Genomic DNA, 144,179 nt, shown 5'->3' on the forward strand with positions numbered 1-144,179 from the left:
TGCACTGTTCTGGCACTTCTCCCCTAGCCACTCAGGATCATTTCTGATGCATTTATAATGAAGTTGAGCACACTAATTGTGAGAGCACACTAATTGTGAGAAACAGTAGTTTATAAGATAAAAACACCTTTAATCATGTGTAAAAATATAGTGTTTATCATCCAATGCATCAGAATTTCTCCTGGAGGACAGGGGAAGCTATGCCAAAACAGTGCGAATTTAGGCTCTGCAACGGCGGCGGTGCAGGCTTAAAATTCGCATTGTTCTGGCACTGCTCCCCCAGCCACTCAAGATCATTTCTGATGCATTTATAATGAAGTTGAGCACACTAATTGTAAGAAATAGTAGTTTATAAGATAAAAACACCTTTAATCATGTGTAAAAATATAGTGTTTATCATCCAATGCATCAGAATTGCTCCTGGAGGACTGGGGAAGCTATGCCAGAACAGTGCGAATTTAGGCTCTGCAGTGGCGGTGCAGGCTCAAAATTCTCTCTGTTCTGGTACTAATCCCTCAGGATCATTTTTGATGCATTTATAATGAAGTTGAGTACACTAATTATGAGAAATAATAGTTTATAAGATAAAAACAGCTTTAATCATGTGTAAAATTACATTGTTTGTTATCCAATGCATCAGAATTACTCCTGGAGGACTGGGGAAGCTATGCTAGAACAGTGCGAATTTAGGCTCTGCAGCGGCGGTGCAGGCTCAAAATTCGCACTGTTATGGCACTGCTCCCCCAGCCACTCAAGATCGTTTCTGATGCATTTACAATAAAGTTGAGTACACTAATTGTGAGAAACAATAGTTTATAAGATAAAAACAGCTTTAATCATGTGTAAAATTACATTGTTTGTCATCCAATGCATCAGAAATGCATCAGAATTGCTCCTGGAGGACTGGCGAAGCTGTGCCAGAACAGTGCAAATTTAGGCTATGCAGCGACGGTGCAGGCTCAAAATTTGCACTGTTCTGGCACTACTCCCCTAGCCACTCAGGATCATTTCTGATGCATTTATAATGAAATTGAGTACATTAATTATAAAAACAGTAATTTACAAAATAAAAATACCTTTAATTATGTATAAAAATACATTATTTGTCATCCAATGCATCAGAATTGCTCCTAGAGGGCTGGGGAAGCTATGCCAGACAGTGCAAATTTGGGCTCTACAGCAGCGGTGCAGGCTCAAAATTTGCACTGTTTTGGCACTGCTCCCCCAGCCACTCAGAATCATTTTTGATGCATTTATAATCAAGTTGAGTACATTGATTATGAGAAACAGTAATTTACAAGATAAAAATACCTTTAATCATGTGTAAAAATACATTATTTGTCATCCAATGCATCAAAATTGCTCTTGAAGGGCTAGGGAAGCTGTGCCAAAACAGTGCGAATTTGGGCTCTACAGCAGCGGTGCAGGCTCAAAATTCGCACTATTCTAGTACTAATCCCCCACGCTCCCAGGGTCATTTCTGATGCATTCACAAAAACATTGATGGTACAAACTAGAAAAAACAATGATTTACTTGATGAAATAAGTTTGCAAAAATTGTATTGTATTCATAATAATAAGAAATGATACATCATCTTTACAAAAGCTTTGTTACAATATTGAGCTTCCTTCTCTTGTTATTAGGCAGAGTGTCTCAAGGAGTGATTGGGCTATTTCTTGAGGATTCTCTATGCCTATGCTTTTGGCTATACCTATACGAGTAAGAAGCTTACAAGTCAATATTAGATAAAATGGAAAATCTCTCAAAATGGGAATGTATTTAAAAAATTTGTTTTGGCCATAACTTGAACATGCAAACTCCAAATTTGTCGGACAAAGTAGATCTAGATTCATGAATATGTTTTGACAAACTTTTGGATGAGTTTACCATACCCCCACTTTTTTCATGGCAATGGGATTTTTTCCACTTTATCTAATATTGACTTTTACCCCTAAATCCAGAACCAAAAACATCGAAGGCAAGGGATTTTTTAATTAGAACTATACGTTTGGTGCTCTATGCCATAGAGGCTACACAGAGCACCTTAGAGAGGGCTTTCAAAAAGAAGAGAGTGAAGGCAGATTGAGGGGTGGTCCCTGTGGATAATGGCGATGCCATCCACAGGAAGTTGACCAAGATAGTGCGCCAACGCAGCATCATGTCCATGGACCTTGGCCTGGTCTCTGCTCTGCCACTGTCTCTCCCAGCAAATGCGTCAATTTCAAACAACCACCCTCTGCAATCAAAGGAAAAATCAAAATATTTTCCTATACATAACTACAAATGTTTCTAGGTTGTAAAAGGTCGATTATTACCTCTTGCTCAATGTCTTCTTTTGCCAAAGTGCTGGTGGGGGCGGAGAGGTCAATCGAGGACTTAGCCTCATCCTTTTTTGGTGCTTTGGTCTCCTCCATCACTCCTTGACCATGCATATAATGCCCAAGCATTCATCCATTCTCAAGTCAGCTGTCTTTTCAAGGTCATGAAGAAATAAGTATTCTTCACCTTCCACCACAATGGTGCTCAAGAGATTGATCTCAAGCTCTGGCAGCACCTTGCTCTCCTTGTGTGGGGAAGATGGCCCCACATCTTCTACTACAGTGGGCTGTTCAGCTATGGATTGTGCACCCTCTGGAAAGTGCTCTGATGCAAGCTGCTCTTCTACACCAGCACTGTATTACTCCATGTATGGAGATGGAGATGGAGTGGGGAGCCAAGTATTGCTCCATGTATGCAATCTGCGTCTCATAATGTTGGGACGCAAGGGCGAGCGACTTTTCAAAGTCGACTTCACAAGAGAACATGACAAAGAGCTCACTCTTGCACGGGGTGATGGAGAGGAACTCACAGAAGTTGTCAAAGTGGGCAGCCACGTGAATGCAAAGAGATAGTGTGAGCTCGTGCTTGGTTTTTGTCGCGTGAAAATGAGAAAGAAGACACCTTTGGCTATTTATAGTTAAAATTTAAAGTTTTGCCTTTTCACACTAGACTGCTAGACAAAAAAATTACAGTTTGCAAAAATATGAAGATTTCAATTAAATAAAGATTGGTTAAAAAAGAGCCTGCTACAAAATTACAAGCATGTCATCTAATCTAAAATTGTTATAATGTCGTCATTTTTTTGCCCCTCTTGTGACATTTACTTCATGTTGATCTCCATCTCCTTGTTGACTTGAAAGCTTGTCATTGCCTTCACCTCGATCCTGAAACCCCTCACGTGCATCAAAACCAGAGGCTATTTTCCCATATACTCAGTTCATCTTCAAGCTCTTCTACATGCCTACTATGTGTTGGTAGGGCTATGCACCTTACTGTGCTGAAAATTCAAGGTCTCCCATTTGCATGATTCTGAGACCATGGTTGTCCCCTCCTTACACTTCCCAATCTGTAAAAATATAGAAAGTGTCCCAATAACCAGAAAGTGTAAGGGTTAACTCTAGACATGTAGTGGAATCAAATATACCTTTCTTCTCATCATCTTGAAACTTGACTCTTCCACATTGTCAAAGCCCATGATGCTAAAGTGTTGACACAGGTCTGCTAGGCTCCAATGATTGTTTGCTGCCACTCGCTCAATCCATCCATTTTGCATCATCACGGCTATCTCAATAGGCATAATTTCTTCTTCTGAGGCTTTAAGTGGAATCCATGTCCCGTGCTTTTACATCCATCTTTGGTAGTGCAGACGCATGTACAAAATAGAGCGTGCCTTCAAGAACTTGAAAGATACTGTAGAATCTACTACATTGTACTTGTACACATCACCTTGATGTGACCCCTCATTAACCTCCCAACACTCTCCTAGTAATCCTTGATGTTCTCTGTACAAGATCACTTGGGATTTGAGATACAAATATTGCCTCTCCAATGGATGCATGCATAGCATAAAAAACTCCAATGAGGCTTTGGAGTGGTTGTTCCTCAACATAATTAGAGGGGAAAATATATGCAGAGAGACATAAGAAAATGGAGAATCATAAGAAAATTTGAAACAAAAAATTCAATATTAGCATGTTGTTAAAGCTGTGTTTATGTTACACTGACAATTTGAAGGAAACCTTGGTTTTTGGTCTTGAATGTGAAGGTCTCCAAAGCATGTTGTTAAAGCTGTGTTTATGTTACACTGACAATTTGAAGGAAACCTTGGTTGTTGGCCTTGAATGTGAAGGTCTCCAAGGGTATACACATGTTGGCCTTGAATGTGAAGGTCTCCAAGGGTATACACATGTTGCACTATGGCAACCAGTCCTTCCTTCTTAGTATGCTTGAAGCCTTGTAGCCGCCCCTTCCAATGATGTAGCATATTCCCCAGTTGATGCACTCGATGTGGTCCCTTAGAGCTTGGTTTCATGTAGACCCAAGCCCCAACTCTGAATCTTGTTGGAGCCCAAACTCCATTCTCATCTCTTGTGTTATGCAGCACAAGCTCTTCCACCTTCTCCCTAGGTCTTCTCACATTATTGGAAGAGGCCATGGTGGTAAGAAAAGAGAAGGGAAAAGAAAAGCTTGTTTTACAATAGAAGAGTGGAGAGGAGAGAAAGTTCAGGGTTTTCAGTGCAGCAATGGAAAGCTTAAAAAGAGGGTTAGAGTTTGAGAATAGGCTAGAGTAGACTAAAGAGGGATAGAGTTTCTGCAGCAATGGAGAGGGAGGGAGCTTGAGAGAGAGAGAGAGGGAGAGGGAGAGAGGGAGATTGAGAGGGAGGGAGCTTGAGAAGGAGGGAGAGCTTGAGAGGGATGGAGTTTCTGCAGCAATGGAGAGCTTGAGAGGGATGGAGTTTCTACAGTAATGGAGAGCTTAGAAAAGGAAGAAAGAGGGAGAGGGAGAGGGAGAGGGAGCTTGAGACTGAGGGAGCTTGACAAGGAGGGAGAGCTTGAGAGGTATGGAGTTTCTGCAGTAATGGAGAGCTTAGAAGAGGAAGAAAGAGGTTCAAAATGAGCTTTCCAAACCTAGAGTATGTTGGGGGGAAGTTTGAGAGGGAAAACACACTTTTGAGAAAAAATAAAAAATTTTCAAATTTTAGGGTTTTTAATCTACGCGATTCTAGGTAGGGGGACCTCTAAGTTTGGGCCCAAGAGGTAGGGGGACAAGAGTAGTAATTAGGCCCTATTAGCAAACCAAAGCCTAGGCCCCCTAGGGTTAAAGAAGTTAAAAATGTGCACCCAGCCCTCTTCCTATTGGTCCATTCCTAATCAAAAGGTAATCCAAGAGGCCCTCTTTGGGTCCAAAAAATTCCTAATGCCTTTCGACACAAGAGCTACTTCTACATCGGCTTCGAAGGTACCATGCACATCCATTTGATCTTGGAGGATATATGGCTAGCTTCGCCATCTCGACAGTGGTGTCTTTATTTTTCCTATTTGATCCGAGATCACACAGAGCCATTGTCTTGAAGTTTGCATGCTTCGGATTTCCTTTTGATCCTGGGCAGCAGGGGCATTGCTTTATCATCGACATTGGTTCTCTAAATTTTCCATTTGACTCTGGCTATGTTGGAGAGCCGTTGTCTTGCATTTCATATGGCTTGGACTTCCATTTGATCTAGGCAGTTACATCATTAGCTTCATCTCATCGAACAGGAGTCCCCCATCCTTTTCGTTTGACCTCAGGGGGTCATACGACTCATGTGTTGGTCTTTACGACATTGATATTCATCTTTGGATGTGATTTTTTGGCTTTTATACATAGCCTTTGTATGTGACTTTTTTGCATGACCACCTTCAATTTCAAGGATGAAATCATTATAGGAGGGGATGGTTTGTAATGAAGCAATTATATATGCACATACACATGTATGGGTTTGGGCTTAGGCACTTGGATCTTGGGTCCCTTGAGCATAGATTCGGGACATGGGCATATTGTTAGCCAGTGTGAAATGGCTATGCACTACATAAGTGACCATGGTCTAAGCTATCAGATTCTTTATGACCATTATGACTTTGGACTATTATATCATTTTTGGAGCTTATGCCCAAGCTTTCATGTCTGATTCATGGTAGTCTTTCCATGTCTAGGTGCTACTCCCTATGATGAGTGGGACATGTGTATACTTCATGCTAATGAGTGCAATCCCTTAGGTCCCTTCATGGGTGGCCTCAATCTTATAGAATTTTTTTTGTCTTTAGTCTCCCAATGCTTATATGCAAATATGATTGTCTTCACCTTTACTTGCACATGCACAAGCAAGCAAACATGGGGCATAATGCTATGCATGCATAAAGAGAGCATGCATAATACTTTTATACATGCTTTTATGCATAATGCTATGCATGCTCTATGCATGCATAAAGAGGGCCTCTTGCACATTTTTTGTCTTCACCTTCACTTACACACTTACACATGCACAAGTAAAAAAAACAGGGGGTTTCCCTGGCATGCATTATAGTTTTTACAATGTAAGCAAGGGGAGCCCCTGTTTTTTTTATTGTAGGTCTATTGCAGCTACTACTACTGGCCCAATTGTAGCCATGCTAATAGTTGGGCTAGTAGTAGCTAGGTGGCAATTTTCAAAACCTATGAAAATAACACTAAGTTGCTTGGCTATATTGGCACGACTATACCTCCATTTTGTTGTAGTGTGCATTCTTCCTTGTTATACAACTTTGTTATAATTAACTATCCTCCACTTTTGTCACTATAAATGTTTGATACTACTAAAGTATTATTCTAAATGAAAGAATGGTACATTCCTCTATAATTGTAGTTTTTAAGAGAGACTTGTCCTGCCTTATCTTATGTATAAGCTTTTCTTTTCACACTCACACACATGTAGTAAATAAGTGCAACTTATGACCATTAAATTTGCTAGAACACAATACTTGTAAGCATGTTTAATTCCAAGGAGTTTGTGAGAGGAGTCTTCTAGAGCAGCATAGTACCCTTGTTTTGGTCAATCACTACATATACTTTTCCTCTCATAGTGAATCTTGGGGGCTCATATAAATAAATATATAATATCATATGTGAGTTTAATATGAGACCTAGTCACTGTATTTGAAAGAATGTGTACATATAAGAAATGACAGTGTATGTTCATTAAAACCACGTATATAAACATCTTTTTTAGTACCCTTTGCATGCACATAAGTGAGGTTTTTGTGAGAGTGAGGTCCCCTAATAACCAATGTATCCTTCTCTCAATAGGTAGATATAAGTACTGTCGACATATCCTTCTCTCAACAGGTAGATATAAGTACTATCGACATATCCTCCGTTGATAGATCCTATTCTTCTCATAGATCAATATGCATGGTAAGACGAGCTTACATGAAGTCACAAAAAATGATAGAGATGTGCCGATTTAGAACCAATTGACGCAGTAAGCATTCTAGTTAGGCCTTTGCGATATTGTCATAATTAAATGAAATAGGCACATGCCACTTTTAGCGAATACACACATCAAGTGGGAAAGAAAATAGATAGCCCAAAACAATTTTTTGTATTGGAAAACCAAGTGTCATGCAAATATCTATTGGAAAAGCTCCCACCCAAAGGTTTCACCACTCAGCCTATGATGATAGCCTATATGTAGTTAGGCTACCATGTGTCCTGGAATCAATCTTCTTTTGTTTGGGAGGATGAAACATGGGACAGGCTGTGCAGATTACTGAATTGTAGTAAAATATGACTTGGAGTAGAATGGGGGTTCATGAGCTTTATAAAAGGACTCCATGATGTAAATATTTTCAGTGTTAATATTACAAATATTTTCCCCCAAAAAAGGAAAAGGCTTTGTGGTCATAATAATAATAGAAACATAGTCACCCATATTGTCCTAATTAAACGAAATAACAGAAAGGAAAGAAGGGGGGAAATTTTTCAAAATTATATTAAAAAATCTATGGGCGTCGACCGTAATTTAGTGGAGTGGTTAAGATGGTTCTCGAGAGTCCCAAGGTCATAGGTTCGAGCCCCTCCTCTCAAAGCGATGGCATGTAGAGTGTGCGTTGTTCTATCTAATTCCAACCAAACCTTTTTTTAAAAAAATCTATGGGCTATTAATTTATTATTCTCGCATTAAAAAATTACAAGAGTAGGTGGTGAAAAGGAAAGTTAGGACGCACATTCTTGAAAGAAACACACTTTAAAAGCACGCTTCTGGATTCGTAAATTCACTGGGATTCTTTTACTGCCTTATGGTTGCACGCACCAGCGAGCCAATAATTTCCCAAAAAGAAAAAAATCATAATTTAACGTAGGCGAGCAAGTCAAAAAAGTTCACAAAATGTGTGCGGTAGGTAATCTAAATAAGTGTGGGACGGAAAGGGTTGTAACAAAAGATGGTGTGTGGATAGGATGGAACCATGAGCTGTGAACTTTTTACATTCTAGAAAAAAGCGGACAGGCGGGTTTGAGACCGCGAGAAGTGTGTTGCACAGTGACTGTGTGTATGGGCCGGTGCGTTGCTGTACGAAGATCCAGAAGAGAACCCGACAAAGGTCCAGTGCTGCGCGGGAACAACCAGGTAAAAAATAGACGCGAAATCCTCTTGGGCGGGGCCCGGAGTCCGGACTCCAATGAAGGACAAACCTCCCTGCCGAGTACCCACTTCAACCCAGAGAGGTGTAAGAGCACGCGCAGCAGAGTGGCTGTTCACACGAGCCCGTACACATTGCATTTTGGGCCGCTGGTGCCACTGACAGTTGTCCAGGTTCATGTCTGGTGATTAGTACTCGCAGCCCTTGCTTTTGAATTTCTTCATGGCTTCAGGTTTCTTTTGAAGGATAGGAACTTCAAATTTCACGTCGTTTATTAAATTACCTTAACCCGCATTAAAGGCTTTCAAACATTCTTAGGAAATAAGGTTGCAAGAGAATACCACTATTTTAAAAAATTATCTAAATTTTAGAGAAAACCATAGATATTTAGTTAATTGTGGAAAGTCAAGCTCATTATGTGGCCTTCAAATTGAAGGTTACAGTAGTCTTTCAAATTTCAGCCGTGCTCACCCGTCTTCGATGGGTAGGAGCCTACTCTTCCTCTAACCTCCACACTACGTCTCTCCTCGAACCTCCAAATTTCATCCCATACCCCCAAATTCTTATAGTGATGCCACGTGACAGCCTTGTGAAACTCTTCCTTTATATAATATATAGAGTTGCCCTTCCCTACACCCATTTTTAAAATGGATTTTTCACATTCCTTCAAGGGGGTGTTGTTATGCAAGTTAAAAAGTTTTGAATCGATGGCCCAAAGGTATCATTTGTAAAATGGTTTTTTCACATTCCTTGAAGGGGGTGTTGTTACACAAGTTAAGAATTGAATCGATGGCCCAAAGGTATCATTTGAACCAAGCCCATTGGTATCATTTGAACCATCCATTGCAAGGACACAACACCATTCTCAACATTGCACTTTATTCTTTCTATTCGCCAACAATGGCCAATTGATTTGAGATCGTGGGAACAAACCCACACCGAAGCTATTTCAAGGTTGAAACCAACATTTTAAAACATTTTGGTGTGATTCCTAATGTTTACAAATAACTTGCAAAGTATATAGGGAATGGACTAAATTTTATTCTCAAATTTGAAAAATCTACAAAATTGAAGTGATTAGTAATAGTTTAGCACTTCAATTCTTAAGAAAAGTTTTTGTGTCTCTAAGATGATAGCAAAGTCGATAGAGGTTGGGTCTCTCAATCGAGTGGCTTCTCTTCATGACACCCTACCTAGTGTGTGTTTGTGTGTGCACCTAGGTGGGCACGATCCCACGTATTAGTCAAGTCATCACGCTACAACGTCCCGACATTTCCACCTCATTATCGACGATCCTACAGTGACAACAATGTGCTATGGTTACACCTCAAACTCGCTAGTTTGAATTATCGACAATGGATTCCATGTACGATCGTGACTCGTTTGGGACGCCATACCGAGTAACTAACAACTTTACACTCCAAATTAGTCGAGCGACTTACTTGTGACCTTGTTCCATGACTTGCCCACTGCTTTCAAAAGTGGCCCATATTTGAAGAGGTGGTACCCCTCGGGTACTCGGATGTGTGCGTGGGTAGCAGTAGAGTGAAATTTCCTGCACGGATAGGCTAGATTAAGGACCCTATCTAAAAAAATCAAGGGTGAATATATGTTTTCTTAATGTTGGTTTTCCAAGGTGTTGAGGTTGTGCTTGTTGCAACAGTGGCAGACATTGGCCCACGACTTGGGTTCAGCACTGGTGACCGAAAAGTGGAGTGCCGCATGGCACCATCTACTGTGGGTGAACAGGCTTCCACCGAAAAGTGGAGCACCGCATGGCACCAACTACTCCGCGTGAACACCGCGTGGCGCCAACTACCCCGCATGAACAGGCTTTTGACCAAAAAGTGTAAGCACCGAAGGGCGCCAGCGACTGTGCGTGAACAGGCTCGGAGCTGCAATTTTTTAAAAGCTGCTAAATTTAATGGAAGCTTGATATATATTCTTTTTGGTATATTTTATGGAAGCTTTTCATAATATTATACGCGTTGACAAAAAACAAAAGCACCAAATAAAAGCGCATTTTTGCTGTTTGTATTCACAGTAGTAAGGGGTTGCCGTGATGGTCTGCTTTTACGTTGGTGTGCATGTGCAGGGACCAGTTAATGTAAAGGAAAGCCACTCCATGTATGCTAACTTCATCTTCTTCCACCACCTTCCAGGCTATGGCGCGGTCGTAAGAGGCCGGGCGCCCCATGCTCGACAACCTGATCCCCGCTGGTAGACAAGCGTACCCCTGGACAAAACCATGCAGGTTCCCTTCATCAGGAATTTATATTTAATTATTGCATTACATCAATGAATTGCTCAGATAAAGAGAAAATATCCATTGAAAACGAAAATATCCCTGGATTGAAATACAATTCAACTACATTTAAAGAATAATAATGCCCTGTCGTGAAAAATGGAAATATCGGATTCACATCAACAACTCATTGAATTGAACTTAAGAATTCTGAATGATCACTATTTAATCAATAAGTTATTTTGTAAATGCTCCTCTTTTTATTCTAATGTAATTCCGCGCTTAAAAAATAAGGAGATAAATATAATATACCTGTTGCATTACTTGGCTAAAGACTGAGCACAAGCTTTTACGAGAGTCTTCGTCCAGCGTTTTCTCCCACGATAACTCTTGCAATGCTGCGGACGAGGTTTCCAACATCTCTAAACCAGCTTGGTTTGCGAACGTGAAAACGGGCAAGGTCTATAGATATCGTATGCAATAAATGCGCATGGCAGAGAGTCATCAGTAGTAGTTAAACTTAGGATTATCTTTTTAGTAGTAGTTAAACTTAGGATTATCTTTTTGATATATTAAACGCGCATGTAGATCATTTAATTGAATAAACTAAGGTGCGATAAATACTACCATTACGCTCACCTTGCAGGCGCAGCACATGACAGCATCACCCAGCTTCCACAAAGCCTTTAAGTATTCTTCACTGCTTTCAACGTCCACATGAACCAGCTCCATTCCTAAACTCAACCTGGCACACAGGGTACTCATTCACATTGCTATTTTGATTACATAATAATCCCTCACACTACGTTCTCAGATTTGATAAATGGTTTGAGCTTTCAACAAGTCATGTCTGCGAGCGCTTAAATTCGATTTCACTGTGTGATGCTGGTGTTAACAACATTTAAGCCAGCGCTTAAGATTGATTACAACATGTGATTATGGTTTTAAAGCTATCACGCTAGCAGAAAAATTGATTGGTAATTAATATTATGGTATTAACAGTCATCTTCACACAACAACAAAAAAAGGAGAGAGACTTGATCGTTACTTGTAGCTCCTGCAGATCCAGCGTGCTAATAGAAGTCCCTCGGGAAGACACCTTGCGGGAGCAAATTGGGAGTTAAGGCGAGGGGGAGCCAGCGCCACAGTAACTCTGTGCACAGTTGACACTACATTGCGCACATATTGCCTGGCCATGGCGGCAACACTTTCCTGCATCCGGCTCTCGTAATTGAACTGAAATGCAACCGTAAATACCGATCTTAAATTTTGAGTATCGCTACTGGATTTGATCATTGCTGATGTAGAACCCACTTCGAGAGTGGACGCCAGGTCTAAAGTCCTCGTAGAAGCCCCACTAGTATCCTGCTGACATAAACCCTAATCAATATTAAACCCTAATCTACACATTATACCCTGATAGAAACTGAACCTTGACCCTAATCATTATGAAACCTTAATTAGAGCCCTGTAAACTATCACTGGACTTACAGGGTGGCCGTTTTCTAGAGGTATAACTCTAAAGCCAGATGGAATCAAAGCGATGTCATCTGAGATCGAGGCATCGACTGGAGCAAAGACCATCTGAGCACAAGCTCCTGCACCAGTCTCATCAAGTCCACTACAAAGCTGGTATACAATTGCAAACATAAGTGATTACATATCAATACGCTCTCTTCGGAAGAATTGACTAAGTTATGCACAGTCTCTAACCTGAAGCAAAAACATGTCTCGAGAGCCAATCAGGTTATCCTCATCTTCACAAACTTCCATCTTTATCAGCTCCAAAAACTAGGGCATTTTACAAGGCAATCAACATCAACGCCTCAATTATGCCTATAAAAGAATTGTACTTGATGGACATATCAATCAATCAATCAAATGTATGATTGAGTCGTGCAACATTCAGGGGTTTATTGTAAGATATATTTGCAATGATCATTTGTAACACATGCAAAGGAACATATTGCTTGCATATATTAGGCCTAAGGTTCGACATCAAATATTAGCAATGTAATGTGCATTCGAGAAAATTCCATATTTAACCTTAAGAGAAACATTTTGCTTATTTATGGTGCACAATGGCATACCTCGTCTTGTTCAAGTGCATGTATTTGGGGTTGCAGGACTTGAGAGTTGCTTAGACCACCATGGAAACATGAAAACCCTGGGTTTCCCATTTGCACAGCCTCCTCCAAGCTGTTGTCCGCCCATTCAGATCGGTGCTCGCGCAAGAAACGGACCAGCAGCGAGGGTGGCACATTCTGCTCAAAACGCATTATTACAAGCAAAGGATAATCACACATTAATGAAAATAGAAGAAGGTTTTGGGTGTGCAAACCACATGGGAGAAACCTCTAAAAATTCAAAGTCTCCCATGTTAATGTGGGAATTTGGCCCAAATGTTTCCCACATTAACATGGGAAAATTTGAAAATAATTTTCAACCTTCGTGTGAAATTCTTTGCAAGGGTGATACAATGGGGAAGATAATTGAATGGTTATTGGAAGTTAAGGAAGAATCACACATATTGTAAACATTTATTACCAAAGAGAGAAACCAACACACTCACCTCAAGCAGCATTGATGCCTTTGCACACAATATGCCTCTGTATGTGGAGTGCAATCTTACACCTAGCTCTCTATTGCTTGCAGGAGCTTTTACCAATATGGTTACATCGTCCACCCCATCACTTGTGATCGTCGTCCACCCATCGTCAACAAATGCATTAACAGCATCATTGAATCCTCTGTAATTACACCAAAATTAACTTTAAGCCCTGTTACGTATTGATTAGCACACCATAATCTTCATCTTGAGATGCTATAAAAGCGCACTTACTTGGCGAGCCTGTAGCTAAGTGAACGCACAGCAGCCGGCTGCTGCCCCCCTCCGGGTGCCTCAACTATATCTTCTTGTGCGAGATGCCTCAAATGCCTTAAAGCCTACAAATTAAAAGAACAACGCAAACTAATCATGCCCTGAGATTATTGACTAATCTTCTTTAGAATAAAGAAGATTAATTAAGGTGTCTTACAGCTTTGGTAACTTTTTGAGCCAAAACAGCTGAGGACTCGTATAGTGGCCGCAACACCTCCGGAACAGTGAGTGGCTACAAATTAATGTGCACCCAAGAAAGAATTGGCGTTTGAATCTCATCGAGGCAATCACTTGGAATTGAATAGATTGAGACCCAGAAAATAATTATTAGATAATCCAGATTTCTCTACCTCCAGGTCCATGTGGTCCACAATTATGACAATAGATCCTGTCCCCTCACAAGGCCTGATCAAACACCCACTAGCCTGCATATCTGCTCTGATGAAAGGCTGCATTTGAGGAGCCATTGGTGCAGCATTTGAGGCGTTCATAGAACGCTCACACATCTAGCGGAGCGAGAAAAGAAAGAGAAAAAAAAGAAGAAGAAAAAAAAACCATTTATTGCACAAAGCAAGCCAAATTTCAGAAAATCTGGGCACAATGTATGGCGAATCAAGACAGAGAAACTATGATCAGATACAAAAATTGGAAAGGGAATTTAGGGCATGGATACTCACTACATAGCTTCCATCTTCCAAGGGTGAGGTATATCTCAGCGTGTAGAAATCTCTTGCAGGAGCCAATGTAGTGGGCGCATACATCTGCACAATCAAAGGTGGCCTTAATGGTGGCAAGTGCAAACCAGAACCTGAGATCATAATCAAGATTGCTTTATTACCTGGGTATAGAGCACCTCTATGGTACCCCCACTCCCGGTAGTGGTAGCAAGCATGGTGGTCAAGCGACGGCAGTCCCTATTCCAGGCAGGTTTATCCTTTAACACTTCTACAATCTGCGCATTACACTTAAGAGAGTCAGATTTATGGGCATCCTGATGAAATCTAGTTTAATGCCTATTTAATTAAGATGCACTCACCCTGGCCGGTTCCATGGTCACAAGCCCGCAGGCTCGTGCAGCTATGCCTGCACACCCTTGCGAAATGTTCACCATTTGAGTCGAATCCGGACCAGGCTAACGAAGCAAAGATCAGATTTGTGGATTAAAACGGGATTATTCACATCTTCATTCTTGCTGACATAACTCGATCTTCGTCTTAGCAGAGGTGGATTAAATTGGCTTATTTAAATAACTTCGCAAATCTATTCAGATCTCCCTGTTAACACAGGCATAATCTCTCACCTTCATCCCAGGCATCTGAATCCAATCAACAGCTGTTCCTGTTGCCTTCCCGAGAAATTCAGCTAAAGTTTCCTCGGCAAGAGAGAGGATTCTGACACAGATATCGAATCAACATTTAACCATGGTGGTTTCCAGCACGGCTTAAAAAGGATCTCGTGACGGTGATGCAGCTCAGCTTACCCTGAATACGTGGCATCCTGTGGTGACTGTTGGGTCGTAGGAAAATGTTGCAGCCCACTGGTGACAACTGAATCGCAACTGGTGTCCGTTGTTATGCCACCCTATAATGTGATTACCACAATTGCAGAGAGATAAAAACGTGATTATCAGCCTGTAATCAGCTGTTGACATATGCAGCTAGCAGAAATATAATTAACAACTTCAAGGGATCAGTTGAGAAGCATTGATCTTTGATTATGAGCCTGTAATCAGGAGTTGATATATGCAGCTAGCAGAAATATAATTAACAACTGCAAGAGATCAGTTAAGAAGCACTCTTTGATTAAGTACGAGAGGAAGCGATGCAGGATTAAGCTAGAAGTAGACTACATGCTGCAGTTGCTGCCGGAGATAGCCGTTCTCGTAGAGCAGCTGAGCTACTTGCTTCCGCAAGCGATCGTTCTCTTCCATGAGAAGCTTGTTCATAGCTGTGAGCTTGGCATTCACAGTTTGAAGCCGACTGGACTCTTTTCTCTGCTTCTCCCGGCATCTGAGATAACGCGAAACATGTCAAGAGCACAAAACCTAGGCGCCATGCATGCATAAGAACCAACTCCAACACCTAACCTTCCACTATCACCTTCACATAATGTTATTATCAGAGAAGGTCCTGAGGGTACCTTCTATTCTGAAACCAGACTTTGATCTGCTTGGGCTCGATATTCTGCAATATGGGATTCTCCCGCATCAGCTGCTGGCGGCGTAGCGAGCTCGGTTTTGGGCACTCATTGTAAAGCCGCTCAAGAGCTTGGACCTGCTCAGCTGTGTAGCGTACATACTTGCCAGAGTCCAAGGAGCTCTTGCAAGAGTCCTTGGTCACCATTAGGGCCATGGTTCCACTGTAAACAGAAATTTGATCCTCACACGAGCTGTCTAACATTGCTGAAAAGCTTCAACAGATCAAACTAGGAAGAAGGTGGACAGACAGAAGGCTTAGAACACAGAACTTGATGACAACAAGCTCAATATATGTCAGACATTATACAAAGAGAGATGAGATATAGGCCATGTGCTTGAAATTGCAGCAGCATGCAGCGGGGACAAGGAGTCCCTCCTTCCACTGAGAGCAGCATTCATGCCCACACACATCAGCTACAGCAAAGGAAGCTCCCAGAACAGCTATGAAAGGACTAGTAGGGGTGGCAGGCGGTGAGAGGGGGAGGAGGGGGCAATGAAGGTGGTGGGAAAAGAAGGAAAAGTAAATGCAGACATGTGTGTGTGTGTGCGCTGCAGGAGAAGGCGGTGGGGATGATGATGATGAGAAGAGGCAAAGCAATCTTCAGGTCCGAGCAGGGAATGAAAGAGAAAGCTCTTCAATGGACATCAAGGCAGTGAATGTGAGAGAGATAGACAGGGAGTGAATGTGAGAGAGAGATAGAAAGATAGAGAGAGAGAGGGGGGGGGGGGACTTGAGAAGCCTTGTGATTCACAATTTGCATAACAAACTGAATCTATCATACAGATTTGGTGCTCTCATTCCATCTAAAAGAACTAGCTTTGTAAGCCTGGATAGATAGCTCTCCCCACATCACAAATTCAATCATGATGGACTTCCCTTTAGTAATTAGAAGAACCACTGCTAAGCTCTAACTTTAGAGGGCTTCCCAAGAGCAGCCACCCACTCTTTTTCTGTTCACGCGCGGGGGCAATGCGCGCAATTTCCCCCACCACAGACCCAGGCAAATGTCAGGATATGTAGGTCATTTCCCTGCACGCAAGCTACTGATGCGCCTGCCAGTAGCCTCCAATGGCTCGCCGCGTGAACCGTTCTATACCGATTTCCAACGTGCCACTACTTTGGTGGCTTTATTATTTTATTCCGAATACTCTGAAACTCGTCGTGGGCTCGGGCACTGTGACAGTGGGAGCACCCGAGTTTTTATTTTTATTTTTATTTTTATTTTTGGTTGCTAAAAGCTCCGCCAAGTTGGCCTCTTCAGTGTCTTCACCACACCAGCACCACCAGTGGTCCACCACCGCCCGCCCACCACCATCACCAATGTGGCCCCGCAGCCCGCCGGCCAATACTGCACGTAGCTCGATAGTGGCAGCAGCAGAGCAGAGCAGAAACAGCAGGAGCATGCCATAGCCAGCCCCCTTGTCGTGATCATCACTGCCATTGTTTGTATAAAGGGAGGGCCCACCCCCTGGCCCCCAAGTTCAGTTACCCAGGTATCTTCTACTTCTTTGCTTCTTCCTTTTTGCACTGTATGTGTGCGCGCGCGCACTGTGCTCTTACCTCTAACCCCTTGGCACTAGAGTGCCTGTGTACTCCACTGTACATTTCTTTACAATTCTGTGTTGGGCCTTGGGTCCTATGTACATTACTTTTGGGGCTTGAGGTCCCCTCCCACTCCCGCCCTTTTGGCTCGTGTAACGCGTGTGCCTTCCTCCCCTCTTCAGGATCCTCGATTTGTCAAATGTAACTTGCACAATGGGCTCCCCCCCATGCCTCCTTTTGGTACTTTTTTTTCCGTGAGCACACACCAAGAATGGACCAAGGTTCATACTGGTTATCATCATCACAGGGGCCTCTTCGGTTTCTGGTTTTTATTTTACTTTACTTCCATCTAGTAGAGTATATATCAAGATCCTTACTCGCTCGGATTTTTTTAAAAAACCCAATTTTTAATAAAACAAACACACGCTTTTATATTGTTTGCTCTTCACTTTTGTTTCCACCACCACCGCCACCCCCACTACACAGCAATAGGAAATCCCCAACACAAGTCTCTCCTCATCATCACGATTCCAGCCACTGAGCCACCCCCACGCAAGCGAGCTTTTACAGAGCCAAGGAAAGCTCTAGAATCCTTTCGTGATTAATATTTACTCCGAATTCAACAATGCAAACTGAGCCCATTAAGGTTATATACACAACACAAACGTGAGTCAAGGGGACAATCAATTAATTCCCTTGCAAGGTAGAGGGGACACATTCAATCAATTGGACTAAGGTCTCTCTACTAGTAAACTACTAGCCAGCCCCCAAGACGACATCCCTTTACTTGATGATCAAACAACAACAGGAGTGGGCTCTGCCTCACGCCTCATGATTTCATGTAGTGATCGGATTTTCACCGGTTTGCGCCCGTGGTGTCACATCCTTATATTCTTTAAAAAACCCTCTCACATGCCCCCAATTTCAACGTTCCCATTACATTCACAATCATTTGGATCATTCCAATCCAAAAGACAAACTACTGGATTCCTTCCACGGACAAGGTTTATTAATTCCCAATTCCATGCTCCAGCCTCTTACCTAACAAATTACAATGTTGTTGATAGCTTAATCCATTTTATTTAGGGATAATGATTGACTGTAAGTAGGCGATGAAGACAATCTATCCAGCTTTCTTAATCCAACATTAACCTAGCTTTCGAGCAATTGAGCATGTTGGAGCTTGTGCTATGCACACCCCCTTAAGCGTCTCTTTCTGACACCTTTAACCACAGCCTACGGGCTCAACATATCTTACGTAGACACTTGGCTGCCCACTATGTGTAGCTGTTTTTCTGTCATTGCTAATCATATTGATGTTTTTGTTTTCCCTTCCCACTATGTGTAGGTATTTTGCTAGCCATATTGTCATATTGATGTTTTTTTTCCGCCTGCAGAGACATTACTCACACCATCCCATCTTGTGGAGCTAGGGGAGGGGGAGATTTGAAAACCACCCCATCTTGTGGAGCGAGGGGAGGGGGAAATTCGAACACCACCCCATCTTGTGCAGCAAGGGAGGGGAGGGGGAGATTTGAACACGCACCATCCTTGCCTAGAGTGTGTCACTATCCAAGCTGACCGATGTCCCATCCCTTGGTTATATTGATGTTATTAGTGGCTATTCACATGCTAAACATCTCCTTGAGCCCCTTAGTCATATTGATGTTATTAGAGGGTATTCACATGCTAAACATCTCCATGAGTTGCTTGTTACCATCACCAATAAATTTTGGGGGAGCTAATGTGGCTGCAAATCTCCTGGCATTTTTAGAAATGGGAGAATGGTGCATTGAACTCTCGCGGGGTGTACTACTAAGAAATCCTATGTATCATATTAAAAAACCCCTTACCTTTATGAATTAAATGACCCCACTTACGTTTTTTTTTTCAAAATTGATTTAAAAAACTCTTCTGTAAATGTATTTTTGTACATTTTCCTTAAAATTTTGAATTAAAAACCCCTTCTGATGAACTCACGTGCTACGAGCGTGCTACACTTATATATTTCTAGGTGAACCCCCGAGATCAAACTTCAATGTTTTTTGTTATCATCTCTCAAATCACAAAAATAAATTTGACACAAAAAGAGAGGAGAGTCATTGATCCTCGAATGTGAAGGCTATTGTACCGGGTTTATCCTTCAAGAAGAAGGAAAAAAGAACATCTTTCAAATTTTTGGAGAAATATTACCTTCAACATATAGAAACCAAACTTTGGATACAAACTACTATGCATCATGGTGGAAAAAGAATCTACTTGATCATATAGGACCTTTTCTTTGCTATGAAAGCTTTAATGATTTCTCATGTTGTTTTTAAATAAGTTCTCCATTTATAAGTGTTCTTAAAAATAAAACAACAATTTACTTTGTGAGTGTTATATATATAAAATAGCTAGCATGTAGTACATGTATATGTATATGTGAAGGCTTGCCAACATAGAAACTAAAGGTAGCACAACCATGAAGACATGAAGGCTTGCCAACATAGAAACTAAAGGTAGCACAACCATGAAGACATGATTATCATATGTTCCTAATTTGTTCACCAATCCAAGTTTTACTCCTCATTGAATTGAGCACATAACATCATGTGCAGTTTATGTTTAGTCTTCAATAATGCTTTTCGAACATCTAAATAATTGGTTTCAAGAGGGCATAGTGAGAGATTAAATTTTTAAATACAATACGTCAAAATCTCATCTTTAATTTAATTCTACAAATGATACACTTTCCTCTTCGAAGCTTTAGTTTTAAAAACAATATTCTAGTTGTCCTTGTAAAGCTTTAAGACTTCTCTTGAAAATCTTGATACATTTTTCAAACTTGCACGATGTATTATTATAAAGCTTATAATCATGATCCCTAAGTGTTTAAAGTTTTACTAAACAAAAGACCATAGAAAAAAAAAGGTGTTTTGTCTCCTACGAGGAAATAGTATGCAAAAAGATTGATACATAACGTCACTTTACATCACAATAACTTGCTTTTGCATACAAGGAAGTATACTAAAAAATACACTAATCTATGTGTAGATTCAAAGACAACTCTTTGGTTCACCCTTTGTTTTTAATAAATTTTATTAAACTATTTGTGGGCTTCTTCAAGGAATTAGAAATAACATAGCCTTATCTTTGTTATATTATATCTTCTTTTCATGGCAAAAAAAAATCCTTAAAGCGCCACCAAATAGTTTAATAAATTTTATTAAAATATTTGTAGGGATTTTTAAGGAATTGAAATAACATAGCCTTATCTCTCTTATATTAAAGCCTCTTTCATGGCCAAAAATCCTTAAAGCACCACCGCACGTGTTACAAGTCTCATAATGTAAAACAAAAAGTGCATCATAATATCTTTCTTTCTTAAGAAAGATAAATTACAAAAGATAGATTAATATGTGGGTAAACTTCAAGCAAGAATTCTAGGTTATTATACAAATTTGATTGGCAATCAAAGTTACCCTAGTATTCTTAACTTTTTTCGTTGGAAAGGGTACCATGCCCTTGAATTTGTAATTTGGAAGTGGTACAATGTTTATGCAGAAGATTTTTAAGCCACCATTATGTCAAATTACCTCAACATAAACATGGAGGATAAAGGATAGTGATAAAGAAATCTAAACATTTACATGTGAGAGCTTATTTGAGAAATTATTCATGATAAACTAGATTTTAATAAAAGCATGCATGTATAGAAGCTACACGGTCACATCTAGTTTCAACTTTTATAAGCTTTTTTCCCCCTTTATGTGATTGAGAGAAATTTAACAACCATTAAATCCACCTATGATCTTGTTTAAGTACATACGAAATAAATCCCTAGTTATCAATAAAATGTACTTTTGAAATGCAAATTCACTTGGCACGAACTCTGGATCATAAAACTAAGCATTGATTAACATGAAAAGTTTCATGCTATTTTAGTTTCTTTCAATCTAACTTAAGTTTGTAGCAACCTAAAGGTTTTGAATTTGTCAAGTTTCTTGATAGAGATGACTTCAAATTGTGAGGATTCATTGAAAGAGGTCTTACAATTACTCTTGGGACATGTGAAACATTTTTTTAGAAAGAAAAAATATTAACCATAATAGAGAATTTTCAATGATATTAAAATTAATATATTCTTCTTCTTTTTCTTTCTTCTCTACCTTGTTTCTCTTTTTCTTATCTTTATCTTTTTCATCTCTATTCTTCTCCCATTTATTCTCCCATAGATTTTCTTATTGCAAATTTTGACTATATACGTAAAGGGAGGTGCCAATAGAGAAATAAAAGGAAGAGATAAAGGAGTTTCAATAATCTACCCAAGTAAGTGAACTAATTCCTTATGTTTTTTGTGTTTTTTGGGATTGTAAAGAATATTTTGGGTTTTCAAAGTTCATGTGAACACAATTATTTATTTAGTTTCGTTGATTTTTTTAAAATAATATATTATTTCTTCTCCACCTTCTTTCCCTTTTTCTTATCTTTATCTTCTTCATATCTATTCTTCTCCCATTTATTCTCTCATAGAATTACTTGCTAAAAATTTCGACTAATGTACATAAAGGGAGGTGCTAATGGAAGAGATAAAGGAGTTTCAATAAAATACCCAAGTGAACTGATTCTTTATGTTTTTTGTGTCTTTTTTGGTATTGTAAAAAAAATTAGGTCTTCAAAATTCATGTTTACAATTATTATTATTTTTTGTTGATAATCTTTTAAAAAAAATGTGCAGCCCATGCCTTCCTTCAGTATGGTTCTGCATCATCTTTTTGTAAGCATGTAGAATATCCCATTAAGAATAGCGACTAACTTGGTATTGCATATGTAATTAAAGTTAGCCTCTCTCTCTCTCTCTCTCTCTCTCTCTCTCTCTCTCTCTCTCTCTCTCTCAACTTTTGAGCTTATATTTCCCAACGGTGTGAAATTGGAAAAATTTCATTTACATAATTTACAAAGATCTCTACAAATCACTACAAGACACCTAGAGACCAAATTCTTCATTTAGACCTTCAAATTTGCCCTACAAAAGCTAACATGGACTTTAATGTTATAATTTTATCCAAACCTCTTTTTTGCCTATTGTTTGAGGGTCTAAACAGTTATGAATCAATAAATTTTCCATGAAGCAAATTTGTTCTAGTTCTACAAATGTAGTAGTTAATAGTTTTTCGAACTCTAAATGCTTCCTATTAAAAAATGTTTTTAAAAATGGCCAAAACATAATTTTTTCCTTCTACCATCAAATACATGTAGATAAAAGCATGTGCAATCATTTCTACCATATTTAGCTCTCAAAATAAAAAGAAACTCCTAAAAGAAAAGGAGATGTCACAATGATGATGGTAATGATGATGAGGGTATGCTTCTTCTTTGTTTTTTACTTCTTCTTATTTTTCTGTTTCGAATGTTTGTTAAGAAGATGGAGTTTTTCTTCTTCAACTCTATGAGAGCATTTCTAGATCCACTTTCCTCTCTATGATTTACTCCATCATATCACCTTTAATCACTCCATCTTCCCTTGATTCTTTCAGTCACATGATTTCATCCTAGAATATAGCAATTACTAAATTCTTTCTACCATTACACATTTTATAATATCACCAATAAATAACCTTTGATAACGTGCACACACCATACAATTTGGTATTACCAAATAAACCTAATTTCAACCACTCCTTCTCAATGTCAAATTGGAGGAAGCTCTAAAAACAAAAGATAACATGTGCTACATACCTAAGGCCAAGATTCTACCATATCCACCCATAGGTATCTCGAATGCAATTAAGAAGTCAAGATTCGAAAGGGTGAATTGTCCTCCTCATTTTTGCTAGCATCTTGCTCAATCCTTCTCCTAACCTTGAGTTGGTTTGCGTATGCCACTTGGATGTTATTTAGCCTAGATGGCCACTAGGCCTAGATCTATTTACACATGTGGGAGGAATGTGTAAGGAAACATTCCTTTTGAGCATCAACTTTAAGCATCAAGTGCTCTTTCCACCAATGGGAAACTACGATGGAACACAATTGTTGAGATATAAGGTAAAGTACATACAAAAAAAAATGTTGGAAAGAACTAGCAACAAAGTTAAGGTTGACCTAGCCATTGATGACAATGAGTTTTGTTGTTAACAACATCAATGTAAAATGTTGGAAAGAACTGGAAACAAAGTTAAGGTTGACCTAGCCATTGATGACAATGAGGATTTTGTTATTAACAACATCAATGTAAAATCTAATGAATGTATACAAATGAAGGTATGCAAAAGATGATCAAGATATGTGTATGAAGAACATGTGAAAAACCTCTTAAAAAGAACCAAGAATGCATCACCCATGTGAACATTCATGTGACTTGCTTTCTATAGGGAATTCTTGAAACAATGTTACATGTGTACAAGCTCTTTATTCTAAGACTCTTCTTACTAGGCTAATAGGTCCTTAGAAACCTTGGAGGGTTATCTTAATGAAAGAAAATGACAAAGGAATGAAGCACACCAATTGAAAGAAAATGGCAAAGGAATGAAGTACACCAATTGAAAGAAAATGGAAAAGGAATGAAGCACACCAATTGAAATGTTGTGTGTTTCTTGTTGATGTAATGGAGTGCACTATTATGTGTGAATGCCTATGAGACAGAATGTTCTCCTACTTAGGTGAGATGCAATTATGAGTGATGGGGAAAAGTACCTATCAATGCTGTAGGCACTAGAGTTGAAAAACCCACTTCGATGTTGCTTGTGTGATGAAGCAAGGTTTAGCTAAAATGATGTTGAAATGAATCCACTACCACAACAAATGTTGTGCACACTTGCTTGCACTAGTCAATTGATGAGAGTGAGGCTACTACCAAGCTAAGAATTTTGTTAACATCCATTTAGAGATGAATCCTTTGAGCTACTATACTCAAAAAATACTCAATGTTGTGATGTGGATCTTAGTTTGAGGTTACTACTACCAAGACTATGCTATTGGAAGCCTTGCTCCAAGGTTGAGTAGCTCATTGTTGCAATTGATTTTTTTCCCTCAAATGGATCATGAGATGATATTGGATCATCAATTATAGTGTTTTGTGGGGTGACAGATACTACACTCTATCTAAAACTACCTATTTATGCTATGATCAGGGTAATGGGGTTCACTCTCCTCTAGCTGAAACTATTTGTGCTATGATCAGGGTAATGGGGGTCACTCTCCTCTTTGGGGTGGGCCATGTATTTATCTAAGACTATTTGTGTCCACGTCTATAGTGTAATGGGGGTCACTCTCCTCTTTGGGATGGGAAATCTATTTAGATGATGGATACTCACTTTGTGTAGTAAGCTAAGAGGAGATGATTATATCTTATAGCTCTAGTTCTAGCTCTTGAATTTTCTTTACTGTTGCAATGCTTATTTGTGTTGATGTCTAAAGTGTAATGGGGATGACTCTCCTCTTTGGGGTGGATAATGGATACTCACTTAGTGTAGTAATCTAAGAGGAGGTGCTTATAGCTCTAGCTCTTGCATTTTCTCTATTGCTTGCGATAAAAAGGATGCTAGTGCTAAGGGAGAGTTGTGGCTCTACTTTATAGAGAAACGGTAGGCCTCCCCCTATCATGTTGTTATCCCTCTACTTTGTGGACTAGTGGAATTTAGGTATTGTAAATTCTTGAGGATAATGAGGCTCAAAGAGTCATGGGAGAAGGCTGAGATTTTTTGCAATTACATGCAAAATATAGCAGCAATGCTAAAGTCTATGCAGGCCAAAAATATTGTTGCAAGTTTACCAAAGTTTAAGGTTGATGGTATGCATAAAGTATGTAAAGCATGCCAACTTGGTAAGCAAGCTAAACATGCTTTCCCACATGAAAAGCATGTGAGTGCAAGGCCATTAACCTAGAGCATGGTCAAATATGATTGGGGAGGAGTACCTTGTTACCATTGGATTTCAGATATCCAATGCAGATTTTTCACTTTATGTGAAAAAGATAGATAGAGGTATCATGCTATTAGTCATCTATGTCCATGACTTGATTATCACTGGTGATAGTAATCATGACATACATGATGTCACTCACGAGGCTTTTGAAGAAAAAGTTTGAGATGAAGGATTTGGGTGAATTACAGTATTTCTTGGGCAAAGAGGTGGTGGGATTACCTCATGGCATCTTATTATTGCAAAGAAAGTATGGCTTGGACATGCTGTCCAAGTGTGGTATGACAAGTTGTAAGCCTATTTCAGTGCCATTGGAGCAAAACACAAAGCTTTCCACAAATATAGGTGAGCTTTTGAAGGACCACACTACGCGCATGCGCATAGTGGTAGCTTGATCTACATGACCATTATGAAGGCCAGACTTGAGCTATGTTGTTAGAATTGTGAGTCAGCTTATGCAAGCCCCAAGGAAGCCACACTTGGATGTGGCTAGATGGATTCTTAGGTACATAAAGTCCACAGTTGATTATGGACTTCTCTATGAGGCTGGTATAGAGATACAACTACATGGGTACACAGATGATGATTGGGCTGGTAGTATTATAGGTAGGAGATCTACCACCAATGGTTTTATGTTTTCATTTGGGAGTGTTGATATGAGTTGGAGTAGTAACAAGTATTAAGAGACAAAGGTTATGTAAAAGGGGAGGAGAAGGGTGTGTGTGTGAAGGGACTTAAGGTCCACTAGCTCATCTATTTAAAGGTGAAGCTAGGAGGCATTTTGTATTGAGCAAGAAGCCTAGTTGTATTTTGAGCAACTTAATAAGCAAGATATTTTCTTGTATTTTGTGAGTCTCTCTCCTCCACATAGTTGATCTAGCATAAACACCACGAAATTCTATCATGGTATCAGAGCTTAGCAAGAGTAGGTCACTTTTGTGGTGTAGAATAGGTCAAATTTATCACCTTTTCTTTTGTGGAGCTGAACCTCTTGCCAGTGGGAGGAGGCCAGTGGAGGAGCTCTAGCAGCTCGTGGAGGCAAAATCTTGGGGAGCTTTCAACTGGGAAGATGAAAGAGACTGCTGGGAGCTTAGATTCATATGGTCAATCGACACAAATCTCCCTTCACTGCCGCGACATTGCCGCTTGAGTGAGTCGGCGCTGTCTCTGCAGCCGCACAGCTGATGCCGTACAACAATACGCCGTGTATAGGCGGTTAAAGGCAGCATTGGCTTAGGGCTTTTGAAGCTCATGATCTCAAGAGTTCACAGTCAAAGTTTTACTCCTAATGGTGGCTCGACGCGCTTGCTACAGTCAAAAAACCAGGGCTACCCCCTTCAAAGCCATTGAAGCTCACCATTAAAGCTTCAAAATCAAGTTATTTCTTGCTCTAATCCTCTCCTCTTTGCTCTACTCACCTAAGTGCTCTTGTGAGGGCTAGTTGCTGATCCTATTTTTGAGTTTGAAGCGGTGGCCATACACCATGAGGTATTCATGAGCCTCATTCTCATCAAGCTCCATCATTAACATCATCTTCAAGTGTACAAAGCTTTTCAAAGTGTGCTTATAAGCACTAATAGTGTTGATTAACACTAATGAGGCTTCTAATCTAGCAAAGGGGAGTCATTCCAAAGTGTTTTTAAACAGTAAGAGTGTTCTTAAACACTAATGGTGAATCTAATCTCACCAATGCAAGTGTCATTAGACATTAGAAATGTCTAATGACACTTGCAAAAGTGTTTTCAAATAGTAAGAGTGTTCTTAAACACTAATGGTGAATCTAATCTCACCAATGCAAGTGTCATTAGACATTAGAAATGTGCTCTTAAGAACTAATCATGTTTTTAAACACTAATGGTGATCCAAAGTGTTTTTAAACAGTAAGAGTGTTCTTAAACACTAATGGTGAATCTAATCTCACCAATGCAAGTGTCATTAGACATTAGAAATGTGCTCTTAAACACTAATCATATTTTTAAACACTAATGGTGATCTTAATCACCAAACAAAGTGTTCTTTAACACTAATAAAGTTAATATCCATCAAAATTAGTGGTTGAGCACAAACCCTAAGTGCTAAACCATAAAATTTACCATCTTAATCTCCTTTTTATGCAACATCCTTGGCTTGATTAAGGGTTGTTGCACTCTCATAAGCCTTTCTCTTTCTACTTAAGCCAAAATATCAAACATTTCTGGTTTTTTCCTCTTCATAAATCAGCCCGTTACTCTCTAGTAATCTCCTTCAATACCCAATGTCAAAGGATAACACCCAAATTAAGAAGTTCTCAGGAGAGGGCTTCCACATTTGGCAAGTCCTTGTCAAGTACAAGATGATGTCCAAAGGTTTTTGGCCATTTATCTCCGGCACTAAGGTTATTGACCGAACTAAGGCTAAAGATATTGAAGATGATGAGAGGGCACAAGCCATCATCATGCTTCATCCTATGATGAGGCTCGGTAAGAATTCCAAGATCTCACTTAAAATTGAATTTTTCAGCTTGGAACTCAAATTGGGAGACGGCATTGGAGCCTTCATCTCTCACTTGAAGGACCTTATGGCTCAACTTACATCAGTGAATGCGAGAATGGATGAAGATGATGCAGTGGCTATTTTGCTAAAAGCAGTCAAGAAGGTGTACCCCACCTTAGTCACCACCCTGAACATACCTAATCCCACCCTCGAAGGAGTCATTCAATCTTATCTTGATGAAGAAAAGAGGCCAAAGGGAGGAGCTGAATCTTCAAATGCAACAACTTCATCATCGAATATCAAACAAGCTTTGTCACATCAAGTGATCAAAGTAATATGTGTCCATTTCAAAAAGGTGGGTCATTTGGCACATAATTGTTGGATCAAATATCCCAACAAAATGGAATGTAACAAGTGTAAACAAATGGGACATATCACTTCTAAATGTCCTAACAAAGAGTCAGAGGCTAACTTTGTATCAGCCTCTAACTCCACTGAGAAATTGTTTTAAATCTAAATGTAACCACACCTATATTCCTAACCTTATACGCCTAATGTTATAAAGGCATCCTATGTCCAATACCACCTATTCCAATTCCTTTCATAGTTGGTATTGAGGGGGAGTATTAAGAGACTAAGGTTATGTAACAGGGGAGGACAAGGGTGTGTGTGTGAAGGGACTTAAGGTCCACTAACTCATCTATTTAAAGGGGGAGTATTAAGAGACTAAGGTTATGTAAGAGGGGAGGAGAAGGGTGTGTGTGTGAAGGGACTTAAGGTCCACTAGCTCATCTATTTAAAGGTGAAGCTAGGAGGCATTTTGTATTGAGCAAGAAGCCTAGTTGTATTTTGAGCAACTTAATAAGCAAGATATTTTCTTGTATTTTGTGAGTCTCTCTCCTCCACATAGTTGATCTAGCATGAGCACCACGAAATTCTATGAACAAGTAGCCATTGGTTGCCTTGTCGATACAAAGGTAGAGTACAGGGGTGCTACTATGGCAGCTTGTGAGGTAGCTTGGTTTCAAAAGCTACTTAGTGATATGGGAGAGCTCATGGATAGGGCAGTTCTCATTTATTGTGACAACATGATTAGCAAACAGTTGGCCAGTAACCCATTATACCATCCTAGAATGAAGAACATTGAGGTGCATTATAACTTTTGTGAGGGAAAAGGTTCTTGTAGCAGGTGATGTAGATTTGGTATATGTCACCACCACACAGAGGATCAGGTGGCTGACATATTCACAAAGGCAATGGGCAAAGAGAAGCTCCATAGGTTTAGGAGCTTACTTGGAGTGTAGTGTGTGGATTTGAGCTTGAGGGGGAGTGTTGAGATATCGAGCTCAACTAGTGCTATGACAATGGACATTGATGACCCGCTTGGGTGATATCTTTTGCACTTATGCCACTAGCATGGTTGATGAGATTTTGGGTAATATGTCACTAGTGGATGACAAGATATGTGAATGCCACTTTGTAGTACTAGTGGATGACAAGATATGTGAATGCCACTTTGTAGTACTAGAGCTATGGCATAGTTATAGATCTAGCTCATATAGATCTAGCTCATATAGTCGAGTTTACCCATAGATTGGCCATTATATGTTTTTGTAGGAGACTACTTTCCCTTTATGTATGTACTCTTATCTTTTAGTTATATGGTTGTAGAGAAGAGAAGAAGATAGAAAAAATTTCGGCCATCCAGCTCTCTCTTGTATCTTTCTCTCTCTCTCTCTCTTGTGTGTGTGTTTGCTTGCAAGGAACTCAAGCTCTCTCTCTTGTGTGTGTGTTTGCTTGCAAGGAACTCAAGCTCTCTCTCTCTCTCTCTCCCCTACATTCTCTTTAGTATTCATAAGTATGTATGTATACAAGTTCTAAAAGCCTTGCTTCCCATGAAAAGGTGTCAAAGACCTAATCTAGGACCCTACTATGACTTAATCTCAAGGGGAACTGAATGAAAGACACTAGGACCAATGGGTGCCTTATATAGGCCCTAAAAATTTGATTGACCAGTTCCACAACAATCAGGAAGCAGAGGATAGATCGGACTTTTGTATTTTTCCATGTGTTTTCCTTCATGCATTGCATATAGTTTTGTAGACTACACACATGGCTGGTTGAGTTTCCTACATGCTGGCCTTGCCACCTAGCCTCTTGCTTAAGATCTAGTGCCAAAACTATCCCATAGCATGATTTGTCTACATGTTTGACATCCCCTCCTGCTAAACTTGATGACGGGGATCTAACCTTTGCCTTGGATAATTATCATCATTCCTTTGCTCCCACGTGAATTCTCACTGCCATCCTTGGACTCCTCGAACCCTTGTAAATCTAGCCATGATTTGCATACACTCCAAATTTGATAGATCTATCCATCTTCTTCCACTAAGTCTCCTTGCATTTATGCCATGTCCCTGAACACGAGGTCCTTCCCGAGACTTAATCCTCCCTGGCATCTTTGCTACACCCCTTGGATGTGACCATCCCTTAGAGCTAGTATTCCTATGGGCCTTCTTGGTATGCCCCAAATGGCATCCGACCTATAAGACTACCTTTTTCCCTTTGGGTCATGTTGAACACCAGGCAGGCCATTCTCCTGGGACTTCTACCCTTGTCTTGTGTTACTCTCTTTGGACTATGCACCTCCATCTAGGACTGCTCTTGACTCGCTCTTTAGCACTTGACCCTTATGAGTTCCCAACACTCTACTTGTCCGGATCCAAACATCCAAAGCACCACTGGCTATGAGTAAATGTTTGCAGGTGAAGATGGGAGCTGGCCTGATGCGTGATGCAGTAAGGGCGGGAATGACTAATGGATCAAGGTGCTACCACTAGTCTGAGGTAGAGACACTCTACAAAATAGATGATAGTAGAAATGTAGTGTCTACCCCTAGTTTAGCCACCAGCTTCTTGGAATTGCATCCAATGCTCTGATACCAATGCACATGTGGAAGCTCTGATGCTCGGAACACTCATCTGGCAAAGCATTACATATGAACATATGATGCAAATTCATTAGAGCACAAGAAAGAGAGATATGGATATATCCTAATCCAATCAAAATCTGTAATCATAAGTATGTATATGTACAAGTTCCATAAGCCTTGCTTCCCTTGAAAAGGTTTCAAAGACCTAATCTAGGACCCTACTGTGACCTCAGGGGGTTCACTATATGTAAACTTTCTATATCATGTGAGTTCAAGGCCTAATTAAAAAACCCCTTATCTATTAAATTTTCATGAATAAAACACACCCTTTTTCTATTCAATATGTAAATACACCTTGGTATACTTCTTGAGACTTGATCCCGTGCATCTTCGCTACATCCCTTAGATGTGACCATCGCTTGGAACTAGTATTCTTGTGGGCCTTCCTGGTATGCCCCAAATGGTATCCGACCCACATGAATGCCTTTTCCCCTTGGGTCATGCTAAACACCCAATCATCCTCTTGGGAATTCTACCCTTGTCTTGTCTTAGTCCCCTTGAATGGTGCACCTTCATCTACTAGGACTGCTCTTTAGCACTTGGCCTTGATGAGTTCCTGACACTCTGCTTCTCTGTATCCAAATAGCCAAAGCACCTCCAACTGTGCATAAATGTTTGCAGGTTGTTGGAATTAGGGTTGCAGGAATGCACACACAACTTCAAGAAAATGAGGAAGCTTGAGCACAACACAGTAGTGTATTATGAGTGCCAAAAATGAAAGATAACAAGCCCTAGAAGATAATGGGCGTATATACAATGCACGGGGGAAAAAACCTCCTAGTGAGGGAAAAAGTGCCCCGGCGGTCCTAAGTGTGTTCACACACATCACTACTATAATATGGTAACAAATCCCCCCTGGAGTGATGCGGTGAACAAGAGCTAGCACTCATGTATAGGGAAGTGTCTAGCTATGTGGACGAATCCACAAAAGGGAGTAAGCCCAAAGCTTTGCGAAAAGCTTCGAACTTCTCACGAGGCAGAGCCTTTGTGAAAAGGTCTGCAAGGTTATCCTGTGTTGGCACATAAGCCAAACTGATCTCTCCTGCAGAGAGTCTCTCCCTGACATAATGGTAGTGCACCTCAATGTGCTTCGTACGAGCATGGAACACTGGGTTCCGCGCAACTGCCAATGCGCTCTGACTGTCAGTGAAGATGGTGGTGGCAGATGGCTGCCCAACACCCAAATCAGCCATAAGGCGTCTGAGCCACACACACTCAACCGTAGCTGTGAAAGCTGCCCTGTACTCAGCTTCACAACTAGAAGTGGCCATAGTAGGCTGCTTCTTGCTCAACCATGATATGCATGAGCTTCCAAGCATGAAGCAAAAACCACTCGTGGACACGCGTGTGTCATAACAACCAGCCCAGTCAGAATCTGAAAAAGCATGTAAATCTGGCGGCAATGATCCCCCCTTGGGATAAAACAACCCAAGATGCCGAGTACCACTCAAATAGCGAAAGATACGCTTCACTGCCTGCCAATGCTTAATGCCTGGGCTATGCATAAATCTGCTCACCTGTGAGACTGCAAACTGAATGTCTGGCCTCGTAATGCATACATAAATGAGGCAACCAACAGCTGTCTGATAGAGTGTGACATCAAAGTGATCTCCAGCATCATGAAGACTCAACTTCAAACCTGTCTCCATTGGAGTAGCAATAGGCTTGCAGTCTTCAAGGCCAAATCTCCGCAACAATGTTTCAATATACTTTGTCTGACACAAAGCAATACCTCCATCACACTGCTTAAATTGTATCCCCAAATAATGATGCAAATGCCCCAAATCTGACATCTCAAAAGAGGCATTCAAATCAGCCTTAAAATCAGCAATATGACTCTCATTTGGTCCTGTGAGCAGCATGTCATCGACATAGAGAGCAATGATTAGATGTACACCATCCACACGTTTAACATACAAAGTGCTTTCTGTTGGACTATTCTGAAACCCATGTGCAGTCAAATATGCATGTATTTTTTCATACCAAGCTCGTGGAGCTTGCTTTAAACCATATAAAGCCTTTTTTAACCTGCACACTTTGTTTTCCTGCCCTCTCTGAACAAAACCACGAGGCTGCGATACATACACCTCCTCATGCAAATCTCCATTTAAGAACGCAGTCTTTATGTCCAGCTGATGTACATTCCAACCATTATGAGCTGCTAATGCACAGATGCTACGAACAGTGGTCATACGACATGTGGGAGCAAAAGTCTCATCAAAATCAATGCCCTTCTCTTGAGCATAACCTTTTGCAACAAGCCTAGCCTTATGGCGATCCACTGTGCCATCAGGCTTATGCTTCAATTTGTATACCCACTTAGTGCCAATGGCCTTCTTGCCAGGGGGCAAGTCACATAAAGACCATGTACCATTCTTCATAATAGCATCGTATTCTGCTTGCATAGCAGCCATCCAATTTTCTGAACTTTGTGCCTCATCAAATGAAACAGGCTCACTTTCATCGCACATACTAGAAACAGCCAATGCATAACAATCTGACGCATAAGAGGCACCATGAGAGCCAGAACGAGTGCGACTAGACAAAGGGGCATCCAACTTGCTGTCACGCAAAGTCTGCACCAGCCATCTAGGCATATTCCTAGAGCCCTCAATCTCTTGTCTCTCATCCTCAAGTGCATCATGTACATCTGCATCAGATATAGGCTGATCTGTGCCATCATTTAAAACCTGCATAGGCTGAAAAACTGCCTCATGAGGTATTGCACTTGACTGTGCACCACTGAAAAGAGGCAACAATGTATCATAGATATCACGTGAGCTGATATCTGTCTCCTTAGTACATGAAACCAAGGGCTGAACTGCATCTTCCACAAATACAACATCACGGCTAACCAAAATGCGCTTTGTCTGTGGATGATACAAACGATAGCCTTTGCTCTCAGCACTATATCCAACAAAAATACATTTGACAGCTTTGTCATCCAATTTTCTGCGATGTTGCACAGGCACTAATGCATATGCCAGGCAACCAAAAACACGTAAATGGCCAACAGATGGCTTGCGGCTATGCCAAGCCTCATATGGAGTGACAACCTGTAATGCTTTGGTGGGACACCTGTTTAGTACATAAGTGGCACACATGACAGCCTCAAGCCAAAAACCATGTGGTAGACTTTGACTCTTAACCATACATCTTGCCATTTCCATGAGAGACCTATTTTTTCTCTCAGCCACACCATTTTGCTGTGGTGTATACGGCACTGTACATTGGTGTTTTATCCCACGCTCAGCCAGAAATGCATTAAATTCTGAAGACATATACTCCCCCCCTCGATCTGAACGGAGGGTGCCCATCTTACTTTCTGACACATTTTCAGCCATAACCAAAAACTGTTTGAAGCACAAAAACACTTCGGACTTTGCCTTCAAAGGATATACCCATGCATGCCTGGTAAAATCATCAATGAAAGTCACGAAGTAAAGGTAGTTTCCAAATGATGGAGTTTGCATGGGACCACAAACATCACTGTGAACAAGCTGCAATCTGCGTTCAGCTCTCACTGATCCATCTTTGGGAAAGGAAGCACGCTGCATTTTACCCAATATGCAGCCCTCACAAACATGCTTGACAGGTGCCTCAAGCTTAGGCAAAGAAGACACCATTTCAGATTTCTGCAGGCGCAGCAAACTTGCAAAATTCAGATGACCAAAACGTGCATGCCACAGTTTTGCATTTGAAATAGCCTGCGTATCCATAATAGCACATGCTGAATCCTCTACACATTTGCCATCCATATTGAGCTTATACAGCCCTCGACATAGTGAACCAGATGCTACAATGATGTCACCACAAGAGAGATCATGAACAGTACATCTGTCATCCACAAATTTTACAACCAAACCTGTTTTGGCAAATGCGGAGACTGACAGCAGATTCTTTTTGATCCCTGGCACATACAATGCATCAAAAAGTGTAAAGGTGTTGCCATTTGCAACATTCAGCACAATCTGTCCAACTCCTTCAACGGGATAAGAGGAGTTATTGGCACAAGTGACAGTATTCCCTGTGGGAGCAGACTCAAGGAAAGTGAATAAACTGCGCTGCGAGGTGATATGCTTAGTGGCACCACTGTCAAAGTACCATACATCTGAATCTACTGCAGACATACATGTGTCATGCAAAGATGGGTCATAACTGCACTGCGCATTGAATGCCCATTCTGTATCTAGCACAACATTAGCAGATTCATTGTTAGAAGGAGAGGCATCTGCAACAGCCATACCAGCCTCTTTCTTCTTAGCCTCTTTCGCAGCCGGCTTAGGACACGCTTTGATGACATGATCATTTCCCTTACAGTACTTGCAAAATGTCTTCTGTTTGTCACCCTTCTTCTCATCTTTGTCTTCCTTCTTTGGTTGCGCAGCATTTGCAGATTTCTGCTTACTAGAAGAAAAGCCAGCTTTACCTTTCCCGCTTCTCTGACTAGCAACGAAAGCTTGATCTGCGACACGCATAATATTCCTGTTTTGCCTTGACTGGTCTTCTTGCAGCAAAACAGAAACTAACTCCTCAAATGATAAGGCATTGGGATTGCCTTTCATCATCAAGCGAAGAGTGGAAGCAAAACCCTGATAAGAATCTGGTAGACCATTCAAAACAGTCTGCACAAGTGAACTGTCTGACAGGATTTCATCTGCAGAAATGAGCTGCTCTTTGAAATCCTTGATCTTTGTCAAAAAGCTATCCATAGAATCACCTTCGTTCATATGCTCACTCTCCAACTGTTTTCGGAGATAAGCAACACGAGCCTCATTTCTTGCCTGATACAATGTGGCAAGTACATCCCAAGCATCCTTAGAAGTCCTGCAGGAGCGAATATGTGGGATAATGGTACGTTTGACAGACAGCGCAATCAAGGCATGAGCCTGCGCATCTCTACCATCCCAACGAATCTGCTCTGCTGAAAGTGGTGGTTCTCGAACAGCTGCTACAGCACTTGTGCCTGCACCATCATCTACAGTACCTGTTTCTGATGTGTTTGCAGCATTCCCAGCCACAATAGGACGTGCATCAATACCCTGCACAATGTTCCATAACCCCTTTGCTACCAATACATGTCGCATCATATATGCCCACAATGGATAGTTGGTGCCATCCAACTTATCCTCAGCAGCCAACATGCGGAATACATCATTGTTGTCAGCCATGGCCAATGACTGTACTACTAGATGTAAATGCTGTCTGTAAGAGGTAAACCTGTATAAAATCGACCTGTGCTATGTAGCACAGCCCAAAACAGACGAATGGGCACCTGTCCTGCAGATTTTAATCTTGACAGAAAATCTGCACAGTAGGACGATTTTGCCTGCGCAGTACTTGGAATGCAAAAACGGAGGGCGAAATGACTTCAGATCAAAATTCTGAAACGACTAAGCCCTATGGGCTCTCCCACGGCATATACTAACCTGCAGACGCTCGTGAAACCTTGTCGCAATCGGAGGAGATGAAGCGGCAGGTGCCGGTGATGCTGCCCGGGAGGAGGAAGCCTGCTCTGATACCAATTGTTGGAATTAGGGTTGCAGGAATGCACACACAACTTCAAGAAAATGAGGAAGCTTGAGCACAACACAGTAGTGTATTATGAGTGCCAAAAATGAAAGATAACAAGCCCTAGAAGATAATGGGCGTATATACAATGCACGGGGGAAAAAACCTCCTAGTGAGGGAAAAAGTGCCCCGGCGGTCCTAAGTGTGTTCACACACATCACTACTATAATATGGTAACACAGGTGAAGACGGGAGCCAGCCCGATACGTAATGGAGTAAGGGTGGGAGTGACTAATGGACCAAGGTGCTACTAGTCTGGGGGGTAAAGACACTTTACAAAATAGACGATAGTAGAAATGCACTGTCTACCCCTGGTTTAGGTAGCTTCGTGGGATCGCATCCTATGCTCTAATACCAATGTCACATGTGCAAGCTCTAATGGCCCGAACACTTAGCCAGCAAAGCACTACATATAGGAACATATGATGCAAATGCACTGGAGCACAAGAAAGAGAGAGATGACTACATCCTAATATAATCTAATCAAAATTTGTATTCATGAGTATGTATATGTAAAAGTTTTGGAAGCCTTGCTTACTATGAAAAGGTTTCAAAGGCCTAATCTAGGACCCTACTTTGACTCAATCCCAAAGGGGAACTAAATGAGAAACAATAGGACCAATTGGTGCCTTATATAGGCCTAAACAAACTGGTACTTTTGGTATTTTTCCATGTGTTTTCCTTCATGCATTGCACCTAGTCTTGTTTTGGCTGCACACGTAGCTAGTGGAATTACCCACGTGCTACCCTAGTCACTAACGAGACAACTTCAGCTAGCCTCTTGCTCAAGATTTGGTGCCAAAACTGTCCCATAGCCTAGGTCATCTACATGTACATGTGCTATTATGCACATGATATCCCCTCCTCCTAAATTTTATGGCGGGGATCCAACCTTTGCCTTGGATGATTATCATCACCCCTTTGCTCCATGTGAATTTCCATTGCCATCTCTGGACTCTTGTCAACGTGGCAAATCATGCCATGATTTGCATCCACTCAAAATTGATAGATTTGTGCATCTTGTTCCACTGATTCCCCTTGTCTTCATGCCCTATCTGAACACGAGGTCTTGGTATACTTGCCAAGACTTGATCCCTTGCATCTTTGCTACACCCCTTGGATGTGACCATCCCTTGGAAATAGTATTCATGTGGACCTTCCTATGGTATCCAACCCACAAGACTGCCTTTTCCCCTTGAGTCATGCGCTGAACACCCAGCAATCCTCTTAGGAATTCTACCCTTGTCTTCTGTTAGTCCCCTTGGAATGTGCACCTTCATCTAGGACTGCTCTTCATCACTTGGCCCAAATGGTATCCAACCCACAAGACTGTGCATTTTTTTCCACTGATTCCCCTTGTCTTCATGCCCTGTTTGAACACGAGGTCTTGGTATACTTGCCAAGACTTGAACCCTTGCATCTTTGCTACACCCCTTGGATGTGACCATCCCTTGGAAATAGTATTCATGTGGGCCTTCCTAGTATGCCCCAACTGGTATGCCCCAAATGGTATCCAACCCACAAGACTGCCTTTTCCCCTCGAGTCATGCGATGAACACCCAGCAATCCTCTTAGGAATTCTACCCTTGTCTTCTGTTAGTCCCCTTGGAATGTGCACCTTCATCTAGGACTGCTCTTCATCACTTGGCCTTGATGAGTTCCTGACAGTGTGCTTCTCTAGATCCAAACAGCCAAAGCACCTCTGACTGCGCATAAATGTTTGCAGGAGAAGACAAGAGTTGGCCCAATGTGCAATGGAGTAAGGGCGGGAGTGACTAATGGAGCAAGGTGCTACCACTAGTCCAAGGTAGAGACACTCTACAAAATAGACTATAGTAGAAATGCATTGTCTACCCCTTGTTTAGCTAGCTTCCTGGGACCGCATCCAACGCTCTCATACCAATGTCACATGTCCAAGCTCTAATGATTGGAACACTCACCCGGCAAAGCACTACAAAGGAACATATGATGTAAATGCACTGGAGAAAAATAAAGAGATAGATGGCTATATCCTAATCTAATAAAAATCTGTATTCATAAGTATGTATATATACAAGTTCTAGAAGCCTTGCTTACCACATGAAAAGGTGTCAAAGGCCTAATCTAGGACCCTACTATGACTCAATCCCAACGGGGAACTTAATGAGAAACACTAGGACCAATGGGTGCCTTATATAGGACCAAACAAACTGGTCAGCCAATTCCACAATAGTTGGGTAGTTCCACAACAGTCGGGTAGTAGAGGACATATCCAACTTTGGTATTTTTCCATGTATTTTCCTTCATACAATGCACCTAGCCTTGTTGGCTGCACACATGGCTTGTTGAGTTGCCCACATGCTAGACTAGCCCTACTGAAAATAGCTTATCCCAACCTCTTGCTCAAGATCTAGTTTCAAATCTGTCCTATAGCCTAGTTGGCCTACATGTATATGTGCCATGCACATGACATCCTTGATGATCTCAACATGTATTTCTTTTCCCTTCTCAATTGCTCCCATGCTGCTGTAGGCTTTCAAAATGCAGGTAAAGGTCACTGCATCTAAAGAAAGGCCATTACATTGCATCCATCAAAATGGCTTATTGCTTTCTCACCATGCCCATGTTGGGCATATCCTTTGTGAGTGTGCCCCACATTTGGCATACACATCCACCAATGTATTGCCAAGCACCCTGTTTTCTTTGAGTAGCTGACCCCTCTCTCACAATCTCAGCATGTATTTCTTTGACATTCTCAATTGCTTATATGCTACCACAAGATTTCAAGATGCAAGCACAACACATTGCATCTGGAGATAGACTGTCACATCACATCTGTTTGAAACCGCCTAGTGCTTCCTCACCATGGCCATTTTGGGCATATCCTATAATCAACGTATTCCAAGAGACTACAGTCTAAACTGAAATCTCACAAACATTTTTTGTGCCTTTGCGAGTGCCCCACATCTGGTATACATATCCACTAATGCATTATCAAGCACCCTAATGTTTTTTAGCAATAGACCCCTTTTTTGAGCAATAGATTCTAAATTGTAAGTTTGTCAAACACTTGGTAGTTTATCTAGGATTTTTCCCATTTTTGCTTGTTAATATGTTTTCAATATAAGCTATTTCTTGGAATGCCTTAATTCAGTAAATGATATGTGCTGAATTCTTGCTAATATGTTGTCAACAGGTCTGGTGTTTCTTTTACTATAGCATGGAGAGACATGACATTGTGATTGTGCTAGATAATGGTGCAGATGAAACTCATGTATTAGGATTTGTGCATCTCAAAACTGGTGGCACCTATAATGACTTGAGAGAAGAGATCATCCTTGATAGTCTCATAGAAGATGAGTTTATATTTTTTGGAGGATCTAGGAATTTTCCAATAGGGACCAAGAAAAAGGAGAGAGAAGAGATCATCCTTGATAGTCTCATAGAAGATGAGTTTATATTTTTTGGAGGATCTAGGAATCTTCCAATAGGGACCAAGAAAAAGGAGAAATGGATAGTTAATGTCATTGAAATGACTATCCAATTGAAAATGGAATGTGATCCACAAGGCAAACAACAAAAAGGGATCTCAAAGGGGGATAGCAATAAAATGGATCCAGAGTGTGGTTTCTACAACAGAAACGATGAATTTTTGTATGCATGATTTAAATCAAGGGATGAAAGTTACAAAATAGTCGATGATTTGAATTGTCATGGTAGCGTTTCAACAAATTTTCTAAAGAGTCACATTACAACACCATTTGATGTCAAGAAATGACAAACATAGATCAAGATAGAAAAAGAAAAGTTAGCAAAAGGTCGACATGATAGGTTTGAGCTCATCTCAAAGGCAAAGGACTATTTCAGATGTGGTGTGAAGAGTGTGATTTGTAAGGTCCCTCTCTCCCAAGCCATGTATGTGTCTCTTTTAATATAGATTTGAAGAAGGAAAGAGAGTGCACTTAGAGAAGAGTGATACAATAAGTCTAGAAACATTAGGAAAGTGTTAGAATAAAAATATTAGCTCCAAAAATCCTAAAAGAAATAAGAAGATAAGAATAGTTCTATTAAGAGATAAGTACCTCCAAAAATAGAAATTTGAATTTAGGTGATAGGAGGTCGTATTTAGAGTACTTCTACATATTTAGCATCCATGCATACTAAAAATGTGGAAAAGCAAGGCGTTTCTAAAGATGGTGTGTTTGTCGCTATATACAGTCGTTTCTAAAGATGGTGTGTTTGCCGCTATATATAGTCGTTTTTGCCTATTCTACTCGCGTTAGCTTGTAGACTAGATGCCTTTCGGTTCTTTTGATTGGTTTTATGACCATATTCTAAGTTTTTATTAGAGAGTTATGGCTAAATCAATTCACTGGTTTTGTCAAGGTCTCTACACAGAGAAACTGTAAGAATGCAACTAGTAGCCACAAGGTGATTCTAGACCTTGAGATGCATATATCCCTTTATTCTTATCTAATCTCTTAGAAAAGAAAGCTAGATTGCTATGATCTTTATGGAGGAAGAGACTACTACTCCATAGCTTTTCTTTTAAAGAAAGAATAGTATGCCGTAGCCCTACAAGAGAAGGCTACTTTGCCATAGGCCTTCGAAAGAGAGAAAAGTCAGAGTACGAGTAAGAGGAGATAAAGCTTGGGGATGATCGGATGATTTCAATCGTAAGGGAAGGTATTAGAAGACTCTCTATTCTCATATATCAAGTTCTGAAACTCTTATTAACGAGTAAAGACAATGATAAACAATAAATTTCTATAAGGTGTATATATATATTATTTTTCAATTATATATCATTCTTAGGGGTTGAGGTATGGCCCCGACTTCTCTATTAATTGTTAATAGTGATCTATTTGATTGATTTACTAGTTAAAGTTTGTATTCTTTTAAACAACAACATATGCCTTAATAAAGAATGTCTTATCGCATATCTCAAGTTAAAATGCTAAAATCTTTGTGAAAAGGATTTTTTTCTTAAGAAGGTAACATGGATTCTAGTCCTATGGTTTAGTTGAGTAAATGGATTGTTATCTTAGTAAAATTAAGGTACAGGTACAACTCTCCATGCCTTGACGTTGCCCCATTCTTGTGCTTGTGTAGCCGGATAGCGGAGACGTTAGTAAGGCAGCCTGGAGTTGGCCCATAGTATCCCTCATACCATTGGAAGAATGAGGTTTGCCGATTGAGGCGAGTGATTATGATGTTGCCTAGTACTGAGGGCCCAAGCTAGTGCGGTGAATTAGTACACCCTAGTGCGTAGACATCCCTCTAAGGGGCAGGAGGATCGAGCGATGGAGCTTGAGGAGGCAACAGGCTGGCTTGAGTCCTCACTCTAGCGACCGATGATGAGGTGTATGGTCCCGTAGGGCTTTGCCCAGCATGTAGAGGCTAGAAGGCCCAATTCGAGATCAGCGCGGTAGTATAAAGGAAAAGAATAAGAGAGCCGGTTTGGCTTGTATGGAATTGATTCATGTATAAACTTTTTTTTAAATCTTGTGTGTGGCATTATTGTACTGTGAACCTTGTGAAAAGGGCCTTAATTAAGGAACATGTTTATTTATGTCAAATAGTGTGGTAGGATTAATTAGAAAACAAATTGACGCGTGACTAGGGTGGAAAGTGGGAGGATGGAATGCCCCGACGGCACCATCCTATGGATGGGTGGACCCGATTAGTCGGGTAGCTTTCCAACAGATTATGTGAAAGCCCTACGCTAGATAAATAGGTTCTTGGGCAATTCTATTCTAGAAGACTAGGCCAGCGACTGTGCCTTGCATGGATGAGAAAAAAAGCATCGTCTCTAGGAATCAAGACTAGTAGTTGGCCAAATTATGATCAATTACCCAATGGGTGATTTGATTTTTAGAAGACCACGCTCCCCCTCTGCGGGATAGGACTAGATCTTACCTATGAATCGTATCCTGGAATCTCTGCATATGGTGAAGGTGTCGATGAGTAGGAAATTTTCTCCAAGTTAAGACTTAGTGGACTATCTTAAGTGTTTTCCCTATTTTGGAAGGGGGGAACCTTACAAATGGTATCAAAATCGATCTTAGTTCCTAGGATTTGTTTTTCAAAGGTTAACTGTCAAGGGATTAAAACAAGTGATTGGATGTGTCAATCCCAAGGCACCAAATGTGTAATTCTTAAAAAATAAAGATCTCAGATGTATTAATCCTGAGTGCCTTCATATGGGGTGCTATGATAAGTATTTGATAGTTTTGAACTTTTGATGGATACAATGAAAGTAGCAAGTTCACCCTTGCTCATCTAAAAATCGTAAGAAATGCTGAATTAGTTGGAAGCACTATTGTCAATCCAACCACTAGAACCAGAATCAGTTATGGGAATCCATGAAAGTACACCTTCGTGAAAGGTTTTGTCCTCCAAGATTTCGAGAGGATAAAATGAATGATTTTTTGAGCTAGCCCAAGAAGGGAAGACCTTGGAAGAATACTACCAAAATCTTGCTAAACTTATCCGATTAGCTCGAGAGATGGATGAGGTAACTTTTCTCCATCGATTCATTTGGAAGCTTAATATATCTTTGAATAACCTCATCAAGAGAATGCAAAACCATCCTCTATTTCAGAAGCCATAATTATAGCCAGAGACTATGATAAAGTTTTTTTATATGGAAAGTGTCGAGCTTCCATGTTAATCAAGAAGAGGTTCCCTAATTCAAGAGGAATGTCAAGCCCACCCCTGGCTACAAGGAATCATGAGCTAGAGCAAAATTAGGTCAAGAAATCGCGATAGCAGGGTTAAAGATAACCGAATTCAACAAATATTTCTATGAGTAAATAGAAGAGGATTGAATTCAATAAATATTTCTATGAGTAAATAGAAGAGGATTGGTACAAGATTCATGTGAAGTAATGTACATGATGAATAGAGGTATTCTAGAAGACAATACTAAGATTATGAAATTGCTATCATAGATTAGATTGCGTAAAGGATCGATTCCCTTACGTTTTTCCATGACAATTTGTTAAGTACCATATTACATGGGGGTATAGGATAAGAAATTCGTTAGGGAAGGATTATGATTTTTTTTAAATACGTTCATATCGTATGAGAGGTATATGGATGCATGAACTTAGGATAATAAGGCTAATTAACTTTAGAATAATAAAAGACCTTTTGGGGGGCACAACAAAATGAGCCAAACACATGAAATAAGAGACTTTTTAGGAACAATGTTTAGATAAAGGAAGATTTCTACCTAGTGGGGACACCACTTTGGAAGAGACAGGAGGATTTACTTAGATACTACCCCAACTCGCAAGATGAGGACATCTCGAATCTTTTAAGTGGGGAAGATTGTAAGGTCCCTCCCAAGCCATGTATATGTCTTTTAAGCGGGGGAGATTGTAAGGTCCCTCCCAAGCCATGTATTTGTCTCTTTTAATATAGATTTCAAGAAGGAAAGAGAGTGCACTTAGAGAAGAGTGAGACAATAAGGCTAGAAACATTAGGAAAGTGTTAGATTAAAAATACTAGCTCCAATAATCCTAAAAGAAATAAGAAGACAAGAATAGTTCTATTAAGAGATAAGTATCTCCAAAAATAGAAATTCGAATTTAGATAACAGAAGGTCATATTTAGATTACTTTTACATATTTAGAGTCCATGCATACTAAACATGTGGAAAAACAATGCGTTTCTAAAGATGGCATGTTTGTGGCTATATACAGATGTTTTTGCCTATTTTATCCATGCTTGCTTGTAGACTAGATGCCTTTCGGTTCTTTTGACTAGTTATATGACCATATTCTGAGTTTTTATTAGAGAGTTATGGCTGAAACAATTTGATGGTTCTATCAAGGTCTCTACACAGAGAAATTGTAAGAATGCAGTTAGTAGCCACAAGGTGATTCTAGACCTTGAGATGCATATATCCCTTCATTCTTATCTAATCTCTTGGAAAAGAAAGCTATATTACTATGATTTTTATGAGGAAGAGACTACTACTCCATAGCTTTTCTTTTAAAGAAAGAATAGTATGCCGTAGCCTTGCAAGAGAAGGCTACTTTGCCATAGACCTTTGAAAGAGAGCAAAGTCACAGTACGAGTAAGAGGAAATAAAGCTTGGGGATGATCAGATGATTTCAATCCTAAGAGAAGGTATTAGAAGACTCTCTATTCTCATATATCAAGTTCTGAAACGGTTATTAACGAGCAAAGACAACGATAAACAACAAATTTCTATAAGGTATATGGTATATATATATTTTGTTTTTCAATTATATGTCATTCTTAAGGGTTAAGGTATGGCCCCGGCTTCTCTATTAATTGTTAATAGTGATCTATTTGATTGATTTACTAGTTAAAGTTTGTATTCTTTTAAACAACAGCATATGCCTTAATAAAGAATGTCTTATCGTCGTCGCAATATCAAGTTGAAATGCTAAAATCTTTGTGAAAAGGATTCTTTTCTTAAGCAGGTAACATGGATTCTAGTCCTATGGTTTAGTTGAGTAAATGGATTGTTATCTTGGTTAAATTAAGATACAGGTATAACTCTCCCTGCCTTGACGCTGCCCCGTTCTTGTACTTGTGTAGCTAGATGGCGGAGACGTTAGTAAGGCTCGGAGTTGGCCCATGTTATCCCTCATACCATTGGAAGAATGAGGTTTGCCGATCGAGGCGAGTGATTGTGATGCTGCATAGTTTTGAGGGCCCAGGCTAGTGCAGTGAATTAGCCCACCCTAGAGCATAGACATCCCTCTGAGGGGCAGGAGGATCAACCGACGGAGCCTGAGGTGGTGATAGGCCACTGGCTTGAGTCCTTGTCAGCGACCAACAATGAGGTGTATGGTCCCATAGGGTTTTGCCCAGCATGTAGAGGCTGGAAGGTCGAATTCTAGATCATCGATAAGAGGAAAAGAATAAGAGTGCCGGTTTGGCTTGTATGGAATTGATTCATGTATAAACTTTTTTTTTAAATCTTATCTTTGGCATTATTGTACTGTGAAAAAAGGTTGTTTTAATGATCCTTGTGAAGAGGGCCTTAATTAAGGAACATGTTTATTTATGTCAAACAGTGTGGTAGGATCAATTAGAAAATAATTTGATGGATGAGTAGGGTGGAAAGTGGGAGGATGGAATGCCCCGACGGCACCATCCTACGGGGTGGACCCGATAGTCGGGTAGCTTTCCAACAGATTAAGTGAAAGCCTTACGCTAGATAAATAGGTTCTCGGGCAATTTTATTCTAGAAGACTAGGCTAGCGGCTATGCCTTGCATGGATGAGGAAAAAAGCATTCTCTCTAGGAATCAAGACTAGTAGTTGCCCAAAATATGATCAATTACCCTATGGGTGATTTGATTTTTAGAAGACCACGCTCCCCCTGCGGGATAGGACTAGGTCTTACCTATGAATCATATCCTTGAATCTCTGAATGGTCAAGGTGTCGATGAGTGGGAAAGTTTCTCCAAGTTAAGACTTAGTGGACTATCTTAACTGTTTTTCCTATTTTGGAAGGGGGGAACCATACAGTGATTGCACTTATGGACAAGGGGGTCTTGACACATTGTATAATTTCACACACTCACACATCAACACATCATCCCACATTGCAACACCATCTGATGTCAAGAAATGGCAAACAGAGATCAAGATAGCAAAAGAAAAGTTAAGAGCAAAAGGTCAACATGATAGGTTTGAGCTCATCTCAAAGGACAAGGATGGAAAAGGACTATTTGAGATTTGGTGTGAGAAGTGTGATTACACTTATGGACAAGGGGGCCCTGACACATTGTATGATTTCATACACTCAAAGGACAAGGATGGAAAATAAATATTTGAGATTCGGTGTGAAGAGTGTGATTGCAGTTATGGACAAGGGGGTCCTGACACATTGTATAATTTCATACACTCACACATCAACACATTATCTCCCAGATGAGGGGGGCCTATGGATCACATGAGCAAGAAAGCAGTGATTTATTTGATGGCATCGTGGGATTAGGAAAAGAAAAAGTCAATGAAGCAATGCTAGAAGTTTCAACCTTTGCAAGTGATAATAAAGTGGTGTTTCAACTAGTATAAGAGACTATTAGAGATTATAGCTCTTTATCAAATGTTTACATAAGTTGCATTTTGGATAGCAAGTGGATACCATTATTTCCAAAGACAGGGTGTCTACAAAACAATGTATGATTGAGCATATGGACCCCAAGTTACATGTCACAAAGGCCAGTGGCAAAGATTCTAGTATTCAAATGAAGAGAGTTAGTGGTCGCCCATCGAAGGCATAAATTATAGACAAGAACAAAGAGATCTATGCATTTTTTCAAGGCATGTCCTACTAGAGTGAAGAATTGCATGCTCTAGCTATATTTTTAATTATCTTTGTACTTTTCTAGTGAACATTGTTTTAAAATTATTATGTCATGTCTTGTAGAGAATGTCATCTCCAAAAATGCCAATGCATCACAAAAAACATCAGGTATTCCTTGTATACTTACCATTTTCAATCTTTATTATAATTATTGTAGTGATTTTGGTTATACCAATCATTATCTCTTTCCTTGTAGAGTAGCTTGCTTGCTACCTTGTGTTGGGTTTTTTGGCAAGGGCTATATAGCTATGATGGGAATGTGGTTGACTTAAATCCTTTTTTGGATGATAGCAAGGGAGGTGGAAAATGGCACAATGAGCCAACATACAAGGCAGCCATCATGATGGGGACAAAGCTAATCAAAATTGATGAAACTTTCTATCACATAAGGATTTCAAGAGGATATATTTGGGGGGCAACATCCTTTGATAATTTTCAATGTTGTTCATGTGCCACTATTACTAAAGAATGGGACTTCCGTATGCGAGTGTATCGAGAACTTAGATCATCAGACACTCGTGGATAAAGGGACACAGGAGGTGGTAGAAGGTTGGATTATTTGACCCATTCAGAGTTATTAGGAGTAGCAAAAACAAAATCTAGAATGGTTTGGGCATTGAAGAAGGAGATATCCTTCACAAGGTCTAATGTTGTTGCATTAAGTGTGAAGGCTAGAACCCTTCACGAGAGTACTATTGAAGCCATGGTGAGGAAAGATGTCAAAATTTTTTGTTAAGTCATAGTTAACACCCATGAGTTAGGCTTCTTTGAGGGAAAGAAGGCCTTATGGAACTTCTTTATTGACATCTCAAAGATATTCCGACACAAAAAAGGAGCTATTTGAGGCTATAAAGATATGGGGTGGAACAAGGCTGCACAACTTCTTATTGCTTAATCTTTGAGGTCCACACATGTCAGCTACAATTAGGGCCACAAGAAAAGCACTTTGGTACATGACTAGACTAAGAGAGGATATATTTCAGCATGCAAAATAAATTTACACATGATGAAGAATGATTTACCCTTGGGTAGTGTGCCAGTCATTCTATCCGAGGATGAGACTGTTGTTAAGAGAATGGTGAGGTGGGTGGCATGAGATGATAGTTTGGTTGGATTTTGTGGTAAAAAGGTGGATCACCTTTGTATCCTAGATTTTGTTGGTCTAAGTTGGCGATGGTGAGGATGGATACCTTAGAGTTATGGATTCCTTTCAAAATAATGTAATTGCTCATTATGCAAGGGTATTGATAGTGAATCCTCTTATTGAATGCTTACCAAAGCTAGTTTTAAAAGTTTCATTAATATGTAATAGGTTTGAATCCATGTTTTTTAGAGCACAATGGGAGAGTGTTGAAACTTATTGGAATATGCCTCCTGGTGGGTCCCTTGATCGACCATGCTTTAGATGGGGGATAGCAGACATAGAAAATTGATGTTGGAGGATTACTCCTCCTGTGGTGGGTCCCTTGATAGACCATGCTTTAGATGGGGGATAGCAGACATAGAAAATTGATGTTGGAGGATTACTCCTCTCTTCAAGGTCCTAGGTTAAGCATTCCTTGGAAGGGGTGGCCCTTCACATGTCACATGTGATGGGAGAATTAGTGGTTTTCATGACCAAGATTATAGACATATTGGAAAGAAGCTTATCAATCCTTTGGATAGCGCATCTAGGAGGTTAGTGCTTGTGACTTTTAATCACATAGGAATTGTATATTAATTATTCATGGTTGATGAACATGGCTTGTAAGAAGGGGATATTGAGAGGAAGGATAGACAAAATTGAAGAGTTGCACAAAGGATTTCTTTAAGGAAAGCTTTGAGTGGGCAATTTGACATGAAAGACCTTGGTGAGTTGAGATACTTCCTTGGAATTGAAATATCAAGAAATTATCACAGCATGCTTCAATCATGATTCAAGTAGGTTGTGGTGATTTGTAGTGATAACTTCCTAGTACTTAGCATCTATTTCTCCATAGCATGCATGAAGTACTTATGTTTGCTCAATAAGGTTCAAAGAAACATACTTTAATCTAAGGAGGAGGTGTGTATAAGTTCTAGAGAAAAAAGATAGATATAAGCAAGGGGGTGATAATATTTTTCAAAGGTATCCTTATAAGCCTAAATAGGGGGGTGTTATCTTCTTATGGACATCATATATAGGGGGTTTTCTTGAGGTTCATGCACACAAGTGACGCCCCCCTTTATTGTGAGTGGATCTCCCAAGAAAGTCCTTAATGTGGTATATGAGGGAAAGAAAGATTTTGAGCATAGCTACTAAAGAAAACAAATAGAGATGTGAATTTTCTCTGTACAAAGGAGGGAAAGTGAAAAAGCTAAAACAATACCTCATCAAAGCATACTAAAATCTCCCTAAACTAAAAACCCTATTTCTCTTATTCTAAAAATCTACATGAAGAAAAAAATGATAAACCCTTGTATACTCGATGAAAAACGATGAAAATTAATAGCCACACTTTTAGAGCACAGAGATAGGCATAAATTTTTAAAAAATTCAAAAATATAATATCTACATCAAGCTATCATGTTTTTAAAACGTAAATGTATCCTATTTTGATGGATTTAGAAGTTGAAAAGTCACGTGGGTATTTAAGAGTGTCACATCTTACATACTTCACATTTTTAGATCAAATAGAATATTATTATTTTAGATTTGATAATTTTGAGCACGTGTGGTCCTAACTTTGGACATGGAACAGTATTACAATAAAATAATAGGTGAATCTCTTATAAAAACAATCTAAAGAGATCTCCTTGATTCTAAAAGAGGAGAGAGAATGGCAATATTATAACATTTTTTCACCACTTTTCCTTGATTCATGGAAGCGAGAGAAATCCCTTAAGGGGGGAAATGGAGAGTCCATATTTCTCCTAAATGGTATTCACATATACTTTTGGACTTCGAGGTTTACACCTTTAGATTCTCATTCATCGACTTCATGCTATGATGAAGCACCCTATTCATGCCACGATGGTTTTTTGAGCTTAAGGAATTGATGCCTAGTCACTCAAGGCATTTGTTTGATGAGGTGGATGTATGTGTGCCACATGGTCCAAATGGTCTGCACATAGGGATTTCATCATTTCATTACTTGACTACCTCCATATGGATAGTTTAGTATTGTTCACATTGGAGGATTCTTCCTTGAACATCTTACATGAGTGTCCTACACTTTTGAGTTGTTATGATTATGTCCATGAGGATATATACTACTTTGACATAGATATAGATGATGATGAAGTACCACACCTACATACCTATGATGAGGATGTACCACACCTACCTACCTATGATGATGTATCTCATACACATACACATGATGGTGTACCGCACACACAATATATGATGATATTGATACACATGCACATGATCATAGTGATACACGTGCACATGATGATACACATGTACATGATCATAGTGATACACGTACACATGATGATACACATGTACATGATCATAGTGGTACACATGCACATGATGCTATTTCCACATATGTACATGATGATGATGTATGTGATAGTGATGTGTGTGACTTGGATCATATGGGCATGATCTCGAGGTCAAAGATGGCAGCGAGCGCGAGCATTGATACTTCTATACTTATCTTCCTTCCTACAGATCATGTGGGTACATTAGTTCATCGTGGGAGCATTCTAGAGGATAGTGTGTATTCGATTAGTGTAATGTAGGAAATTATGTGTTTGGTTATACTACACATGCACATGTAGGATGAGGGCCTAAGCACATGATATGGGGAATAGGACTTGGGTTTATGTGCAGCCCATGTATGAAAGGTCCTAGGAGTAAGTGACTATATGAGTCACTTATGGGATAGTTTGTACACCAATCTTTGATATCTTTTATGAATACAAATTACCTTGATGCGTATGGCACAAGCTTCCATGGTGAGCTTATCCCTTCATGAGATTTTAGGGTGGTGACCTACACCCTTGTTGTCTACTCCATGTAATGAGTGGGCCTCCTTCTTGTAGAGGTATCAGAGCCATGCTTTTGATCCATTCTCTTGAAATTTCTTGAAATCTTTTGATTTTTTTTGCATTTTCTTGATGTTCTTGATTTTCTTGATCAAGAAGATGGTTAGGTTAAATTTCCTTTTCTTGGTTCATTTCCTAAGCTTTTGGGGAACACTAATCAAGATTAGTGTTCTTAATCAATACATTTTTTTATTTTTCCCTCTTCCTTGTGCTTGATTTTAAGAGCTATGAAGTCTTCATGGACTTAAACCTTGCCATAGTTTAGGTATTAGATTAGGGCACATTCCAAGCTCCTCAACAAGCCCCATGAAGCAACTCTCTGCTCACGAATCCACCTGCAAGCTATTGTACCGTTTTCGCCCTTCCCTTGCTATTTTGGAGCTTCATCAAGCATACAATGGAAATTCTATACTTATCATAGCTATTGTGGTTGGTTACGGCATAGTTTGAGCCTTCTTTTGAGCTCTATGGGAACCTATTTCTTGCACGATTTTGGCCATGAAGACACCATGAAGCTGCCCACGTTTTGTTTGATTTGGAGATGGAGAATCACACAAATACAACAAACATGGTTGGTAATGCATCTCTTATGAGTAAGCATCTCTTCATTGCTTCCGATTTTCAATTTCTTTCCTCTTTTGAGATTAGGGTTTCCATGGGAAAAATCAAAATTTATTGCATAAATTTTTAAAATTTCTTCAATAACCTTCCTTCTCATGCTTAATTACACTCATATATGTGATCAATTGTTGATTGAGCATGGGATTTCATGGAGATTTTCAATTCCTTTCATTTCTTGAGTTCTTGGGAAAAATTAGGGTTTCATGAAGTGGGAGCTAGACATGTCAAGCTTCTAATGCATCATAATGCTTGACTCTTGCAAGGAATAGATCCATTTTAATTCTATGGTTCAAGATTTTGGGGTTTTCATCAAGAAGCCCTAACTTTATGCCATTGATCCTTGCAAACTAATTGCATTGTCTTGTGGGGGCTAATGAGCACTCTAATGAAGCTATTATGCATTGACAAGTTCTCATATGAGACATTGAGAAAATGTTAGAGAAAAATTTGGGAATTCTTGCTTCTTGGTGCCACTTGAATGCAATACATGTTATTCATGGCCTATCTCCATGCTAATTGAATAGCATATGGTGGAATTACATGCTCCAATCATATTCATGAATGCCATAACTACATGTTGGATGTGTTTGTTTGATTTATGGGAGCTATTCTACATGATGGAAACATGAATCAATGCTTTGGAATAGCATATGATATGCTCTTTGAATGCTCAATATGCATGTACATGGCGGCATTGAATGCCCATGCTTTTGACATGCTTATGTAAGATTCATACTTGTGTTTGGATTGATGCCTTGGTATTATTTGTTGTTGTGGAAGAGCATGGATGTTATGGGGATTGAGATCATAACATTGGCATGAGTTCATGCTATTCTTGTAAAAGCAAACTCTCTCACACATTTGGTTTAAAAGCTTTCATTACATTCAATTTCAAATTCAAAAATGCTTGTAGAATCTAGTATAGTGAGACGGTCTTTTAGCACTAGGTGTGGTGGCTAAAGGGGAGTGCATCTTGAACTCATTGTGCCATGACTGCTGTGGTAAAGTGGTACGGTGAGGGATTAGGTACTTGGAGAGAAGACGGCCTAAACTTGTCCCTTGGAATTCAGACTTGAGTACAAGGGTTGGAAGATCTTGGCTAGGAGATTAGCAAGCTTCAATGTGCTTCTTTGACTTCACTTCTCTTCAACTACCAATTGTGCTTGAGTACAAGGGTTGGAAGATCTTGGCTAGGAGATTAGCAAGCTTCAATGTGCTTCTTTGACTTCACTTCTCTTCAACTACCAATTGTGGCAAATGATGTATTCTCATTGGGCATAGTGTTGGCACATTGGATAGTGAATGCATTGCAAAGGGCAAAGTGTTATGCATTGGATGCAATTGGGGACACTAATTGGATGATCTTGGATGCCTATTGATGCATTGTGAATGCCTTGTGATGACGATTACAAGAGGAGTTGATGGGAATCAATCATTTTGTTTGCTTATATTGAGATTTGACTCTAAAAGAAAACAAAATGCTGTCGAAATTTCTAAAATTTCCTCTATACCTGCAACCTAAACCCTAAATTTAGTTATAGGGTTTTTTACGTCCTACCTAGGTCTTTATACCCTCTTGTAGTACTCCATAATTCGCATCAAGCCATAAAGATCTTGATTCCGACATCAATTGGGGGGTCAAATCAGGGTTTACCAAAAATTGCAAAACCCTAATCCAATCATAAACCCTAAATTATTTTGCAAGTGTCTTTACATATCCTTTTACTACTCCATTATCCCTTCCAATCAAGCCCTTAATTCTTTGATTCCGATTTCATTTGCTAAGTTGACTTTTTGACAAAAGTCAAAACAGAGTTAACTTCCACTTTGACTTTGGTCGAACCTTTTGGGGGGATGATAGTACTTACTAAGACACTATAAACAAGCTAAAGATCATCAAAATTGGGTTATTTTTGGTCATCTTATAGCTTATTTTTCGTTTTCACCCCAATATTTCAAAAACTCTAAAACAGAGAGCTATAGGACACATCCAAAGTGGGACCCAAGATGGTACACACTTTCTTCTCTCCATTGAGGACATGAAAAACTAAAGCTCATCAAATTCGGAGTCTTTTTGAGAAAAATATGGCCTATTTGACGTTTTAACAGCTTCTGATCGCATTGAGCAGCAAAGGGCTAAACCACCCTAATCCAGTCAAGAGGGTTTAGGGCTGTCTGAAAGCAATCACTGGGCTTCAATCCTTATCCCATAAGCTTCACGACAAGCTTGAAACCTCATCAATCAGATTTGAAAATCACAAGTTGGATCAAATCTTGTACCAGGGGCATAATTGAGCAATTTTGGGTCCAATACACTATTTGAGAGTCACGGATGACTATGATAGTGAGGATGATGAAAGTTATTATGGGGATGAAGGTTATTATAGTACCAATGATAATATTTTCAATAGAAGTTATACCATGAATGAGGAAGATTGCATTCAAGAGGATACTTCCCCGATGGGGATAGAGACAATCATGAACATTCAACATGCATGGATAATGACGACTATAAGTATGATCATCAAGGGCATATGGGTGGTATGGACTTTGATGTGGATTTTGATGCTTATTCCTACAAGAATCAAGTTGTCTATGATTCTTCCTATGAAGTCACTCATAGTAATGAATGATTGGATCCATGAAAGTGAAGTTGAATCTCAACTCAATCAAGATGGTTGTGATTCTTCCTATGGGGTCACTTTTGGCAATGGTGATTGGAACCCAATTGAGAGTGATCTTACGAACTCAATTGATGAGGATAATGATGAAGAGGATTTTGATGACATGCAAGCAAGAAGTAATGTTTTTACCAAGCAACCTTCTTCAAGCATATGGTATACAAGGACAAGGCTTCTCTCAAGCAAGGCCAACCAGAGACTTTTCATTTTCAAGGGAAATGGATGGAAATGTCTATCAAAGGCCTTTATCAATTGAGAGTCAAGAAAAGGGATAATATGCTTTTGAAGACATAAGGATTATGAAACATTATGATACAAAAACAAGATTTAGATTTTCCATGATGTATGGACTTTTGCATACAAGGTTGTTGGCATCCATGAAAGTGCAAGCTTTTCTTGAGTATATGGTATCTACTCAAGTGAGTAGTTTATGGTTTAAAATAGGAGAGCCATTTGCACAAAGATTGTTTGCATTTAATGGTGAAGGAGTCACTTGCATGGGACTCAAAAATTGGATTCATAATTGGGATGCCAAAGTGAAGAAAGTGACTTCTCATTTCAAGGGAAGGGCTAGATCTTGGTGGTTGAAGGAAATGCACAAGTATAATTGGGATTGGCAGAATTTGGCATATGATGATGTGCAATACTTTGTGACCACCCAAGATCAAAAGTTCTTTAAACATCAATGTATGGTATTCTCACATGAAGACTCTCTATCTAGCTACGTGGAGAGATATTGGCACCTCTCCTTCTTCATTCTCGACATCAAAGAGAAGGAAAGTATAGAGGGTTTTGTGCAAAGATTAGACAAAGACTTCATGCAAGTATCTCAAAGTATTGTGCAAATTGATGACATTAGTCTTGATGAGATCATGGTGTTGGTGGGACTTGTCCACATGCATACCCAAAGGGTCAATCACAAGGGCAAGTTTGTTGACCTAAGCAAGATAGAAATGAATGACTTGGTAGTACCCATTCTTGGCTACACTTCATGCTTGCATTAGGACTTGTTTGGGGTCTTCTTGGGCCCTTTTATTTGGACACTTAGTGAAATGCTTAAAATGCTAATCAAGCTTTGACCAAGCTAGTGGCCTAGGCCTGAAAATGCATTTTTCCTTTTCTACAAAAAAGAAAATAGGCCAAAAGGTGATCTAATCATTAGATCTTCTGTCCTTGGGAAGGAATATGGACCTAACTGCCTTTTTGTCTTGTAGTGAAGTACCTTTCACAAAGAATGTTTGAAAATTTTTGTCACTTTGTTCCCTCCCTTTTTGGAGGTGCTGCAGATCCCACTCTCTCTCTACACTCTCTCTCTAAAACGCGTTTAGGGTGTTTTACTTGGGTAAGGGCTTCTTTTTCTCTCTCTAGGAGCCATGGCCTGCAGATCTGGACCTCCTACTCCATCATCCTCTCCACCAGCTCTCATGGAAGAGCTCACCATCCCCTCTTGTGAAGGTACAGATCTACACATCCTTGCAAGCTAAAGCTCTCCATCTCCATCACTAGTAAGCTCTCCATATCTATCATCCTCTCCACCAGCTCTCATGGAAGAGCTCACCATCCCCTCCTGTGAAGGTACAGATCTACACATCCTTGCAAGCTGAAGCTCTCCATCTCCATCACTAGCAAGCTCTCCATATCTATCTCCTCAAGGCCTACATTTCCATCTCTGTATCCATCTGCATCTCCTCCACCTCCATCTCCATCACCATCTCCATCTTCATCTCCTCCATCACCATCCACAGTTCCATCCTCCACCTCCATCCTCCATCTCCATCATCTCCATCACCATCCACATTTCCATCTCTGTATCCATCTACATCTCCATCTCTATTTGCTAGGTACAATGGCTCTACGGGACATCACCACAACAAGCAATCAAAGTTTCGCTTGCACGTGGACTTAGACGAGGAGTATGCCACAATGCGAAGTAATCGAATGAAGGGATGTATTCCTGCTGAGGTGCTACGACTTCAAGGTGCAAAAGCCATTGATCTTTGGACTGATGGAAGCATTTATCCCCTTGATCCACAGACTGGTGCACCTCCCCCTTTTCGTAATATCACGCGGGTCGTATGCTTCTTGGGTGGTGATGGTTATAATGGTTTCTTAGGGTACTGTCAGAGGCTCTATTCTTTGTACTTGCAGGAACTCTCAAATCAAAATCACCTCAGGAAGCTTCTAAAATTATGCAAGGCAGAAAAGGAAGAATGTGCGTCAACTTTCATGGCCACAAAGGAACATATGCTGGCTCGAGTCAAGGATCTAGAGAAGGAGGATGCAGAGCAGAAGATGAAGCTTGATGAAGGTGTGGAAAGCAGGGATCGAGCTATAGAGAACTATCTCCGTCTTCGAAACTCAACTCGAAACCTTCGCCGACGTGTCGATCATTTTACTCACCTCCTCGTGGGATATAATGCAAGGCAGCGAAAGCGCAAGCCTCTGAGTCCTCTTTCCAAAGATGGGGGGGCTCGCAAGCGACGTGTGCGTCAAACAAGGTAATCACAGCTTCAAAACTAGCATTACATTCCTTTTTCATATAGTTATGTCATTGACTCTGAACTATGTGATGTTGTCCAGGGAATGTGCTAAAGCAATATTAGGTTGTTCCAATACTGAGGAGTCTATCCTTGAGCACATTATTCCAGAGCAGAAAGTAATCAATATGATAACCAATCTAGTAAATGGTGCGTTGCGTGATAGGATTCAAAAGTATTTTCTCAAGAAATTCGAGCAGATTGTCAGTCCCGTTGACATGCTCACTGTGTGCGACACAGCATGTATCAGTGATAAGGGATACAGGGCTTTGTATACTTGCATCACAGCATGTCTACAAGGCAAAGGAATGACACGATCTATACTTCCAACACCATACAGTATAGTTATGGCAAGGAAGTCAGCAAACAACAATATTGTCGACTTGCTACAGATGGGTGGATGGTAGCATGCCAATGTCAAATTCAAAAGATTTTGCTTACAACAAGTTTAACAATGTTTACGTCGAGGTGGAGGCGCTTCAACGAGCTATGATTCAGTTTTATGATATGACATTAGAGGAGACGAGATGGAAAGGCTATATTTGTCCTCAAATTGGATGAATGTCAGGTTGTAAAGGGCCAAAGGGTGGAACGTACAAGTCTGACACTCATGAGCAGGGCATTGAAGCGAAAGAGCTTAGAGGGCGAAGATGAAACAGGTGATGCGGAGAATAACTTGCACACAAAGCGACGCAAGCAAGATTACTTTGGAGTGCAGTCTGAGAAGAACATATGGTGGCAGGCGGCATGGACCCTTCCGCACGAGGACCATGACAGTCTGAGGTGGTACTTCACCCGTACAGGTATTCAAGGAGTGATACACAGGCAATCAAATGGTGAAGTCTTGCATGTGCCTGGCAGCACTGGTCACTTTGAAATAGAGTGGCACCTTGGTGGTGATCTCAAGACCCTCAAATGCATGTTGGAAACTAAATGCGGTGCTAACACTTTGTTTCCATGCATCTTTTGTTGTCATCCAAGGATGCCAAGTGTCGCAGTGGGGAAGGCAAAACAAGCAACCAAGGTGAAAGGTCGTAAGCAGGCAAGTGCAAAGGGCTCAAATCAATTACAAAAAGGGAAGGGTATGCACGTCTGGCTCAATGGAATTATGAGCTGCAATCAAAGCAAGGCACCATCTCGCGCAGAGGAGGATGCTACTTGGAACCCTATTCTTTCAGTTCCACTGTCGCGAGTACATGTGTGTACCTTGCACGCAAGACTTAGAATTCTGGACAAATTGTTGATGCTCCACATCAATTATGCTTGGAACATGGAGCCAGAGTCACGGCGAGAACAGGGCATCCAAGAGCTTGAAGTTGTTTTATCATCCGCCGTGGGGCTTCACGCAGGTGCTGTCACCCTCTCTAAGGATCGCAAAAACCCATCAAGTACCCAAGATAACCCTAATAAGATATGTATGGGTGGTGCAAAAGCAAGACACCTGCTCTCAAACTATGGTGAGACTCAAAGCCATACACATTTTGAATTATGGAAGCAGATTTGTGATGTAACAACCTATCGAGGCAATGAGGCGACACTAGGATTGAAGCGTACACATGTGTGGGAAGCTTGTGATGAGATGATGAGGCTTCTTGAGCACCCGTATCTTGATGAAGCAGAGATAGCTACATTCAAGACTTCGATTGACAGATTCACAGAAGAAATGATCGATGCTTGGGGGGAAACTCATATAACACAGTACATGCATATTCTCTATGCGCACAGTTCCTTCTTTCTAGATGAATATGGGTCTCTTGCACACTGGAGCAACCAAGGCATGGAACGATCACATTACCAAGCCAAGGCGGCCTATTTTAAGAACACGGGTCATGGCGGTGGCAAGGTTCGCAGCAATGCGTTTCAGGAAATGTTCAATTGGTTTTACCGTGCACTTACTGGGAGAAAGGCCCAAAAGCGAGCCGAAAATTTATCTTTGAGGCGCAAAATCATGAAAGTGGTAGGTGCAAGGCGAAAGAGAAGGGTGCAATGCGTCAATGGCACGTGAAAGAGCGAGGCAATGGCATAGTGGTCGACTAAGAAATGGCCGCGTGTGGTTACCCACCCAATAATTCTTGTTCGCCACTTTTTGGCGCGTTCATTGTAAATTGACTTTTTTGTAATTTTGACCTCCTATAAATATCAATGAGTTTTATAGTCATTTTTAAAAGTCTTGACTTGTGAGCTCTCTCTCTTCCTCTCCCATTGACTCTCTCGCGCGCTCTCTCTCTCTCTCTCTCGCTCGTGCACTAATATCTCACGCACATGGAGCCCCCAAATGATCCTCCCTCCAATACGCAGGATGACATTTTCAAAGACCTTGGGCCCTTACCGGTGGCACATAGAACTGAAATCCCAAACATTTACCCACAAGCCCAAATGGATCTGGAAGCTGAGCGTGTGAGGCTTGAGCGAGAGGCCCAAGAAGCCCAAGAACGCCAAGAAGCAGAGAGATTACAGAAAGAAGCAGAGGACATGGAGGCAGCTGAGAGAGCAAGAAAAGAAGCCAAAGAGACCGTCAGAACACAGGAGGAGGACGAGGCAGCAAAGAAAGCACAGGAGGATGAGGCTGCCAAGAAGGCGGAAGAAGACGAGGCAGTTAGGAAGGCAGAGGCAGATAAGAAGGCTGTAGAAGAAGCTCAGGCCGCCGCAAGCAACGAGAGAAGATTAGCATTCTTTGCTGCGGAGGAGGACTGGCTTAACAGAAAAGCTCGCGGATTTGTTGCTGACCTGCGAATGGCCAGATACGAAGATGACACAATTTTGGAAGCGGCTATACAAAGTCTTCGAGCAGAATATACAAAGAGGAGAAATGAAGACACAGTAGAAAGGGAGCACCTGCCGAGTAATAGGATTCTCAATGCAATGCTAGACAGTCTTGGCTCGTGCACTTGGTAAAGGAACGAGAAAACTCTCAGCTGAGGAAGTAGAAAATAAGAGACAGAAGCTTGAACGAGAAGCCAGGGCAGCAAACACACGGAGGCTTCGTGAGGAAAAAGAAAGGAAAGATGAAGAGGAGCGAGTAAGGAAGGAGGCAGAGCAGAGAGCAGCTCAGAAGACTCCATCTGCAAAGGCAAAGAAAACTCCAACACTTGCAAAGGCTAAGAAGGGGAAAACCATTCCTAAACGCACAGAACCCCCTTCCGATAACTTCCAAGAGCAGTGACAAAAGTTCAAAAATGACACACCAGCTTGGACTCGCCACGCGCAAGCACCACCGCCCCCAACAACGCAGAAGAAGCAAAGGTGGAGACCAGGGACAGTTGCCCTTAGAGAAATTCGCAAATATCAGAAGACCTGCACACCAATTATTTCGAAGGCACCTTTTGGGCATCTCGTCAAAGAGATTATCCACGACCAGCGCCAGGATGTCAATCATGTGCAAAGCGGCGGCACTAGGTGCTCTGCAACAAGGTGTCGAGGATATTTTGGTTTTGCTTTTCCAAGACGCGGTTTTGTGCATGGTGCATGCAAAACGTGTCACTTTGAAGCCATCTGATCTTCGTCTAGCTAGGCGTATCCGTGGAGAGGACGCTCTCTTTCACTAGATAGGGGAAGCCTTTGTAATGCAACAAATCTGTGTTTTGTAATCTCAATTTGATTAATGAAAAACCATGTCTATTTTCAAAAAAGTTATTTTCTATTACAAGTGATTGTCGTCTTGTCAAGGTAATTGTAGTCTTTTGCATGTAATTGTTGTCGCTACGTACATTCGACCTCATGTGAACGCTCGTCTGCCACCACCTGTCCGACTTTGGCTTGACTCGACGGGCCGATTTCTCCTGCGTATGGCCCCAAAAGGGTAGATCAGATGTGCGGGGTGCGCCGGGGCCGACCGGGGGGGGGGGGGGGCGGTGGTCGCGCCGTGGAACCTGTGTGCCACGGAGCGACTTTTGCCTGTTTGACCAGGTCAAACAGGCAAAAGTCGCTCCGTGGCACACAGGTTCCACGGCGCGACCACTGGCCCCCCCCCCCCCCCCCCCCGTCGGCCCCGGCGCACCCCGCACATCTGATCTACCCTTTTGGGGCCATACGCCTGGTCAAACAGGCAAAAGTCGCTCCGTGGCACACAGGTTCCACGGCACGACCACCGCCCCCCCCCCCCCCCCCGTCAGCCCCGGCGCACCCCACACATCTGATCTACCCTTTTGGGGCCATACGCAGGAGAAATCGGCCCGTCGAGTCGAGCCAAAGTCGGACGGGTGGTGGCAGACGAGCGTTCACAAAAATTGATTGAAACATCATGACAGGACACGACAACAACATATAAACACATCAAGAAGATAAAACTTAAAATCAGCTCGAAAAACATCTTGATGTCATTAATTGTTTGATTTTCACAAAAGGCAAATGAGTACATTGGATCTAGCCAACTCGCTTGACGAGCTTGGTGAAAGCCTCGTGGGTGAGAGTCTTTACTGATGGTTTGTCACCAATGCGTATCTCTTTGGCATCAGTGATGCCTTGTCCAAGGCTAAGGCCACAAAATCCTAGGAAAGACCCTGCACTTTTATCACCAAAGCTATAGATAGCTGCTTCCCTATTTACAAGAATACATTTATGGGCATTTTGGGCTATAGGGGCTTTAGACAGGATGGCGCTTAGGGCTCTGCACTTCAAAAATTAGCTTGCGCATCATTTGAAAAGTCGTTGTGAATCACGCGAAGCATCTCAGCATTGAAGCTCGGGATGTAGTGCCATAGCGCAGCATCTTTCCCCTCCACCTCCTTTCGTGCTCCACCCTTTCGGCTTGCGAACCAGTCCATTTCTCTTGCGGTCTACAAAGTAGATAGAAGAATGAGTTGAGTTCAAAAAATTACAAATTAAGAAGGGAAGAAATTGGGTGTACTACCTCAGTGGCATCATCATGATCCGCAAGGTCTGCATCACTAATATTGATGCTCTCGAGGCTGATGGAATCCGAAATGGCAAGCAGCTTGTGAGGGGCAAAGCTAGTTTCTGGCACACTCTCATAGAAATCCTTGCACTGGGATATTTGTACAAGAGTCTCTGCCACAAGGGACTCTATTGAGGCATGATTTTCCGGGAGCGCAAGCACCTTTGTGACATCTACGGAACTGAAGTCAATGCGGATGTCATCATCTTTGGACGGCTGTTGTGTGTCTCGCATGCCCGCGTACATAGCAATGACTGAGAGAGTTTCATCCTGGTGCAGCCCAAGGACATGGGCGATGTCATCCAAAAATAAGAACTCTACACCTTCTACTATGATGGGGTGTAGAGTTCGCACTTCGAGCTCTGGAACTTCATCCATGACATCGTCCCCTTCGATGTCCCGTTTCACAGCCTCAGCTTGCGGCTCTTCCGCCAGAGTCACAAGTGCAAGAGATGCTTCTTGCACTGGGGTGACAATCTCCTCCTTTGGGTCAGCTTCCTTGATCAAGAGATAAGGTGTGGCTTTCTTTGGAGGAGTGGCCTTCCTCTTTCCCTTGCTTTTCTCTATTCTCTCCAAGATCAAGAGCGCAAGAGTCATGTCCCACCTCAAAAAACTTGTGCCAATGTTGCCCATTCCCAAGACCTACCAGGTTATCTTCTTCCTCCTCCCTTAGATATGTGCTACTAAGGCCTTTGAGGAATCTTGCAATCCTGAACCTCAAATTTTTGTCCGCTTTGTAGGTATGCTTGATAAGATCCACAGGCACCCAAGTCCCCTCCTCGTCTTCAAAGTTGACACAATATTCAGCCATCTATGTGTCCATGTAGCTAGTGAACGCCCCAAACACGTCATTATGGAGTTCGGCGGTGCCTTCTATGTCAATAGATGTCTGAAAGATGGGTGCAAGCTTCTCGATCAAGTGACCGAGGTCAAGCTTGTGCAATTGAGATAGGAGAGCTTGGGCGGGGGTGGCCATGCTTGAGTAGCGAAGAAGGCGAGGGGACCGCAAAGATGCCGAGAGTGAGGAGATGAACTCAAAGTGGCCAAAAGTGACTTATAAAGAGGTCTTTAAAACTTTTTTTATGTTTAAAAATTCACTTAAAACCTCCAAAAAAATAAAAACACGCGACATAACTTAAAAGTGCACAAAATTGAACGCAAATTGCGAGTAGCCAAAATTGTTTTGAATTAATCTCTCAAAATCTGTTACATAGCTTGCTTGATATGGATACATCTAGGGAAGGGAATGCTTTTACAAAAGTAAGATGCCTCTTTCCTCTTACGTAGAGGTGTGTTATCAATCACAAATGAAAAGTCACCTTTCAGTGCAAACCCTAAGGCCTAAGTACTCCCTTAAGTTCGCCATATTCCAATCAGCATTTACTACGATATCCCACACATCAGCATGCGTGCTAACATGTACATCAAGCTGTTCTGCATCGTTGATGTCCGAATCGAGTGCTTGCCATTTGCCTCCAGTCAGCTTCCAACGTCTCTAAGGAAAGATAATAGAGAGTTGTTGCTTTCCAAGCTGGTACCGAACGACCATCTTCTCCGACACCACCATGCACTTTATCTTGTCACCCTGATGTTGAATAACCTTCAAATCCCACGAAGGTGGCAGAAAGGCACTCATTACTGTGCCTCCCTTTGCAATCCACATTGTAGGAGTCCGGTGAACATCAGCCTCCTTGAACAAAAACACAAACAAATGTAAAGGCATGAAGAACGTGAGAGTCGCACGATGTGACCCATAGGTGCACTTCATTGCATTGCACACATCAATCTCAATCCGACGTCTGGTTAGTGCAACCAAAGTATTGTCAGGCTTTGGCCAATCATGGTCCGTGAGACTTGGTGTAGGGAGCCTCCGTAGAGTCCCAGAACCATCTCTTGACGTGGGTACAATATACTCTGCATGAAAGAAGAAAACTGAGCGCTCTAAAAGCTCTGATGCCGAACAACCAGTATATAGTAGCTTGCCGATTTCAAAGTGGTGCGCCTCAAAGGTTCCAGAAAGGGCCTCTAAAGGCTCCCATTCCACAAATGTCGACGGAAAGATGTCTGCACAGAACATTACAAGAACACACTTGAAAAAATCAAGCTTCCGTAACATGAAATGATATTAGCATGTCTCAATGCAGCCCATAAAACAAGAAGCACAAATAAAACTTACAATTTGCAGGAAAGCGTTTGTGATTGGCATTGTCAACACGAAGTTGCGATGCCTTGTAGACGTGTTGGATCATCACCTGCTTGCTTCCGTCAGCCCCCTGCTTGAGATCCACTATGCGACCCTTCCAATGGTATGACTTTAACCCTATGTATCTGCGAGAGACTTTGTGGGCTCCACTTGTGCTTGGACGCATCGTCACCCACATTCCTTTTGCAAAGGTGCTTGTAACCCACAAGCCAGTGTCGTCTTGTTCGTTGCTGCTGCTAAAGGACTCCACCCTTGAACGAGGTTGGTGACTCATTGTGCTTGGCTAACCGATTAAGCTAAATGCTATGAAGTTGTAGGTGTGTGAGAAGATCTCTGCAACCTAATGCTAGCAGAGCATATAAGCTGGCAAGAAGAGTCAAGAATGTATATAAGCTAGCAAGAGGAGAGTGAAGAATGTGTGCAAGCAAGAGAGGATGGACTTGATGGGGAAAAAAGTGGACTGTTTTCCAAGCTTTCCATAGCCAAGAAGATCTCTGCAACCTAATGCTAGCAGAGCATATAAGCTGGCAAGAGGAGTCAAGAATGTGTATAAGCTAGCAAGAGGAGAGTGAAGAATGTGTACAAGCAAGAGAGGATGGACTTGATGGGGGAAAAAGTGGACTGTTTTCCAAGCTTTCCATAGCCAAGAAGGCACAAAAAGATAGATCTAACTTTAGGAGGGAAGGGGAAGGCAGAATGGGGAGGGAGGAGGCCAAAAAAAGACTCTTTTAGTTAGAGAGAGACTCAAAACCGAATTGCTAGTTTTAGAGAGAGGAAGAGGGAGTGGAGAGAGGGAAAAGTAGCTTTAAATGAGGGATAATGATGGGGGGGCGTTTTTGGCCCTAGCCCACTTTTTGAGGTGGGGTCATTTATGCCAGTTTGAGCTGTCTTTATTAAAAAAAGGTGGGAAATTTGATTTTATTGAAAGATTTCGCATTTTTCAGCCCAATTTCTTTTAAAAAAAATGGTATGATTCAAGTTTGACCCCTACATATTAGGGGCAGGGAAACCCAACATTTTTCTCCACATGGCCTTCTCCCATTGCACCACTCCTTAATGATTGTCATTAGGCTTGGGGCAAATTAAAGGGCCCAAGAAGACCCCAAACAAGTCCTAATTCGGAGTAGGGATGGAATGCTTCAACTCATGTTGAAATACTTGGATGTCAAAAGGATAAAAGAGGTTACCCACTCACTCAATCTTTTGGTCAATGCATGGACTATGATTATGTGGCTTCTTATTTCCATGATGTGTATGGCGATTCTCTTTATACATGGGATATTAATAGGCGTTATTCTCATTGTATAGAGGATGACATAGAGAGAGTCATACCTATGGAGGATTTATCGGATTATCATTGTACTACCACTTATCATGACAATAGGGATGATTATGACAATGCATGTATGCTTGATGGTGGAGCATGTGATGATATTTTTGATGATGGAGATATCCACTATGATGATGTTTACTCTATGCCTAATCGTGGAGATTTTTGTATGCACAGTGAGCATGTGTATTTGGATGATCACAACTATGCCCATATGGATGTCATATATGAAGTGTGTATTTTTGGACCTTATGGATGCCGACACGAGGTGATGGTTTATGCAATTGGGGCATTCATTTTTGGATGAGCTTGGTGCCATTTGAAATGTAATTTTGATGGAGAGCACATGACCATCTTCACCATGCATGATGGTTCTTTACGTATTCCATTTGATTTAGGGAGGATACATGCTTAGCTTTACCTCTGATTTTTGAGATTGGCCATTTGAATCTGGGGATTATAGAGCCATTATCTTAGCGAAGAGTGCAAGACCTGGATTTCCATTGACCTAGGAAATTGTGTGATGATTGAGGATGCATGGCTACATCATCTTTTTGACCCAGGTGGCATCTTGTTATATGCACATGTAGGATGAGGGCCTAAGCACATGATATGGAATATAGGACTTGGGAGTATGTGCAACCCATGTGTGAAAGGTCCTAGGAGTAAGTGACTATATAAGTCAATGTTAATCCCATTTTGGATTAACAAGTATAATCATCCAATTGAGGACATTAATAAGTGTCATAAAAAGGCACTCTAAAAGCTGTACATTATGAGATATTGGCCACCCAAGGCCTTAGTTAAGTAAGTTTTGGGTGCCCAAGTGTGAATAAGCGCCAAATGTATATGACACAATCCCCCTTTATGCTATTGAGAGCTCTTCTTTGTTGTGTCTTGAGAGAGATTGAGAGAGAGAATTCTAGCATTTGTGTCTCTTCTATGCTTGTATGTTTCATGACTGTGTGGGAGAGTGAGAGAGAGTGATTGCCTTATGCGACGGTGTGAGTGACTCTACAATGACAATGTGGAGGTGGAGCTTGGAGGTTTGGAGCTTAACAAGTTAGCTTGGAGGCCTCAATGGACTCAAGTTTGAAGCATTGGTAAGTGCCCTATGACAGTTGTGTTCTATTGCTCTTCCTTTAGGTAAATGCATTGAGTTCCCTCTTGGAGGTGTGGTAGCCCCCATAACAATTTTGGCGCCGCTCTGCTGCTTGCTGGGGAAACACCTTTGTTTCTTCCTTCCTCTTGGAGTTTCATCTCCCATTACATAAGATTTATAATTGCCTTTGCATTCTGGTAATGCATTGTGTAGGAAATGAATGGATAAGATTTGTGCGGAAGTAAAAAATCATGAGAAATTGGTTGTGTTTGTTGTGTATGTGTGCGGTCAAGTGGTCTTTAAAGATAGCTTCATTGTTTTTAATGATTAATTTTGATATTTGCATCACTGGAATCATCAACATGAACGAGCATATTGGTGTTCTATTTTTTCTTCTTTTTAAGAATTCACGAAAATCGAAAAAATAAGGAGCCATCGACTGTGAACTTGTATTTCTTAGGTGTGGCACAATCATTTTGGAAACTGTTGGATAAGTATTTTGCTGAAAATGTGGTGCCTATATGCACAAGAAATATGTATCAAGGGGGGTGTGTGAAGGTGTGTGAACAGCCTTTAGTGTGGAGATGAGATATTTGAGATATTGTGATGTTGAGGTGGCATGACTTGTGTCCACACCTTATTGTAAGCCTTGGATATATTAGAGCCACCTTATTGCTAGCTACAGGGCACACAAAAGCCTTAACAAAATTGGGGAGCCTTGTCCACCTGAAGGTCACCATTGCATGCATAGTTTGGAAGTTGCAACCCGTGACACAGTTGCCATTTGTGCATGGTATACAACGATTCAATCTAATTCTAGCTGGTCAGAAATGTGCCCCGACTTGCTCTACAAGCTTGTAAAAGGGTTTGAGCTATCTCGACGAGAAGAAGGAGAAAATAGTGGTTCTTCAGACCTACCCCTGCTGCCATAGCCATGTTTTTGGAGGTATTGTGAGTATATTTGACTAAAGGCTTAATATCAATGGATTAAGGGTTAATCCAAGACTAAGTACAAGTTCCCTGAGTCTTCTTGCTCTAATATCTCTTTGCTTCCATAAGCTCATGAGAAACCATGGTTAAGATTGCTTTGTAATGCCTAATCTCACTAGTGTATGTTCTCATTAATGTGTGTGGTACATCTCCTCATTGATGTGGATGCTACCAAGTTGAATTTCGTTGCAAATCAGTCGTGGATATGGTTGTATGTAAGCTTCTTTCACATTAGGGCAACTAGTCATAATTCACCTTGTGCTATTCATTGTAAACGGTAGACATTGCCGAGTACCTCCACGTAGACGGGGACTTTGGTAAGACCCCCTATTCACCATGGCCCAAGATGAAATCATCAAGTTTAATGGGGTGGGATTTCACACATGGCAGTCAAAGATCATGTATGCACTCATGAAGAAAAATCTATAGGGTATAATTCAAGGGAGGGATACTCAAGCAAGCATAGGAAGCACATGGAATGAGAAAAATGAGAGAGCATTGGGACTCATAGAACTTGCATTAGATGATGAGACAATTCATCATATCGTTGGGATTGAGAAGGCCAAGGAGGCATGGGAAGAGCTAAACACATTGTTTGGTACACAAGCAAAGCACTCCAAAGTTTACTTGCTCATGCAATTGTATCAACTCAACCTAGGTAATAGTCTTGATCTAACAAGCCACATCAACAAAGTATAAAAGTATCAAATAGCAACTTGCTACAATTGGTGAAGTACTTAATGATGATGAAGCTAAAGCTATTTTGCTTGCTAGTTGTGAAAGGAAAGAAGAGTATGCCAACATAGTTGAAATCTTGTCTAACAAGTCTAACTTAACCTTAAATGATGTACAAGCTTCATTTCTTGAACATGAGCAAAACATGAAAAGAAAGTATGAAAATGGAGCATCCTCTTCAAGGGACTTGGCACTCTATGCTGGTAAAAGGGAATTTAAGCCTAGATGCAATCATTGTGGCAAGTTGGGCAAGTTGGGTCACACAACCAACACATGCAAGTTCAAGAACAAACCAAAGCTTGAATGTACGGTGTGTGGGAAACTCCGACACACGGAAAGCAACTGCTGACCAAAGAATCAAACAAGCAAATGTGGTAGAATCAAACAAGCAAATGTGGTAGAATCAAACAAGCAAATGTGGTAGAAGCCTCCTATCCAGGGGAGGACACTGAAAGACTTTTTTGAAGCTATGGAATTTCACCTACCCCTTGTACTATTTGTATTGTTTGTACCCGTTGGCACACCGATCATCATGTAAGGCCAAGATGCCTAGTTTATGTGGAAGGACAAGCTGCCTAGTTGTATGTTAGGTCAAGATGCCTATGATGTGTAACACCTAGATGTGTCCTAGATGGCACCAAGGGGGGGTGTTGAAAATGTGGTTCCTAGATGCACAAGGAATATGTATCAAGGGGGGGTGTGTGAAGGTGTGTGAACAATGTCTAATGGAGATGAGATATTTGAGATATTGTGATGTTGAGGTGGCATGACTTGAGTCCACACCTTATTGTAAGCCTTGGATATATTAGAGTCACCTTGAAATGAATGGAGAACACCACTTTGCCTTATCCAAGTCGTGGTTCCTTGATTATGCACTCACAAGGTGATTAGTACACTAATCTCCTACTCCTCATGCACTAAGTCATGGCATTCCTCACCTTCTATCCACCATAGCTTCTTCCCCTCTCATTTGTTCATGCTCACACCTCTAATTTCAAGTTATTTTGCACCTAGAATCATATTAGTCAATGCGGACTATTTTTCTACACTTCTTGCCCGTGAACTGTTCTCTGCAATCTCACGGCCTCAAAAACAGGTCGACCGAATCTAATCAAAACTTAATTGGGACAGCAAAATAGCTTAGCAAATCATACATACATGCACTTAAGGTCTAGAAAGCTCATCGGAGACGATCTTACACAAAATAGCTTAGCAAATCATACATACATGCACTTAAGGTCTGGAAAGCTCATCTTGGAGACGATCTTACACTTGACGATAGTGCATCAAATCACCCAGGATCTTCCTATCAAAAAAGTGTAGGTTCAGGCCACTCAGTAATAAGCACCCACTTGAGTGTCTTAAGGAATCTGACTACCATTGAATCTAGTAGTGAAGAATCCATGGAAGAAGGGCTACTCTGGGTTTGGGGAAGAGGAGAAACCACTATCCCCAACTAGATCCAGTGGTATCATTGACATTGCCCATGGATTTTTTGGTCTCCAAACCAGTCATGACAAAGAAGCGCAATTTGGGGATATGGGTCCGTCAACCAGCGCTGGACTTGGTCCAAGGCAAGAATTGCCAATCCAAATGTCAAATTTAAGGCTGTCGAACACCGACCACCCCCAAATGAGATGGGACATGGAAAGTGTGGCTAGGATGGGTTAATTATTCTTTCCAACCTTGGAGGAAGTAGAGCTAGATCTAAAAAGGATCGAGGTGGAACGATAGCTATGAGAGTTGAGCTTAAGGAAACAAGAGCTCGATACTCGAAGGGCAAGAGTTGAACAAAAGGAGATGGGAAGTCTAAACTTAATGCTATCACGTGGTAAGGAGACAAAAATAGTCATGGGAAGAAGTGAGGGAGAAATTCCAAACTTAGAACCCATAAATGAAGAGCCAAGAGCTGAGGAAGGGTTTGTAACCCTAGAAGAAGAGGATAATCTAGCAAGAGCGGCGGGGGAAGTGGAGGACAGTCTGTACACGAAAAAGGACATCAAGCAAATGATCAATCATCCTACATTCCTATAGGACATGGAACTTTTAATTCTGCAAAGACATACAGAGGAAACTAATGATGAGCCACTCCAAGGTGCAGTGTGATAGGACCATGCCATGGACTGGAGATACATAGAAGAGCCAACACAGGAAGAGGACGAGGTCTAGGTAGGGGGGAGAAAGTCCTCAAAGACACCAAGGGGTGATCTAACCATTGATCTTAATGTAGCCACAAGGATGGATCGGTTGAATATAGCTACAGAAATGGGTCGAGGAATACACTAGTTGACATACAAACGCGAGGCTGCAGATTGCATGGATACTTACAAAATACTCATAGAATAAGTCCCATCTACTACTCCTGAGTTGCGAGCTCCCCACGCTCTCTAGTTACCTTGCCGCCGCTGCTTCCTCTTGCTATGTGTATCATCGAGGGTTTTCTTCGTGCTTCCTCCTCATCCCGTTTATCTTGGTCACAAAATCAAGGCTTTTCTCCCCCCCTTTTTCATAGCTTGGGTGACATCGGACCTCTTATGTTTCATACAATCTCTCATGAGATCGTAGATCCACTTGTTAGGTACTTTTGCGCTACTTGGGGTAGGCTTGAACTCGTTCTTAATTTGATTACAGATTCTTATTTTCTTCTCTGATGGGAGGTGGAGGAATTTGGTTAGAGTGTCAAGGGCAAACACTATGCCACATAGATCTCTCACACAATTTTGCATCACATAACCTACATCATCAAGAACGATCTTCCCTTCTCGCACCATTCAAAGATGCTAATCTGCATTGGGGAGAGGGATACGACCAAAACAATAACTAGATCAAAGCGATGAGATGGGGGTGTCGGCCATACTATGTATGGGTGAACACTCTCGTGGAGGGGTAGATGCATCTGTGGCAATACTCCCACAACAACCACCACTACCCCTACAATGTGAACCGCGAGAGTGCAGTTGGAGGAATGGACCAAGGGTGGGGGGGTGAGTAGGGGATGGTATTATGGGTGTGGGTGTGACCATGGTTGTAGTTGTTGTTGCTGATGGGCCTGCGCCTTGGGTAAAATAGGCTCCAGCCAAGGCTTCTTGCTCGAGGATGGCTTGTGCAATGAAGGAAAAAAATTGGTCAGGGCTCATGACACGTGGAGTAGGTGGCATAGTTGGTTGGGGGGTAATGCTGAGGGTGATTTCTAGGCTTTATATGTGGTCCTCCATCTGCATATGTGCATGTATATGGTTATGCAGCTTATGTAGGAGCATATGAACATGTGAAAAATATATATAGCATAAGATCAGAGGGCTTACTCTGAGAGATTAGGGGGTAAAGTTATCAAAGTTCCTGCATCAGAAAAGCATAAAACCAAGCATAAAATCAAATAAATATGGAAAGATTAGGGAGAGAAAAAAGGGGCTTACCTCTGAGAGATTAGGGATAGATGGTAGAGATATAAAACCTACAAAACCCCCCCCCAAAAATAGATTAGAACATTATGCGGGTGTAGGGGGGCTAGAGATGAACTTACCTCCTCCACAAATGAAAGCAATAAAAATGAGGGAAAAAGAGTCTGTTGTTTGGTGCTGTAATTTTTTTCCAACGTCGAAAAAACGTCGGAACCAATGGCAGAAAGAACATCCAAAAGAGCATTGGAAAAAACGTCAAAAACAGTGTCAAAAAAACCTTTTTTCGATGCACTTTTTGATGGTTTTTTTCAAACAACAATTTGGATTACTATTTTGACGACGGGAAATATTTAATACAAAAAATTATGCAACCTTTGAAATTTCCTGCCCCGACATCTTTCCCATTAGAATTTAAACTTTAGCCTATTAGACTATGGCCTAATACATAAAGGGCCATTCCCCCTCTCCCAAAGAACACAAATTTATGGTCATGGATGGTGTGAACACTACAAACACGTGGGAATGCCCAAATGTAGAGGAGAAATGCTTGTGCCCTTGCAATCGGTCAGCAAGTACCAAATCTCTTGAAGACAAAGAATTTGCCCGACCATGTTAAAAAAAATTGTATATTTCCAGTTAAGCGTCTAAATGCCTTACTTGGTGTGTTGTGAATGTGTGCCCTAAAAATGATGAACCAATTGATTACTTGGACCTTCAACCCAAGCCGAGTATTAGATAGATAACGACACAAGCAAGTACTACTCAGCCTCATGTTGAACAAGAAACTATGGTGGACTCCTCGGTATATTTGGAGCAAGACATGGATGACATGATAGATGCCCTACATGATGTAGGGGATATTGAGCGCAAAATAACACAAGAAATGGGTAGTGTCCATCGATGCATGGAGCAAGCCTCGAGAGAAGAGCAAGAGTTGCATAGGCTAGCTCTTACACCTTTGTATCATGGTGTACGTATATCTATTTTGCGTACATGCCTTGCAATGCGAAACTTGCAATCAATATTTAGATGGTCTGATACTATCGTATCAAAACTTTTTGTGTAAGTACTTATAACCCTTTCCATTTTTATTGCTTTCTTTTACCTTTTTTAAATCATCATGGTCAATATGATAGGTCATTGAGAGATCAAATATTGCTAGAAGGCAATGAGATGCCTGTGGACCGTATGCATGCAAAATCCATATTACAATTCATATGGACTATAATTCCTACCATGCTTGTTGATATGATTGTGTCCTTTATTGGCACAAGCATGCATGTATTGCACAATGTCCACAGTGTGGAGAATCCAGATTTAGAAAAGATGTCCAAGGAGAAAGGGTTCATGCTGCAAAAGTTCTCAGGCACTTCCCTATCATTCCACAGATTCAAACCATGTTCAAGTGGAAATCCATGGCGTCTATGATGTCTTGGCAAGAACGATGTTATGTGTGTGCCCACTAATTGCCATGCATTGAGACACATTGAAGAGAAGTGGCCAGACTTTAATGAGGAACCTCATAATATTCACCTCGGGCTAGCTATGGATGGTGTGAACCCATTTGGTCTTAAATGTTCAACATGGAGCACATGACCAGTTTGCCTTGTGAACTACAATCTTACATCATGGTTAGAAATAAAGAAGAGACATCTTTTTCTCTCATTGATAATCCCTAAAGGAAGTAAAAGGTAGCCAACATGGATGTGTACTTAGCCCCATTAATAGAGTAGCTACAAAGATTTTGCGAAGGAATTGATGTTTATGACATGTCAAAGAGGTTTAGACAAAGGGAGTTCTCATTACAAGGAATACTAATGTGGATGTTAACCCATTCTTAGGGTTAACAAGATCTACTGCCATTATCTTACATCAACAAGGAGTCACCATAGACAAGGGGTCACACATTCAAGATATGAAGCAATAGTGTCCAAAGCTACAACTTGGACGGGTGCTCGTAGATTCCTGCTTCTTCAAGAGCATGTGGTAGAAAGTTAGGGTGAAGTCCTAAGTGATGTACTTCATGGATATATTATGAGAGTAGTCATTGTAATAGCATTAGGCCTCTTATGAGCTTAAAAAACCCGTCTGGCCATAGTTTAAGTGAGTGTGAATACTTATGGCTATAGTTTAAGTGAGTGTGAATACTTATGGCCATGTCTATAAGTGAATATCTCTCATAATATAACATACTCTCCCATTATGCAATTGAGTCTTGCTCTTGCTAATCCTCTTTCTAATCTCTCTCCCTAATGCATGCTAGTGAGTGTGTGTGAGTGAATTGAGGTGAGAGGAGGGAGACGAGTACCTGTAGTGCAATGCGGTGGTGTGACAACGCTCGGTGGAATTGCTTCTTGAGGAGTTGTAGAGCTTGAAGGCCTCAAGGGTTACGAGCTCGGCCATTAGAAAGATCCTCACGATATTTGCGGTTCACAAGGTAATCTCTTATTGGATGTCTTTCAAGGAGGGTTAGGGTGAGCCATAACATTTTTGGCGCTGCTGCGGGGCAACCATCCCTTGGCCTTTTCCATCGTTTTTCCTCTAATTTACATATTACCTATTGCAAATTATCTTGATCAATGGTTTCCCAAATGAAAAGAATGTGGATTTGACGGGTGATTTGTTTGAGATTTGGTGTAGAATAGCTCTTTTTTATTTTTGTAAAGAATACTTTTTGCTTAATTTTTTGTTATTTTTATTGTTGTTATTATGGTTTTTCACGTTCTGAGGGCTTGCACATAGTTTGTATTAGGCTTAGTTTGCATCCATTGCATCAAAAAATACAATAGAATGTATTTTTTAGTGAATGTTAGCTCTCTTTAGTGTTAAACATAGAACTAAAATCATTAATTTTAGCTTAATTATATGTTTTTTGTTTGAATTGTTTGCATTATAGTATTAGCAAGCATTCACAAAATTCTTAAAACCATCAAAAAATCCTTGAATTCGACTAATTTCTCTTAATGGTCTTGTTTTTGTCATTAAGGGTGATTAATTTAGTTCAAGAAGCTTAAAAATTAAAAAATATATTAATTGGGGTCTAAATTGATCATGTGAGTAGTCGAAATTAGTGTTTTTTAGTGTTTTGAGAGCATCTAGATGCATCAAAACACCTAATTACATCAATTTCTTCCTCAATTGGAGGAATTTGACTCTCTTTACTTAATTTTACCTTAAAAGAGGAGACTAAAATTAAGAGTCTAATTAATTAGAGTCCTTGATTAGTGTAAAAGAGGGAAAGATTAGTGAAAAGATTAATCTTTGATTAATTTCTAATCACTTTTTTACATAACTCACGCTTATGAGAATTCAATGAGTAAATGCTCATAAGTTGTTAAATTGTCCATTTTGGGAGATCATTTATGAAGGGTGTAAGAGGTGTCATAAAAAGGTTGACTTTTTTGATTCCCACTTACCTTTTTGGAAAAATGCCAATATCTCCTTAAATTTAAATTCAAAAAATATCTCCCCCAAATAAGGAAATTCGTATTTCCCACTAAACTCCAAAAAAAATCAAATACTCGAAAAAAAATCAAAAATTAAAAAAAATCGAAAACTTGAAAAAAAAATTTCATTTTTTTAAATTCGACCAAAAAAAAACACGTGAGACAAGTCTTTCACGGCCAAGAGTTTCACGGTTCCAAGCCATTTCACGGAATTCCATTTCACGGAATTACACTTCATGGAATTCCATTTCACAAAATTCCATTTCACGGAATTCCATTCTACGAAATTACCCTTCATGGAATTAACCCATTTCACGGAAAGCATTTCACGGCCAAGCCTTTCATGGATTAAGGGTCTCATGCCTTAAGACCTCACGCCATTAGAAAAAAAACACATCCATGTTTGGAGACTCGTATCTCCTAAACCGTATGAGGCGCTTTAGGGCTCGTTGAAAAGTTGACATCGACATCGAGCTCTTCAACTTTGGTCTGGGCTGTTCGAAGTTAAACTCGATCGTTTTGGTCTCCGACCAACAGCCTCAAAATTTGACCCAAAAATGGAGGCAAAAAACAGCCCGAAAAGCACCAAAAATTACAAAAAATTGTGCGCAAACGACATCGAACCATATTCGGGTGACTTTTTGAGGGTCTAAAGACAAAATCATGAATGACTCAAGGAAACAAAGTTGTAGAACTCCAAAAAGACTACAACTCTCTCATACAGAGTTTTTCAAAATTGCTTTTGGAACACTTTCAAAAACGTGTTACGAAACAGGAAAAAATTCTCGATTTTTTTTTCCGTCTTGAGACAGTGATAGAAATTTCATCTGGAAAGTTACTAGCATGAACTTTTTCAGAAGAATATCTCTAAGGTCGTTCACGTGTAGTGCGCCTCAGCTAATTAGGGCAAACGGATTCTTGTGAGAAAATATAAAAAGCAAAAAATAAAAGTGTGCTTGCTCATTAAGGAGCATTTAGGCAATCAGACACACGGCAACGATAGAGGGATTGCTAGGGATAACACAAGGACTAAACCCAATGGCTGACATCTTTGAGCCATTGAGATCTATACTCCAAATGCACCTCCCAATACCATTGGCCATGCCTATAACAAGCGTATCATTGGGTTTTACACCCCCTGTGATTTCGATTCCACTAGGCTTTGGTTCCTTACCCATTCCCACCAATCTTATAGGTACCAACAACTCTTTTCCACCCCTGTACATCCACACCTTAGAAATACTAACTAGGCTAGGAAGGGGGGTAGCCCAAGGACTAAGTGAGTCCCTACCCCCACCATAAGAGTTTTCACTTACAACCTCAATGACTCATATAAACATATGGCCGTACAAATTTCCAAAATTATGGGCAAATATGATGGAACAACAAACCCTCAGAGATGTGAGGCCTTTGGAAATCCAAACTGCCCCACTAAGGTATATGTGTTGAACTTATGCTTAGAGGGCAAGGCTAGTCAATGGTTCATCACATTGATGCCGGCAAAATCAAAACCAACTTCAAAACCTTGAAAACAACATTTATCCACGGTTTTTCAAGACAAGGTGATCGGTGGAGTGCAGAAAAAGAACTCTACTCAATTGAGCGTAAACCAAACGAAACCATTAGAGATTTTATCCTTCGGATAAAACTCTTGGACTCACGATGTGAGTCATGGGAAAAATTATATGATTTTCAATTGAAGAGATGTTTCATGATAGGCTTAAAGAAAAACAGCTTACACAACTTGATCGTTGTATCTAACCCAAAAGCATTCAATCAATGTTGTAAAGAAGCAGTACTTTTAGATGACAACATGCTGGAAGATGATCATGCTACGAGTTGTTCCTCATCTAAACCAAGTGAAGCAATCGCAAAAGAAAGATTGATCTCAAAATTATCATTCCCTGAATTCTATGCAGCCTTGCTTAAAAGCTTTCAATCAACATCTCTAAGAGAGGATGACATCCTTAAAAATCAGCCATCCTTAATGCCTCTACAAGTGAGGAGCGAAATGCCTTGTGTTAAGTGCAATCACTACAATCATCCCAATCCCCATTGTGCATACAAAAGGCACCTGTTTTTCTGTAGTGCATATATTGTAAATCCTTTGATCATGATACAAAAAAGTGTCCTAGCTCATCAACAAGTGACTCAAAACCTCCATCTCCCGTGCACCAAACATAAATAGTCCAAAGGGTAGAAACTGCTCCAGAAGCAGTTAATCAAACACTTAAGTGTTTCTATTGTCGTGGACCTCACAAAGTGGTAGACTGCACAGTTTGGAATACTTTCATGCCCATAGTCACTGACACCTTGCAACCCATGTGTGAACAATGTGGAATTGATCACATATTCCAAGATTGCCCAAAAGATGAGTTGCTTCAATGCAACTTGTCTCACAAAATACAACTCTTAACATCTTCAGTGTACAAAATGGGCAATTGTCCATGGTACCCTTGAATGTGCTTACACTCTTACAAGCCAAGGCATGAGAAATAGTAAAAAAGAATGCAAAAGATAATACCTCAACATGGGTAGAAGAACATGCTTTAAAGCAGAACCCAAAAGAAAAAGCAAAACCTTCTAAACCCAAGAAAAACAAGGGACAAAAAACTATTGAAACCAAGGTTGAAGTAAACGACAGGGAAAAGGAGCCTTTGGAGGACATAAAACCAAAAGAGAAAAAAGCTACATATGATGCAGAAGCATACACCTCAAAAGTCACCACACAAACCACAAAACCCATATGTATGACATAGGATACAAAATCCCAAAGCAAATTCGATCTCGTCGCATAGTAAACATAAAAAAAACCTGACGATTCAAAGAAGATGAAACAAGTTCTAGTACGTCACTTAGTGAGGATGAAACAAGTTCTGACTTGTCACTTAGTGTACTTAATAGAACAATAAAGAAACTAGAATCCACCCAACCACCCCAAATTGAAAATCATGATCATATGACATATGCAGAATGCAAAAGCAAGCTCAGGAGAGCATGCTTAGCTTGGTTTAGTGTCTTACAGGATCACTAGTTGTGATTGATCCTAATAATGCCAAACCTAAAAAAGCAACCAAATTACAAAACCAAGGGGAGTATCGCTTTCCCTTTTAAGAGGAAGACATACTCTCTACAAAAGATTCATTTGAGGCAGATTGTACGAATTATGCGGTTGAGAAAGCACGTGAGGAATTCGATAATTCCCTTACAAAATTAAAGTAGTCTCTCAAAACCTCATTTGGAGGAATGCTCTTCTCTCATGGTGGTGAAGCCAACATAACATCAGCACTTGCACCTTTAAGGACTCAATACGAGCTATACCAAGATATAAAGAGCTCCATCGAACGAGACTGTGAAGATTTGCAAGTTTCCAAACATACCTCATTTAGATTTGTCATTTAGATTTGTCAAAGGGCAAAGTGTGCTAGTGTATACATTGGGTACTCTTGAAAAAGCTGAGAGCCAAAATGAGGATGAAAGTGAATGGGAATATGAAATAGACACAGAATCTAAAGCTGAAACAAAAACATAAACATCCATGGTTCCTTTGGAAGATTTTGTTATGATATGGTTAGATTTTCCTACAGGCAATGATTTTAAGTGCAAACGAGCATTGATTAGCCCTTAAACTAGTCATAACATCATGCCAATAGACACTTTGGTGGCATTGGGACAACCTAAACTTATCCCTATAGACAATGGTTTTGCAAGAGGAGCCAATGGGCAAAGCATTGAAGTTTGGTTACTTTAGCTATACTACTCAAACAATCGGTGGAGATATGGAATTTACATTCCATGTTACCCTAGATTCTCTTAAGTATGATGTCATCCTTGGTGGAGCTTGGATACGTGACTCGTTGTATTCATAGATGAATCCATGCAAATAGTCACCTTGAACACTCCTGTAGGCAATGTACAATTGCTATTATGGGAAGAAGAGACCTTGGAGGAGTTGAAACTTCCAGCATATCTTATTGAAAAGATCCCTAGGATTCTGGTTGGTTTGGAACTTTCCAATAAAATCACCATAGCTCAAGCATAGATTTATCCAACATGAGAACATGATCTCATGACCCTCGAACTATGGGATTTGTTAGGTCGACCAACACTCACATCACATCCTGAAAGAATAAGCTTTACATAGGACTTGAACATGCCATGTTTGGGGTACTTTGAACATACAATTTGAACATACAATGTATATTGAAACTAACAACTTTACTTGCAAGTTTTTTGTGGTTGAGTGTGTCGGAAGCAGATTTGATCTTGGGGTATAAATGGACTATTGTTGCCCAAGCACCACTATGATTTGCTAGTGATAGAGTCATCATGATGGTCAACAACAAAAAGTTGACAATACCATACTACAAAGAAGAGGATCCAACTTTAATGGATTTCTATGATGCTGAACGCAAAAGGTTACAATCCTCTTCCACGAAAGCGCCTCTATACAATAACCTACCATCTGTGTCAACGACCGACTCCGATAAAGCATCTACTCCTTCAACCCCATCCTCACCAATGAAGTTCGATACCAAAACCTCGCAATCAACGATTCATGAAGAAGTTCCCCCTATGCAACCATCTATCTCTAACAAGGAATTTAAAGAAAAATCCTCGGAGCCTATGCCTCTTCATCGACAAACCTCATAAAAGGAGACAACTGCATGCTCAAAAGCCTCATCATCGATAGCCACCCCAGAAGAGACTCTAGCCTCATCATCGTCGTCAACAATGCCCATGAGTCTCAAACCTGCAGCCTCAGCGTCAACCAATGTGAAGGCGGTCTCAAAACCTTCCACTTCCACCAAAAATAAAAATTCACCAAGACAAAACAATTCAGGGTATCTTAATGGTATCAAAATGTGGGTGGAAAAGCACTTGTTGCTCAAGGCTACTATGAAGGTGCCAATCAAATTTGGGTGCCTCAATAGTTAAAACCTCCTCTTCAACGTAGCAGTCAGAGACCAAGGAAAAACAAAATTACTCCATAACACTATCCACAAAAGCCTATGCGAGTTCCTCAAAGAACCCCACCAAGCCATCAAGTGTGGGTTCCAAAAAGATTACTGCAAGCACAAGGGTACTACCAAGGGAATACCAATGCTTGGATTTCAAAGGACATCACAAAGCCCCCTAAGATTACACAAAGAAGGAAATCTCAACACCAACCGCATATTGATTTATAATGTTCATCAAAGATGGGTACCTGTGCATGTGCTTCAAAACAACAAGGATACTACGATGGTAATCCCATCATATGGTTGACAAAATTAAACAACGTGAAGAAAACCTCACCACCACCGACTTCAACTCCAATAGCTTCACCAGAAGTTCAACAAGAATGGAGGCCCAAGCAACACCAAGCAAGTCACTCAACCACTCTCGTGCAATCAACACCTACACAAGAGCTTGTGTGTTTGAACAACCCCAATGGTAACCAACCAGTAGTCGTACCTGCCGCCTCGATAACATTTGAGCCAAAAATTCAAGAATCAATTTCCACGACTGCAACAAAGACTTATGAGCGCATCAAAGAGAAACTCACAATAACACCATATTCGTGAGTTTGGGAATCTTCCAAGTCTCATTTTTGTAATACTAAAAAGGTGGGACCCGATTAACATGTCTATAAGTTTCTCAAAACCCTATCTTGTGACCTATCATTGGAAAGCGCTTGAAAAGATGGATCTATTAAGCTTCAAAGCGCACAATTTGGAGTAATGGTATTCAAGTTATGGCAAATCCAAAGTTTTGACCACGTGTCCCAAACTTATGGGAAATTCCCATATTCCCCAATATGGTATTCAATGCTCTTTTCACCCCTTTGGATGTGAAGCATAAGTACAGAAGCTACGCAGCAGACATAAGAACCTATTATCTCAAAAAGGAGAGTAGCCACAAGAACCTATTGTTTGCAAGGTGGTAGTTAAAAATTTTAAATTAAAAAATAATTTAAAAAAAACACAAAAACAAGGGATTCGCACATATGGCTACCTAGAAGTGATAAAAATCACCATCAACTCCCAAGAATCTTCAGTAGTAGCCGTTATATTTTGTTAAGCTTATCGCTTACTATTCTTTTGGCTATATTAATGTAGCAACTGCTCCATGATTACATATCCATACTCATGCACTGGAGGACATTTGCAAAGCCTCATCGATAACTTCTAGGTACATCTTTAGATGGGGGGGCATGGTGGGCGAAAGCCTGGTCTCAATGGTACAACCCATCACTTGGAATTTTTCTTCAAATTACAAACCTCTCCAAATTACAAACCTCTCCAAATGATGCTACCAACTTCACAAATCAATAATCTTCAATCCTTAGTGAAGATATCTATATTAGCCTAGCAAGTCGACGCAATTCTTTCAATTCTCGCCAACAACTAGCTACTTCAATACAAAGTAGTTCAATAAGAGTCTATTTGAATTAATTCTTAAACTTCATGTCTATCTGCTTCATAAGAGCACTTAAATATACATAAAACATAAAAAGCACATGGGCAAAAGAAAGCAGGACTAGGTCCTACTCAACAACATTTGACAAGAATCCTTCCACACAAAGGGACATCATCGAAGGGCAATTTCTTCAAATGATGAATGTCGCTTCAGTGAATCAAATGAGGAACTGAGAATCACCATCTTGTTCTGATGATTATGTCTACATTCCTCTCCCATTATTAACATCTCTTAGCATCCCCACTAACACAAACCACATGTAACCTTGCTTATGATTTCCAAAAACAATGTGAGCAACAAACCCTTCTAAAAAATAAATTTCTCACACATATAAAAATGCAATCATTCGCAAAAAACCCTACCCCCACCTCGTTAGGAATTCCCAATAAATCACTTATCTTTTTATTCACTAAAACTAGCTTTTCTTATTCCTTCCAGAGGAACTAAGACCATTTAAGGTCACTCAACATCAAAGCCATCAACAAAGCTTGTCCATTCTCCCCACACAAAGGTTTTCAATGCGATCACGAGGACGCAATCGCCATTAGGAAGGGGGGATGTTAACCTATTCCTAGGGTTAACAAGATCTATAGCCATTATCTTACATCAAGGAGTCACCATAGATACACCAAAGGGTCACACGTTCAAGATATAAAGCAATAGTGTCCAAAGCTAAAACTTGGACGGGTGCTCGTAATAGTGTGATGTAGTATTTTATGGGTGATTCCCGCTCTTCCAAGAGCATGTGGTAGCAAGTTAGGATGAAGTTGTGAGTGATGAATTTCATGAATATATTATGAGAGAAGTCATTATAATAGCATTAGGTCTCTTATGAGCCTAAAGTTCCCAACTGGCCAAAGTTTAAGTGAGTGTGAAAACTTATGGCCATGTATATAAGTGAATATCTCTTATAATACAACATACTCTCCCATTGTGCAATTGAGTCTTGCTCTTGCTAATCCTCTTGCTAATATCTCTCCCTAATGCATGCTAGTGAGTGTGTGTGAGTGAAGTTAGGTGAGAGGAGGGACGAGTACCCGTAGTGCAATGCGATAGTGTGACGACGCTCGTGCAAGGTGTGGTTGAATTGCTTCGTAAGGAGTTGTAGAGCTTGGAGATCTCAAGGATTATGATCTCCGCCATTGGAAAGATCCTCAACGATAGTTACGGTTCACCAAGTAATCTCTTATTGGATGTGTTTCAAGGAGGGTTAGGGTGAACCATAATAGTGGACCATGCATGATTGGCTAGGCTACAGATAATGAAATGGTAAGCTATTTTGTTATTATGTAACTCTTGATATATATGTGGATGGTTGTATAATATTATTTTTTGAGAATACATGACTATTAATATCTGAATATAATGCATGCCCTTTGTGTGGACCTAGACTAGAGGCTTGTCATTTAAGAGCCTTGAGAAATATAGTGTATAAGACGAAAGAAGAGAAAGCTCAAGTTAAGAAAAGCATTTCAGAGTTTTGTACTCCAACTAGATGTATGCACTACCTAAAGGGGGTGTTTACAAAAGATAACGAGCTCTCTGGCTTAAAATCACACGATTGGCACAAGTTATTGTAGTTTGTCTTACATGTGGCCATAAAGGGTTTCCTCATTGACAAAATAAGGGATACAATATACAAGATTGGCACCGTGGTCCATTGGATTTCATTGAAGGAGATAAGAAAAGACACTTTGGAAGTAGACCACTTAAATTCCATAGAAGCAATTACATTGGTGGAGAAGTTTCTCCCAACCAACATATTAACGATAAAGATGCATCTCCTAGTTCATGTTGTGGATGAGGTGTCGTCCATTCACGTTGGATGTTCTTTTTGGAGAGGTTCACAAAGATGCTGAAAGGGTTTGTCCATCAAAGAGCTTGCCCAGAGGGAAGTATGGCAATGGAATGGCTTGTGCCAGAATCCTTGGTGTACATCACATAGTTTCTTAGTACCATAGCCCTGAAGTGCCTAAACCGCGGTCAACGGAAGAGGATGATAGGGTAGTTGGAGAAGAGCCAAAAGGATAAGGGATTGAGAGAAGGATGGATGTGGCCTCACGAGAAAAGATCAATAAATTCTTCATCTTAAACTCAAGGAGTATGCAAAAGTGGATCGAGTGGTATAGAGAGGCCAAGAACGAAAGGAATCAAGCTCGTCAAGCTTTTCGAAGGAGTCAAACTATGACTCACCAACCATACCCTTCATCGCTTGCTATACTCCCAAAATTTCTATCAAGTAAATGGTTCCAACAAACCTTACAAGAAGAAAAACTTTGTGGTGAAGTTATTACAGATGAGGAAGAGGAGCTTGCATATGGTTATGATGACTATCGTGTAGGTGATTTTATTCATTCTAAGCCTCGATATATTCACATGTTCTCCAAATATTATTTACAACTTTTACATAAAATAACAATGTGTTATTTTCTTTTAGAATAAAACATTTATAGCATTTTGGTCACATGGATGCCATTTTTGAGTGGAGAGGATAGATAAGAAGAGAACAACATTCAATTGTGGTGTTAAAGTAAAATTTCATGCAAGAAAGTAGGACTAGTGCAAGTGATCTAAATACGGATGAGAATATGCTCGATTGCTTTGGAACCATCCAAGATATCATCAAGGTTGGCTTTAGAAAGTTTCATATATTTATCTTTGATGTTATGGTGGTTCAAGGTAGTCACATGCAACCATACAGCTAAAGAAAGGGGACGTTTTTGGCCATTCTCATAAGCTATTGAGTGAAGCTCTTGAGCTCTCAAGCTATGGCAACTCTCTAACTCTCTCTCTATTGTACTCTAATGCACATCAAGCTCCAATTCTTTCTCTTAATCTATTTTAGCATCATTGAAGTAGATTAATCTATGATTAGTTGAATGCTTCTTTCTTTCTCTTGTGTATACTGCATGCTTGTAGTGTGTGTGTGTGTAGTCTCCATTGATGCAAGCTCTTGCCCACTTCATTGGCAATGAGTTATTCATGGATAGACTCTCTCTATGAGCTTCTGGGTTTGTGAATGTTACATTCTATGCTTGCTTAAGCTTGTGGGCACGCTTATGGGTTTGCTGGCATTAGGGAAAGCTAAGATTTAATCAACGTTTGAATGGGATTAAGAGATTGCCATTCATTGCTTGTTCTCTTGATTAGTGTAGTGGATTTAAGGGATTGAGAGATTGATTGAGGTGTTGAATGGTTGAATCGTCAAGTGGTGTTTCGTATATGTGAGCTCTCCCTCAAGGGATAAGCCTTCATGTACTAATCGGGTCGAATCCTCGGATTGACATTGTGTTTCTTAACACATTTGTTGATCGGTAGTACTCTATGAGCACTATATTGCACGGTAGAGAGAACCGCTCTACAATGGCGCCGTTGCCGAGGAGCGAGTGTCTACATTAGTTGAGCACCATACACACACTACCACTCCTTGTTGTTAAGCTCCAATCAGTTGCAAAACTGTTGGATAGGAGAGAAGGCTTTGGGACTAATTTTGGTACTTATTTAAGACTAATCTGTTGTTAAATTCTCTTTATTTGTCTTGCAATTTGAGTGCGATTGGCTAGCTACGCTTCTCCCTTGAGGTCAGGACGACAAGGATTCAACACACGGGAAGGATTGGAGGTAGGCGCTAAACCTGCCAATTTCAATTTGTGTGCGAAAGAGAGAGGCCTGTTTTTGCATTTCTGTCATTCTGTTTGAGGATAATTTTTGCTGTCTGAGGATAATTTTTACAGTTTCAATTTTTTGCATGTTCCTTTTATTTTCTATTCTTAGCTTAGTTTAGTTTTCTGCATCTTTAATTTTGTGCATTTTAGTTCTCTTTTAAACCTGCATTTTAGTTCTCTGTTAAACCTGCACCTGTAGAGAAACTGAAATCTGTACACACACATGAAGACTGAACATTTCGAATTCGCTGCAAATCTCACAGCTGCACACGCATTGAGTTCGCTGCAAATCTCACAACTACACACGCATTGAGTTTACTGCACATGCACTTCAAAAAAGAAAAAAAATAATAATAAAAAAAGAAGGCGGCTATGTGTGAACAGCGCACTGTGCGGAGAGACCCACACACCACACCATAAAGACCGCCACCGCACCGGATAAGGAGGTGAAAAAAAAAAGAGTCTGGAAAATTTTTCATTTTCTGTCGCAAAAAATTGGAAGGTTATCTAACTTTTCGAGAGGAGTTAGAAGACACCCATCGTCGAAATTTTGGTACCGGAACCATTTTCCCATAGTGAGTCAGTATGGGAAACTGGTAAATTTTAGGCGATTTTCGATCCTAAAAAATACGCTATTTTTTTGGCCTAATGTGTTCGAGGGGGTTCAAAATGGGTTCTGGCAAAGTTTGAGCCAACTTAAAAATTTTTGAATTTTTTTGAAAAAAAAAACCTTAAAATTTGACCTTATGCACTTGCGGCGGCAGGACGTCATATAGACACTGCCATAGGGTCTAGGGCACCTTCTAGAGTACCTACGCAGAAAAGTGAGACCCAATCGGTAGGAAATTTGGCCGATATTGCTGAAACCGTTTTTGAATCCCAATCTGATACCCTTTTCAGAACAACTAGCTCATTGTCTATGGACAATCTAGGGCCGTCAAATAGTCATCCCTTAGCCCCAAATAGGACACCCACAAGATCTTTTAATCCATTTGAAGCCGACACCATGGGGTTACCACTCAATGTGAGACTTCAATATGTCTACATGAATGCTCAAGGAGCTGAGATCTTTAGGGATCCACAACAACGATATCTCGTTAAGATTGCGGACTTTTTCTCAGAGCTTGATAGAGCACCTCTAGTCAATGACCAGGGTAACATGTACATGGGTGGAGATGGTGTTCGCTCTATGAAGTCACCTATCATCCAGAGAATGTAGAAAAATTAGGAGAGCTCTCTAAGAGTGAGTTCCTAGATTTATCAAAGCCTTCCGAAGCAACGGAGTCTAGAGATGATTGGCTCATTGAGCCGGACATGCCTGGACCATCCAATGCCCAGTCCTCAAAGCCATCCATAGATGATTTACTTTTTGTAGATTTAAATTTGGAAAGGGATAGGAAAGGCAAGAGCAAAATGGATCAGGAGGCTGAGAACCAATGGGAGTTTGTACGACAAATTCCAGTGACAAAGGTCTTTCAGGATGACCCACTTCAAGAGGTCTATAAGGACTCTTTAGAAGGATATTATGCCACAACTAGATTGCCAGAGCTAGATCTTCCTCTAGCACTTGTGGTGGTAGTTGAGAAGCTTGCAGGATACAAGAACCGAATCATTGATAAATGGGCCAATGAATACCGAACCTTAGATTGGAAGAAGATTTGTGAGCTCACGTGGAGAGGACAACCATTATTCATGGAAGTGTTCTCAACTAATACAGCTAAACGAGGAGAGACAGCCTTTCTTGGAGAAACTGTTGCTTCTCCCCTGCGAGAGTTCACTAGAGAGGGACCCTCGACATCAAAGTGGACCATTGTAAGTAGCCCAACTCTAGCACCAAGATATTATCCTACACCAAAAGTGCGACCAGAGATCACACCACAACAACGTTTCTCTCACTATGACAATCGGAGGGTAGGGGAGCCAACTCGGCCTCTCATAAATGCACCTCCTGAAATGCGGGTAACAAGATCTTTGGAGAGGGTTGGTGAGGCAGGTAATAGGGGACCCACACCAATTCGGGATGCATATGGACCACCTTACCAAAGAGAGGAACCACTGAGAATGAGAGGCCGTAGGCCTGATGATGAGTATTCAAGACGAGTAAGGCCATCAACTCTTCAGAAACTAGTAAAGAAGTACAAAGGGTCGGGAGATCCATATGACCATGTAGCAGCATTTAGGCAAGCAGTTCGAGCTGAGCAAGTGACTAACAAGCATACACAAATTGAAGGGTTTGGGCTCACTCTTGAGGGAAAGGCCCTTGCTTGGCTTTAGGCACTAGAGGCTTCAGACAAATCTTCTTTACGAGTTTTGGAAGAGAGATTCATTGCTGGTTTTTCCTTGATGGGGATTTAGCATGACACAGTAGCAAACATCTACTCTTTCAAGCACGGCGAGACTGAGAGTGTTAGAGACTGTGTAAATAGGATGAAGCAGTACATTAATCGTTGCCCAGAAGATGAGAAGCCCACCCAGAGTCGATTAATTTCTCTCTTCTTAAAAGGACTCAAAAATTCAACACTGCACACACATCTCTATGCAAAGAAGCATACAAATTTCAATGAGTGTTGCCATGATGCTATGGATTTCACAGATAACTTCAAATTCCAAGATGGTACTGGCCCTGAGGTGCAACCTAGAGATCAGTGGGGTGATGACCAAAGTTTAGAGTCTAGCACACTAGTAAATCTAGACCACATAGCTAACCTAGTACTAAGGAGATTGGGACAAACCTATCGCCCACCCATGCAGCCACAACAATAGCAGCAGAGCGAATGAGGAGTGTACTACCTACAGGTCCTCATCTTTGTGGAGCATGTGGCCGTAACCATAAAACCAAAGAATGTAATACCTTTTCTCCTCTAGTCACAAACCAACCCACAAAGAAGTGGTGCCAGGCCTGTGCTTGGAATTTTACCCACACCACACAGGAATGTACTCGCATTGCAAGAATGAGACAAGACTGTGAGCAGCAAAGGGATGTAGTGGCTCCATAAATGCATCAACAGTACACTAATTTTGAACGTAAGCCACCGATGGCACACAAGAGCAAGCACGACCTGTACTTGGAGCTCAACCTCCTGCTCCTAGGACTGCTCCTGTGAGGTTTGTTGACTACAACAATTCAAATATGTGTAGAGACTTGGTAAACCCAAGCTATGTGGAGGAGGAATATGCATCATATTCATCCAAGGAAAATCTCTTTGAAAGTCCCGCATATCCAAGCCAAGCACTAGAGAGCCTCAACCGGGGGAACAAAATTCTTTGATGTTGCTAGGCGGCTACCAACCTAGGACTCCAGGCCCCTCAGGTCAATGGCAGCAAAGGAAAGTAGAAGCCAAACTAATGGGCCCCTTTTATGAGTGCGGAGAACCCCATTGGGCTCGTGATTGTCCACATCACCCAAGGCAAGCAGCTCGATCCAATACAACAGTATCACAGTTTCCACCAATTGAAAGATATTGTCTAGGGTGTTGTGTAGAACACTTTCCAAAGGATTGTTTGCTGAAACCACATGAGGAAGGCACCTCTCAACCAAAGGTCTCACTCAACTTTGTAGAGGCAGATACATCGCCACCTTCATCAGAGAATGAGGATGTCATGCCACTTAGAGTCATGACTAGATCATAGACACGAAATGCCGAAATACAGACTGATGAGACACATTGAACTAGGGATACAAAGGCAAATCTAGTGGACAAGACCCTACATTCCAATAGAAAAAGGACCACTAGGAGGAAAAAGAACCGCAACAAGCAAACTAAGAGTGCATCCACTAGTTCTCAAGAAGTCTCTAAACAAAACATGAAGGATCAAGATTTTACATCCCAAGAAGTGCATGAGGAGCATCAACCTCAACCTGGGCCTAGTACTAAACAAGATGAGGCTAGTACAACCGTAGTTCAGGGGGTTCTGTTTTTGTGGATAAGGTGAACGAGACTCTAGATGCCATTATTGATGCTCATAGAAGTCGCATTGCAGCTTTATCTGAGCTACCCAAGAAGCTTCAAGAATACCCAAAACCTCGTGAGGAGAAGATCAATCTAGCTGTACATCAGCAACTCATTAGGGAAGCTCAATCAATACTTGAGGGCCCACCTCCACCTATCCCTTGTTGGGGCCCCACCTCTCTTAAGCCAACATTAGAAACCATGCCAGAAGTGTCATCAAGTTGGGAAATGAAAAGTGAGATAATCTCACAAGCTCATAGTAGCGAGAAGTCTGCACCAATTGACACCCCATTGAAAGAAGGCATTCTGCCACCACCTAGTCTTGCCTTCCCATGCAATGATGAAGTTATTGATGCTAATGAGGACATGGCAAATGAGATGTGGGCAGCAGTTCATGAGAAAGTTAATGAGAATACGTCCTCTATTATTTCACCTCCATTCTCTGAAGTGGATTTTACCAGGGGCACAGAAAACAACTTTAGACGCCCAAGCATCCAGGAGGAAGTTCAAACAATTGTTTCTCCTAGAAGTAAGCATACAATGAAAACCTTACCATCTTATTTGGGAGAATATGAGAACTATTCTCAAACCTTGAGGATACCCTCCATACATAGAAGGTTGACAAAGAAGATGGATATGGGTATCGTGCAAGCTATTTTGTCAGCACCAGTGGCTTGTACCTTACCTTTGCTTGATTTGATAAAGCTTCGACCAGAGTTGTGGAATGATATTGCCACATGTTTGTCAGAGCAGGTATTGCTACAAAAGGGTCACCATCAATGTACTATACACCCTGAGACAAAGCATGTTATGCCAGTTCCTATCAACAAAGTAGAAAAATTTTGTGAGGATGATCAGGGAAATGCTACCCTCCCATTAGAAGTGCGAAAAGTAGCTTCAACTGCAATACTTGATAGTGGTGCAGGAGTGGGCATTGTGACAAGGTCCATTTGGGAAAAGTGGAGCAAACCAGCTACTATTAGGAGTACCAGGATGCGCTTGCAACAGCTAGCAGATGGAAGCTTAGAATGTCCCATTGGGCTGCTAGAGGACATGGTCACCACATGTGGGATTGAATATGAGCACACATTTGCAGTAGTGGATTTTGGAAAGCATCCAAACTATGAAGTGATATTGGGTAGACCATTCATGCGATAATTTCAAATGATTCAAGATTGGGGATACAATTATTTGTACCTCCGACATGATTCTGTCATCATAAGGGTCAACCTAAAGAATCACTCATATCGTGATGTAACGCGGTCTCCAATAGATGAGTTTGATTCTGCTTCATCTGAGGGCTCAAGAGTTACATTGTCGGATGGGCGAGAAGATCTGTGGATGTGTGGAGCCTCATGTAAGGATTTCAACACTGAGAGACTTAAGGGTAATCGAAGTGTATCAGATGAGGCATACATTCCACAACCCTTCCCTGAGCACTTAATTGATCCCCTAGAATGGAGTCATGTCCTTTGCAACATTATCGACATGTGCTTTACCTAAGCCAATTCAATTTTGTGACTCAGATGGATATGACATTATTCCTATACGAATGGTACAACCACGTGACCTTCTAGATGATTTGTACTATGGGGTTGCATCCACAGCACTGCATGTAGAGGAAGTCTCAGTGGAGGATTTAACACTCGAATCGGCTAATGATGCTGATAAGGAAGACGGATGGGACTCTGATTTTGATGATGATGTGATAATCCCCGAGGAAGAGTTAGGAAAGGCACGCCTACTCTTGAGTGGAAGGGAGGTTCAAATAGAGATCCCTTGAAGCCGACCCAAATGTAAATGCTGTAAGAGCCATAAGAGAATCCGTAAACAAGATGAGAGGGAACGACGTGAGAGAATACAAAAAGAAAACGAGGAGTTTAAGAATGAACACTCTCGACCACCACCTCACTTCTTAGGAAAGAATGGATATCTATACTATGTCCAAGCACAAGATAGTATCAAAGACCAAGTAAAACGATCAGATGGATTCCAACTAGGAGAAAAGCTAAAAACTGTTAGCAAAAATTACAAAAAAACAAAGAGACCAAAACAAAAACTCAAGTCTCAAACTGATTCAAAAGAGAGTGTCGGAAGTGCAAAGATAACGGTTGAACAAAAAACTCTGATGCAAGATTACAAAAGAGAGCTCAAAACCGCATGGTCTTCAATTAGTGATGACTCAAGTGGACAAGAACAAGGTCTCAATGTTCCCCCCAACTTCACACAGTACACTCTTCAAGATCGAAAGATTGTTCTTCAACAGCCCATGCGACAAAAGCCAAGCATGCCAGGGGTTTCATATGATGGTCCAGAAGATGCAAAAAAATGATATCTCTAAGCCAGGAGAAGAGCCTCACTATATGTGGATTGCCACAGACTTGTCCTTAGATGAGGAGAAGTTATTAATTCAAACAATAAAGGAGTATTGCGATGTTTTTGCTTGGAGTTATAAAGACCTCAAAGGAGTTGATCCAAGCATATGTCAGCATACAATTCCATTGAGAGAGGATGCAAAGCCTTCCAAGCAACGTCCTTATACTTACAATGAGAATTTTGCACGAAAGATAAAAGAAGAAATAGACAAGCTCTTAGAGGCAAAATTTATCTATGAGATTGAACACACTGAATGGGTCTCCCCTATTGTAGTGGTGCCCAAGAAAAATGGAAAACTTTGAGTATGTGTAAATCTCAAGAAGGTAAATGCAGCTACTATACGTGATCATTACCCACTTCCAATCACGGATCATGTTTTGGAACATGTTGCAGGGAAAAAGACATATAGTTTCTTGGATGGATTCTCCGGTTACAATCAAGTGTCAATTGATCCAAAGGATCAACACAAGACAGCCTTTGCTACTGAAGATGGCATCTTTGCCTATCGTGTTATGCCATTTGGTCTAACAAATGCACCTGCAACCTTTCAGTGGTTAATGAGTCATGTATTAAAGGAGTACCTCAGGCTATTTCTTGAGATATTCATGGATGATTTATGTGTTCACTCATAAGAGCGTGATGATCATATAGAACACCTCAGACTTGTGTTTCAAAAGTGTCAAGTTTATCGTATATGCTTGAATCCTGACAAGTGCAAATTCATGGTAAGACAAGGGAAAATTTTGGGCCATATTGTTTCTCACAATGGGATTTCAACAGATATGGATAAAATTGATGTCATTGTCTCATTACCTCGGCCTATTAACCCTAAATGGGTACAAATATTCATGGGACATTGTGGCTATTATCATCGATTCATCTACATGTATGCTGTCCTAGCCAGACCATTATATGCTCTTCTTGTAAAGTTTAATTGGACTGGTGAGTGTGAGGAATCCTTTGAAAAGTTGAAGCAAGCATTAGTGTCTGCACCCATCTTACGGGCACCAGATTGGAACCAAATCTTTCATGTCCATATTGATGCTTCAAACTTTGCAATTGGATGTATTTTGGCTCAATCGGGAGGAAAACATAATAAGGATTTCCCAATCTCATATGCTAGTTGACAGTTGAACAATGCTGAGAAGAATTATACCACAACAGAAAGAGAAGGTTTGTCCATGATATATGCAGTGAAAAAGTTTCGCCACTACCTTTTGGCAAACAAATTTATATTTTTTGTGGACCATCAAGCATTGCTATATTTGGTGAATAAGCCTTGTGCAACTGGAAGGATTGTGAGGTGGTTTGTCATCCTTCTTGAGTTTGATTTTGAAGTGGCAGTCCGAAAAGGAACAACTCATCTTAGGGTAGATCATGTGTCTCGAATCACCTCTGGAGAAGCTCATGTGGGTGTGGATGATGATATGTTAGATTCAACACTTTTCCTTGTAGAGACAACTCCTAAATGGTCTGAACCCATCTTAGAAATTTTGACAAGTGGGCAGATACAACTAGCGGGTCCTAATGTGGACCTATGGCGACCATTCAAGTTAATGTCAGGGAGATTATATCGTCAGGGTAATGATGGAGTGTTGCGGCTTATACCTAACCTTGACCAATATAAGGAGATCTTGGAATGGTCACATGAGGGTATTGGTGGAATCCATGCATCAGCTACTACTTGTGTGCGACGTATAACTCAGGATGGGCAATGGTGGCCTACCATGCATGCGGATGCTGAAAAATTTGTTCGTAACTGTGCTTCATGTCAAATTCAACAACCAATTCATAATGTCACATTATTCCAAATTTCAACTACACCAAGTTGGAGCAAGTATATTGTGGACTATCTTCAGCATGGTCATACTCATCGAACAATTCCTAAATATCGAAAGCATGCTATTGAAGTTGAAGCGACCAACTATATGCTGATATAGGGCCAACTCTATAAGAGGGGCAAGGATGGCAACTTGCGCATGTGTGTATGTGAAGCTGACTACTTGAAAATCTTGACTCATACACATGCAGGTGTTGGGGGTGGACACTTTTCGGGCAATACCATAGCTAAGTTGATTAGGTGGTCTGGGCTTTGGTGGCCAACCTTACAAATGGATGCCGAAGAATATGTAAAATGTTGTGACGATTGTTAAAGGACCAAACCTCCCATCACAAAGGACAATATGCCATTGCCGCCTATGTTAAGCACACGTGCTTTTGCCAAATGGGGTGTAACGTACCCATCTTCACTAATAAAGAAATGTCCATGTAATTATGAGTTTTTATGGTATAAATATCAATGATTTTATTATTTGAGTCATTTCTACTTAGAATCTTCAAATTCTGAGCCCAAATTTGGAATCTGCGCGCGATTTTATCCTAATATAGGATTTTACAGCATCCAAAACGGACACCGGGGATCAAGCCTATACGCTAATTTTAATCATTTTAGTTAAAAAACGGCGACCTTTAAACCTTAATAAATGCACGACCGCACGTCCGATTGACGAACGGTCTGAACCCCTGCGACCAGGAGAACCTCCCGGACAAAAAAAAATTTCGCCCCCCGGCGGTCCGACACGTAAATCGAGGTGGGCGTCCCAAATTTGGGTACCCCGTCCCAAAATTTGGTCCATACACACTTACTAGGGCGCCCGTACAATGGCCGCCCAAGAACCAAAGGACGATCGCCCACTGTATGGTCCACGCGCACCCTTAGGTGGACACCCACCACCCAGACCGGATAAGGTACATGCGTACCACTCCTTTCACAGACAACCGACACCGTACCTTTCCCGTAGACCCATGCAGGCCACTGATCCATAGCCTTTGAAGGTACAGCGTCCTTTCGTCCCTGCTTTGCGCAGCGCCCATACCCTCACCCCTCAGCTATATAAACCCCCGGGGTGCTCCTCAGTCAGCACGCACTTCTGTGTAGCGTATGCCCTGTTGTGCCGCCGTCCGTACCGCCGTAGCGTACTTGCTGCAAGTACAGCCGCCCTTGCAGCCACCCCTCTCACACCCCCTCATTTGGCTCTTTTCAGATAAGCCAATTTTCCTCCATCCTCCTCTTCCCATGGGCCAGTGTCCTTAACTCTTCTCCTCCCCCCCGTGTGAATAGACTTACAGAGAGCTTACAGCCACCCCTCCCAGCCCTCTCCACGTTTTTGCCTTTGGGCTTAAGGATATCTCACAATTCCCCCCCCCATTTGCGTAGACTTTAGTAAGGGATTTTTGGCTCAAGCGAGGGTTCGTGCGCCATATTCTTTTGCTCATACGGTGAGCAAACGAGCTCGGAATTCAGATCCGACTAAAGCATTTCGATCGCAGCAGCGAGCTCTACAAGGCGACGCCTAAGATGGCCTCATCCCGGAGACGGCAAAATATTGCCTCAAGAGGCGCACGTAACAACGAGATAGAGGGAGATGCGCCCAATGCGGCCAGTCCTCCCTTTTCAAGTCCCTCAAGGAAACGGTGGCCAGGTTAGCTTGGTTAATTTTCAAAAGAAGAGATTTTTCCTTAAATTAGTATTAATGAATGGTGTCTTTTTCTTTTAAAATGAGGACATAAAAATTATATGAAATTACGAATTATGTGATGTTGTTTTCGATAAATTGCGTTGAAATTGTTATCTTCATGAATTGTGAATGCTATACTTAGAAAATTGCATTGAAGTTGTTATCTTTGGAATTCAAGATTTCTTTTGGCTTCAACGCTAACTCCGTTCCGTGCTTGTGTAGCCGGGCGGCGTCATTAGCAAAGCCCGGGAATGGCCCAAGGTATCCCTCATACCTTTGGGAGAATAAGGATCGCCGATTGAGGCGAGAGATTATGAGGCTGCCTAGTTTTGAGGGCCCAGGCTAGTGCGGTAAATAAGCCCACCCTAGTGTGCAGACATCCCTCTGAGGGGCGGGAGGATCGAGCGATGGAGCCTGAGAGGGCGACAGGCCGGCTTGAGTCCTCGCCAGCGGCCGACGATGAGGTGTATGGTCCCGTAGGGTTTTGCCCAGCATGTAGAGGCTGGAAGGCCGAATTCTAGATCATCGGCAGAATAAGAATAAGAGAGCCGGATTGGCTTGTATGGAAATGGATTCATGTATAAAATTTTTATATAATTGCATCTTATCTTTGGTATGATTGTATTGTGTAAGAAGGCTGTCTTAACGAACCTTGTGAAAAAGGGCCCTAATTAAGGAATATGTTTATTTATGTCAAACAGTGTGGTAGTATTAATTAGAAAACAAATTGATGCGTGAGTAGGGTGGAAAGTGGGAGGATGGAATGCCCTGACGGCACCATCCTACGGACGGGTGGACCCGATTAGTCGGGTAGCTTTCCAACAAATTAAGTGAAAGCCCTACGTTAGATAGTTAGGTTCTTGGGCAACTCTATTCTAGAAGACTAGGTCAGCGGGCTGTGCCTTGCATAAGATGAGGAAAAAAGCGTTGTCTCTAGAAATCAAGTCTAGTAGTTGCCCAATTTTTGATCAATTGCCCTATGGGTGATTTGATGTTTAGAAAATCACGCTCCCCCTGCAGGATAGAGCTAGGTCATACCTATGAATCGTATCCTTGAATCTCTACAGGGTCAAGGTGTCGATGAATAGGAAATTTTTCCCAAGATAAGACTTAGCGGACTATCTTAAGTGTTTCTCCCATTTTTAGAGGGAGGAACCTTACAATTGGTATCAGAGCAAGTTTGGCTCCTAGGAATTGCAGTTTAAGGACTGTTTTGTAATAAATGTTTTATCTAACGTAATGCTAATTAGAAAAGATATCCTACTTAAACAAATAAGTTCGAGACTGCTAGTCACTCCTCGAATTTCGAGTTTCGCGACACCATGGTGCAGATATTAGAGAAGATATCCCTCCCTCATTTCTCTCGTATTCAGAGAGGATGGGGTAGAGATTTCTGGAGTCGTGGGCCGAGATACTTCATCATCCGAGCAGATCAGATTGGGAACCTTACCACCGACCTTAAGCGGATTCGTTGGATTGAGAAGCTGAAGATGATCCGCTTATTTTGGTTCGTCGGTACTCCCAGGGCCGACACCTCGGTGACTATAGATGGGGTTCGCATACCTCAGGATCGTTGGGTGTATGACAAAGTGATGCAGGTCTTACCTGCTGATAGAGTAGCAGTGTTGGGACATACCCCAATCCAGAGTTTACCACCCTTACCATCAGTTTTTAGAGTCTTAGAAACTACAGCGGAACCCCCATATTTCACATATGTGGACCGCTCTACCCTTATGTCACAGTGAAGCCTAGGAATTTCCCTTGATGTCAAATAAGACTAATTATATTAGTCTCAGATCTTTGTAATAAAACTTGTCCTTGTAAATATTTGGAAATAAAATAATTTCAACGGTTTTACTCTCCAGCGTTGTGCAAATATGAATCTTGTAATCTTAAAAATTGTTTTTACGATGATGGCCAGGATGACCACCCTCCACTTCCCAATGCGCTTTATACCGATACCCAGGAGAAGAAGCTCCTGCTCAAGCAAATGCAACCTCCCTCCTTTAAAGGAGAAGGTTCAAAGGTTGAGAAGGATGCTGAAGTCTGGATCGAGGCGATGGACGATTATTTCTCTGCTGCCGGTACTGGAGTAGCAAATCAGTCTATGCTCGCACGGTTTCGCCTCACTGGAGATGCTAAACTCTGGTGGAAACAGTGGTGCCGTGACAAGGAAGTCACCGAGCATTCTCAAACATGGGAAGACATCAAGCAGGCAGTGAAGGAAAGATATCTTCCTCCATCCCATGAATCCATAAAGATGAATGAGTTCTTTAGTCTTAGACAGTGCAGCTTAACTCTTGAGGACTACTATTCCAAATTCATTACCCTTCGAAAGTATGCCCCAGCTATGACTACTTCCCAGCAAGTGGCTCGTTTCTGCCAAGGGCTAAATGAACCCCTAGATTCCCGCCTTGAAGCAATGAGGCCAAGCACATTACAGGATGCTCTCATATGAGCTAAGTTCCTTGTGAAAGAAATGAAGGCTAACAAACTGAAGAATCAAAAGAGATCTTACCCTGAGGCAAACCTTAGAGATCAACCCTACAAGAAACCTCAACAGAATTTTCCCTACTACAACAGAGGGCGACAAGGCAACTCTTTTGCCCCCCGCTCGTATGCTGCTTCTTCCAGAGAAGGCCCTCTGTGTTTTGAGTGCAATGAGCCGGGACACTTTAGAGCAAACTGTCCCAAGATGGTAACATCATTTCCCCAAGGTAACAGAGGAAATCAAGGCCGTGGAACCCCTACCCACCAAGGTGCAAGAGGTGCAAGAGGCAGTGGCCGTGGCAGAGGCCGTGGAGGAACAGTTGCTAGAACTGCCTGTGTTATAAGTGAAGAACCGACCTTGGAAACGGCTGAAGAAGAGCGCGCCACCGTCCATGCGGCGGTAGAACACCAAGGTCCGAATAAACAATTTGGTGTAATCCAAGCCCCCGCCACTCATCACGGTAAGCCATTTCAGCTTTTGATTGATTGTGGCAGTACCCATTCATTCCTTTCTCCTAGGTGCTTGCAAAAATTAAACTTGAGTCAAAAAATAGCTAGAAAAATGATTGTAGAGTTAGCCAGTGGGAAAGAAGTAGTATCTCGCCACTCTATAGGAAACCTTGATTTTGAGCTGGGTAATGAGCAAACTCATGGTCACTTTAGAGTCTTGCCACTAGGAATTTATGATGGAATCCTTGGGATGGATTGGTTAATTGCAAACAAAGCTAGCATTCATTGTAACCAGGGGAGTATCACTTTTGAAAATGAGCATGGCCAAGTAATATCTGTTCAGGGAACCACAGGAAAACCTAAGTCTAGGGTAGTCAAGGCAAAACATCTTCTCAAGGGGACACGTAAGGGTCAGCAAGTTTTCTTAGTCAAACTCAACAAAGTCATTGAACCTAGTATGGAGACAGAACCCTCTTGGCTCCAAGAATTCTCTGACATCTTCCCTGACGAGCTTACAGGGTTACTGCCTCCTCGAGAAGTCGACCATGAAATCGAGGTGATCCCTGGAGCTCAACCCGTCTCAAAAACTCCCTATAAAATGTCCCTTCCTGAAGCCATTGAACTTAAGGAGCAACTTTCCCAACTCATTGAACAAGGGTTTGTACGCCCCAGTAGCTCTCCGTGGGGAGCACCTGTTCTTTTCCAAAAAAAGAAGGACGGGACTCTCCGCCTCTGCATAGATTATCGAGGGCTAAATCAAGTCACTGTCAAGAATAAGTATCCTATCCCTCGCATCGATGAACTTCTTGACAGGCTTCATGGGGCCAAAGTCTTCTCAAAAATAGATTTGAGGTCTGGTTACTATCAGATCAAAGTCAAGGAAGCAGATATACCCAAAACAGCCTTTGGGTGGTTGCAAGATGAGGTTATCTAGTTTCATGGCGTGGGCGCCCTTGGCTTTAGCTGAAAAACAGGCATTTTTTCAAGAAGAATAGCCAATCTCTCATAGTTAGCCAAGGAGTTTCACTTCAAGGTCTTCTAATGAAACATCATATGCAAAGTTGGGCACCTAAAACTATAATCTGATCGAATATCCAATAATTGCAAATCCCCTTTTCTTTGGGAACCAAGTTTGTATACAGGCCCTGTCCTAGGTTTAGACAGGTATAGTGAATGTGAGTAAATTGCCTATAACTTTTACATTATTACTCATACGATGTTCCCACTTTGCATTTCACAAATACAAATAACATAGAGCTTAACTTGATTTATCGAGTAATTTTTGATGTGTTTTACTATTTTCTATATTATTTAAAAGATATTAGAATTGTTAAAAAACATACTATTTTATCCTCCCACCACATCTACCATTTAAAATGCTCAAATTGTATGGATCTAGTGATGATTAGATTGGGAAAGATTAGTATAATGTGGGTATAAGATAAAATTACAAATCTAACGGTTTGATTTTTGTAGATTTACTTTGGAAAATTTATTATGACTGCTAGAGGCCCATTAAATCAATAGTAATTTAATTCTAGAAAATTAAATATTGAATCTTTCAATCTAAAAACTCATGGGATCAATACTCTTGTTGCCATGAATTTATCAAAAAAAATTTGGCTTGATTTGAGTATGGGAAGGTCCATTTTCAATCCTCCCAAGTGAAAATTCCCATATTGTGTCCACTCTCCCCTTTTCAAGTCTAAAACCAATCCTAGTTAGGTTTGGAAATCTAGGCTTGGTAAACTTCACAGCTTAGGTTTCATTCCATGTGTGAGGCTTGGGTAGGCCCAAACCTTATACATGCATGCCACTTTATGTCCACGTGAGCATCGAGAGGATCCACATAAGCAGCTTGCCACCTCAGCTTGCCACCTCCACCTTCCATGTCAACATGGTCAACCTAGTTGACTCCCCACCTCATCATCCTAGTCATCATTAATGCCACATCATCTTGCCACCTTTGCATGCCACCTCGCACATGGTGACATGGCATGCCACATCATGGAATTGCCACATCAACCATAATAGTGCCACATGTCAAGAGAATGCCACGTGTCATGCACGCTTGTGACACGTGGCATCTCCTTCCCACCTCCCCTCTTTTTTCAAAAACATATTTTTGGAAAAGTTAATTTAGTAATTTAGAGAAATAGAATATAGAAATTTAAATAATAAAATATATGTAACTTATTAAATAAAAGAATTTAAAATCACTAATTTAAAAGGATTATATTTTGGGATTAGATCAATAAAAATATTATTAAAGATCATATTATTAATTTTAAAAAAATAAATTTTTTATTTTTATATTTCTTGAAAATTTTTTATGTAGAATAAACCTTTGAATAAAATATGAAAAAAATACTTTATTTAAAAAAAGCAGTTATATAATTATAAAATAAAAGATTTCTTTAAAGATATATTTATATATATTTATATATCTGGTAATGATAAATATTTAGACTTGTTAATAAATATTATAAATAATATTAATTTTTAAGTGGATAATAGTTTATCTTTAAATATCTTTATGTTTATCTTAGTTATCCAATCAATCTTAGATAGGAAATCCAGTGAGATTTGAAGTGGATAACCTATTTTTCCTATATAATCACACATCTCTAGTACTATCCCACACTTATCTGTAGTACTATCCCATCATTGAGCCCTTATAATATTTTCTCTCTTAGCTTCCTTGAGAATGGGTTCTCAAAGCCGTAGGAGTCGGAAACGTGATAGGACTAGACTCCCCCCCATCCACCAAGTTCAAGAGGAGGAGAGGAGAAGGGTAGCTCGTGAGAGAAAGAGAGAGTGGAGAGCACGTCAACGAGCAACACCTTCCGTTGGCGATGATCCAAGCCTTGCTCCTCCTCTTCCACTTCCTTTCCCTTCGCCCTCTTCCCCCCCACTACCCCTTAGTTTAGATAATCCACATGAACCCGCCCTTCTTGAGTCCTCTCTTCTACAAGAACCCACCCCCCCTCCTTTGGGCGCCCTTCGTGTGGATAGGAAAGAACTATCAAAGTCAGGGGCACATCGTCGTGCCCATGCAATCTTCCAATCCTATTTCAAAGACCTCACATCTTCATCACAGGCATGTGTGCTTGATGCTTTGATTGATCTGCCCAACATGGCCAACTGCAGGGCGCTTTCCGACATTGGAGGTCGAAGAGAGAGGAGAGCTGGCATGGCGGTGCTACAAAGTGTTCGTCATTCCTATATAGTTAACAAGAAGAGGAACTCTGCGGACGCTTTGGCTGCTCGACGGGCTATTGTGGCAGCCATAAGTAGCTCCCAAATGAAGGGTAAGGTTAGTGCCACATCTCGCATCCTTTCCATAGCACCACACGCACTTAGAGTTGGGTCTATTAGGCGACAAAGTTTAGATGCCAATGAGGTTGGTGCTATGTGGGCGAGTAGTGGTCGTGTAGCTAGGCATGATCGCCTACTAGATGAAACCACTAGAACCTTGATAGAAAGTTTTTGGGAGGAGAATTGTCGTGCATCGCCAGTTTTCAAGAAAGCTTTGCGTAAGAGAGTGACAAGAGGAGTGTTCATTGAGCACGGTGCTTGCTTTCTTGAAATGTCCCAAACTGAGTTGTATTCTCAGTTTGTAGCTTCGTATCCAGAGCTTAAAATTGGGCAAAGGTCATTTGAGGGGTGTAAGCCTTGGTTTGTGAGGTACTCACGTCAGCGTGACACATGTTGTTGTCGCTACCATGTTGAGTTCAATCTTTTTTATGATGTGTTCCGTTCTCTTAGTGGGCATAGAGAGTTGCCTCGTAGTCCACGTGATTTCATCCACTCTCTTTTGTGTGCACGCACGGAGGATGCCCAGTTCCATAGGATGCCTTGTGTGGAGAGCAATTGCACATCATGTGGTTCACTTGCACATCTACAGATGGTAGATCTTGATGCAAGTGACCAAGAGATAGTGGCATGGCAACGTTATGAGTATGTGACACACCAGCTCCAGAGTGGTGGACAGTCCAGGAAGTTGCAGCTCGTGGACAAACATACACCACGTTGTCACTTCACAGCCACATTTAGGGAGCAGATCTACCCCTACATACGGCACAGTCATTGTGCCAAGTGGCAGGATCGTCAGTTCCGAGCATGCCTAGCAGAGTTTCCTATTGGTGTGGTCGTCTCTGTGATTGATTTTGCAGAGAACTACACTTTCACACCTTTTCAGGAGATACAATCTGAGTATTACTTCTCAGAGCAGGTAATGGTTATATTTTGTACTATTTGTTTTATGTTTGAGCTTCATTACTTAATTGATTTTTTGTGTCCTAAACGTATGTATTGCTTCCCTCACCAGGTTGCTATTTTGGTCCACATTAGCTATCGACATGCAGAGGCTCATGTAGATGGGATAGCGAGTACCCCCGAGACCCGTGTCATTATTCGAGAGTATCATTTCTATATCAGTGATGATCGTTCACATGATGCACATTTTGTGCAACACTGCTTTCGTCTCCATGACGATTTTTTAGGAGATTGTGGGATCAGACATGTCCAGCGATGGGTTTGGTCGGATGGTTGTGGCGCACAGTTCAAGTCATCACGTCAATTCTATTGGCTCTACAGGTTGTACTTATGGCTTTCTTACATTTTCAATTAAACTAAATTCACTAGAACATCTTAAAGAAAACAATAACTAAGACTATCTTTTATGGATTTATAGGTGGCATGTGCAGTCTAGTATCCCAGTGATTTGGTCATTCTTTGAGACTGGTCACGGGAAGGGTGAGCATGATGGTGCAGGCGCGTGTGTGAAACGTGCCTTGAGGCGTCATCAGCTGCGACAGGATGCTCAGCGGTTCAGAGATGCGGGCCACGTAGTCGAGTGGTGCTCCCAACATTTGTGTGGGAGTGCAGCATCATCGTACCCCAGACGTGATGCTCGGATTGTCAGGAGATTTTTTTGGCATGTGGATGGTGGCACGATTGACCGCAGAGCCTCCCATGATTGTGACACAGTACCTGGCACCTTGGGCTTACATTCCATCAGGAGCACGTGCATGGCGGCCCCCACGATTTACACACGACGGTTTGCATGCTTCTGTGGAGCATGTATGGATGGCGATTGGTCACATTGTGCCTCGAGAGGATGGGCAGATGCATGGATACAGACATTCCTCTCCCCCGAGCATCCTTCACATCCAGTGGTGTCTGTTGAGCACACAGGTCCTGCGTTCATGGTCAGTTATGATGACCTGACAGATTTGCTACAGGAGGGTGATGTATTTGCTGTTATTGCCAGTGAGGGAAACAGCGAGGGAGTAGACTACTATCTGATGAGTTGCACTAGGCCAAAGTGCATGCTTGACCAGGATACAGTGGATGATCATGGGTTTTCTTATGACGCCCATAGCATGATTGTGGCAGGCCGGTTCTACCAGCAGATTCGACTTCATCGGGGGAGTCTTGAGTTCCAGCAGTGGAAGTGGGAGTTAGAGGCATTTCAGTTCTCTCATCTAGTGGTTGCTACCAGGCTCACTCTTGTTCGAGTACAGAGCCGAAAACACAGTTCTCACCCTCGTTTTCGGCTTCGAGTGGATGACCATGAGAGCATTCTAGAGCAGTTGAGAGCTAGAGAGGGTGCTGCTGACTAGATCTCTATCTTGATAGTGACTAAACTCAGACTAGCTGGGTTAGCTCACTTACATTGTACTTAGATTTTTGGGCAGTGACTAACCTCAGACTAGCTGGGGTAGCTCATTTTCATTATGATGTACTTATTTGATGTTTATATCATTATGAGTTTTCTCATTATTGAGTATCATTACATTTTAGTTGATGTTCTTGATTTTATTATATTTTTTAACACTTTGGCTATCATATTGTTTGTTGAAAATCTCCATGTGGGGGGGGCCCACCCCCACACGCTTGCAAAGTTTGGTCCCCATCGGAGCATGTTTGGATTGGCAATGGGCGCCCAGTGCGGGTTTTTCAAGTCTCTTGGTGCTTAAGAGGCCATGGAAAATCCGGGCCTTCCCCATACCATCGTACCCAAACATGCTCCGATGGGGACCAAACTTTGCAAGCGTGTGGGGGTGGGCCCCCCCCACATGCTTGCAAAGTTTGGTCCCCATCGGAGCATGTTTGGGTTGGCAATGGGCGCCCAGTGCGGGTTTTTCAAGTCTCTTGGTGCTTAAGAGGCCATGGAAAATCCGGGCCTTCCCCATACCATCGTACCCAAACATGCTCCGATGGGGACCAAACTTTGCAAGAATGTGGGGGGGGCCCACCCCCACACGCTTGCAAAGTTTGGTCCCCATCGGAGCATGTTTGGGTACGATGGTATGGGGAAGGCCCGGATTTTCCATGGCCTCTTAAGCACCAAGAGACTTGAAAAACCCGCACTGGGCGCCCATTGCCAATCCAAACATGCTCCGATGGGGACCAAACTTTGCAAGCGTGTGGGGGTGGCCCACCCCCACACGCTTGCAAAGTTTGGTCCCCATCGGAGCATGTTTGGGTACGATGGTATGGGGAAGGCCCGGATTTTCCATGGCCTCTTAAGCACCAAGAGACTTGAAAAACCCGCACTGGGCGCCGATTGCCAACCCAAACATGCTCCGATGGGGACCAAACTTTGCAAGCGTGTGGGGGGGGCCCACCCCCACATGCTTGCAAAGTTTGGTCCCCATCGGAGCATGTTTGGGTACGATGGTATGGGGAAGGCCCGGATTTTCCATGGCCTCTTAAGCACCAAGAGACTTGAAAAAACCGCACTGGGCGCCGATTGCCAACCCAAACATGCTCCGATGGGGACCAAACTTTGCAAGCGTGTGGGGGGGGCCCACCCCCACACGCTTGCAAAGTTTGGTCCCCATCGGAGCATGTTTGGGTACGATGGTATGGGGAAGGCCCGGATTTTCCATGGCCTCTTAAGCACCAAGAGACTTGAAAAAACCGCACTGGGCGCCCATTGCCAACCCAAACATGCTCCGATGCGGACCAAACTTTGCAAGCATGTGGGGGGGGCCCACCCCCACACGCTTGCAAAGTTTGGTCCCCATCGGAGCATGTTTGGGTACGATGGTATGGGGAAGGCCCGGATTTTCCATGGCCTCTTAAGCACCAAGAGACTTGAAAAAACCGCACTGGGCGCCGATTGCCAACCCAAACATGCTCCGATGGGGACCAAACTTTGCAAGCATGTGGGGGGGGCCCACCCCCACACGCTTGCAAAGTTTGGTCCCCATCGGAGCATGTTTGGGTACGATGGTATGGGGAAGGCCCGGATTTTCCATGGCCTCTTAAGCACCAAGAGACTTGAAAAAACCGCACTGGGCGCCCATTGCCAACCCAAACATGCTCCGATGCGGACCAAACTTTGCAAGCATGTGGGGGGGGCCCACCCCCACACGCTTGCAAAGTTTGGTCCCCATCGGAGCATGTTTGGGTACGATGGTATGGGGAAGGCCCGGATTTTCCATGGCCTCTTAAGCACCAAGAGACTTGAAAAAACCGCACTGGGCGCCCATTGCCAACCCAAACATGCTCCGATGGGGACCAAACTTTGCAAGCATGTGGGGGGGGCCCACCCCCACACGCTTGCAAAGTTTGGTCCCCATCGGAGCATGTTTGGGTACGATGGTATGGGGAAGGCCCGGATTTTCCATGGCCTCTTAAGCACCAAGAGACTTGAAAAAACCGCACTGGGCGCCCATTGCCAACCCAAACATGCTCCGATGCGGACCAAACTTTGCAAGCATGTGGGGGGGGCCCACCCCCACACGCTTGCAAAGTTTGGTCCCCATCGGAGCATGTTTGGGTACGATGGTATGGGGAAGGCCCGGATTTTCCATGGCCTCTTAAGCACCAAGAGACTTGAAAAAACCGCACTGGGCGCCCATTGCCAACCCAAACATGCTCCGATGGGGACCAAACTTTGCAAGCATGTGGGGGGGGCCCACCCCCACACGCTTGCAAAGTTTGGTCCCCATCGGAGCATGTTTGGGTACGATGGTATGGGGAAGGCCCGGATTTTCCATGGCCTCTTAAGCACCAAGAGACTTGAAAAACCCGCACTGGGCGCCGATTGCCAACCCAAACATGCTCCGATGGGGACCAAACTTTGCAAGCGTGTGGGGGGGGCCCACCCCCACATGCTTGCAAAGTTTGGTCCCCATCGGAGCATGTTTGGGTACGATGGTATGGGGAAGGCCCGGATTTTCCATGGCCTCTTAAGCACCAAGAGACTTGAAAAACCCGCACTGGGCGCCCATTGCCAATCCAAACATGCTCCGATGGGGACCAAACTTTGCAAGCATGTGGGGGGGGCCCACCCCCACATGCTTGCAAAGTTTGGTCCCCATCGGAGCATGTTTGGGTACGACGGTATGGGGAAGGCCCAGATTTTCCATGGCCTCTTAAGCACCAAGATACTTGAAAAACCCGCACTGGGCGCCCATTGCCAATCCAAACATGCTCCGATGGGGACCAAACTTTGCAAGCATGTGGGGGGGGCCCACCCCCACACGCTTGCAAAGTTTGGTCCCCATCGGAGCATGTTTGGGTACGATGGTATGGGGAAGGCCCGGATTTTCCATGGCCTCTTAAGCACCAAGAGACTTGAAAAAACCACACTGGGCGCCCATTGCCAACCCAAACATGCTCCGATGGGGACCAAACTTTGCAAGCATGTGGGGGGGGCCCACCCCCACATGCTTGCAAAGTTTGGTCCCCATCGGAGCATGTTTGGGTACGATGGCATGGAGATTTTCAACAAACAATATGATAGCAAAAGTGTTAAGAAATATAATAAAATCAAGAACATCAACTAAAATGTAATGATACTCAATAATGAGAAAACTCATAATGATATAAACATCAAATAAGTACATCAGAATGAAAATGAGCTACCCCAGCTAGCCTGAGGTTAGTCACTGCCCAAAAATCTAAGTACAATGTAAGTGAGCTAACCCAGCTAGTCTGAGTTTAGTCACTATCAACAGCAACCCAATCAAAATCGTCATCTCTAACTGCCGGTCGACGTGCGCGTCGAGGCTGCTGTGCACGTCGAGGCGGCTGTGCCAGCTGCGGGGGTCGTCGAATGTCTGCGGGGAGGTCTGCCTCAAAGGAAGGATCGTGAGCTGGTGCCGGTATACTCGGGAGCTCACGAGTCCCAAAAGCTGCTATGGCCCTCTCTCTCTCTCTGCGTTGTGCTAATGCAAGACGCCTCTGTCTGTACACCCAAAATCTATAATCTGCAATGGTGCGTGTCTGCCACTCTGCTCGTGTAAGCTCCTCTGCTGTAAGGACACGCTGCTCATGAGAAGCAGCACTGCTGCTAGCACCATCACCCGCTGTGCCACTAGGGCCAGCACCACCCACGCGCTCAAATGCTGTCACCTGGCTCTCATGTAGCACTCTCTGGTAAGCGTCGAACTCATGTGAGCTCCACTCTATCTCAGGAGGCACCTCATGCTCCTGGGCTCTATCGTCGAAGGCGTCGAGTCCCAAGTCCATAGCTGATGTAAAGTCGACAGGCCTCCCAGTCCTGGCATCTACTCGTACAAGGCCTGGGTGAAGATCATCGATGCCCAATACCCTGTACGTCGCTAAGTCGACGCGTGCACGGCAGGATGGGCATGCTGAGAACCGGACGAGCTCCTGGGTGATGCAAGACAAGTGGAAAATATGTCCACATCCTAGGGCATATCCTCCTGTACTGTCAATGTCCTCGATGCATAAACAGCAGCACGCATCCCGTAGGAAGGGAGGTGCATCCTGAGGGAGAGGTCGTCGAAAAACCTCTGTGATAGGCCGTGGATATAACGGTAGGTAAGGCACTGTCACATCGGATGATCTACGATACTCTCGAACATGCAGCATCAGCTGCTCTGCCCTGTGCTGGGCAATCTGCTCCATGATCTGATGATGCTGTGCCTCAGCTCTGGAGCTCTCTACCTCGGTCCGAGCCTACGCAAAAAAGTAAAGCATTAAAATATTTGGTTAGTCTCTCATTAGGTATTACTTAAAGAAATTTGTAACTTAAACGTGCAAGAGAAACCTACCTGCTGGATGTCGGACTCTCTTAGATGCTGTGCCTCTGCAGTAGCTGCCTCTGCCATCTGTAATGCAGCTCGGAGGCGGTCTATCTCCGCTCTCGCCTCTACCAACTCCTGAGTGAGCCTCTGAGTGGCAGGTGTGGGAACCTGCGTGACACAATCAACCATGCTGCTCATGTAAAAATATAGAAAAGTACATATAAACATGAAGATAAATGACCAAAAAAACTTAAGACGTAATCTATATGTAAATACCTCCACATCTGTCGTCGGTATAGCTCGTGAGAATAGGCGCACCACGTGCTGGATGCTCTCCGTGGTACTCCGTACGTCAATGCCGACCTGCGTGCCAAGAGCCTCTACTGTCGACAATGGCACAAAGGAAGGATCTGTGGCGGCAGGTGCTACACGAAGTGCTGGTGGAGGCCGCCTACCCTGGTCCTGGAGACGGCCTCGGCCAGCACCACCACCCGGACGATGGCTGGTGTAATCGACCTCCTCCCCTAAGACAAACTCCGCATATAACTGCTTTGCGAAGTATATGGGGATCTGGCGGTTGTTCGGCATCCTCCCATATGCGGCAACATATCGACTATAGATATGTGCCGCCATACGAGGATGCGAACACCGCGAAATAGTGAGGGGCTTCCCCGCCCCGGGCCTCATCCCACGACTATCGAGGAAAAGATCTAGGAAAGCCCCATCCCTAATAGGAGCAAGATCACAGACCTGACGATATGTCAGGCCATGTGACACCGGAGCAGCGCGATGGTGGGCTATCCACTCATCTACATAAACAATATCGTGAAGGCTACGAAGGGACGCAAGCATCGCCTCCAAGTCTGCCACGATATGTAATGTAGACGGAGTGTCTCTAGCACTCCTACGGATAGCCGCTAGCTCACGGTCTATCTCCGCGATGAGGTCCGCAATAGATGAGCGGCCCTCCTCGTGGCCCTCCTCGTGGCCCTCCATGCTAAAACCTAAGCCCAATGTGAAGGGTCCAATGTGAAGGGTCTAATGTGAAAGGTCTAATGTGAAAGGTCTAATGCTTAGTGCTAAGTAGCACTAATGAAGCTAAAAACAAAGCTAATGGGCTCACTAACACTAATCCAAATCAAGAGAGAGCAAGGGAGTGAAAACGACTTGTGAAAATGAGCCAAAAAAAAAAGTTTTCCGGTTTTATAACCTCGATCGAGGTTCGGTAACATCATGCAATTTAGGGTTTGCAAGATTAACGCTCTGGATATTAGGGTTAGTGCAACATACGGCCAAGATACACACCTAATTCTAGGGTTGGGGAAGGATCGACGGCTGAGATTTGATATTAATATCTCGATCGAGGTAATTGGACGGCCACGATTTAGAGGCATTACCACGAAAAGGTATCTCGACGGTCAAGATTCATTATATACCTCGATCGAGATATTTAAACGGCCGAGATCGCATCTTCCAGCGTACGTGAATGGACGGTATAGATTGCGTTTCCTTATCTCGATCGAGATAATTGGACGGTGGATATTGCATCTACGTATCTCGATCGAGATATTCGGACGGTGCAGATTGAATCTCTATATCACGATCGAGATATTTGGACGGCTGAGATTTGAACGCAGTATCTCGATCGAGATATGGGGACGGTGGAGATTGTATCCGATTACCTCGAACAATGAATGGTCGCGATTGGATGTATATTTCTCGTTCGAGATACGTGGACGATGGAGATGTGCTAGTCAAATATGCCTACGGGGATACAGCGTGGCCCTGATGTGGATCCGAGTGGCATAGATATCTCGATCGAGATATTGTGGTGGCGGTGACATGTATTGGTGACATGGATGACGCCTGGAAAGCCGGACCTGCTAGCGTGGCATTAGTTGGCATCTCGATCGAGATATGTCGATTTAGGCTCGGGAGCCACGTGTCGTCTTTTGATTGGCGGCACTATCACGATCGAGGTACTCCGCCCGAGATGGATGGATGTCCCAATTTTGGAGAGAGTGAACGAAAGTGAGTACCCTCATCTTGCAACCACCCCTTTAATACCCGTTATGGCCACTATGAGTTTACTGTAATGTCATTCGGGTTAACCAATGCTCCTGCAACCTTCAACCGCCTAATGCAAGATATATTCCGCCCGTACTTGGATGAGTTTGTGCTTGTTTTCTTTGATGACATCCTAATCTACTCCAAATCAATGGAAGAGCATGAGGAGCATGTGCGTAGAGTTCTGCAATTGCTGCGCAGACACAAACTCTATGCCAAGAAGAGCAAATGTACCTTCTTTACTCATCAAATTGAGTATCTTGGATTCATCGTCTCCAAAGATGGCATCTCAGTAGACCCCGCCAAGGTCAAGGATATTCTAGAATGGCCACCCCCTAAATCAGTTCGTGAAGTTCGTGGATTCTTGGGAATCACGGGTTGGTATAGGATTTTTATCAAAGATTATGCCTTGGTAGCTACACCCTTGACAGATCTTCTTAAGAAGGATTGCAAAATAGTGTGGCTGCCAATCCATCAAAACAGCTTTGATCAGCTGAAAGTCATTATTACTTCTGCCCCAGTCTTAAAGCTTCCTGATTTCTCCAAGGAATTTGAAGTGGTTACCGATGCTAGTAGTCTAGCACTTGGTGGTGTCTTAGGCCAAGAAGGAAGACCAGTCGCTTATACTTCCTGCAAGCTGAAGCAATATGAAGCAAACTATGCCACCCATGATTTGGAACTCTTAGCAGTTGTTCATTGCCTCAAATTATGGAGACATTATCTCTTGGGAGGCAAATTCCAGCTTGTAACTGACCACAAAAGTCTAAAGTGGATCTTCACCCAGCCTAACCTCAACATGCGGCAAAGGAGATGGATTGAAATTCTACAAGAATATGATTTCGACATCAAATTCCGCCCTGGGAAAGATAATGTGGTAGCTGATGCACTTAGCCGCAAATCTTTCTTGAATGCAATTTCAATGCCAAATAATCCCATACTGGTCAAGGTGGAAGAAGTCTCATCTCATGACCCAGATTATCAGAGGATGATAAAGTTAGTAGAAGAAGGGGGACATTCGGAGAAAGAGAAGAATCTAATCAAGGGATACTCCACTCATGAAGGAAGCCTCTACTTCAATCACAGGCTATGTATCCCTAAGGATCCTGCTTTAAAGAAACTAATCCTCCATGAAGCTCATGATAGCCCTGCTCTGCAGGACACCCAGGTTATGCAAAAACATTAAATGCGGTAAGAAGGAGCTTTCATTGGACAGGCTTGAAAAATGATGTGCTTCGGTACTTGAAACAGTGTCTCTCATGCCAAAGGATCAAGGCTGAAAGGGTCAAGATGCCAGGAAAGCTTCAACCGTTAGATATTCCCCAAATGAAGTGGGAATGCATTAGTATGGATTTTGTCACAAGTCTCCCCACTGTTCAAGGAGGATATGACTCCATTCTAGTAGTAGTGGACTTACTTACCAAAGTAGCTCACCTTATACCAGCAAAGAAGACCTTCAAAGCTTCTGATGTCGCTCGAATATTCATCAAGGAAGTCCTCAAACTTCATGGTCTCCCAAAAAGGATAGTAAGTGATCGGGATTCTGACTTCACCTCAAAATTCTGGCAGTCTTTATTTCAAGCTCTGGGGACTCAACTTTGCTTTAGCACAGCTTATCATCCAGAGACCCCGATGGCCAGACTGAGAGAGTCAATCAAGTAATTGAAGACATTCTCAGAGCATACTGTGGACAGGAACCCAGAAGGTGGATTCAATACCTTCCTCTGGTAGAATTCGCCTACAATGCATCTTATCATCAAAGCATAGGAATGTCACCATTCAAGGCACTCTATGGGCAAGAATGCTTGTCTCCTCTAAATTTCTCTGATCCGACCATAAGAGTGGAGGCATCCAGGAAAATGCTCGAAGAGATGGAGGAACAAACCAAGGCTATCCAAAAGGATATTAAAGCTGCCCAAGATCGACAAAAGCATTATGCTGACAACAAGAGGTCTGAAAGGATCTTCAAGGAAGGAGACAAAGTTCTTCTACGAGTGCGACCCAAACGAAGTTCTCTATCACTTGGGAAATATAAGAAGCTCAGCCCTAGGTATTGTGGTCCTTATCCAGTTATCAAATGTCTAGGTAAAAGTGCCTATAAACTCCAACTCCCAGCCCATATCAAAGTCCATAATGTATTTCATGTAAGTTTATTGAAACCATATGTCCCCAGTCTCGATCATATTCTTGATGATGAACAAGTTGTAATCCCTACTCAAGGAGTCCTTGAATTACAGCCCAGTAGCATCATAGATTCTAGGGAAAGGCAACTCCGAAATAGAACTCTTGTAGAACATCTAGTTCAGTGGAAAGATTACCCTGAAGAGGATGCAACTTGGGAAGATGAAGCTACACTCTTAAAGTATTATCCCCAATTCATGACGAGATGAGGACATCTCGATTTCTTTAAGGGGGGAAGGATGTAACGTACCCATCTTCACTAATAAAGAAATGTCCATGTAATTATGAGTTTTTATGGTATAAATATCAATGATTTTATTATTTGAGTCATTTCTACTTAGAATCTTAAATTCTGAGCCCAAATTTAGAATCTGCGTGCGATTTTACCCTAATATAGAATTTTACAGCATCCAAAACGGACACCGGATCAAGCCTATACGCTAATTTTAATCATTTTAGTTAAAAAACGGCGACCTTTAAACCTTAATTAATGCACGACCGCACATCCGATTGACGAACGGTCTGAACCCCTGCGACCAGGAGAACCTCCCGGACAAAAAAAAATTTCGCCCCCCGGGGCAGTCCGGCACGCAAATCGAGGCGGGCGTCCCAAATTTGGGTACCCCGCCCCAAAATTTGGTCCATACACACTTACTAGGGCGCCCGTACAATGGCCGCCCAAGAACCAAAGGACGGCCGCCCACTGTATGGTCCACGCGCACCCTTAGTAGGTGGACACCCAGACCGGATAAGGTACATGCGTACCACTCCTTTCACAGACAACCGACACCGTACCTTTCCCGTAGACCCATGCAGGCCACTGATCCATAGCCTTTGAAGGTACACCGTTCTTTCGTCCCTGCTTTGCGCAGCGCCCGTACCCTCACCCCTCAGCTATATAAACCCCCGGGGTGCTCCTCAGTCGCCACGCACTTCTGTGTAGCATATGCCCTGTTGTACCGCCGTAGCGTACTTGCTGCAAGTACAGCCGCCCTTGCAGCCACCCCTCTCACACCCCCTCATTTGGCTCTTTTCAGATAAGCCAATTTTCCTCCATCCTCCTCTTCCCATGGGCCAGTGTCCTTAACTCTTCTCCCCCCCCCGTGTGAATAGACTTACAGAGAGCTTACAGCCACCCCTCCCAGCCCTCTCCACGTTTTTGCCTTTGGGCTTAAGGACATCTCACAATCCCCCCCCCCCATTTGCGTAGACTTTAGTAAGGGATTTTTGGCTCAAGCGAGGGTTCGTGCGCCATATTCTTTTGCTCATACGGTGAGCAAATGAGCTCGGAATTCAGATCCGACTAAAGCATTTCGATCGCAGCAGCGAGCTCTACAAGGCGGCGCCTAAGATGGCCTCATCCCGGAGACGGCAAAATATTACCTCAAGAGGCGCACGTAACAACGAGATGGAGGGAGATGCGCCCAATGCGGCCAGTCCTCCCTTTTCAAGTCCCTCAAGGAAACGGTGGCCAGGCTAGCTTGGTTAATTTTCAAAAGAAGAGATTTTTCCTTAAATTAGTATTAATGAATGGTGTCTTTTTCTTTTAAAATGAGGACATAAAAATTATATGAAATTATGAATTATGTGATGTTGTTTTCGATAAATTGCGTTGAAATTGTTATCTTCATGAATTGTGAATGCTATACTTAGAAAATTGCATTGAAGTTGTTATCTTTGGAATTCAAGATTTCTTTTGGCTTCAACGCTAACTCCGTTCCGTGCTTGTGTAGCCGGGCGGCGTCATTAGCAAAGCCCGGGAATGGCCCAAGGTATCCCTCATACCTTTGGGAGAATAAGGATCGCCGATTGAGGCGAGAGATTATGAGGCTGCCTAGTTCTGAGGGCCCAGGCTAGTGCGGTAAATAAGCCCACCCTAGTGTGCAGACATCCCTCTGAGGGGCGGGAGGATCGAGCGATGGAGCCTGAGAGGGCGACAGGCCGGCTTAAGTCCTCGCCAGCGGCCGACGATGAGGTGTATGGTCCCGTAGGGTTTTGCCCAGCATGTAGAGGCTGGAAGGCCGAATTCTAGATCATCGGGCAGAATAAGAATAAGAGAGCCGGATTGGCTTGTATGGAAATGGATTCATGTATAAACTTTTTATATAATTGCATCTTATCTTTGGTATGATTGTATTGTGTAAGAAGGCTGTCTTAACGAACCTTGTGAAAAAGGGCCCTAATTAAGGAATATGTTTATTTATGTCAAACAGTGTGGTAGTATTAATTAGAAAACAAATTGATGCGTGAGTAAGGTGGAAAGTGGGAGGATGGAATGCCCTGACGGCACCATCCTACGGACGGGTGGACCCGATTAGTCGGGTAGCTTTCCAACAAATTAAGTGAAAGCCCTACGTTAGATAGTTAGGTTCTTGGGCAACTCTATTCTAGAAGACTAGGTCAGCGGGCTGTGCCTTGCATAAGATGAGGAAAAAAGCGTTGTCTCTAGAAATCAAGTCTAGTAGTTGCCCAATTTTTGATCAATTGCCCTATGGGTGATTTGATGTTTAGAAAATCACGCTCCCCCTGCGGGATAGAGCTAGGTCATACCTATGAATCGTATCCTTGAATCTCTACAGGGTCAAGGTGTCGATGAATAGGAAATTTTTCCCAAGATAAGACTTAGCGAACTATCTTAAGTGTTTCTCCCATTTTTAGAGGGAGGAACCTTACATGGGGTATTGATTTTGTCGGTCCCATTAAACCTCCAGCTCATCACACGCATGCCAAATATATTATAGTCGCAACTGACTATTTGACCAAATGGGTAGAGGCAAAGGCTACAGTCAAAAATGATGCCAGAACCACAGCCAAGTTCTTGTATGAGTACGTGTTTACACGCTATGGCTTACCTATTGAAATCGTTAGTGATCAAGGTGTGCACTTTGTGAATGAGGTCATAGAGTTTTTACTTCAAGAATTTATGGTAATTCACAAGCGTTCTACACCCTATCATCCCCAGCAGACCAATGGTCAAGCTGAGAGTACTAACAAGATTCTCTGCACAGCACTCACAAAGATTGTTGAGGGACATAGGACTGATTGGGAGCAAAAGTTGCACTCAGTTCTTTGGGCATATAAAACAGCCTATAAAACATCTGTGGGCACAACCCCATTTGAGCTTGCTTTTGGGCTAGATGCAATTCTTCCCTGTACCTACTCTACGAGTTGCTAAATAATTGGACTGGATTGGTCATGAGCTTTCTCAAGCATAAATCAGGCATAAACTCATCCACCCGACCAACCAGGGATGCACACATGAATTATAATGAAGTACATCATATCTTTACCTTGATGTCCCATACCATCAAGAGGTATAACTCCAATCTAGTAGCATGTATCTATAGCGTGAAATGGTAGGTGAGCAGATATAATCCTCTAAACAAGAGAACACCATATCATAACCTAGCCTCAAGATAATATAGCCTTAGCCTCCCTTGAGTGTGCCCCATGCCCCTATTATATAGGAGGGCCCTCAAGTGACTCTTGACTCTCCATTTCCCATGTGTGACTCTTGGATGCTTGACCCTAACTTTAACCCTTAAGGTTAGTACTAACCTCTGTTTTCCCATCAGCAGACTGCTGCAGGGGATGATCAAAGAAATTCATACTCAAGGTAGTTTCCTCGTTGTAAACCATTCGAATTAAAGTAAGAAAACATGGCATTATAATAGCAGGAACCAGGTATCCATCGGCGACCCGATGTACCCACATCTGCTCATAGAATTATTGGCATCCCGAGTTACCCATATCAACATAGAGATCATCAACGTCTCGATGAGTCACATATGTCCATCCGTAAACCATCAAGTTGATTGTATAAATCACCTAAAGTACGGAACTAGAGAAAGAAATGTCAACAAAGGAAAAATCCAAATTTCCTTGATCCGAACACAACAAGATAAACTCGTTGAACTCTAAAGAAAGAGATTTCAATAAGTGAAAATGCCGATGAGATTACACTCATCAATACATGCAGGCTATAGATAAAAGAAGTTTATCTAGAGAGAATGCCTACACTATAACTTCTAGTGAATTCAGAAAATGAGATTGTCTTTGAATGTTGAGGTCAACATGCCAAGTGATGTAAGCAAAGCAACAATCCTGAGCCCAAATTATCCCATAAGATAATATATGTGAGGGATTGCTCTAGCGTCCCATACCACCATGATACCACCCATACATACCTTAGCAATTTTAAACTCCCTAGTATGCCATCTAGGAAATATGAATAAAATCATGTATAAAAGGAATAAGATGGCTTTATCCTAGACTTTCACATACTAAAACTTGTCTCTATATTCCTGAGACCACATCAAGGAGTAACTCTTTCCGAGTACATCATTAGAAAAGAATTTTGAATTATTGGTGCCTTTCTAATGATAACTACCCAATAAACACACTAAAGCTAGGATAGAAAAATAACTCACCTAGATACATAAGCAACTAGGTATCCAAGTTGGAATATGTACAAAAGTACAAGCAATATACTCCAAAATTAAGTGCAAAAAATGAAGGCAAGTGCTACCTTCAAAGCACACGATATTATCCAAAAGATCAAAAGATCCTTATAAAACCATGGATAAAAGTATAGAAGCTCCTCAAATCCATAAAAAACATAGTTGATTATAAAAATCAATCCATACCATCTAATGGAATTAATCATGCCAAAAGAAGCATTAAAATTGGTGGCCAACTCATCAATCCGGAGTATATGAATGTGGTGTTTGTTCAAGAAAAACTCCAAAGTAAGAAAGTGAAACACATGTGTGTAGCACTCCTTAAAAAACCCTTAAACTCAAGTGATCTAGGCTTAACCTGATGAGTCCAAATAAAACTTGGAAAACATCTAATAAAATCCACCAAAACAAACTGATCAACTAACCCATGATAGAATTTATCTTAGGCTTAAGAAATTAAGCACAAACCACACTTAAACAAGTGCAAAATAGATTATCATGGAAAAGTGTCAAAGGTGAAACACACTTTGAATGCAAATTCTAGCCATCATTGAAGAAAGTAAGGAACATGTCCAAAAAGAATGGCTAAACAATGTGGTAAAAAATCATGAAAACATCGTTTAGAATTAATCCAAACAAAAATAACTATTAATACGAGGTATAATCGTATTAAGAATATGCGAATAACTCGCATCTATCTAATGTCAGCACGAGAAAACGTACTTCAACATTAAATAACCCTAGAAAATATTAAGAGGGAAGATGATGGTGCTTGGGTGAGAGAGGCATTTTGCAAGGGTGCTTGGGTTGTCCTGCAACCTACTGGTATTGGTCCGCACCAAGTTTGATGACAAGAGCTTCATTGGAAGGGTCATTTAGAGGGATTCAAAAAATCGAGCAATGGTGGAGACCTGGTGGCTATTGTACAACATGTGTACATGGCGGCACGAGACATACATCTTTGTAAATAAACTCGATTCCCATGCAACTGTTAGTATTATAGGGAAGGAATGAGGCATGTGATATTATGATAGCTACATCTTTCATGTTTAATGATCTTATTTTTGGGTTGTAGATATTTTTCCTTTCAACTTGGTAGAGGAGCAACCATTACAAAGTCTTACCGGAACATTTCAAGCACTCCATGCGGACATTGGTGAGGCACTATTTTCTTGTAAAACCAATGCAAACCTTCTTAAGGAAAAGATCTTCTTTACCAGCACTCCTATGTGGTGCCAATGCATGATGGTGGGTTTGGTAAGCTAGAGATCATCACATCTCCTCTCCTCTCTTTTGTTGCATGGACAACTATTGATGCTTGGACGGTTATGGTCATGAAATCAAAGATGCTTTGTGACATACAAGGATCTTCGAAGTTTGAAAAGCGATCTCGATTTGTGGGTCTCAGTTGGGTATGTCCAATTCATCTTTTTGCTAAGATGTTCAATCAATTTACTTTCTCACAAACACTAACCATGTTTGTGTGCAAGAAAGTATTAGGTGATAACATGGTTGCCTTGCTTGGAGAGCAGTGGAACATTGTAGAGGGGTAGCATAAGGATGATACATTCAAGTGCTAAATACTAGAGTCTAGTGTTACATTTCGGTATCTTAAAGCTCATGCTACCTTATACATTCACTTTTATTACGAACGGTGGATGAAGAAAAATAGTATTTGGGTCCCATTACAAGCGGATAAACAAGTTGTTTTGCCACTTGACATATGCGTTAGGTTGCCTAATGGTGTGGTGGAAATTGTAAGTGCAAGTAGGCATTGGATCCTCCTAAATATTAGGGAGCACCTCAATATCATGGGAAGTGAGGATATAATTGGGGCACAGTTCAAGTTCAAGAATAGAAAGATTCGAATGCGAATGGAGTCAAAGACCTTGGTAGATGCTGATTAGGAATATGATTGTATAAGCATGACTTAATAAGAAAGCTTTGGAGTTTATTTATGAAGTCTAGTTAGACTCTTGGGATTTTGTAAATTTATGTATGTAATTCAACAATGAAAAGTTTTATCTTGTAATTGTTGTGCCTTTGTAATTTTTTATGTTGTTCTTTTAGAATTACAATATTTAGAGCTCTTTTGATGAAGCCCTTTAAGAGTTCTAATATTTTTCTTTTAGAGATGACTTGAATTATGGGACAATATCTCAAAACCATTACAAACGCAAGTACAAATGTGTTTTGAGTAAAAAACATCACAACATGGGAAGAGAATTTCTCAATCTTTACAAACAAGATTATAAATTTAGAAGAAAATTTACAATATTTACAATGATAAATAGGAAGGAGAACAAAGCTTTCTATTTTATCTCCATCTCCTCTGGTTTTTTCTCCATGTCCCCTTTGTCTTCTCTGGTTTTGTGGCCTCCTTTTTCTCCATGTCCATATCCTTTAACTGTTTCTGGTTATTCTTACCAGCAAACTTGAACTTGAGTTCCTTCTTAGCTTTCTTGCCAACACCCTTCTTGGCACCCACTTGAGGACCACTTTTCTTTGAGGTACTTCCTGATTTAGTAGCCTTGGTTTCTTTATGTGTGCCTTGTTGAGGAGCACCCTTGGTTTCTTTTTGTAGAGTTCCTTGCTTAAACATAAGATGTTTTAGTGGTGAATGTACAGGCATTTTCTTCTTCTTAGATGAAGAGGTTTGCCTTGGGCGTGGTGGAGAATCTGGATCATTTGGAGTGATTGAATTATTCAGAATAATACTGATAGCTCTTGCATGAACACTCCACATCCAAAACTCGTGAGATACAAGAGTCTATTAAATTAAGAAAACTTCTGAGATTTAAGAACCAAGAACTATAGAAAATAAGTTGAAAATTTAAGTAAAGATTTACTACAAAAATAGTGGGTTTTAAACTTAACCTACACTGCTATCAATCTTGGTATATTTAGATATTTAGATAAAAGATATTTCCACACATTGGCAATAACATGCCATCCACATGAGGTAGAATCTTTTTGTAAAGCCATTGGCTGATTCAGAAACTTATACTCTAACTCCTTTTTATAATTTGGATATTCATCTTCTCAATAGCCGCAATAGCTCTCTTACATGCCCTATTAAAAACCAAATTTGAATATAAGGAAAAATAAAGTATGAAACGTAATATTCAAGTTATTAAGGAGAAATACTTACAATTTAATCTACCCATGCATGCCAATTAGGGTGTTCATGAAAATAACAGTCCTTCTCAGAAGATTAATAATAGAAGCACTCTAGCGTCCACTGGAAAAAACAAAAAGAAATATTTGAGAAAGCAAATATCGTATGTCAAATATTTAAACACATAGGAATCATGAGTTAGAGACCAACCTCTCTACATATGGCAAAACAACAAAACTCAATGTTCTTATTTCTCATTGGCTTGAAATAGGATGCCAGCTCGGAAGTCTTCTTCTTCATATCAATCAATGCAGGTGACACTAAGGGATCACAAATGAATATTTTGTTGACTTGGTTTGGAAGCAATTCCTTCGTAAGTGCCCTACAAGAGTTTATAAAGGAATGAACAAAATGTGAAAAAATATACATATGAGAAAATATTAATATATGAGAAAATATACATATGTAAAAAATGTAGTCATATCTTATACACATGAGAACAATAGTGTCATTGATCTCCCTATCCTTCTCTACAAGCATGTAAAGGTCCCCAGGTGCAATGTAGAGATAGTCTTCCTCCACTGTCAACATTGCAGAAGATAAGTTACCCTGGTACGTGGGCAAGCCTCTGAGAATTGGCCTTCTCCAACTACACAAGGGCCTCTAAGCTATCATGCACATGTGAGACCTTTTCCTTCACCTCCTCCTTTTCTTTCACCTCCTCCTCCTCCCCAAAACTCTTATTATCTAGCTTAGATTTCCTAACCAACTTTCTTTTCTTCTTGGGAGGGGAAGTAACTTCAGAAGTGTGCTTCTATTCGTATCTTTGGATACGGTATAGGATTTTTGCCTTCCATAATCGGATACTTTCTCTATTATGCTAGCTATGCTCTAGGTGCCAGACTAGAAGATGTAAATGCACTCAAGGGTTATAGTCGCAAGAAGTTTTTGCGTTATAGAGGAAAACTGCCTAGTGAAGAGGAAGAGCATGTAGAGAAGAGACTCTGTTGCCATATATATAGGCAGTGATGTGTGTGAACACACTTAGGACCGCCGGGGCACTTTTTCCCTCTTTAGGAGGTTTTTTCCCCCGGCTTGTATATACGCCCATCATTCTAGGGCTAACTTATCTTTTGTACATTGACACAATCTAATACATTGTGTGTTGTGTGTATTCTTGCTTCTTCTTCTCCAAGCTTTGTGTGCTTTCCTGCAACCCTAATTCCAATAATTGGTATCAGAGCAGGCATCGGCTCCCAGGGCTATGTCGCCGGCACCCTCCGACTCACGTTCTCCGATTGAGGTGAGCTTTCACGAGCGCTTGCAGATCCCTATACTTTACAAATAAGCTCGTATGGCTTTGTGTTCTCAAAAATTGCATCTGAGGTCGTTTCGGGCTCCGTTTTTGCATTGCAAGTTCTGCACAGGTGTTTTCGTCATTTTCTGCAGAAATTTTGACAGTGCAGTTTTCTACAAAATAGGCATACATATTCTATTGTGGACCATGCTACATAGCACGAGTTGTTCTCTATTCAGTCTTTGCTTCATTACAGGTAGCTTTTGCATCAGTTTCAGTAAGTGGGCCATGGCTGATAACAGCAATGATGTATTTCGCATGTTGTCTACTGATGACAAATTGGATGGAGACAGCAACTACCCACTTTGGGCATACATGATGCAGCATGTTCTGGTTGCAAAAGGAGTGTGGAACATTGTGCAGGGTATGGATGTACGTCCAGGTTCTATGGATGTAGGATCTGTTGAGGATGTTGCAGGTTCTAGCAGCTCTACTGTTGCTGTTGTTTTATCCACTGCTAAACAAGCTCATTGGGATGGTAAAGATGCGCAGGCTCATGCCTTGATTGCACTTTCTGTCAAACGTAACATCACCCCACATATTCGTTCAGCTAAAACAACAAAACAGGCTTGGGATATTCTGTTGGTTTGTATGCAGGTCGTAACCAGGCAAAAATCTCTTACCTGCGTAAAGAGCTAGAATCGAAGATTATGCAGGAAGATGATGACATGAATTTTCTTGCTGAGATTAAAGATCTCAAGGAACAGTTGATTTCTGCAGGTGAGATTATTCCTGATCATTCTCTTGTGTAGACTGTTCTTGATGCTTTACCTGAGTCATATCAGACTTTTGCTTCCACGTGGAGACTTGTTACTGAGGATAGACCTGATGTTGTCAAGTATGATACTTTTGTTGGGAAAAGCATAATGAGTGATAATGCAAGCTTAATGTGAGCAAGGGATGATAAATGAGCTATGGTGGTTCAAGATAATCCATGGTGGTCACATAAGCAAATTTAAATGATAATTAACTAGTACTTAATCAAGGATTAAGGGAACATAATGGCAGCATGATGAGGAGCTTCACATAGCATAGAAATTCGTGTTTTTCTCATTAGGAGGGCCACCATTTTATAGCCAAGGTGTACATGGTTGAGTGACATCACTGCTTACATATCATCAAGGGCATCCAAGGCCATCTCCCCCCACATGGCTCCCTAGAATATAGCCTCCAGAGCATCTTCTGAAACTCGCCTATCTCAAGTGGGGGTTTATCCTTCATTCACCTGGATTCTCTTCATATTACATGGTCCTTTTACATTTCATTGTGTGCCTTAACCTTAGACCATGACATTGATCATATATTCCAACACCCTCCCTTGATCATGGCATGGTATATTGCCCTCCCTTGATCCAAACATTACATGAAAGAAAAAGCTTAACTCATAAGGAGTATAGCTCTACAGTACATAAAAGAAATTAGCATCACTCATAGGGAGCATAGCTTCTACATTGCGAAAAGAAAATAGCATGACATGAAAACATTCCTACATGAAAACATTCCTACATGAAAACATTCCTCTCCCATACCCCATCATCATCATATCCATGGGCATCATCATCATTTGTTGGTCATGGAGACCCAACTCCCCATCAATCCCCCCTTGAGGGCTAGGCCTACTGAGAGATATTGTGGGCATCATAATAACACATAACCTACATCATCGGTGGTTAGAGGTGTCCATACATAAACATTTGGGTAAGAGAGAGCATAAACATTGTTGGCTTTAGAAAGCCCATTCTGCATCTACCGCTTCATCAAAAGAGGTAGTAACATTGTTACAAGCTTGAATTGCTTCTTCGGAATCATTCGAAGTGCTTGCCATATTTGCCTGGTTGGTGTAGCATTTGTCGACGAGGTGACCTGGCTTTCCACATTTGGTGCACATTCGCTTTGGCTTGTCTTTGTGGTAGCAATTCTTGGCAAGATGTCCTGTCCTTCCACAATGTGTACATTGGAGTGGTTTGCCGGCTTGCTTTTGAACAAGGTATGCCTGGGTTGAGACAAGATCAATGGCCCTACCTTTCAACTTCATCTCTTCTTCCAAGAGAACACTCTCTATTCCCTCCAAAGTGGGATCCTGCATGTACTTTAAGGTCGGCATGAGTGTATCATACTCGGATGGCATTGACTTTAGGAGGATGGCTATGGCATCACTCTCCTTGACTGGTTCATTGATGGCTTTGAGCTGGGCCATCAAGCTCTTCATGGTGTTGATGTGAGATGCAAGTGTCTCATCAACCTTGAACTCTAGACTGTAAAAGTCTACTTTGAGACTGATTTTGCTGTGGAGGCCTTGAGCACCAAAGGATTTATCCAGTGAACTCCAAGCAATTTGTGAAGATGTTCCATTACCAATGTAATGTATATAACTATCTTCAACTCCAAGGGCAATGAGAGCTAATGCTTTCTCATCCTTGGTTTGCCAAGAGACTTCTCCTTCTCGTGTGGCAGGTTTAGGTATAGTACCATTGACTATGCCCCAAACTCCTTCTTTCATTAGTAAGAACCTCATTTTGACTTGCCAAGTGTGGAAGTCATGACCGTTGAATTTCTTGATGAAAGAGGATGATATGTAAGTTGACTCCATGATTGAAATTGAACAATTCAAAGTATTAAAAGCTAGAATCCCCCTTCACCATATAGATGCATGATATTACTCAAGAATTCCCCAAACCCATAAGCCTTTGCATAGTAATAATAACTGGGCCTAGACTTGATTTTCATCCTAGGTTTTCTAATTTTGCTTTTGGGTTTCAATGATTTCTTGATATAAGCTTCATTAGATGATTCCGCATCCGAAGGCATGACTACAAAGAGGTATTCAACTCAATATGCATATTAGAATGTCATCTCAATAGATAATTACTATTAAGTACATGATGATTAGTGGAGGTGATTAATTCAAAGAGAGAAAATTGCCCCAAAAACAGAGTGAGCTTTGAGCAATTGCATGAAGCTCTTCCCAAATGAGAAACATAAAATTCTTTAAACCAAGTGAAAACCAAGGTGTTGGCTTTAAACTCAGCACTCAAACATGTCAAGATGCTGCATCAATCTCTGGAAATCTTCTCTGCAACACAGCATGTACTGCCACTGATAAATTAGTTCAAACAGCAGCTACAGTGGACCATTGCTCATGAAAATCAACATGTGAGGGCTTCATAGCATCAATGTTATGCTCACAAGAGGAATTAGCAAACCATTCACTGTACGGTGCTAATTTGACGAATTTCACTGCGTAGAAGCGTGCTGTTTTTTTGCAGAGTTGATTACGCCACGTGGAGTTCGTGGGAGCTCAAATGGAGCTAGGCGTCGATGGAGCCGGCTGCTAGCTTTCTTTTGAATCAAAAATCTTGTGATTTGATGGACTATAGAGCTCGTATGAAGCAAAAGACCAGCACGGGGTGAGTTGGAGCTTTAATGGAAAGCTTGAAAAAATGAGAAATCTAATTAATGTGGTTAATTACTATGCCTAAGGATAATCATGGCTCTGATACCATGTTGGGAAAAGCATAATGAGTGATAATGCAAGCTTAATGTGAGCAAGGGATGATAAATGAGCTATGGTGGTTCAAGATAATCCATGTTGGTCACATGAACAAAATGATAATTAACTAGTACTTAATCAAGGATTAAGGGAACATAATGGCAGCATGATGAGGAGCTTCACATAGCATAGAAATTCGTGTTTTTCTCATTAGGAGGGCCACCATTTTATAGCCAAGGTGTACATGGTTGAGTGACATCACTGCTTACATATCATCAAGGGCATCCAAGGCCATCTCCCCCCACATGGCTCCCTAGAATAAAGCCTCCAGAGCATCTTCTGAAACTCGCCTATCTCAAGTGGGGGTTTACCCTTCATTCACCTGAATTCTCTTCATATTACATGGTCCTTTTACATTTCATTGTGTGCCTTAACCTTAGACCATGACATTGATCATATATTCCAACAACTTTAGTCAACAAGCTCTTGCAAAAGCGCAGTCCAAGCAAAACAGGGCTAGGCAGCGTGTAGTTGATCAACGAGCCACCACTTGACAATTCAACCATTCAACACCTCAATCAATCTCTCAATCCCTTAAATCCACTACACTAATCAAGAGAACAAGCAATGCATGGCAATCTCTTAATCCCATTTAAACATTGATTAAATCTTAGCTTTCCCTAATGCCAGCAAACCCATAAGCATGCATCTACTAACCCACAAGCTTAAGCAAGCATAGAATGTAACATTCACAAACCCACAAGCTCACAGAGAGAGTCTATCCATGAATAACTCATTGCCAATGAAGTGGGCAAGAGCTTGCATCAATGGAGACTACACACACACACACTACAAGCATGCAGCATACACAAGAGAAAGAAAGAAGCATTCAGCTAATCATAGATTAATCTACTTCAATGATGCTAAAACAGATTAAGAGAAAGAAGTGGAGCTATACTCATTGGAGCTTGATGCTCATTAGAGTACAATAGAGAGAGAGTTAGAGAGTTGCCATAGCTTGAGAGCTCAAGAGCTTCACTCAATAGCTTATGAGAATGGCAAAAAATATCCCCTTTCTTTAGCTAACATCTCTTTTATAGAGATGCCACTAACCCTAACCCTAGGCCTCTTTCACACATGGGTGGACAACCCCATAAGTGAGCCTTGCTTATTACACTTAGAACTCTCATTTAGAACCCACATTGGCCTAAAACAATTTACATTGCACTTCGGCACAAAAATATGGAAAAATTATGTGCATCTTTATGTTCCCATGGCTACAATCCCGCTCTCTCACATTAATTGCTTCCGGCCTCCTTCCATAATCCGTGTTCCCGTGAGTGTTCCCGTCGTGGAACATTCCCCCCTTCCTAAATCGCGCATGTCCTTGGGCGCGGTAGAAACAAAAGCTGTAAAAAACAATGGAAGACAAGTAAAGCCCTTTTATTGAAAAAAAACCAAAAATGAAAATCTCACATGTGAGCATGCAATTGAAAGGCCGATTAGAGTTTTAAAGATTGCTAAAAGAAGCGAGTAAAGACTAGTCAAAGTGAGACTAAGTGGTAGATAGTGCTATGCAAAGGCAAGTGTGTTTGTACACCGCAGGTTATGACCGCAGTCTCAATGTCCTACAAGTGTTTAAGTTATTCCTAAGTGGCAACCCTACTCCTAAGTGGCAACCCTACTCCTAAATATAAGCCATGGTGATTGGACCTTTCTTTCTCTCTCTTTTTCTTTCTCTTTTTTGTTTTTTTTGTTTTTTTTTGTGTAAAGAGCAGAAGATTAAAGAGAATTATTATTTTTAGCTTGATAAAGAGGAAGGTTCCATCCCAATGAGACCCAAGCAATGGCCAAGAGACCTCCACCAAGAGAATCTAAAGGCCGCTAAGTATCTCAAGGGCGACAGACCCTTTTCTTTCTTTTTGACATAAGGAGTACCCCATGAAGATGAGGGCATCGATCTCGAGGGCCCATAATGTACCCAAGAGTCCTACCAGCATCTATCAAGGCGATAGAGTCCTTGTAGGTCTTCTTCTTAATCTTTTAGACGTCAGTGTTCACCCCATGGAAACCAAGGCATCGGCCCCAAGGTGCTAAAACAACCCAAGGTCCTACTGTTGCATGCAAATGAAGATCAATACAAGGATGCAACAAAAAAGACACTTAGGGCTCTTGAAAAGAGTTCAAAGTTGTAGATGAATGTGGGAGGGGGCTTGACAATAATCCCACATGGGAACTTTTGGGAGTTCTAGAATTTTTGTATAAAAGGTGGCCCATTTGAGAGAGGGAACACACTCTTTGGTCATTTGGTTGAGAGGCTCATAGAGAGAGCTTGCTCCATAGCTCCTTCTCAAGTGCTCTCCCAAGGCTCTCCATCTCCATTCTTGTTTCAATCATGTACTTTCTATTCTTTACATTTTCAATGATATGAGGTTTTGGTCTACACTCTTGCTAATCTAGATTTCTTAATGATGTTTTGATTTGTGAGTTATAGAGTGCTTGTGATGAAGCTTGTGCTTGAAATAATGTGTAGTTGAGGCTTGTGTGATAGCTCTTTGCATATTAGGTTCCTTGCATAAGTTGCATTTGTGTGCTTAAGTGTAGCTTAATCTTGATGCTTTGATTATGTAAGATTGATTGCTTGAGTGTTGAGAAAGATTGAGTAGGACTAGAGGTCATTGGTGTGTGGTTAACTCTTCTTCTCCCATTCGGGATAGCCTCTATGCGCTAACCGGGTTGCCTTCACGGATTGACAAGTGTGTGGGTTGGAGTGTAGCCTCCGCTATGCTATGATGCCCCAAACAATGGCGCCGCTGCCGGGGAACGCACACCTAAGTTAGTGAAGGGTGTTAACCATTACTTCTTACTAAGTGCTCCATTGATTGCAAAATCAGTAGAGTTTGCAAGGGCATTGAGTGTGTGATCTCAAGGGCGCCTTGTGTGCTTTCGTTTTTTTGATTAGAAGCAAAAAAAAAAAAACAAACAAACAAACAAAATTAATTAAAACCTCTTTGCGGTAGAGAAATCCCACCATTAATCGGATTTAAGCACTCTCTGTTGTTGCATTGGTGACGGGGTTGGTGAGTGGGAGGTAGAGCATTGGAAGCGGTTTTTTTCTTTCTTTCTTTTATTGTTTTGATTTGTTGCTTGTATAGTTTGGATTTGTTGCTTGGTAGAGAGGCGTCCGCAGCAAAGAAATATATATATATATATATATATATATATATATATATATATATATATTTCTATATATTGTTATATATACGCTGAAAGCCAAGGCTTTATATAGATTTGTAAGGGCTGCATAACGTTAGCACGTTTTTTTTAAATAAAATAAAATAAAATAAAATAAAAACAAAATCGTTTCTTTTTTTTTTGGTGAGGCAGCCGGCTGCATCTGTTGAAGGCGTAGGCGGCCAGTGAGAGCAGCGAAGGCATAGGCGGCAATAATATATATATATATATATAATCTGTTTGGGTGGCTGCATCTGTTGAAGGCGAAGGCGCCCAGTTGCTGTGAAGTGGCCGTGCTACGTGGAGGAGACGGTTTTTAAGAGAAAAAAACAATTATATATATATATAATTATATAATTGTTTTAATCGTTTTTACGATTGGCACCTGCAGCAGCTGACGAGCTGTGTGGAGGGAGCCGGCGAGAAGCAGCTGAAGCCGGCGAATAAGAAAACTGGTTGGCAGCTGCAGTTGTGAAGGCGCCAAGCTGAGGGAGAGCAGCCTTCAGGTCGTGCGCTGCAGTTGACGTGGCGGAGGGTAGAAGGCGGCTGCAAGCAGAAGCGTGGAGGCGGAAGAGGTGGAGTGGAGAGGCGCTGTGGGGGGGGCGTTTTCATCGGCAGCAGCAGCAGCAGAGGCGTGGGCGAAGCTGGTGTAGGCGGGTAGGAGAGCAGACGAGAGGCGGCAAATCTGGCGAAGGCTAGCTTGAAGGCTGCTGCAGCCAGGGCAAGGAGCGCAACCAAAGCAGAGCAAAGAAGGCGGTGGGGTGAAGACGAGCAGCTGGCGCGTTGAAGACGACCACGTGTGCGCCGGCGCGAAATCCGGAGCAGTGAGCGGCGAGGAGGATAAGGTAGGTGGTATTCTTCTTTTTTTTATTTTTTTTATTTTTTTAAATTAATTTTTCAATGTTTTTTTTGTATTTTTAAATAAAACAAAAACAAAAAAAATATAATATTTTTTTTATTAAAAAAACAAAGGAGAAAAAAGATTTAAAAAACAATTAAATTTTTTTAAAAAAAACAAAGAGATTAAAAAAAAAAGACAAAAAAAAAGACAAAAACAAAAACAAACACAAAACAAAACCAAAAAAAATAAATAAATAAAAAGAAAAAGAAGAAAAAAAATAATTTTTATTTATTTTTGAAACCATTGTTCATCATTTAAATTTTTGCATAATTAAAGAAGTTTGCATTTTTTATTTCTATTTTTTAGAAGTATGTAAATGATGCATAATTAGTAAACTCATATTTTTTGGCACGAAATTTATTTTTTTTAAAAAAAATAAAATAGAATAAAAATAAAAACAAACAAACTAACAAACAATAAAAACCAAAAAAAGGAGGAAAAAACAAAAGAAGACAAAAGAAAATTTTTTGATTTTTTAGGAGTCTATTTTTTTGCATAATTTGTAATTCTTCATTCTTTAATTTTTTGCATAATTAGTTTAACTTGCATTTTTTAAATTTTTTGTAACTTTGTGCATAATTAGTATTTTTTAGTGTGATTCATAATTTTTGTGTTAAAAAAAAAGTAAAAAATCATAAAAACATAAAATCATTAAAAAAAACATTTAAAAAAACAAATAACAAAAAAATAGGGTAAATAGTTATGCCACACAGACCCATTTTTAGTTGCCTTTAGTGATTAGGTAGGTTAAATAAAATATATATATATATATATATATATATATATATTTTACACAAAAAAACCAAAATCAAAACAAAACAAAAACACATACCAAAACAAAAAAAAAAAATTTGACCTTATGCAATTACGGTCGGGACGTCGTGTAGATTCTGCCATAGGACCTAGGGCACCTTCTAGAGTACCTACGCAGGAAAGTGGGACCCAATCGGTAGGCAATTTGGCAGATATTGCTGAAACCCTTTCGGAATCCCAATCCGATACCCTTTCCTCTAGAACAACTAGTTCATTGTCCATGGACAATCTAGTGCCGACAAATAGTCATCCCGTAGCCCCAAATAGAACACCCACAAGATCCTTTAATCCATTTGAAGCCGACACCATGGGGTTAACACTCAATGTGAGACTCCAATATGTCTACACAAATGCTCAAGGAGCTGAGATCTTTAGGGACCCACAACAACGGTATCTTGTTAAGATAGCCGACATATTCTCAGAACTTGATAGAGCACCTCTCGTCAATGACCAGGGTAACATGTATATGGGTGGAGATGGTGTTCGCTACGAAGTCACCTACCATCCAGAAAAGGTAGACAAATTAGGGGAGCACTCTAAAACCGAGTTCTTAGACTTATCAGAACTTTCCAGAGCAAGGGTGTCTAGAGATGATTGGCTCATCGAGCCGGACATACCTGGACCATCCAATGCCCAATCCTCAAAGCCATCCATAGATGATTTACTTCTTGTAGATCTAAATTTGGAAAGGGATAGGAAAGGTAAGAGCAAACTGGATCAGGGGGCTGAAAGCCAATGGGAGTTTGTACGACAAATTCCTGTGACAAAGGTCTTACAGAATGACCCACTTCAAGAGGTCTATAAGGACTCGTTAGAGGGATATTATGCCACGACTAAATTGCCACAGCTAGATCTTCCTCTAGCTCATGTGGTGGTAGTTGAGAAGCTTGCAGGACACATGAACAGAATAATTGATAAATGGGCCAATGAATACCGAACCTTAGATTGGAAAGAGATTCGGGAACTCACGTGGAAAGGACAACCATTATTTATGGAAGTGTTCTCAACAAATACAGCCAAACCAGGAGAGACAGCCTTTCTTGGAGAAACTGTTGCTCCTCCCCTACGAGAGTTCACTAGAGAGGGACCTTCAACATCCAAGTGGACCACTGCTAGTAGCCCAACTCTAGCACCAAGATATCGTCCTACACCAAATGTGCGACCACAAGTCACATCACACCAACATCTTGCACACTATAACAATCGGAGGATAGGGGAGCTAACTCGGCCTCCCATAAATGCACCTCCTGAAATGAGGGCGACAAGATCTTTGGAGGGGTTTGGTGAGGCTGGTAATAGGGTACCCACACCAATTTTGGAAACATGTGGACCATCTTTCCAAAGAGAGGAACAATTTCCACTGAGAGTGAGAGGCCGTAGGCCCTATGATGAGTATTCAAGACAAGTAAGGCCATCAACTCTTCAGAAATTGGTAAAGAAATATGAAGGGTCGGGAGATCCATACGACCATGTAGCAGCTTTTAGGCAAGCAGTTCGAGCTGAGAAAGTGGCTGACAAGCATACTCAAATTGAAGGGTTGGGACTCACTCTTGAAGGAAAAGCCCTCGCTTGGTTTCAGGCATTAGAAGCTTCTGACAAAACTTCTTTACGAGTTTTGGAAGAGCGATTCATTGCAGCTTTTTCCTTGATGGGAATTCAACATGACACGGTAGCACACATCTACTCTTTCAAGCAAGGTGAGAATGAGAGTGTTAGAGACTGTGTAAATAGAATGAAGCAATACATTAATCGTTGCCCAGAGGATGAGAAGCCCGCCCAAAGTCGATTAATTTCTCTCTTCTTAAAAGGCCTCAAAAATTCGACACTGCATACACATCTCTATGCAAAGAAGCATACAAGTTTCCATGAGTGTTGCCATGATGCTATGGATTTCACCGATAACTTCAAGTTCCAAGATGGTTCTGGCCCTGAGGTGAAACCTAGAAATCAGTGGGGTGATGACCAAAGTTCAGGGTCTAGCGCGCTAGTAAATCCAGACCAGATAGCTAACCTAGTACTAAGGAGATTGGGACAGACCTATCGTCCACCCATGCAGCCACAACAACAGCAGCAGAGAATGAGGAGTATACTTCCTACAGGTCCTCATCTTTGTGGAGCATGTGGCGGTGACCATAAAACAGAGGACTGTAATACCTTTTCTCCTCTAGTCACAAACCAACCCACAAAAAAATGGTGCCAAGCCTGTGCTTGGAACTTTACTCACACCACACAGGATTGTACTCGCATTGCGAGAATGAGACAGGAACGTGAGCAGCCGAGGGGTGGAGTGGCTCCACAAATGTATCAACAGTATACTAGTTTTGAACGTAAGCCACCGATGACACAAGAACAAGCACGACCTGTTCTTGGTGCTCAACCTCCTGCTCCAGGGACTGCTCCTGTGAGGGTTGTCGACTACGACAATTCAAATGTGTGAAGAGACTTGGTAAACCCAGGCTATGTGGAAGAAGAATACGCATCATATTCATCCAAAGAAAATATCTTTGAAAGTCCCGCATACCCAAGCCCAGCACTGGACGTTCAACCAGGGGAACAAAACTCTTTAATGTTGCTAGGCGGCTACCAACCTAGGACTCCAGGCCCCTCAGGTCAATGGCAGCCAAGGAAAGTAGAGGCCAAACCAATGGGCCCCTGTTATGAGTGCGGAGAACCCCATTGGGCTCGTGATTGTCCACATCGCTCAAGGCAAGCATCTCGGTCAAATACAACAGTACAACAGTTTCCACCAATCGAAAGATATTGTCTAGGGTGTTGTGTAGAACACTTCCCAAAAGACTGTCTGCTGAAACCACATGAGGAAGGCACCTCTCAACCAAAGGTTTCACTCAACCTTGTAGGCACAGTTCCATCGCCACCTTCATCTGAGAATGAGGATGTCGTGCCACTTAGAGTCATGACTCGATCACAGACAAGAAACGCTGAAATACAAACTGATGAGACACCTCGAACTAGGGACGCAAAGACAAATCTGGTGGACAAGACCCTACAGTCCAATAGAAAAAAGACCACTCGGAGGAAGAAGAACCGAAACAAACAAACTAAAAGTACATCCACTAGTTCTCAAGAAGCCTCTAAACAAAACATAAAGGATAAAACTTTTACATCCCAAGAAGTGCGTGAGGAACATCAACCTCAACCTGAGCCTAGTGCTAAACAAGATGAGGCTAGTACGACTGAGGATAGTTCTGGGGGTTCTGTTTTTGTGGATAAAGTAAATGAGACTCTAGAGGCCATCATTGATGCTCATAGAAGTCGCATTGCAGCTTTATTTGAGCTACCCAAGAAGCTTCAAGAATACCCAAACCCTCGTGAGGAGAAGATCAATCTAGCTGTACATCAGCAACTCATTAGGGAAGCTCAGTCAATACTTGAGGGACCACCACCACCTATTCCTCGGGGCCCAACCTCTCTTAAGCCAACATTAGAAACTATACCAGAAGTGTCATCAAGTAGAGAAATGAAAAGTGAGCTCATTTCACAAGCTCAGAGCGAAAGGTCTGCACCAATTGACACTCCATTGAAAGATGACATTCTGCCATCACCTAGCCTTGTCTTCCCATGCAATGATGAAGTTATTGATGCTAATGAGGACATGGCAAATGAAATGTGGGCCGCAGTAACTGAGAAAATTAATGAGAACATGTCTTCTGTTAGTTCGCCTCCATTCTCTGAGGTGGATTTTACCAGAGGCACGGAAAACAAATTTAAACACCCAAGCATTCAGGAGGAAGTTCAAACAATTGTTTCTCCTAGAAGTAAGCATACAATGAAAACCTTACCTTCATATCTGGGAGAATATGAGAATTGTTCTCAAACCTTGAGGATACCCTCCATGCATAAAAGGTTGACAAAGGAGAAAGATATGAGTATGGTGCAGGCTATTTTGTCAGCACCAGTGGCTTGTACCTTACCTTTGCTTGAGTTGATAAAGCTTAAACCTGAGTTGTGGAATGATATTGCCACATGTTTGTCAGAGCAGGTATTGCTACAAAAGGGTCACCATGAGTGTACTATACACCCTGAGACAAAGCATGTAATGCCAGTTCCTATCAACAAAGTGGGAAAATTTTGTGAAGACGATCAGGGAAATGCTACCCTCCCATTAGAAGTGCGAAAAGTATCTTCAACTGCAATACTTGATAGTGGTGCAGGAGTGGGCATTGTGACAAGGTCCATTTGGGAAAAATGGGGCAAACCAGCTATTAGGAGTACCAGGATGCGCTTGCAGCTAGCTGATGGAAGCTTAGAACATCCCCTTGGGCTGCTTGAGAACATATTGGTCACCACATGTGGGATTGAATATGAGCATACCTTTGCAGTAGTGGATTTTGGAAAGCATCCAAACTACGAAGTGATATTGGGTAGACCATTCATGCGACAATTTCAAATGATTCAAGATTGGGGATACAATTATTTGTACCTCCGACATGATTCTGTCATCACAAGGGTCAACCTAAGGAATCACTCATATCGTGATGTAACAAGGTCTCCAATAGATGAGTTTGATTCTGCTTCATCTGAGGGCTCAAGAGTTACATTGTCAGATGGGCGAGAAGATCTATGGATGTGTGGAGCCTCATGTAGGGATTTCAACACTGAGAGACTTAAGGGTGATCGAAGTGTATCAGATGAGGCATACATTCCACAACCCTTCCCTGAGCATTTAATTGATCCATTAGAATGGAGTCATGTCCTTGCAACATTATCGACATGTGCTTTACCGAAGCCAATTCAATTTTGTGACTCAGATGGATATGATATTATTCCTATACGAATGGTACAACCACGTGCCCTTCTAGATGATTTGTACTATAGGGATACATCCACAACAGCTCTGCATGTCGAGGAAGTCTCAGTAGAGGATTTGACACTCGAATCTGCTAATGATGCTGATAAGGAAGATGGCTGGGACTCTGATTTTAATAATGAGGTGACAATCCCTGAGGAAGAGCTAGGAAAGGCACGCCTACTCTTGAGAGGAAGGGAGGTTCAGGTAGAGATCCCTAGAAGCCGACCTAAACGAAAATGCTGTAAGAGCCATAAAAGAACCCGTAGACAAGATGAGCGTGAACAACGTGAGAGACTGCAGAAAGAAAAGGAGGAGTCTAAGAGTGAAAACTCTCGACCACCACCTCACTTCTCAGGAAAGAATGAATATCTATACTATGTCCAAGCACAAGACAGTATCAAAGACCAAGTCAAACGATCAGATGGATTCCAAGCAGGGGAAAAGCTAACAACGGTTAGCAAAAATCGTAAAAAGACGAAGAAACAAAAACCAAAACTCAAGTCTAAAACCGATTCAAAAAAGAGTGTGGGAAGTGCAAAGACAACGATTGAACAAAAAAATCCGATGCAAGATAGTAAAGGAGAGCTCAAAACCGCATGGTCTTCAATGAGTGAAGACTCAAGTGGACAAGAGCAAGGTCTAAATGTTCCTCCCAATTTCACACAGTACACTCTTCAAGATCGGAAGATTGTTCTTCAACAGCCCATGCGTCAAAAACCAAGCGTGCCAGGGATTTCATACGATGGTCCAGAGGATGCAAAAAAGATTGATATTGCTAAGCCAGGAGAAGAGCCTCGCTATGTGTGGATTGCCACAGACTTGTCCTTAGATGAGGAGAAGTTATTAATACAAACAATAAAGGAGTATTGTGATGTTTTTGCATGGAGTTATAAAGACCTCAAAGGAGTTGATCCAAGCATATGTCAGCATACAATACCATTGCGAGAGGATGCAAAACCCTCCAAGCAACGTCCTTATACTTACAATGAAAACTTTGCACGGAAGATAAAGGAAGAAATAGACAAGCTCTTAGAGGCAGAATTTATCTATGAGATTGAACACACTGAATGGGTCTCCCCTATTGTAGTGGTGCCCAAGAAAAATGGAAAACTTCGAGTATGTGTAAACCTCAAGAAGGTAAATGCAGCTACTGTGCGTGATCATTACCCACTTCCAATCACGGATCATGTTCTGGAACGAGTTGCAGGGAAAAAAGCATATAGTTTCTTGGATGGATTCTCGGGGTACAACCAAGTGTCAATTGATCCAAAGGATCAACACAAGACAGCCTTTGCTACTGAAGATGGCATCTTTGCCTATCGTGTTATGCCATTTGGTCTAACAAATGCACCAGCAACCTTTCAGCGATTAATGAGTCATGTATTCAAGGAGTACCTTAGGCAATTTCTTGAGATTTTCATGGATGATTTATGTGTTCACTCACAAGAGCGTGATGATCATATAGAACACCTGAGACTTGTGTTTGTAGTTCCTTATGCCTTTAGAAGATGTGTTTTCTTTGAAATAATCTTGTTTTTGATTGGAATTGTCATGATGGATATGAGTGTTCTAAATTTCATTGTTCTACGTCCAGATAACTCCTGATGGATATTTGGCGAGATACATGTCCACCATGCATTGACCCCGATAGTACTCGACCAGATCATCGCGGGGGTTATAGTGCTCCTCCATTTCAAACACATTCTAGGTACTTCTATGCTCCCTTAGGTGAAAGTTGCTGTGGGCATCACTTTGTCACATTATTCTATCAACAGCATCACCCATTTCCACATTGTCAAGAGTGTGCACGGCTTGTATTAGAAGAAGCTTCACATATTTGTTGGATATGCCGCTCTTACTTTAGACGATATGGCACGGGCTTAATGAAGCAAATTGTGGGAGTTACACCCCAACGCCATAATCTTCTTAATGTGAGAATACTAGAGAGGGGACCAAATCAACGACGATTACCTGAGGAGGTTCAAGCACAACAATGGAGGGATACAAGCCTAAATGACTTGCAACCACCGATCTTGCAAGCCCTCCTTCCCCAAGCCCCCACATGTCAATATTGGATCAATATGAGTACCTACATTGCACAGTTCCAAAATCGAAACTGTCTGATTAACCTTCCCATAGAACCAATGCCATACTTTAGTGAGGAAGCACTCCTTCCTCTACCACCTTCTCCAGCGGCAGGTTTTTGTGAGGGGTTGTCTCTGCATCCTGAGGAAATTGATACCATCTTTCCAGCAGACGAGGACACGGATCCACCACCAGCACAAGGGTAAGCACATCGACTCCACAATAAGATCGACAAGCCAGGGCATTTTTCTCCCATTGGGTTTTTTCCCCTCGGCTATATTCGGTGTTTGGCACCAATGGTAAATTTTATTTTATTTTTTTTATTTTTTTTTGTGTTTGTTAATAAAAATTTTGCAGAGATCCTCGCTAAAACAAGAGCATCAAACATGCCCCAATAGTCCACCTATCGTGCAAACAAATTAGGAAGGGGGGAGACATGCTACGCCTACAAAGATCAAGGAGGAGCAATCTGCACCAAAATCAGCAATTCATCAATGCAAATGAACAACATCAACAGGGCACTACAACAGGTGTATTCAACTCTTAATCTTTATTTCTTTATGTGCTCTTATCTTTCGAATATATGGTTTGCATGTTCACACAATGTTGGCTGGTTTCAGTTTTTGATTAGTTGTTAAAATATGGTGAGTGAATTCTAGAGTCTTAGAAGACTTAGTAAAAGATAATTCTATCTAAAGACAGTGTAGGATATATACCAATGGAGTATGCCAAGTACTTATGTTTACAAGGTATATTAGTTATCCTTAGTGGTAGCTACCTCTTAGATATGAGCTAGGTGCTAGGAGTAATAAAAATTTACGAAAATGTCCCCTAAAAAATATATATCCAAAATAAATTGAGACAGGAAGTGTCTACCGCCATGTGAAATGCTTGGTAGGACCTGAGGTTGTCTTAGCACCTTGGGGCCGATGCCTTGGTTTCCATGGGGTGAACACTGATGTTTAAAAACTTCAGAAGAAGAACTTTGAGGAATCTATCGCTTTGATAGATGTTGGTAGGACTCGGGGGTACACTATGGGCCCTTGAGACCGATGCCCTCATCTTCATGGGGTACTCCTTAGGTCATAAAAGAAAGAAAAAGGGTCTGTCGCCCTTGAGATACTTAGCGGTCTTTAGATTCTCTTGGCGGAGGTCTCTTGGCCATTGCTTGGGTCTCTTTGGGATAGAACCTTAATCTTCATCAACTTCTACACACATATCAAAAAAAAAATGAGAGTTCCAATCACCTTTGCTCATATTTAGGAGTAGGGTTGCCACTTAGGAATAACTTACATACTTGTAGGACATTGAGACTGCGGTCATAACCGGCGGTGTACAAAGCACACTTGCCTTTGCATAGCATTATCTACCACTTAAGTCTCACTTTGACTAGTCTTTACTCACCTATTTTAGTACTCATTAAAACTTTAATCAGCCCTGCACTTGTATGCTCACGTGTGAAGTCATCATTGCTGATTTTTCTTTTCTTTTCTTTTCTTTTCAATAAGGGACTTTACTCGTATCAATTGTTTTTTTGTTGCAGCTCTTGCTACTACCGCGCTCGAGGACGTGCGCAAAATAGGAAGGGGGGAGTGTTGCATGCAAATGAAGATCAATACAAGGATGCAACAAAAAAGACACTTAGGGCTCTTGAAAAGAGTTCAAAGTTGTAGATGAATGTGGGAGGGGGCTTGACAATAATCCCACATGGGAACTTTTGGGAGTTCTAGAATTTTTGTATAAAAGGTGGCCCATTTGAGAGAGGGAACACACTCTTTGGTCATTTGGTTGAGAGGCTCATAGAGAGAGCTTGCTCCATAGCTCCTTCTCAAGTGCTCTCCCAAGGCTCTCCATCTCCATTCTTGTTTCAATCATGTACTTTCTATTCTTTACATTTTCAATGATATGAGGTTTTGGTCTACACTCTTGCTAATCTAGATTTCTTAATGATGTTTTGATTTGTGAGTTATAGAGTGCTTGTGATGAAGCTTGTGCTTGAAATAATGTGTAGTTGAGGCTTGTGTGATAGCTCTTTGCATATTAGGTTCCTTGCATAAGTTGCATTTGTGTGCTTAAGTGTAGCTTAATCTTGATGCTTTGATTATGTAAGATTGATTGCTTGAGTGTTGAGAAAGATTGAGTAGGACTAGAGGTCATTGGTGTGTGGTTAACTCTTCTTCTCCCATTCGGGATAGCCTCTATGCGCTAACCGGGTTGCCTTCACGGATTGACAAGTGTGTGGGTTGGAGTGTAGCCTCCGCTATGCTATGATGCCCCAAACACCTACCAAGCATTCCACATGGCCGTAGACACGTCATGTCTCAAGTCACTTCTATATATTTTTTAGGGCATGTGTTTCGTAAATTTTTGTTTACCGTAGCACCTAGCCCATATCGAAGCGGTAGCTACCACTAGGGAACTAATATACTTCTAGAGCTTAAGAACTTGGCATACTCCGTTGGTATATGTCTTACACCGTCTTCAAATAGAAATACCTTCTACTAAGTCCTCTAAGAATCTAGAAATCACTCGCCAATAGTAACAACTAATTTAAAACTTAAACCAGCCAACTGTGTGTGAACATGCAAACAATATATGCAAAAGTGAAAAGCACATAAAGAACAAAAGATTATGCTTTGAATACACCTGTTGTAGTTCTCGTTGATGTGGCGTGTTTGTCTTGATGCATTGCTGACGTGCAGATTGCTTCTCCTTGCTCTTTGTAGGCATTGCATGTCTCCCCCCTTCCTAATTTGTGTGCATGGTAGGTGGACTGTTGGAGCGTGTTTGTATGCTCTTGTTTTGCTGAGATCTCTGCAAAATGTCTTATTAACAAACAAGAAAAGAAAAGAATAAAATTTGTTATTGGTGCCAATCACCGAATATAGCCGAGGGAAAAAACCCAGTGGGAGAAAAGTGCCCTGGCTTGTTGATCTTATTGTGGAGTTGATGTGCTTATCCTTGCACTGGTGGTGGATCCGTGTCCACTTCTGCTGAAAAGATTGTATCAATCACTTCAGGATGCAAGGACAACCCTGTACAAAAGCCGGCCTCTGGAGAAGGTGGTAGAGGAAGGAGTGCTTCCTTGCTAAAATATGACATTGGTTCTATGGGAAGGTTAAGCAGACAATGCCAATTTTGGAATTGCTCAATATAGGTGCTCATAGTGATCCAAAATTGACATGTTGAGGTTGGGGGAAGAAGGGCTTGTAAGATAGGTGGTTGCATGTCATTTATGCATGTATCCCTCCATTGTTGCGCTTGAACCTCCTCAGGTAATCTACGTTGATTTGGTCCTCGGTCTGGTACTCTCATATCAAGAAGGTTATGGCGTTGGGGTGTAATTCCCACAATTTGTTTTATTAAGCCCATGCCATATCGTCGAAAGTAAGAGCAGCATAGCCAACAAATGTGTGAAGCTGGGCCCCTAATATGAGTCGTGCACACTCTTGACAATGTGGAAATGGATGATGCTGTTGATAGAATAAAAGACAAAGTGATGCCCACAGCAAATTTCACCTAAGGGAGCATAAAAGTACCTAGAATGAGTTTGAAAAGCAAGAGCACTATAACCCCCGCGATGTTCACGTTAAGTACATCAGGGTCAATGCATGGTGGACATGTATCTCACCAAGTATCCATCAGGAGGTATCTGGGCGTAGAACAATGAAATTTAGAAACTTCAAACTTTATACACTCATAGATCCATCATTACAATCCCTATCAAAAACAATGTAGTTAAGATCATCTCAAAAAGAACACAATCCTGTAAAGACAGAAGGAACCACATTGGTAAAAGTGAGACTATTCAAACACTGATCTACCAAAGAGCTTCAATTGTAGTGTTAATGCCTTACCTTTGGTTTTGGGTATGTCCTTCTTAAGAGGTGGGAAGGTTAGCAATTGTCGAGGAATTTGAGCAAGATAAGAGGATTTAGGCAGTGAAGTGCTAGAATCTATGCTCAAAGGAGACTCATGTAAAGTTGGATTTGTCTTAGGTACATAAGTTGATGGTGGAATTGTGTAACAAGGAGAAGTTGGGACAACTGGTGATCCAATACATGTTTTGGGAAGGTCAACACAAGGAGATTTGTAGGTGCTATCACAACCACCTATCCTATCTTGACGAGGTTGTGTTGATTTCCTTTGCACACTGATATGAAAAACCAAGAGTGGCTTTTGGAATCTTATTGATACACTCTTCTGGCTCTAGCAACCCATGGCATTTGGGAAGCCAAAGTGCTGTTGCACCCTCATAATAGCCTTGTGCTTTAAGAACATGCTTTGGGACCCAATGAGTAACAATCTGAGGTTTAGGCTTGGAAAAGATATGCTTTTTAGGAGGTTTAGCAACTAGGCTAGATGGTACAAGTTTATACGCATCTTTGGGTAGCCAAATTGACAATTCCTTCTTGCCTGGCCTTCTTTGACCAGTGACTAGAGTAGTTGGAACATGCCAACCATGGCCCGCATTTGAGGACTCATCGATTATCCACATGATATGTCTTGGAGCTTGAAGAGCAGATGTTGAAAGTGGGTTGTGTAAGGTAGAACTACCACCCTTTTGACATGATAAACCTCGTGGAGCAGCAGATCCCAAGATGCAATCAGAATCAATTTGCAATTTGTATTGTCTATTCTTCCAATCTAATGAACGATTGGTAGCACTTAACCATGATCGACCAAGAACAACCTCTACCACTGCCTTGGACTTACTAGCCACAAAAAAGGGAATTGACATCTAGTGACCCTGAATGGACATCATAATGACACATTTTTCCTCTATAGGGTTATCTTCACTTGAGAAGCTTCGTAAGTCAATAGGAATGTGCACAAGTGTTGGTTGTCCCAAGGCTACCCATGTGTCAAATGAGAGAACATTATAACACTGGGGACCTCTACATGCTTGTAGAGAAGGATAGGGAGATCAATGACAGTGTTGTTTTCATGTGTATAAGGTATTACTTTTTACATATGTATATTTTCTTATATGTTTATTTTCTCATATGTTAATATTTTCTAATATTTTGTTCATTGAATCTTCATAAACTCTTGTAGGGCACTTATAAAGGAATTGCTTCTAAATCAAGTCAACAAAATATTTATTCCCTTAGTATCGCTTGCATTGATTGATATGAAGAAGAAGACTTCCAAGCTGGCACCCTATTTCAGGCCAATTGAGAAATAAGAACATTTGTTTTGTTATTTTGCCATATGTAGAGAGGTTCATCTATAACTATTGATTCCTTTGTGTTTTGCAAATATTTGACATATGATATTTGCTTTCTTATATCTTTTTCTTTTTTCCAGTGGGCATTGGAGTGCTTGTGTCATTAATCTTCTGAGAAGTACTGTTATTTTCATGAACAGCCTAACTGGCATGCATGGGCAGATTAAATTGTAAGTTCTCCATAATAACTTGAATATTGAGCTTTATTCTCTATTTTTCCTTATATTCAATTTGTAAGTAGTTCTTGATAACTTGAATATTGAGCTTTATTCTTTATTTTTTCTTATATTCAAATTTGGTTTTTAATAGGGCTTGTAAGAGAGCTATTGCAGCTATTGAAGATGAATATCCAAATTATAAAAAGTAGGCAGAGTATAAGTTTTTGAATCAGCCAGTGGCTTTACAAAAAGATTCTACCTCATGTGGATGGCATGTTATTGCCAATGTGTGGAAATATCTTTTATCTAAATATATCGAGATTGATAGCACTGTAGGTTAAATTAAAAACCCTCTATTTTTGTAATAATATTTTGCTTAATTTTTTAACTTTTTTTCTGTAGTTCTTGGTTCTTAAAGCTGAGAAGTTTCATGATATTGAGGTGCTCCCTAATATTTAGTAGGCTCTAATGCCTGCTTGCACTTACAATTTCCACCACACCATTGGGCAACCTAATGCATATGTCAAGAGACAAAACAACTTGTTCATCTGCTTACAATGGGACCCAACTACTATTTTTCTTACAATGTTCATGCTTACAATGGGACCCAACTACTATTTTTCTTCATCCACCGTTCCTAATAAAAGCGAATGTATAAGGTAGCATGAGATTTAAGATACTGAAATGTAACACTGGACTCTATTATTTTGCACTTGAATGTATCATCCTTATGCTACCCCTCTACAATGTCCCACTGCTCTCCAAGCAAGGCAACCATGTTATCACCTAATACTTTCTTGCACACAAACATGGTAAGTGTTTGTGAGAAAGTAAATTAATTGAACATCTTAACAAAAAGATGAATTGGACATACCCAACTGAGACCCATAGATCGAGATGGCTTTGTAAACTTCAAAGATCCTTGTATGTCACAAAGCATCTTTGATTTCATAACCATAACCGTCCAAGCATCAGGAGTTAGCCATTCAACAGAAGAGAGGAGAGGAGATGTGATGATCTCTAGCTTACCAAACCCATCGTCATGTATTGGCACCACATAGGAGTGCCGGTAAAAGAAGATCTTTTCCTTAAGAAGGTTTGCAGTGGTTTTACAAGAAAACAATGCCTCACCAATGTCTGCATGGAGTGCTTGAAATGTTCCGATATAAGGCTTCATAATGGTTACTCCTCTGTCAAGTTGGAAGGAAAAATATCTACAACCCAAAAATAATATCATTAAACATGAAAGATGTAGCTATCGTAATATCACAAGCCTTATTCCTTCCCTATGATACTTACAGTTGCATGGGAATCGAGTTTGTTTACGAAGATGTGTCTCGTGCCATGTACACATGTTGTACAATGGCCACCAGGTCTCCATTGCTCGATTTTTTGAATCCCTCTAGATGACCCTTCCAATGAAGCTTCATCACATCTCTCGTCAAACTCGGTGTGCGGGGACCAATAGCAATAGGCTGCAAGAAAACCCAAGCACCCTTACGAAATGCCTCTCTTACCCAAGTACCATCATCGTCCCTCTTATTGTACAGTGAGATCTCATCAATCTCATCTTTTGGTCTTCTTCGTGGTGCAACCATATCAATTGTGAAGCTATAGTAGTAAGATTAGGGTTGGGCAAATGAGATAAAGAAAGAAAACGCGAAGATGCTATGCAGATTAGGGTTTCGGACTTGATGGTTTCATTAGGGTTGGGCAAATGAGATAGAGATGGAAGAGGAAGGGAGGAAGTGTTTAATTTGGACGTTCAAGAGGAAAAGCAGACTTGAAAATGAAATTTTTGACTACAATGAAATTTGAGATGAGTTTTTGGGGGGAAAAGTAAGTTTTGGAAAATTTCAAAATTTTAAGGATTTTTTGAGCCACGAAAAATGGTGGGACCATACCTACCCTAAACCCCCTACTTTTTTAGAGGGACAAGTGTAATTATTAGTACTGAAAGCCTAGTCTCCCTTCCTATAGCCTAGTCTCCCTCCCTATATTCAAAGGAGACCAAATGTGCACAATCCTCTATTCCTATTGGTCGTTGCTAATTACTTTCATTAGCAAAAGGCCCAAAATATGTTCAAATGCCCCCTAATGTACCACCAACTAATCAAGATGAAGGTGCCCTATCCAAGATAATGAGGAAGGGATTGAATCCCAACATAATGATGATGATGATGTTGAGTCCACTAGAAGTGGGATAGATTTTTTTGTTGATCTTGTAATGGGACATATGGAGGCCAATTAGCATGTATGCATTTAATGCAAAATGTGATAGATGTTGGACCAAGATCACCCTAATTCATTAAACAATTTCTCAATTTGCTAGTCTTGATTTAGTCCATATTTGATTATATTACAATACATTTATTGCTTCTTTTGTTGTGATATTGGGATTACTTTTTGTGCTTCTTCTTTTGTGATATTGGGATATTTTGAGCTCTCTCTGGAATGCTCTCTAGAATGTTTGGATTCTTTTCCCCAGTACATGCCTATACATACAGCTATAAGCTTGGCTATGTACGCGGCTAAGCATGTGGCTATAGCCACGTGTTAGCCATGCGTGGCTGTAGCCACATACTGAAATTGTGTACACCTTGCATACTTTGCTCAGGTCCCCTTTCTCTCTCTCCTCTCTACTCTCTCTCCTCTTCACACACGGATATGATGCGCGAGTATGCTTCCCATCTCTTATAGTGGAAGATGCACTTTGAGAAGGTGTTCCTTCGATAGAAAGGGTAAATGTGAGCCACCCTTGATCTTGGCAAGATGTTCAC

General features: G+C 41.4%; 2 protein-coding genes and 1 non-coding gene across 4 annotated transcripts; 1 reads left to right on the plus strand and 2 right to left on the minus strand.

Moving 5' to 3' along the window:
- Positions 1–10,421: 10,421 nt before the first annotated feature.
- On the minus strand, positions 10,422–16,605 carry LOC147620512 (homeobox-leucine zipper protein HOX32-like). 2 transcript variants are annotated; one of them, XM_086824738.1, is made up of 18 exons: positions 15,742–16,605; positions 15,452–15,611; positions 15,083–15,183; positions 14,903–14,993; positions 14,639–14,734; positions 14,441–14,554; positions 14,280–14,363; positions 13,953–14,108; positions 13,760–13,834; positions 13,564–13,667; positions 13,294–13,471; positions 12,812–12,985; positions 12,435–12,512; positions 12,213–12,350; positions 11,770–12,086; positions 11,361–11,466; positions 11,034–11,183; positions 10,422–10,712 (listed from the first exon to the last, which is right to left on the minus strand). In XM_086824738.1, exons 1-18 carry the CDS (start codon positions 15,999–16,001, stop codon positions 10,515–10,517), a joined length of 2,580 nt encoding a protein of 859 aa, XP_086680864.1. In that variant the 5' UTR covers positions 16,002–16,605; the 3' UTR covers positions 10,422–10,514. The 2 variants fall into 2 exon arrangements, with proteins under 2 accessions (XP_086680864.1, XP_086680865.1); XM_086824739.1 differs by having other exon boundaries at positions 10,480–10,712; positions 11,034–11,119; positions 15,742–16,581.
- Positions 13,071–13,159, plus strand: LOC147620513 (small nucleolar RNA SNORA5). Its single transcript, XR_015270071.1, has one exon. It is a non-coding gene; the product is annotated as a small nucleolar RNA SNORA5 (small nucleolar RNA).
- Positions 16,606–71,057: 54,452 nt separating the features above from the next.
- Positions 71,058–109,086, minus strand: LOC147620514 (uncharacterized). The gene is made up of 3 exons (XM_086825326.1): positions 107,775–109,086; positions 107,526–107,666; positions 71,058–71,066 (listed from the first exon to the last, which is right to left on the minus strand). The coding sequence occupies exons 1-3, from the start codon at positions 108,492–108,494 to the stop codon at positions 71,058–71,060; spliced, it is 870 nt and encodes a 289-aa protein (XP_086681452.1). The 5' UTR covers positions 108,495–109,086.
- Between the last annotated feature and the right edge of the window lie 35,093 nt (positions 109,087–144,179).

Source organism: Cibotium barometz, chromosome 31, assembly GCF_041138505.1.
Source record: "Cibotium barometz isolate CiBa-2024 chromosome 31, ASM4113850v1, whole genome shotgun sequence".
NCBI classification, from domain to species: Eukaryota; Viridiplantae; Streptophyta; class Polypodiopsida; order Cyatheales; family Cibotiaceae; genus Cibotium; species Cibotium barometz.

Bases quoted from the DNA above. Each gene is read 5' to 3' on its own strand.
- LOC147620512 (XM_086824738.1), bottom strand. From the start codon at position 16,001: ATGTTAGACAGCTCGTGTGAGGATCAAATTTCTGTTTACAGTGGAACC. The intron at 13,835-13,952 runs GTAGAGAAATCT...ATTAATTTGTAG, and splicing joins TGGACCACATGGACCTGGAG to CCACTCACTGTTCCGGAGGT. The intron at 12,513-12,811 runs GTATGCCATTGT...AAAATGCCCTAG, and splicing joins ATGCACTTGAACAAGACGAG to TTTTTGGAGCTGATAAAGAT.
- LOC147620514 (XM_086825326.1), bottom strand. From the start codon at position 108,494: ATGGAGGGCCACGAGGAGGGCCACGAGGAGGGCCGCTCATCTATTGCG. The intron at 107,667-107,774 runs GTATTTACATAT...TGTGTCACGCAG, and splicing joins TACCGACGACAGATGTGGAG to GTTCCCACACCTGCCACTCA.